At 37.9% G+C, this 144179-nt stretch overlaps 1 protein-coding gene and 1 pseudogene across 3 annotated transcripts; one reads left to right on the forward strand and one right to left on the reverse strand.

Annotated features, from left to right (window-relative positions):
- Positions 1-1340: 1340 nt before the first annotated feature.
- FAR1 (fatty acyl-CoA reductase 1) lies at positions 1341-81208 on the reverse strand. Of its 3 annotated transcripts, XM_060399875.1 has the most exons (13): positions 81085-81208; positions 54101-54202; positions 44209-44404; positions 35054-35229; positions 22100-22279; positions 19368-19545; positions 18273-18317; positions 18030-18148; positions 16925-16992; positions 15267-15438; positions 8271-8400; positions 5973-6100; positions 1341-4242 (listed from the first exon to the last, which is right to left on the reverse strand). In XM_060399875.1, the coding sequence occupies exons 3-13, from the start codon at positions 44395-44397 to the stop codon at positions 4080-4082; spliced, it is 1548 nt and encodes a 515-aa protein (XP_060255858.1). In that variant the 5' UTR covers positions 44398-44404; positions 54101-54202; positions 81085-81208; the 3' UTR covers positions 1341-4079. The 3 variants fall into 3 exon arrangements, with proteins under 3 accessions (XP_060255858.1, XP_004016186.1, XP_060255859.1); XM_004016137.6 differs by lacking the exon at positions 54101-54202; XM_060399876.1 differs by lacking the exon at positions 54101-54202 and having other exon boundaries at positions 42330-44404.
- Positions 65567-66062, forward strand: LOC121816686 (small ribosomal subunit protein eS24-like; annotated as a pseudogene).
- Positions 81209-144179: the final 62971 nt, after the last annotated feature.

Consider the following 144179-nt stretch of genomic DNA (forward strand, 5'->3'; position numbering starts at 1 on the left):
TTTTTTGCTCTCAAAAACTGAAGATAAGCTCTTCACAGATATATGTGGAAAAAGTGAGAAAGAAAGAAAGAGAATTAGATATTCTGTATAACAGCAGAAAATAAAGGAATTCTGCTTCCAAAGCACCTCTGGAGGATCCCTAATTCAACCCCATAAAGCTGTAACATACAACTAAGTCAAATGTCTAGGAGAGAAACTTAAGGTAAATATTTTGAAGAGAATATTAGGAATGCTTTTTTTTTTAATGAATTCAGAAAAATCTCCACTGTCTCTTCAGCTTGTATAAAAATACAGGTATTGTATGTGATCTGTGATGAAGGAAGAAAGGGAAAGGAGAGAGGGAGTGGGGAGGGAAGAAGGAAAAGGAAGGAAGAAAAAGAAAAAGACAATTACAGCCTTATTAGCCAACCATAATGATACTAAACTCATACTTATCACAACATTTATCTATATAAATAGAGTTTATAGCCATCAACTTGAAAAAGAGCACGTCAAACTTAATGTTAATCAAATTTCTTTTAATAAAGAAAAATCAAAGGAATTATTTAACAAATATGCTCAAATGACAAAGATGATTTGTTTAGGAATCTTAATGATAGAGCTGTATGCTAAGAGTATCACCATTAAAAAAAAAAAAAGACATTCATTCTATGACTAGAAAATACCTCAAGATAAAAATATTAATTCAATAAGAAAATATTTCATATTTCTTTATCACAGAGACTGTAGATTTAATTAACTCATTTCTATATTAAGTTATGCAGTATACATTCCTTTCTCTAGTTGCTCATGCAAAAGAATAGGGAGTTTTTCTCAAAATAGAACAAGTCAGTGCCAACAGTTTCAAGTCATGACTTAGAGTCAAGCCTAGAAGAGCTTGGCTTGGAAGGCCATTTATATTCACCTGTACCCTGCCTGGCCTGATATCAGCTCTCTCCTTTTTTATGGTTACACTCTATTACTAATGAATGCTTTTTTATACTTACTCAACAGACAAGTTACAACAAATATATTTATAAATTAATATGGTATCATTCAATGGGGAGGAGAGTACATGGAACCTAACTGACACCCTGGCACTGTTTTCAGAAAAACCACCTCATTCCAGCTAATAAATAAAAATAATATTTTAACAAAATGTATTCATCTTGCCTATGTGCTTCCTCTAAAATGCTATGTAACAGACTTAGAATTCAATAAAATTAGGATACAAAGAAATAATGAATACACCTTAACAAAGGTAAGAATTATCAGCGAGAACTGTTTCCTGTAATTCTAACCACATAACCTCATGAGTAACTTTAAGGACAATTATTGTAAAAAAACAATAAATACTATAATGGAAATATAGGGATTCGTTTATTACTTTTTGGTTTACAAACAAAGGCACCCAATAATGCTTCTATTTCTTATAAAAGACTATCGATTTACATTTAAAACAAAAAAGCAAAAAACCCTGAACCAGTTCCTATAGACAAGCATAGAAAAGGAAGAGAAATAAGATCTTCCCTTCCTGCTTCCAAACTTTATTACACAGATTCAGAAAATGTTTATTTTATGCCATCCCCAAGTCAAAGAATGTATTGCCATGCTTCTCGGCGATGAGTTATTAAACATATTAATGTTGCCAAGTCAAGTTTACTTATAGTTACAATGACTTCACAAGTGACAAATGCATATGCCAGAATTATAAGAATCAAGAGTGAATGGGGGGAAAAAATGTTTAAAATGTAGCTTTATTATCAAATGAGTTAAATGATTTATTAGATTTATTCAACAGGCTATCCTGTTAAAATTTGAGTCTGTGTGTAAAAATATAATCAGAAAGAACTAAAAAACCAGGTCTAGCAAATGACATCAATACAAATGATTCCTAAAATCTTTATGTTTGAGTTAAGCTCAAAGTCAAGTTGGCGAGGATTAACAACCTATGTATGTTTTATACTAATTTTAAAACTTTTAAGTTCCAGAATGACATATTAATTTATTCATTAGCTTTCTTTTGACAAAAGAATTCTAAACCCACAAAATTAATGCAGTGGCCTTAGCACCCTCCCAATTATCATTTCCTCAAGTTAGATTACAATAATAATGACAGAGTTCAAACCTCCCATGTACTTCACATGCCTGCTAAAGTTATACCTGATTCTTTTGCAAGATACAAAGATAAGTCATCTAAGTATTGTCAGCAGATGTATAAAAATCATACAAATGTTAGCTTATTTTCAACACATTATGGAAATGTACTGGAGAGATGGAGCATTCAAAGGTTAGAGCATCTATAGTTAATTATGTGGGCCACTTTAAATCAAAGGCATCATCATTTATTCCATTCTTAGACACTGCCATGGTCTCTCACACCTTATAAAAGGTATGGTCCTAGACCAGAGACTTTAGTATCACTGCAAAGAATATATATATATATATTTATATACATATTTCTTTTAAAATAATGTTTTAAAAGTTTTACTACAGAAAATCTGGCTTCAACATGGAAGCATTTTCCTTTTCAAGATTATACACCTGCATGGAAGAAGGTGATTTCCTTTACATTTAATTTTTTCACAATAATAAAATAAACTTCTTATACATTGCATCTGAATTGATGAGAAAATTAAGATTAAAGTTCTATGTAACTTTTTGTATTGTAAACTGACTTCATTAAACATATTCAAGATACACTGTTAATGATTTAAATATAGTACAACTTGATCAGCTAAATTAGAACATGTTATGCTGATCTGTTAAACCAAATGTGTGTTACAACAGTAAGGAGAATTAACTACTATTAAGATTTAAAGGGAATTATAATGTATCATTTAAAATATACATCAATTATCTTACTACTACTTGTTTCTATAACTCATTTCTTTCTAAAAGCTAAAACCACATGCACAAAAAATAAAAGGCATTTTTAAACTCATTCAACAGTTTGCTACTTTATGTGGTATGTAAATAAAGTTCTTTATTTAATCTTATACACATTATTTTATGCATTATTTTTCTTGAAGGAATTCAGCTCTCAAGGTCAAAAGTTAGTATGTGTTTACACACATATGAGAACATTTTCTTAATGTTATGATTACCTGCAAATACATTATTCCACAGTAATGTACTTTCAGTTTTAATTGGATAGTATAAGCCTTTTAAAGTCCTATTAATAAAATTCATTAAGGGAGGAGAGCACAAGTATGATGAATTCCTCCCTGTACCCACACCTGCTTGCCAAAGTCTCAAGTAATCATCCAGCTTCAAATCATGAACAAAATGTCACAGAATTGGTTTTTATTTGGTCATAAGGTGGTCAAGAAAAATGTACTCTTATTCTTTCTTAATACTAATAGGTTTAGTGAATTTTCATTTTCCTTCTAAAAACACATGGCATATGCTGATATGGATTCTCAAACTCATTTAGATCCAGTAGGGTCTCTATAATAATATATAGCCTTCTGATTATGAAAGTAACTGATTGCTTATAGAAAATGATATGTATCAGACCTCAAATCAGAGAAAGGAGGAAAATGAAAATGTGTTTTTCACATTTGAGACCATTCAGTAACTTACAGGATGATGTGAAAATAGTTTGGCTGTAATTTTAACAAAACTAAAAATCACTTCAACTGATGATAAAAATCAAACACTGTAGAATCAAATATCTACCAACTTAGCTAGTATTCCCATCCAAATAAATGCTTTCCACTGCACTAAATATTATAATTAGAAAATCACTCTATGTTAAGGCATATTTTAATTAGTATATTCCAGAATTGCACAGTTATACTGGTCAGTGTTCCTATCTCCCCCTCCTGCCCTTACCCAACCCTTTTCCCCCAGGGAGCAAAATGTTAAATCATGGTTTTGATGGCTATTACAGATTTGAGCTGGCATACCACAGTGTATTCACTACGCTTTTATGAGCATACATTAAAATGTTACATAAAATGTACCATAATTTACTCCACATTCTGAGCTAAGATGGTTTAATGTCTTGACAAAAGGTGAAATGACTTAAGTACATTTTACATTTTATGCATTTAGACCACCATATGCATAGATGTTCTAATGCTAAATTCTTGTCTTCAGTATCTCATAGTGCTGGATGCTCGGAAGTAGGACAGAAACTTGTAACACAGACTAACCACAAAGTACCAGATGTTTCTCGCCATTTGTGATCTTGCAATAAAAATACGCCAAATCAGGATCACAAGGATAGTATTGAAACCGTAACGTATGTTTCTCAACCTGGAAAGCAGATCAAGAGATATAAATGTTTCTCAACCTGGAAAGCAGATCAAGAGATATATTGGATACTATCTTCTAGAAAAGAATATTGTTGGCTAGCAGATAATTCATATTCAATTCTTAATTTAATCAAAGTTCAAATCCATATGAATTTGAAACTTACTTAAAAATTAACTAGCAATTAGACAGTTAGCAAACATCAAAAACAACTGACTGCACATTCTGGACAGCAGTCCATCAAACAACGCATTATTTCTATTAACAATAATACAAAGTTTTTTGTAACATTTGGGATGTAAATTTACTTGTTAACAAGAACTATTAAGCAGCCTTCTGTATGCCCTAAACTGTGCTAGGCAACAAGTATGTTAAGTAAAATAGAAATATCTCTTGTAATTCCAGAGCTTATCTCATCTAAAAGGGGACATTCATTATATACATCATCCTACAGACAAAATAAATATTTTTGGATATCTTTAGCTGCTTACAAGTTGTCAGACAGAAGAACTTACTCCTTCAGTTAGAGCTGTCCGTCAAGATCAAAAGTCAACTAGACAAGTCCTCATAACATGAATGAAACATGGTACTTGCTCTACACAGGAAGACCCTCCCATTCTCAAAGAGCAAGATACGTATTATCTTGCTTATGTTTCAAAACATTTTTGATGTTTTTTTAATGGTGTTAGAAAGGAATCTAAATTCTTTAGGTATGCCGTAACATTACATAAATTCCACTAACTTAAACAGGCAATGAAAGATATAGAACTACAGTTGATTCTTAAACAATGTGGGGGTTGGGGCATTAATCCTTCATACAATTGAAAATCCAAATATAACTTTAGAGTCAGCCCTTCTTACCTGTATTTCTGCATCAGTGAACTGAACCAACTTCACACTGTGTGGTACTACAGTATGTATTTATTGAAAAAACATCACGTATAAATGGACCCACACAGTTCAAATACATGTTATTCAATGCTTAACTGTACAATATATGAACAATGAGTGTAGACAAAATAACTTTGCTCTGCCACTTAATACAATATGACCTTTCAACTACAACTTCCCTAAGTCTCTATTTCTTCATCTACACAACTATCTGCCCTATAAAGTCTCAAAGAGTTGAAAGAGCAAGAATAATGCAAAAGTTTTGAAAACTGTTATAAAAATTGTATTAAAAATTACTATGAATAAAAGAGATTACTACTAATTGCATCTCTGGATAATGGATTAATAGTAATTTTTTCTCTTATTTTCTAAGTGTTTTTTAACTATTAGTACATATTAGTTTTATAAGAGACTAAGGGAAAAAGAATAACTATTTTATAAACAAAGAAAAAGCTCTATACTGAATAATGTATTATTAGATCTCTTTTCTTCTTCTAAAGATGTATTTCAATAAGGTAGAAGAAACTTTACATTATCTGCAGTTTAAAATACATTTTTATTATCTCCTGATATCTTTACTTCTTCAGTAGCAATAAGGGAAGATGAAAGTGATATTTAAAACTAAATTCCACCTGACTTTCTTACTAATGAATAGTATAAACTGATGAAAACAGTAAGCTTCAATAGTCATAAGTTAAATCAACACTACCAGAGTTGCAGTCCAAAGGCAACCACTTTCCTAAATACAATATATTATTAGCAATATCTCAAGTTAACAGCTTAGGAAAAAACTAGTATTTCATAAGGAAGACAAGATGAAATCAAACCCATATAAAACTTACTTGTTCAGATGTTTTCTAGCTGCAGGAAGACCAGACATTTCTTCATTCAGTACATATTTCTTAGTTCCCATACAGTAGTTCTCTATATATTCTGCCCAATGTAACTGCCGTACATCAATATTAAAGGTCTACATAAACAAAACAATTACTGGTTATTCTCTTGAATAATTTTTTTTCATAACCAGTCAAAAATTCACTTTTTCCAAAGGCTAATTCCACAGGACATGCTTACAAAATGTTTACCATATTAATTTTTAAAATCTTACTGCCACTCACAAAAAAAGTTTTTACTATTTCATTATCTTCCATTAAACACAGAAACAATACACTTATTTCCAGTTTCCTTCTATCTACAGTATCTCTTCTTTTTGAACATCTTGCATACTACACAGATTAATTTTCCTAGAGAATAGTATTGACATTAAGAGAAAGAATGTGGCTTTCTTTTTTTAAGAATGAAAGCTGGCTTAGGAGTTTAGGTAACAGTAAGTAGGCCATTTGATGAAAATAGTAGATAAATATAGAAAATCAACCCTTATAAAAATGCTACTTCATGACAAAATAAGAGGGATATATTCTGCTCAGAGCTCTTCCACACACAATCAGGTAATTTTTTTGGTGTGATAAACAGATTATTCACAATTTAATTTACCATCACACTTCTCTGAAAATAGCAAGCTGTAACACTTCTCTGGAAATAGCAAGCTCTAGACTAAAAATAAAAAAGCTACCATAAATAAATCATTAAAGTACCACAGCACTGAAATGGAGACTTAAGATATGAGATAATGAGAAGGTCATACATTTGTGTGATTGGATTCCCATAGGAAAAGTGAAAAAGAATAGAAAAAAAGCAGTATCTGAAAAGACAATGGCTGGAAATTTTCCAAAAATTGTGAGACATCAAGCCACAGATTTAAAACACACACATACTGTATATACACACATGTATCTTTACATACTAGAGTAAAACTGCTGAAAGTCAAAGAAAGAAATTTTTCTTAAACCAGAAAAGGCACTGTAGATTACCTCCAAAGAAACAACTATTAGTCTGACCACTGACATCTCAAAAGAAGCAATGGAAGCTGTAAGATTATGAGACGATGTCTTCCAAGTGCTCAAAGAAAGCTTGCTAACATAGAATTCTATAGCAGTATGAATATCACTGAAGAATAAAAATATTCCAAGAATAAAAACTGAGATAATCTAACATCAACAGAAGACAAACACTAGAGAAAGTACACTAATGGGTACTCTTTGGGCAGAATGAAAATGATTCCAGACTGAAGTCTGAAATCATTAGAGGAGGATGGAGGAAGAAATAAGAGCAGTAAAAAGACAACTATGCTGGTAAATCTATATGAATACTAATTGACTAGATTACATGTTTTAGCCTTTGCATGATCCAAGAAAAGGTGGAAGTATCAATATTTTATTAGGCCTTGCTAAATTAAGAAATGATACTGTAAAGCAGGAGCAAATTAGCCCCCAGGCTTCCCTGATGGCTCAGTGGTAAAGAATCCACCTGCCACTGCAGGAGATGCAGGTTCAATCCCTGGGTCAGGAAGATCCCCTGGAGAAGGAAATGGCAACCACTCCAATATTTTGCCTGGGAAATCCCATGGACAGAGGAGCCTGGTGAGCTACAGTCTGTGCAGTAGCTAAAGAGTTGGACACTACTTAGCAACAACAACAACAAAGCTGAACAAAATAATCATTTCTAATTATGAGATTTAAGTAGAACACTAAAGTAACATACAACCACATAAGTTAGTGGGGGTGATAATCAGAGCTGAAGCATTTTATGGTCCTTAGTATCATTAAGGAAGAGGCTATACAAATTGCTCAATTTTTTGTTAAGTATGCATGTTCAAATATCTAAGGTAAACTTAAAAAGAAAATTCATAAGAGTTTAAGTTTCAAACTAACAGAAAGCAAAATGTAGAATGGCAAAAAGTAGATTATTTGAAAAGCAATTTCTGAGACGTTTTCCTCAAAACTTAAAACAGTATTTAGGGGGGAAATGCATAAAAATTCTCTCTGAACCTGACATTAAAAGAGAATCAACATTTCAATCATGCTTTGAAAATATTTCTGCTACTCTCATACTTAATTATAAAATTCTAAAATAAAGCAACTTTATTTTATTACCAATTATGATTGAAAATGGGACCCTATAAATAGATCAACTTTCTTATTGCATAATGGTTGTAGAAAATACCCAATTATTTCTCAGGTTGCTAATTAGCATACTCTAATTAGTATGCTCCTTATTTTCTAATATAAAAAAGTACTTGCCTTTTTATCTTCAGGGTTTAGTTGATTCATTAACATATTGACATTGTCAGTATTCCAAACCCAAGAATTACTTGTGAAATATTCAAGAAACACCATAGCTTTGTGAAGACGAGTTATTGTTTTCATCATCCTGTATTTTAAGGAAAACTGAGATTCATAATTTGCATAGATAAGGAAAAATCTCACCACCACCCACGGAATTGACAGTAAAATTGCAACACGTAGTTCAATAAGTGTACCAAATCACTAGGAAATAAGAATATTTCTGCATCTTGGAACATTATATAAATGCAAAAAAAAAAAAAAATTAAGCAGCAGTAAATGAATTTCATATTGCCCAAGGAGAGTTCTGCTGATATATGAAATGGAGTATTTCAAGGCCAAATTTTCTACATATAATACTAAGCAAATAAATGAATTCAAATAGCATTCGTTTCCTTTTTTGTTCCTTAAATCACATTTTAGCTCAGCTTCATTTTAGTAAGATTTTCTGTGAACTCATAACATATTGTTATGTTTTAATCTCAACTCTTTAGCATCATGGAAGCAAAGTATACAGAAATATTCATTTGCCATTTAGTTAATTCTCTCTATATATTTTAAACAACTTGCCCTTGAACACCAACAGGCGCCTGGATGTGCCATGAAATCAATGACTCATGTTGACAACTTTCTCAAATAGATATTCAATATATTCCCTAATCTTCCCAAATCCCCAATATCCATCTTAATAAAAATAAGAAAGTTTGATACTTTTTCGTTTCTTTTTAAAAGGGTGAGGGACTTTAATCTTTAAATTTGGCATTTTATATATCATGATTCACTGTAAGTCACTGATATCATAACACTAACCAGAACAGTAACATCTACATGATAATAATTATCAATGATAGGGAGAGAAATAGAAGGCAGAACTTTTCAAAACACACACACCAAAAATTCCTAATCTCTGATAAAAAGAAAAATTATATGTGAAGAAATACTTTAAAAGAATTCTATTTATAGTCCCACAATTAGGATTAGCATTATGCAGTTTAGAGATCCCCAAATCAGGGCTTCAGAAATGAGAGAAACAGAAGAAAATGAGAACATTAGAAATGAGGAGGAAATCAAAACAGTAACATTAGCTAAGCAATTCTGACACATTCAACACATTTATAAAGAAACCCTGAATACAGAATACTGAAAGAAAATGAGACAACATGGACTATGTATGTAAAGATGAACTGTACTTCATTAAAGAAAGTAATTACAAAATAAAACCTCCATTAAACACAGAATTAGTGAGCATCAAAGGCTAAATCTAGACAGGAATAGTTCAAACAGAAAGAATTTGAAGGGAGGAGAAGATTTACAAGATTGGTCATTAATACCAACTATCACAGCCAGTATAGTATACATGAATCACACATACACACATATTTGGTTAATGTGGCTTTCTGACATACACCTTATTTAAAAAGTTTTTCTTCCTAACTCCATTTTCACTGACAATTCTCACTTAGTCTTATTTTCAGATTCACCCAAGTGACAGAATTACCCTAAAAGTCAATCAGTGATTCCGCCATAATTACAATAAAATACTGGAGAGGGAGAAGGAAATCTGAAAGGTCATATATATATATTAAGTTCACAGAACATTTATCAAGTAATAAAAGTCTGGACTGAATACTATGGGAAATATAAATAGAAACTTAAAACTGCCTCACTAGTCTTTGGTTAAACATGCTCTAAGAGCAGATGCCTGGGACCACATTGCCATGTATGTTCTGAGTATTCATTCTTTATTACAGCAACCTGAAAAAAATTCTTAAAAACTTTTAGAGGAGGGCAAGATCCTAACGATCATCTAGTCCAGGGTTTCTCCATCTCAGCATTATAGACATTTTAGCCCAGATAATTCTTTGTGGGAGGGGGCTGCTGTGTGCACTGTAAGAAACTTGGCAGTTATCTCTGGTCTCTACCCACTAGATGCCAGTAGCATCTACCCAGTTGTGATAACTAAAAACATCTCCGAAAACTGTCCAATGTCCCTTGAGGGAAGCAAAACTGCCCTCCACTGAGAACCACAAAAATAAAAATTTAAGATTCAGAGAAGTTAAACTAGAGAAAGTTAAGCTAAATAACAAAACAACAACAAAAAGAAGGCCACAGAACCATTTTTTTAAAATACCATTAAGAGAAAATAACTACTACATTTCAAAAGCTAAAGCAGATAACTTATACTGCTTCTATATGTGATAATATCATGCATTCTAGTTCCCAGAGACTAGTCACCAGAATCCATATGATGCATATCTGAGTTGTACTTTTTAAATTATACCCAGATATACAGTAAGTCATTTTTATCAAGTTGACTGATACTCAGAACAATGCAAATGAGTAAAATGGACACCATGAGTGACATGACTGCCATTAGTTTAATGCAGAAGCAGGCATTATATTAAGGTCCTAATGTAAGGTGTAGAGGCCACTACTTTGCTCAGCAAATAATCTGAACAAATTTAATAATATAAATTATAAGACTTTAACATTTGAGGCCTCCCTGGTGGCTCAAATGGTAAAGAAGCTGCCCTCAAAGCAAGACACCTGGGTTAGATCCCTGGGTGGGGAAGATCCCCTGGAAAAGGGAATGGCAAACCACTCTAGTTTTCTTTGCCTGGAAAATTCCATGGACAGAGGCGTCTGGGAGGCTACAGTCCATCGGGTCTCAAAGAGTCAGACATGACTGAGCAACTACCGCCATGTATTTAACATTTATAAAATTGCCTAAATAAAAAATCTTTATGTCTCTTGTTGCGCTTAGACTGTAAGCTCCCAAAGCATTCCTAGTTTGATATTTAGAAAGCCTTGTACAGGACAAACCTCAGTTAAGAAGACTCTTTATTTGATGCTTCCTATTCGTAGCAAATTTTAATTCCCAAAGGTGGCTGCAAATATTATCTCCCATCTTATATGTTCACCTACAGTATCACCTTAACTATTCAAAGGTCCCATTAAGAGGTGAAGGTAACTTATACCAACAGAATGAGGTGGAAGTGATACTGTGACTTCTGTGGGGAGTTAAGAAAAAGTAAGGTAGCTTTCTGCCTTGCTCAGTGGAATACTCACCCTTGAAGCCTTCAGAGGTCATGTATGCTGTTCAACTCCCCCTGAGGCTGCCACACTGTGAGGAAGCCCAAATTAGTCCATGTGCAGAGACCACATTGAAAGGTTCTGAGACTATATGAAGAGAGAAAGATGTCTGGCCACCCAGCTGCTCGGCACCCTTCCTCTCCTTTACCATTCCCTACAGTGTACCTGGCTCTAGTCCCTATGACTGCAATCACTTCTAAGAGAGAACCATCCCATCAAAGCCTTCTAGAACTTCTGACCCACAGAATGAAATGATTACTGTTTTAAGATACTGTCTGATGTCAATTTTATCTAAATTAAAACAAAAAGATTCTAAATTTGAAAGATTTGTCATGCAGCACAAATAATGGGAACAGATCTATCAGTACTGGGAGTGAGGGACTGCTGTAATAAAAATCTAAAACACGCAGTACTGCCTTTAGGTGGACAGAAACTGTGAGGCCCTTGAGACCACTGATAAAGAATGGAAGGACCAAGGATGTTAGTGGAAAAAATAAAAGGGCTATACGGAAGCTGCTGGTGAGAGTTTCAAGGTAAGTGAGGAAAATAATGTTGGAAGTTAGAAGAACAAAACCATTACCTATGGTCACGTGGAAAATAGAAAATGTATCTAATAAACTTGATGATCTAAGCCAAGATTTCCTCAAACAGGACAAAGATGATCTGGTTTTAGTGGAATTTGGAAGAAATGTAAAATTCTAGCCAGGAATTCATTTAGAAACAACTTCTGATCAAAGATCAAATCGAGAATGCAGATGTAAGATTCTGTTAGGACCTCAAAAAGATTACAGTAGTATACTTCATAGAAACTTTCAGACAAGTTTCATTCTAGATGCTAACGATATGTCTTACAGAGGCTCTAAGAGACAGGATTTAAGAGCGAAGGATGTAAGAGGCAAAGATTTAAGACTCAAGGGTGCTGTTCCATAGCAACTTCATAAGGAACCCAAGACAGAGAAGGGTATGTCTCAAAAAGATCTGTGAGTATGGCTTTGGTCTAATGGACTGGATTGTTTTAAAACAAATACATGGGAAACACACATAATTTTAAAGGAATTCTGAGTTTACACTTATAAGGACAGAGACAGTACCAAATGCAAAGAGGCCTCTGCATTAAGGTCCAGCAAACCACAGCTTAGGGCCAAATACATCTATTTTTAAAATAAAGTCTGACTGGGACACAGTCATGCTTGTTCATTTACATATTGTCTGAGGCTGCAGAATCGAGTAGTTATAAGGTGGAAGCTACATTTAACAGCAGAGGTAAAAAGCTGCAACAGAATCCATATGGCTCACAGACTGAAATATTTACTATATGGTGCTTTACAGAAAGCTTGCCATCTCTGCTCTAAAGACTCCCAACTTTTTGTGGGCAGGAAGTAGGGTAAGAAGGCTATTCAGTTGCAAACACAGGCCCTTTTTTTTTTTCCCAACAGGAAAAGAAGGATGACTCAGGAGAGAGGGGGAATGAAACCCTAACTAAGAAACCATCAAACATACCCTGCTGGAATGAAGAATTGTTATGGACCAGTGATTGCTGTGTGCCTCTTATTTTTTCTCTTTTGAACAAGTCTAAATTATTTCCTATGCTTGTCTCACTATTATACGTCGGACGGACAGGAGGTAACCTGACACTTTGGTTCACAGGTTTTCAGATCAATATTTGAGGAAATGTATCTGAAAAGCTTCATCCACAATTATATCAGATTTCACTAACCACACTGGCTTCAAGTTTTTGTCAGAGAGGTTTTGTGGGGAAAAAGCAAGAGTGTTTTCCATGTAGGAGGAATATAAACTGTTGGGACTAGAAGACTGACTATAGCAAATTGCACTTTCCAAAAATGGTTGCAACAATACCTTTCATCTCACCAGCTCATTTACAAGATGATCTTAACTATTCTCTATATCCCTGCTCCTGGAATCTTGGAAGATCTGTGACTCGCCTGGGACTAAATGAATAAGGTGGAAGTAGTGCTGCATGATTTTCTTAGGTAGGTCAGGAAATGCACGTTGCTTCCACCTTGCCTGCTGAAACACTTTTCCTTGAAGCCTCCAGTTGTCATGTAAGCAGTCCAACTCCCCTAAGGCGACCACTGGTCCTTGCAAAGGACCACTGGTCTGTGAAAAGATCCGGATACCACATGAGGAGACAATGACACCAGCTGTTCCACTACACGTCCCTGAAAGGGTTCCATCTGACCTCAGTCACATGAAAGACCTCTAAGCCAAAGCTACCCAGTGGATTCCTTCCTAAATTCCAGATGCTGAGAGAAGCAATAAACCAAAAGAAATAATAAAATGACAGCTGCTGTTTTAAGCCACTAAGTTTGAGATAATTTGTTATGCATCAATATCTATTATAAATTATTTAATCAACTCTGGTTCTTCATGTAAGTTTACTAAGCCCCCTTTTCTGTGTAAAGCATTGTGATATATTTAACTTATTTTACTTTTTGAACCTAGTTTTGATTTTTCTGCCCTAATCTACATATAATCTACTAATATCAAGATAGCATGCACTATTGTTCAACACCACTCATATATTTCAATATTGAACATACATGATGAGAAACATAATGGACAACTGAATCCACAGAAAATTCCCTACATGTAACTCAAATCCTGATACACTATAACTAGCAGATACCTCGCTTTTATTTGAGCAGCTGATGAAAGTTCTGGAATCAGCATCTTCTTTACACTTAAATACTCAAATCCTGAACTCTCCAATCAAAGGCTCCACTACAAATGCCAATGTAGTTAAAAAAATAATATTTTTATAGTATATTTCACTATAATTGTGGTAAAGACAGTAGGATTACTTAAGTTTGTAAGCTTTCAATTAAAAAAAAGGCCTTGTTATAACAACTATAAGAAATGAAGTTTTCAATTTGTTAATCTTCGTTTTAAACTATGACATTATCAACCTGAAAAATTAGTCAAAAACTGTAATTACAATATTATAAGCTGAATGGGAAGCTGAGATAGCTCAAGCAATTAATTTCCTAGAAGCATCCTAGGTTTTTTTCATATAAAACTGTACAATCCACTTAAAACAAAACATTTAACCCTTAATCCCCTATGAAACTCACCTCCAAGTTATTAATGGGGAGAGAAGGGCTCAATTTCAGCTTATAATAACAATGACAACCTTGACGCTGGACATTTCCTGTGATATAGGATTTTGGAGGATCAATGGCCCAATAAGATGAGATCCACAGTCTCCCCAAATATCCTCAATTTCTAAGAAATGTTCTAGCATCCGGATTGTGATTGTGATTAATCAGGTTAGTAACTAAAGGTAAAGCTCATGCTAGCGACTTTTTGTCTCTCCAGCAAGCCTCCACCACCTTACCAATACAGTGTATTTACTGCTATTCTTCTTACCACGGTTTCTGACCTGTCAACCTGAGTGCAAGATCGAGCAATAATGCAGGTACTGTATGTCTGACACCCTTCCAATAATGAAGCAATAAGTTGTTGGAATAAAACTTAATATTGGGGCGCCTGAATACTTGGTTTAAAGGATTCATCTTGAAGAAATGATTTAGATAATATCCTGTAGGAAAAATAAGCATCAAAGCATTTTGAATGTTTTGTTATTCAGAAAAAAATACCTAAAGTTAGACCTAGAATTCAGCATTTGACAGTAATTTATCATCCAAAATTTAGAACAGAATGAATTATAACACTACCTTTGCTTTTCTGATAAATTCTTAAATTCAAGAGTCTTCTCAGTCACAAAAGGCCATTAAGCCTTATCATAAGCATAAACAAATACAGAGTTAATATGCAGTTTAGTGTAAGCATGGGTTGTTTAACAGTCAGAGGAACAGATAAGACAGAGCTAGTCACCATTACCTTGGGCTTCTTCCAGTCATCCTGAGGTAGATATCATACAGGAATGCTGGGGCCTTATGGCTTACAGCAATCCAGTAATGATATAAAAGGTGATTGGAGGTTAGATTTACATTGGGCCGTCTGAAGGCCTGTTCGAGAGGATTCCTCTTGAAAGTAGAAATTACATGGTATTCTGAGGAAGAAAAGTTGTGTAACAGCTTTGATAATAACCGTGAAGTTTTGTAAAAAAAAAAAAAAAAAAAATCATGTTTTTACAAAGCAAAATATTTTACCAAAGATGTCAGAGTTTGCTCATTTAAAAAACAAACTTTTCTACTTTCTATAGTAACTAAGGGAATATGGGTATTAAACTGCTGAACTCAAGTGGTTTTAGAACTCCCACTATTTATGATTTTTAATTAGATGAATGAATTTTTGCTCAAATTCACTCTTAAAAATCCGTTTAATGTTTTACCTATATCAGTTTACAAGGTCACTTTCTATATTTCACCTCTCATGATAGCTTCTTTCTTTCTGTTCCTCTTTCCAGATTCTTATTACTGTACTTACTTTAAAAAGAAAAGGGAAATCATCATCCTTTGCTTATGAATAATTAAGTTGCTCAAATTAACATATATCAACAAGCTTAAAACAACCCCAAATTAACTTCTGCTGTAATTTATCTAGGTTATACAATATCAAAACAATCAACTCTATTATCACCTACGTTAATACTTCAATGGAAATGTTTACTGAGATATTCACTAAAAGATAAAGCTCAACTTGATTTTTGCTAAACTTCCTAACACAATGAAAGACTATAAAAAACCTAACTCATCTGAAGTGTTTTAAAATTCTTAAAAGAACACAACTAATTATCATAAAATTAAAAGCACCCTAGATTTTTTCCCCTTATATTCTCTAACAGTCAATCATTAAATAGAAATAAAAATGTCATAGAATAACCTCTAGAATAAAAGACAAAGATTTACTTTAAAATCAAAATTATTCCACAAGGATAACAAAAACTGTTTAATTAGAGATAAAATAAGACCTAGTATACTAAATCAACACTGTAAATATATTTTACTTTATATTTGACTTAAAAATGATTAAGTTTCAGTATGTTCTAAGTTATACTATTCCTGTTTTGAAACAAGTAACAGCATACACACTGCTGCTGTTAATTTGTGTATTTAACAGATTAATAAATGCAACAGAAAATATTCTGACAAAATGTATCCTACTTGCTTACTCCTTCAGCTATTCCTCTTAGGACAACTGGCTATTTCCTGTGATATATCAACTCTTGTAGCTGTGAGTGATACTGCTTGTGAATAGGGAACATCAGGATTAAGAATGCCCATGAGGGAAGGAAAAAGGTTTATTTCCATACCACGGCTATCTATGGGCATCCTGCAGATGGCAGCAGAGAAACAATAAGGGTCAGACAAGGGTGGGATGAGGAGGGAATACACAGCTGGGTATTTTTAAATTTATGAAACATTATTAAGGACCAAAAGGCAGTATTAGTAGATGTTCTAACATGGCAACTAAAATAAGAATAAACTTGTAACTGGGTGGCTTTAATGCCTCATGGATTATTCTAACGTAATCAGTGAACATTTTAAGTTTATAAAAATTTATTCTAACATTCAAAAATACAGGTAAAATCATACCAACTTCACCCCAGTGGAAGGGATTAGTGCTTCCTGTTGTACAGTTATACACCATGATGTTTCTTGGTCTGCAAAGACAAAGATCAAAGCAATGAAAAATTTTAAAAAGTTAAAACTTAACCAATCTAAATCTTATATGATACTTAAGTAGGAATAAATGAGGACTTTTTTACCATAAATATTTAAAATATTATTTTTAAAGGATTAATTTTTATGTCTGAACAACTATTTACACTACCCTTTTTTCCAATCCTACCAAAAAAATATTTATAAAAACACAGACTTCATATTTTTCTTCTTGTACTAGTACAACTGTCTTTTTTTCATACAGGAAAAAGAACCACCTCAGCTCTTCCTATCTCCTTCCCACTTTCAGAGGCTCTAGTTAAAAAGAAATTGTGAATGGAATTCGCTTTTACCAGAAACGTATTCATATAATCATATCCCTCCTTTTTGTAAAATATAAAAGTGACTTCAAAAATAAGGGAAGATTATTATTTAGAAAAATGTCACTGAGAGCTTAGGTGTTTAGGTTTAAGTGTTAGACCTATAAATATTATATAGTATAGCGAATGATGTTGGTCAGTTGTGTCCGACTCTTTGCGATCCCATGGACTGTAGCGTACCAGGCTCCTCCCTCCATGGGATTCTCCAGGCAAGAGTGCTGGAGTGGATTGCCATTTCCTTCTCCAGGGGATCTTCCCCACCCAGGGATCGAACCTGGGTCTTCCACATTGTAGGCAGACACTTTAACCTCTGAGCCACCAGGGAAGCCCCATGAGTTGATTAAAGTGTACTAGTGTGCATGTTTGATACATGTAAGCTGTTCTCTATGAATTTCAACTCTTTATTAAAAAGAAAATCTCTAATGACCTTGTCTATCCTGCGCCAGTACACAAGAATTTATATTAATTCTTATTACTGCTGATGGAACCACTTCATTGGCTGTGGTAAGTCAACTCTTGCAGTTGAAAGTGATAATATATCTATATAATACTGGTATGGGTTAATAAACTGATAAATATTCATTATAGAGGATTTTTTTAACATTAGTTCTCATCTCAGTTACTATACATCTAATAAACGACATTGCCATCTCATATACCTATTTACTCCGGAATACCAGGCTGCCGCAAGACTCATGTTGACAACTACATCTACAGGAACAAGATCTGCAAGGGCATTGTTGGAGGCACGCATTGTTCGAAGAATTCCTTTCCCTGCCTTTGTTGAAATTAAAAACAAAACTTTAAGGCACAGAACCCATAGTGTAAATACACGATACAAAGATACACAGGAAAAAAAAAAAAAACAGAATATTCAATACAATAAAAGGCTTATTACTTACCGCAATAAAAAGACCACTTGGTCCATTAAAGTTATCAATCCATCCCTAACACCAAAAATTAAAAAAAAAGGAAGGGAGTTTAGAAATACTATAAAATTACAGATTTACAATTTGAACTCTATATAACTCCACAAACACACTTGGTAGTCTTCTAAGAACTAAAAATCTGACTATATTCAGGCCAGAGTATTTCTCCCCATCTTAAATAGTCTTTTCTGAGATTGCAAATGACTAAGTAAAATAATTTTCAAAGGGTTACCTACTCTTTCATTAACTCTCTGCAAAGAGAATTTTGCAAAAAGAAGTTTATATCTGTCAAATATTTAAGCTAAATTAAGATTGCTCAAGTTTGATTTTGTGCTATTTACTACGGCACTATCCTTAGATTGAAGGAAACGGTAAATTCTCAAGATTACTAAATAAAACAGAGTAATGTCAAAGTAACAAAAGAGATAGTATCATTTACTACTACTACAGAGACTTAAGTCTTTCCTAAATCAATTTATTTCATTTTATATCTACGTTTTCTCTTATTTCAGCGATTCACAAATACTGTAATGCCTTGCTTTTCTACAGCAAATCAGAGAAATTTTTTATCTTCCTTAGCATGTGAACTATACAAGAAGTGAACTTCTTAGAAGACCTGCCTCTTTCAGGTACTAAAAAGCAAATGAAATAAAATAAGATCCTGAATATTCTCACCTTTATTCCCTTCACCTCCACAAGGGAAAACTAATCCACAAATAATTTTAAAGGCCAACAAATGCTGATGTGTCAGTGTCCAATCTCTTATCAATGACAAAGAAACTTGAAAGGCATGGTCTCCTCTGACTCCAGACAATACCATAGCCTTTAATTTTCAGTTAACACTTTAAAAGCTTATCTGCATTTCTATACATGCAACATTACAATACATGCACCTTACATAAAAGTACCAATAAGAGTGTCTCTCTCTACAAATGCAAACAACTTTGCCACAGTAAGCCATGTACAGTAAACAAAACCTGCTCTTAAAAAATTGCCAACTCTTTTTGTACAAAATTATGACTTAAAATTCTCAATTCCAATTATTTACAAAGATCTCTAGCAACTTACTGGAAAAGGTTCTTTCCAACTGGCACCAACAATTGATGGCCTTACAATCGCCACATTTAGCTTTGCTCCTTCTTGTTGTACAACATATTCTGCCAATGCTTTTGTGTATATGTATGTATTAGGTCTGTCTCCTATCAATTTGGGTGTGATATCATTTACTAAGCCATCATCCATCCACCTGGTAAACAAAGAAATTACATGCAAAAATATTTTCAGATATTGTTTCACTTCAAAAAAATATTTTCAGATATATTTTCATTTAAAAAATGAAAAACCACTTTGCATATTTCAAGTATGTCTGTGGCTCCAACTCAAGTGTTTGACAACTTCTACTAAAAAAAATAAATGGAAATCAGCTTTACTTTCATTAAATATCAACCACAAATCCAGATGTATATCCAGTTTCTATAGCTAAAAACCAAGAGTTTTTTCATATACCATATGGTAGGTAGCAAAAGCGAATTAGAACTGATTTATGGTATTTTTTTTAAAAAAACATCTTCTAGTTGTAAGTATTCATACACTTCCTATGTGTTTGACAAGGAGCACTACCCCGAATCTAAATAGCTGAAGTTGTTTTATATTACACAATAGATTATATTTTTTCTAAAGTCTAAATAAACTCCAAAATATATCTGGCCCCAAGGAATTAAAGATTTGTATATAATCACCGTAACAGCATAACATGTTAATTATACACATTTTAAATGAACATACATTTACAATTAATATAAAAGGTCTAGTAAACTACTATGAAGTCATAAAATTGCTTCAGTTCTCTCAGTATCTCTGAAGAAAATGTCTACTATGATAACCTATAAGAGGAGGGTGATATACTAGGTGATCTCTATAGTCTTTTTCAGTCTAAATTTCTAATTTCAATGTTATGTACTTGTTTTCAGATAGTTTTCCTATCTGTCTATAATACTATGCATATTTGTATACTAAAAATACTGTTAGTATACAGTGATACCCACACTAACTGATGAGGATGTATAAAATGGGACTATCAAGATAAACTTTCTTCTGCAATGTTAAAGTACTTTTTTGTGTGGAAGGAAAGGAATATTTATAAAATTGAATATTTATAAAATTCCTATTCAACATAGGAAAAATTCCATAATGGAGATGAACTTCAAAAAGTGGATAAAAGAGTTACATTAAAAAATAAAATAAAACAGGCTTAACTAGGAGAGACTGTAGAGCCAGTAAGCCTTATCACTGGAGGGAGATTACATAGTCAATCTACGAGTTATCCTAAAATTATCTGCTGGCCAGATTTCTTTGTAAACAAAGAAAGGAAATAACAGAATAGGTTTATAGGCTCTTTATCAGCAACTCAGATGTTTGGATAGAGAAAAAGTAAAAAGATAAATTAACTTGCACGTTCAACTTTTCCCAGAGATATTAAACACTTCTGCCTAATGATCTGAGGAAAATGAGGTAGATATTTGGAACTATCTAAGAAATGGAGTTAGAAAACAGAAACCAGGGAATTACCATAAGAATGTCCCAGAAAGCTCCCAATACTAACTTTCTTACAAATCTATTTTCTCATATTTCCAGGAAAACCTTAAAGAAATGGACTTCTATGCTTATTTTAGAAGAAAACTTGGAGAAGGAGCTATGAACATTCTGTAGCGCCCCTGGGAAGTAAAAAATTCAACTGAGACAACAGGGGGTGGTAACTAAGGAGCTGAACCTGAACAGGATCTCTTAGAAGAAGAGAGACCTAAGAGCAAACAAAGAATAAAGGAAGAAAAAGCTTGCAGGAATATTATATGAGAATAAAAAAACACATGAAGATATAATGGATACTGGAATTTTCTATAATTATAGTCTATAAAAGAAGAAAAGACCCTGCTATTTATTCTTGCTTTGATCCTATTTGTTTCACTCAATGAGAATGTACAGGCTGAAGCAAATGAAATCTTGTCCATGCCTAGTTGTATCCACCAAATCACAACCACTTCTCAAGCAATAACTGACAGTAGGATTCTAGTCCTTAGAAAGATAATAAACAATAACACTAGGAATATCAATTAAAGGATCATGACTCCTTTGATTTCTTAAAAATTCAAGGCTCCTCTGAGGATATACAGTTGACACCTGGAAAAACACAGGGTTGGGGCACTGACTCTACGTATAGTAAAAAATCCCCATGTGACTTTACAGTCAGTACTCTGTACCATGGTTGTGCATCAACACATTCAACCAACCACAGACTGTGCAGCATGGAGGACTTATTTACTGAAAAATCTGTATAGAAGTAGACTCACATAGTTCAAACCTGTGTTGTTCAAGGGTCAACCGTACTCCACTGGGCAAAATAAAAGCACAATCTTTTAATAAATTAGACCTTGCTATTGAACAGGTAGTCATTAGTCTCCATGGATATCAGGAACTTCTTAGTGGCTAAGATTGATTCCTTGAAAAAACTGAGACTCTAATACCATGAATAAGCTGTTCAAAGGCTTTCCTCCAACCATCACACCACCTGTTCAAAAGGGAAAGCTTCACAATGACTTCACCTAGAGTCATTAGGTACAAATTGATACGATAAACAGAACACAGTAGATATATAATAATTTGCTGAATAAGGAAGAGAGCAATGCGTACTGTGGACGGAGAGACAGAGAAACTAAACAGACAAAGAGATACATATAAATAGATAAATCTGGATCCAAAGTTTGGGTTCAAAGCAAATTTAAATAAATTTCAAACAAACATACTCTAAAGAATCAATCAGCTTCTTGGGATCCACAGGGGGTGGATAGACTACTTCATCAATATGCTTTCGATTGCAGTAGGCATATGCCGTTGATACATGCATGAACACTTCCAGATTCTTCATCTGTTGTGCAAGCAGAATAAGCTGTCGTGTAGCAATTACATTTAACTGAACAGCATCTCTGTAAAACAAGAAGTCACAATAAAAAATTGGGAAGCTATGTCTTTCTTTCACCTCCTAAAAAAAAACTTATTTCCATTTTAGAGTATCAAAGACAGAAAGGGACAAAGAGGTATTTGTTTCTTTACAACTAATCCCTTAGCTCAGATTTTGTTTGTTATTTTAACATGAAGTACAGCCATTCTATCAATTGTGTTTAAAATTTTTCTGATTATTTTAAATTACCCAGAAATAGACACAGATAATTTCAGTCTTTGGCTTTTATGCATACATTTGGAAATCATTTTGCACTTTTTTTGCATCTTGATTTTTGAAAGCATACTGTTTTATGAAATCATTATACCACATACAAAGACAAGAATAAGTAATTTTAAAATGCTATGGTAGAGTCATCAATCAGGACAAAACAGTCAAAGAAAACTCAAAAACCTTAAATTTTATTAACATAAAATCAAGTAAAAATGTTTATTTCTCTTTTTTGTAGCAATTAAGCTAACCACCTTTTTAAAGCAACAAATGCAAAGGGGTGTTAAGAATAAAACTGGTACATTTGTTACAAGAGTGACATGCAAGATCTCAAGGTCTATATATATCCCTTTCTTGAAATGTTTTTGAGGAAAAATTTCACAAATGCAAAAGTATATATGCAGAATAATAACTTATAAGGCACTACCTAGAAATAGAAAAAGGCTAGAGCTCAAATATTCACTATGATATGATTTAATAAAGTAGGTATTTTTAACACAATGAAAGGATACAGCCATTAAAAAAATTATGACAACTATAAAAGCACCAACTATAAAAGACGGTGATTGCAGCCATGAAATTAAAAGACACTTACTCCTTGGAAGAAAAGTTATGACCAACCTAGATAGCATACTTTGCCAACAGGTCCGTCTAGTCAAGACTATGGCTTTTCCTGTGGTCATGTATGGATGTGAGAGTTGGACTATGAAGAAGGCTGAGCACTGAAGAATTGATGCTTTGAAACTGTGGTTTTGGAGAAGACTCTTGAGAGTCCCTCAGACTGCAAGGAGATCCAACGAACCCATTCTGAAGGAGATCAGCCCTGGGATTTCTTTGGAAGGAATGATGCTAAAGCTGAAACTCCAGTACTTTGGCCACCTCATGCGAAGAGTTGACTCACTGGAAAAGACTGATGCTGGGAGGGATTGGGGGCAGGAGGAGAAGGGGACGACAGAGGATGAGATGGCTGGATGGCATCACTGACTCGATGGACATGAGTCTGAGTGAACTCTGGGAGTTGGTGATGGACAGGGAGGCCTGGCGTGCTGTGATTCATGGGGTCACAGAGTCAGACACGACTGAGCGACTGAACTCAACTGAAAAGCATGGAAAAATATGTGTGAATAATACTTTTAAAATTTATACATCCTGAAGTGAAGTGGGATTAAAAACAAGACTCTGGAATAAGACCTGGGTTCAAACCTGGCTTAGCATATCTATCAGTATCACCAGATGGTCAACACCAAAATCAGACTGATTACATTATATGCAGCAAAAGATGGAGAAGCTCTATACAGTCAACAAAAACAAGACCGGGAGCTGACTGTGGCTCAGATCATGAACTCCCTATTGCCAAATTCAGACTTAAACTGAAGAAAGTGGGGAAAACCACTAGATCATTCAGGTATGACCTAAATCAAATCCCTTATGATTATACAGTGGAAGTGAGAAATAGATTTAAGGGACTAGATCTGATAGATAGAGTGCCTGATGAACTATGGACGGAAGTTCGTGACATTGTACAGGAGACAGGGATCAAGACCATCCCCATGGAAAAGAAATGCAAAAATGCAAAATGACTGTCTGAGGCGGCCTTGAAAATACCTGTGAAAAGAAGACAAGTGAAAAGCAAAGGAGGAAAGGAAAGATATAAGCATCTGAATGCAGAGTTCCAAATAGCAAGGAGAGATATGAAAGCCATCCTCACTGATCAATGCAAAAAAAGACGAAAACAACAGAATGGGAAAGACTAGAGATCTCTTCAAGAAAATTAGAGATACCAAGGGAACATTTCATGCAAAGATGGGCTTCGTAGAGGACAGAAATGGTATGGACCTAACAGAAGCAGAAGATATTAAGAAAAGGTGGCAAGAATACACAGAACTGTACCAAAAAGATCTTCAGATCAAGATAATCATGATGGTGTGATCACTCACCTAAGCCAGACATCCTGGAATGTGAAGTCAAGTGGACCTTAGAAAGCATCACTACAAACAAAGCTAGTAGAGGTGATGGAATTCCACTTGAGCTATTTCAAATCCTGAAAGATGATACTCTGAAGGTGAAAGTGCTGCACTCAATATGCCAGCAAATTTGGAAAACTCAGCAGTGGCCACAGGACTGGAAAAGGTCAGTTTTCATTCCAATTCCAAAGAAAGGCAATGCCAAAGAATGCTCAAACTACCGTACAATTGCACTCATCTCACAGGCTAGTAAAGTAATGCTCAAAATTCTCCAAGCCAGCCTTCAGTAATACGTGAACCATGAACTTCCAGATGTCCCAGAAAAGACAGAGGAACCAGAGATCAAATTCCCAACATCCGCTGGATCATCGAAAAAGCAAGAGAGTTCCAGAAAAACATCTATTTCTGCTTTCTTCACTATGCCAAAACCTTTGACTGTGTGGACCACAATAAACTGTGGAAAATTCTGAAAGAGATGGGAATACAGACCACCTGACCTGCCTCTTGAGAAACCTATATGCAGGTCAGGAAGCAACAGTTAGAACTGGACATGGAACAACAGACTGGTTCCAAATAGGAAAAGGAGTGCATCAAAGCTGTATATTGTCACCCTACTTATTTAACTTATATGCAGAGTACATCATGAGAAACGCAGAGCTGGAAGAAGCACAAGCTGGAATCAAGATTGCCGGGAGAAATACCAATAATCTCAGATATGCATATGACACCACCCTTATGGCAGAAAGTGAAGAGGAACTAAAAAGCCTCTTGATGAACGTGGAAGAGGAGAGTGGAAAAGTTGTCTTAAGGTTCTATATTCAGAAAACTAAGGTCAGAGCATCTGGTCCCATCACTTCATGGCAGATAGGAGATCCAACCAGTCTATCCTAAAGGAGATCAGTCCTGGGTGTTCACTGGAGGGAATGATGCTGAAGCTGAAACTCCAATACTTTGGCCACCTCATGCGAAGAGTTGACTCATTGGAAAAGACCCTGATGCTGGGAGGGACTGTGGGCAGGAGAAGGGGACGACAGAGGATGAGATGGCTGGATGGCATCACCGACTTGATGGGCATGAGTTTGAGTAAACTCCAGGAGTTGTGATGGACAGGGAGGCCTGGCGTGCTGTGACTCATGGGGTCGCAAAGAGTTGGACACGACTGAGCAACTGAACTGAACTGAAAGTCACTCAAGCACTCCGGCCTGTGTCTGGAGAACAGGTAAGAGACTATCTACTAAGATTTTATCGAAAATTAAATGAAAAAAAAAAAAAAAAGCTTGCAAGTACTTAGCATTATTCCTAACACAGTCCCAAAATAGGCATTTAAAAAATATTACTTAAAGGGTGAGTAGTTTTTGTGATCTATTATTTGCATGCTAAGTCACTTTAGTTGTGTCTCTTTGCAACCCTATGGACTGTAGCCTGACAAGGTCTTCTGTCCATGGGATTCTCCAGGCAAGAATACTGGCATGGGTTGCCATTTTCTCCTTCGGGGGGGGGTCTTCCAGACCCAGGGATTGAACTCATATCTTTTATGTCTCCTGCATTACCGGGTGGGTTCTTTACCACTAGCATCACCTGGGAAGCCCACTTTATATTATACTTTCATTTATAACATATTTGAGGGGGGAAAAAAGTTAAAACACTCAAAACCAGTAATACTGTGAAAAAAACTGGCAAAGTTAATACAGTGTTGGTGACACTATCAGCTGATACAACTGATCTAAAAGAGATTATGATAAAGTACCAGGAATTACAGAAATAACAGTTACTAATTTAGTTAAACTACTGAAATTTTAACTGATAGGAAAAACTTATTCTAACCCTAATTTTTCAAAAAGAAAGTAAAATTTCCTACATTTGTTGTTTTGGGGGATTTTTGGTTGCGTTTCTCCTTTTGTTTTTTAATTGACGTATACCTGATTTACAATGTTGTGTTAGTTTCTGGTGTACAGCTAAGTGATTCAGTTATATATTTACTAATATAAATATTCCTCATATTCTTTTATATTATGGTTTATTACAGGATATTGAATATAGCTCCCTGTGCTATACATTAGGCCGTTGTTGCTTATCCATTCTGCATATGAGAGTTTGCATCTGCTAGTCCCAAACTTTCATTCCAACCCTCCCCTACCCCTTGGAAAACACCAGTCTGTTCTCTATGTCTGTGAGTTTGTTTCATAGGTAAGTTCATTTCTGTCATACTTTAGATTCCACATATAAGTGATATCATATGGTATTCGTCTTTCTCTTTCTGACTTACTTCACTTAATATGATAATCTCTAGGTCCATCCATGTAGCTGCAAAAGGATTATTTCACCCTTTTTTAAGGTTGAATAACATTCCATTGTATGTATACATACCCACCTTCTTTATTCATTCATCTGTCAACGAACATTTAGGTTGTCCATGTCTTGGCTATTATAAATAGTACTGCTATGGACACAGGGTTACATACATCTTTTTGGATTATAGTTTTGTGCAGATATATGCACCCAGGAGTGGAACTGCTACACCATATGGCAAATCTATTTTTAGTTTTTTGAGGAACCTGCATACTGTTCTCCGAAGAAACTGGCTGCACCAATTTACATTCCCACCAGCAGAGTAGAAGGGTTCCCTTTATTCCCACAGCCTCAGGAAAATTCCCTAAATTTGCCATGCTAAGTCAGTGTGAAATTACAGGATAATAACATGAAATATCACATTATGAAAATTATATATGAAAAAGTCAGAAACATAGAAATTGTTTCAATAGGAAAATTATAAATTTTATGCTTACATTTCATGGAAAACTGTATTTTCAAAGAGAAACCACAAGAAAATTTAAAAAAAAAAAATAGTTTTGGTTACATTTTCAATATTTAAGAAGAAAAAAAATCAACCATTCTTTTAAAAGGCCAGAATATGTCACAGATAGAATCTGGTCCACTTAACTGTAAAGTAGTGCTTTGATGCATATCACATTTGCAAAACAGTCGGAATGGGGAGAGTGCTGTTTTGGAAAAGGTATACAGAAAATATCCTATTACAGGTTTCTGAGGACAGGACAACAAGTTCTGGGTCACTAGGAACAAGAAATAATTCATGAGAAAAAACTCTTGGGTCTTATTTTTTCTTTTAATTTAACAGTATCTGAGAACCTATGAAAACAGAAAAAAAAACTTTTTCAATGAAATAATCTGGTTGGGGTCTTACAATCATGAGTTTATCTTTTTCTTTCCTTATCTCAACTGAAGGAGGAAAATCTGTTTGAACAGATATCCAGAAAAAAGACATTTCACAGACAGGATACTGTCCACTAGACTGTAAGGCAATGTGCTATCTTCTTTCCCATTTGCAAAACAATAGTGGTAGGGAGAGTAATGTTTTGGGAGCAAGCCACAAAGGATACTTTGTCACAGGCTCCTGAGGATGGTGACAGAATTTCTGGGTCACTGAAAAGTAGGAATAACTTTACAAAGGAAGCACACCTGTGCTCTGTCTGCTCACCTCTTACCATTCGTCTGCAACTGAGAGCCCAAACCTGAAGGCATTTTGTGTCCACATAAATAACTCTTAATATCCCTGCCAGGCTAGTATTCTCACTCTTGTTTTACCACCATCCAATTTCTACATCTTGAACTTTAGGCTGAGGTCCTGACATGTTAGATCTGAAAGCATTCAGTAGTGCTAAACAAAAATAAAAGTTCTCACTATTATTTGGTTATATGAATTCTTAAATGCATTTTATGAAACACTGGCTTTTGGTGGGGAGAGCAAAATGAACAAATCTTTGTAATAATGGTCCATCATTAATGCAGACACAGAAATCACTTCAATAAAGGAGAAACCTCAACTTGAACAGCTAATAAATTTTCTTATTCACCTGTCTTCTATACTGGATTGTTCAAACTCCATGTTGATAACACCTCTAAGACATAGACCAGGGACTCATCCTTGGCATGACTGACACCGGTTGAGTTATTAAAAATGCAGACTGTTGGACCTCATCCTTAGACACTCTCCAATGTCAAAACTGAGTCCTGGGAAACTACATATTAAATAAATTCCCCGGGCCATCATGATCTCTTCCTCACCACTCTCTTTCCTATCTCTGATAAAATACTACCTACATCACTGATTACAAACATACTACCTACATTACTGATTTCATCACTAATGCTGCTGATTTTACTTTTTAATTTGATGAAGATATAGAAACAGATGTCTAGGGGCCAATTAATCAACCAAGGCAGGGGACCCAGACATCTGTCATTTAAATCACATCCTATTTCTGCCCTAATTTTTAAGATTTCTTTCCTTCTACTAACCCTGGGGTTCTTCATTTCCTCCTTTTCTAGTTGCTTTAGGTGTAGAGTTAGTTTATTTATTTGACTTTTTTATTGTTTCCTGAGGTATGCTTGTATTGCTATGAACCTTCCCCTTAGCACTGCTTTTACAGTGTCACACAGGTTTTGGGTTGTTGTGTTTTCGTTTTCATTCGTTTCTATGCATAATTTGATTTCTTTTGTAATTTGTTGGTAACAAAAGAGACCATAGCAAAAATTAACAAAGCCAAAACCTGGTTCTTTGAGAAGATAAATAAAATTGACAAATCATTAACCAGACTCATCAAGAAACAAAGGGAGAAAAATCAAATCAATAAAATTAGAAATGAAAATGGAGAGATCACAAGAGACAACACAGACATACAAAGGATCATAAGAGACTACTATCAGTAACTATATGCCAATAAAGTGGACAACTTGGAAGAAATGGACAAATTCTTAGAAAAGTACAACTTTCCAAAACTGAACCAGGAAGAAATAGAAAATCTTAAAAGAACCATCACAAGCACGGAAATTGAAACTGTAATCAGAAATCTTCCAGCAAACAAAAGTCCAGGACCAGACAGCTTCACAGCTGAATTCTACCAAAAATTTAGAAAAGAGCTAACACCTATCCTACTCAAACTCTTCCAGAAATTGCAGAGGAAGGTAAACTTCCAAACTCATTCTATGAGGCCATCATCACCCTAATACCAAAACCTGACAAAGATGCCACAAAACAAGAAAACTATAGGCCAATATCACTGATGAACATAGATGCAAAAATCCTTAACAAATTCTAGCAATCAGAATCCAACAACACATTAAAAAGATCATACATCATGACCAAGTGGGCTTTATCCCAAGGATTTTTCAATATCCACAAAGCAATCAATGTAATACACCACATTAACAAATTGAAAAATAAATGCCATATGATTATCTCAATAGATGCAGAGAAAGCCTTTAACAAAATTCAACATCCATTTATGATGAAAACCCTCCAGAAAGCAGGAATAGAAGGAACATACCCTCAACATAATAAAAGCTATCTATGACAAACCCACAGCAAACATTATCCTCAATGGTGAAAAACTGAAAGCATTTCCCCTAAAGTCAGGAACAAGACAAGGGTGCCCACTCTCACCACTACTATTCAACATAGTTTTGGAAGTTTGGCCACAGCAATCAGAGCAGAAAAAGAAATAAAAGGAATCCAAATGGGAAAAGAAGTAAAACTCTCACTGTTTGCAGATGACATGATCCTCTACATGGAAAACCCTAAAGACTCCACCAGAAAATTACTAGAGCTAATCAATGAATATAGTAAAGTTACAGGATATAAAATCAACACACAGAAATCCCTTGCATTCCTATACACTAACAATGAGAAAACAGAAAGAGAAATTAAGGAAACAATTCCATTCACCATTGCAAAGAAAAGAATAAAATACTTAGGAATATATCCACCTAAAGAAACTAAAGACCTATATATAGAAAACTATAAAACACTGGTGAAAGAAATCAAAGAGGACACTAATAGATGGAGAAATATACCATGTTCATGAATCAGAAGAATCAACACAGTGAAAGTAAGTATACTACCCAAAGCAATCTATAGATTCAATGCAACCCCTATCAAGCTACCAACAATATATTTCACAGAACTAGAACAAATAAATTCACAATTTGTATGGAAATACAAAAAACCTCGAATAGCCAAAGCAATCTTGAGAAAGAAGAATGGAACTGGAGGAATCAACCTGCCTGACTTCAGGCTATACTACAAAGCCACAGTCATCAAGACAGTATGATACTGCCACAAAGACAGAAATATAGATCAATGGAACAAAACAGAAAGCCCAGAGATTCCATGCACCTATGGACACCTTATCTTTGACAAAGGAGGCAAGAATATACAATGGAGAAAAGACACTCTCTTTAACAAGTGGTGCTGGGAAAACTGGTCAACCACTTGTAAAAGAATGAAACTAGAACACTTTCTAACAGCATACACAAAAATAAACTCAAAATGGATTAAAGATCTAAACGTAAGACCAGAAACTATAAAACTCCTAGAGGAAAACATAGGCAAAACACTCTCTGACATAAATCACAGCAGGATCCTCTATGACCCACCACCAAGAATACTGGAAATAAAAGCAAAAATAAACAAATGGGACCTAATTAAAATTAAAAGCTTCTGCACAACAAAGGAAACTATAAGCAACATGAAAAGATAGCCTTCAAAATGGGAGAAAATAATAGCAAATGAAGCAACTGATAAAGAATTAATCTCAAAAATATACAAGCAACTCCTGCAGCTCAATTCCAGAAAAATAAACGACCCAATCAAAAAATGGGCCAAAGAACTAAACAGACATTTCTCCAAAGAAGATACACAGATGGCTAAAAAACACATGAAAAGATGCTCAACATCACTCATTATCAGAGAAATGCAAATCAAAACCATAATGAAGTGCCATTTCATGCCAGTCAGAATGGCTGTTATCCAAAAGTCTACAAGCAATAAATGCTAGAGAGGGTGTGGAGAAAAGGGAACCCTCTAACACTGTTGGTGGGAATGCAAACCAGTACAGCCACTATGCAGAACAGTGTGGAGATTCCTTAAGAAACTGGAAACAGAACTGCCATACAACCCAGCAGTCCCATTGCTGGGCATACACACCGAGGAAACCAAAATTGAAAGAGACACATGTACCCCAATGTTCATCACAGCACTGTTTATAACAGCCAGGACATGGAAGCAACCTAGATGTCCATCAGCAGATGAATGGATAAGAAAGCTGTGGTACATATACACAATGGAGTATTACTCAGCCATTAAAAAGAATACATTTGAATCAGTTCTAATGAGATGGATGGAACTGGAGCCTATTATACAGAGTGTAGTAAGCCAGAAAGAAAAACACCAATACAGTATACTAACGCATATATATGGAATCTAGAAAGATGGTAACGATAACCCTGTATGCGAGACAGCAAAAGAGACACAGATGTATAGAACAGTCTTTCGGATTCTGTGGGAGAGGGCGAGGGTGGGATGATTTGGGAGAATGGCATTGAAACATAATATTATCATATGTGAAACACCAGTCCAGGTTCGATACATGAGACAGGGTGCTCGGGGCTAGTGCACTGGGATGAATGACCCAGAGGGATGGGATGGGGAGGGAGGTGGGAGGGAGGTTCAGGATGGGGAACACATGTACACCTGGGGCAGATTCAAGTCAATGTATGGCAAAACCAATACAATACTATAATTAGTCTCCAATTAAAGTAAATAAATTTATATTAAAAAAATAAAATAAGTCACATCCTAGGTTCTTCCTAAAAATGAGGATTCCCGCTTATTATCTCAAAACTACAGGATTTGAATTTGGCAAACACAGTCCAAGATTCTGCATTTTAAACACATTCTCCAGTAATTCTTAAGCTTCATAACACACTCTAAAGTTTGAGAATCAGTGGCCTTAAACTGAACAGTTTCTTAATCTTTTCTAATTATGGATCTTTACTTTTACTCCTTTCGGAACACCTACTCTCATATTCCTACCCTGGGCTTTCTCACCCCAAACTGTTCCATCTCTAAAACCTCATACTGTGAATTTTCCCCACACCACATTATCTGTCCTTCCATTTCTGCACTTAAGCCTGTTTTACATCCTCATCATGGTCTCTAGTCTCTTGATACTTCTTTACTCTCAACTCCATTGGCCCTGCCTACCCTCACTTTCCTTAATACTTAAGGGATACCAGATTATGATGTAACTCCCTTTTTTATCCTCAATATCACTCTCTCCTTTTGTCAGTATTTCTTTATAATTTTTAATCTTGATATCCATTTCTCCCCACTTCAAGATTTATAGACCACCATATGTGAAAAATAAATGAGCTCTGCTACCTCTCAACTCGCATAGCACTTTAACATATGCTCTTCAGTAACTCCACATTTTCTATTTTATGGTTATTTAAGCATATTCTATTAGACTATATGGACTTTGCAAATTGTGTGCAGTTTATTCTGATTTATCCAAAAATATAGTTTGGGGAGTGAAACCTAGATTTTTTTGCCCTGGAAGTAAAGGCTTTGAACCATTTTTTATTTGTGGGCTAAAATAAAAGGTAGCTATAAAGAATAATTGCTCTGAAGCAACAAAGGTTTACCGTATAGCACAGGGAACCACATACAGTCATATCTTATAACAACCTATAATGGAAAATAATCTTAAAAATAATATATGTGTATATGAATTCACCTTGCTGTGCACTTGAAACATTGTAAGGCAACTAGATTTCAATAAAATATATATTAAGAAAAAAAGACATAAAAATGCTAACCATTAAAAAAAAGAATAACTGCTCTGTAAAAAGTAGTTATGTCAACCTACAGTATTTTAGAATGTTATAATATCACCACTTAGACATCAATATCCATTAAAATTGCTTCATAGAAAACAGTAATTTCAATGTAACAACTGGGATTAGGTGAATAAACATACATGCCTTGGCAAGGAAGAGAAGAACAATAAATGTTCATCAATCTCTAGTGAAAGAACAAATAACAATAATAATAATAATAATAAATTTTCCCTTTTGTTAATGGTAATGTTGCTTACCCTAAGGGAAAGACAAAGAGGAAAGAAAATGTTTGCCCCAAAAGTATTACACTTGGGTCCTTTTCATAAGGCTATTTAGATGAGTTTCACCTGAATGAATGTTGCCTGTTTGCAAAACAATCTCCCTTCTGCAAGAATCTAATTTTCCCTTTGAGGATTATACCACAATTATCAAGTATGAATATACCTTTTCCTCAAAACACTTTCATAAGGTTATGTGAACTCTTTTTTGGTTATGAAAGCTAGAATAAGAAAAAATAGATTGACTACTTCATAATAAAAACCCACCTATAATCACACTATCCAAATATAATAACCAGCCAATATTAAAAGATATTTGTATAAAACACATATGTGTACACACATATTTTATGAAAATGAGATTATACCAAGTTCTAATAAGATTCTTTTGTCACTTATGAATCTTGAACACATAATTGCTGCATAAAAAGAACTAAAAAGTAAATAAATAATTATCACCAGATCATAAAGGATAAAGCCAAGATTAGAACCAAGGTATGTAATTCCAAAGCTCATGTCTTTTCCACTACATAGTGCTATCTCAGCTTCCTCAAATATAAAATGGATTTGCCCATTATATAAAGGCCGGTAATATAAGCACAGAATGAAATAATGAGTGAGAAAACACCTTGAAACTATAAAACATTGTTAAAGAAACATATGTTAAAGAAACATATTAATCTATTAATCATTTCGCTCACCTGAACTATAAGCAGAACTCACTGTAATGTTTTGGTGCTGAACTGTCATGTCACACAGTGTCAATTAAGGTTTGCACTTCTACAGACAATATGGGGGATAATCTCAAAGTCCTTTATAATCAGAAATGAACTTAAAAACATTTTAAGAAGCCCTTCAAGCAATCATGAAACCTAAAAAATATACACCATTCTAACCTAAGACCATATAATTAGATTTAATTATAAAACTGTATGTAACATCAAAAGTGTTCTGAATTAAGCATCATTATTTGAATTGCATATACGTGAGACTTCTTAAAACATAGTGACCATTTGGAAAGCTATGTTTTTTCTTGAAATAGGTATCTTGAAGGAAGTCCAAACTGTTTTTAAAGTAAACCTATATCCAATGTACCCTATTAACAGTGATACCAAAATTTTAAAACAAAAACAAGGTATGACTTCAATGTATAAGCCATTTTTTCTTTCTCTGCAAAACCTGAGCCTAACTATTTAATATTTAATATCAGATCAATATGCGTGAAGTAGAAAAATAATGCTGCTGGAGTATACACTTCTGAAAGAATGGAGGGAAAAGGAAATAAACGCTATTAGTTGTTAAGACTAATACTCCTACCCAAAGTAAAGTTCTTTCTTCTAATCCACACTTTCCATTTGCTTTCTCCCTGCCCCATATTTAAATTCACAGCAACTACTTCTAAGAAACATACATTAGCAATCCCATGTTTTTAACTGTTAAGAGAAGGAAAATTCTTTTAACACGCTGTAGGATACTGAAAGCTACAACAGAGAGCAAACATTTTCAAAATGACTTGACTAACAAGTAGAATTCAAATTAGATCTTTTAACTATATTGCAGTTCAAATATCACATAAATACCTTTACTTACCTCAAATTTTCATTAAATCTTACTGTAGCTGCACAGTGGAATATAATATTAGTAGAATCTATGATGATCTCTTTATCTTCTTCACTAAGAGCCAGTTTAGGTCGGGTGAGTTCACTGTTGATTGCTATAATTTTCTCCCTAAAATCTGGATTTTCATCTCTCAATCTGTCAAAAAGCTATCAAAAGAGAAAAACATTTTAGGGCAGTATTTTTCAACTTTCTAAAATCCATCATCACCATCTTCTCCCCCAAGGATCAGTATTTTTTAGATTTCAACTAAGCAAATCCTAAGGTTGCTTAAATTGCTATCATTCTGTATGGAAAATACTATCCCCATTTTACAGATGAGGAATCTGAGAAACAGAGAGGTTAAGTAACTCACCAAGGACACAGAGGTAGCAGTTTGCAAAGTTAAATTTTAACTGTTTATGCCTTTGTTCATTAGACTGTATGATCCCTCAGCACAGACATAAGCAGTATATATATCAGATCAATGTTCACAATGATCAGATTTCTAAAATCCAAACCTTATCACTTTTTTTTTTTTGGCTGCAGTCCTCTTTAGCAGATTAGAATAAAATGCCATTAACTACACTCTAAATCCTAGAAAAATTTTAAAGAGGAAAAAAATGTAAGTATATTAAAGGAAAAAAAAAGTTTTTAAGGAAATATTAAGATCAGAAGCTGGAAAAACCTGTAAAGTATCATATATATAGGATTCTAATTTGAAAATAGAAAATTCAATATTCCTTAAGTATATTCAAAGGAATAAATTTAACTAGAGAATCAGTCAGATCCCAAGATGGTTACAGTACGAACATACATTTAACTGTGAGTCAAATTTAATTTTTTACCCCAGATTTTATAGATGGGACCTCCAAATCACTGTTCTATTACACCCTGACTCTCCAATCCATTTAAAATCCATGCTTGTAGTTTAAGCAGAGTCTTAAATCTGGGGCAAAAAAAAAAAAGTCTAGAAAACACACATGGCACTCACTTTCACCTTCCTATATGACTTTTAGTAAGTAATAGTCTTCTCCACCTTTAGGTAATGACTTCAATATTACTGTTTTTATAGTAATTAATAAAATACTTACTAAGCATTTCAAATAAAATAAGTACTGTCCATACACTGAGAAAACAAGAAAATGACCTTTGCCTCAAGTTATTTAAAATATTATAGGAAAAATTAAACAAGGAAACAGTTAAAATATAGTGTTATAAGTAAGAAAACAGGGCTAACACAACAGTGTTATGAGACTGTACAGGAGCAACAACTTGCCCTGCTGGGGAAGGACTTGAGATTATAAAGTAGAAGAACAGTGTTTCAGACAAAGAAAGTGTCACATATAACCACCTAAGAGTAATAGAGCATTTATGTTTGGGAAATTAAAAATAACTCTAAGACTTGGCCAATGACAGGAGAAGGAATAAAGAATACAAACTCCATGTGGACAGGGACCACATCTATTGTGCTCAGCACACAGGCCCCAGATAACAGAGTGCTGACAAACACTTGTATGTGAATAAACGCATTCGGTGGAAACCACTGGAAGAATACCTATGGAGAAGAGTTCAGTTTTGTTCATATTGACTGTAAAGTGTCAATGAGACTCCACAGAAGATCAGTGCCACAGAGGTAACTGGCTCTGTGGGTCCTGAGTTCAGGGAAGAGAGAATCAGATTATCGATTCTATAAACCACACATGTAGCCCTGGGAGAGTATCACTCAGTAGCAACAGTAATGAGCACCCAAGGTCCAGATTACATGAAGGTTTTTCCAAATCTATTTTAAAATACAACCGTTCATCTCACATACAAGAGAAGGTGCTGAGTAATCTCCTAACTGGACCTAGTAAGAAGAGATCTAGGCCTAGGACAAATTCTGAAGAATATTTAAGGGGATAGCAGAGAAAAAGGAGCCCGAGATATAACCAGAAAAGTACTTTTAACACACTGAATTCACTTTTTCATTTTCCCAGACTGCCAATGACCTTTAATTCCTCTTCATATTAGATTACCTCCACCACTACCACCAGAATTGGTCATGCTGCTTCACAAGTTACATCTCAAGCTTGATGCTCCTCCCTTCTCTAGCCACCATGTTATTATTTAAAGCCATCTTTTCCAATGCTTCTAACCCACTGGTACCCCAATTAGTTCCTACTGTACTAAGTCTACTAATGCCCTCTTTAATGTACTTTCTTCTCTTTCCAGAATTTATTTCATAGTCAGCTATTTTAATTCAATCCTTGCCAGCAATGAGGTTTATTTTCCCCGGGATATTGCTGCATATCACTTCTCAAGTTGGGGCAACTTTAGGCCCCAGGGAAGATTTGGTGATGTCTAAAAGGTCAGTTTTCATTCCAATCCCAAAGAAAGGCAATGCCAAAGAATGCTCAAACTGCTGCACAATTGCACTCATCTCACATGCTAGTAAAGCAATGCTCAAAATTCTACAAGCCAGCCTTCAGCAGTACACGAACCATGAACTTCCAGATGTTTAACCTGGTTTTAGAAAAGGCAGAGGAACCAGAGATCAAATTGCCAACATCTGCTGGATCATCGAAAAAGCAAGAGAGTTCCAGAAAAATATCTATTTCTGCTGTACTGACTATGCCAAAGCCTTTGACTGTGCGGATCACAATAAACAGTGGAAAATTCTGAAAGAGATGGGAATACCAGACCGCCTGACCTGCCTCTTGAGAAACCTATATGCAGGTCAGGAAGCAACATTAGAACTGGACATGGAACAACAGACTGGTTCCAAATAGGAAAAGGAATACATCAAGGCTGTGCATTGTCACCCTGCTTAAACTCATATACAGAGTACATAATGAGAAACACTGGGCTGGAAGAAGCACAAGCTGGAATCAAGATTGCTGGGAGAAATATCAATAATCTCAGATATGCAGATGACACCACCCTTATGGCAAAAGTGAAGAAGCACTAAAAAGCCTCTTGATGAAAGTGAAAGAGGAGAGTGAAAAGTTGGCTTAAAACTCAACATTCGGAAAACGAAGATCATGGCATCTGGTCCCATCACTTCATGGGAAATAGATGGGAAAACAGTGGAAACAGTGGCAGAATTTATTTTCTTGGGCTCCAAAATCACTGCAGATGGTGACTGCAGCCATGAAATTAAAAGACACTTACTCCTTGGAAGAAAAGTTATGACCAACCTAGATAGCATATTGAAAAGCAGAGATATTACTTTGCCAACAAAGGTCCATCTAGTCAAGGCTATGGTTTTTCCAGTGGTCATGTATGGATGTGAGAGTTGGACTGTGAAGAAAGCTAAGCACCAAAGAATTGATGCTTTTGAACTGTGGTGTTGGAGAAGACTCTTGAGAGTCCCTTGGACTGCAAGGAGATCCAACTAGTCCATTCTAAAGGAGATCAGCCCTGGGATTTCTTCAGAAGGAATGATGTTAAAGCTGAAAATCCAGTACTTTGGCCACCTCATGTGAAGGGTTGACTCATTGGAAAAGACTCTGATGCTAGGAGGGATTGGGGGCAGGAGGAGAAGGGGACGACAGAGGATGAGATGGCTGGATGGCATCATCAACTTGATGGACGTGAGTCTGAGTGAACTCCGGGAGATGGTGATGGACAGGGAGGCCTGGTGTGCTGCAATTCATGGCGTTGCAGAGTTGGACACGACTGAGCGACTCAACTGAACTGAACTGAAAGACAATTCTGCTTTGTCACAACTGGGATGTTGAGGAAAGGGAGCTGCTGGCATTTAGTGGGCACAGACCAAGAATGCTGACCACCCTACAATGCATAGGACAGCTCCTCACAATAAAGAATTAACTCTCCTAAAATGTGAAGAGTGCTGAAGTTGAGAAATTCTGCTAGAAGACAATATCACACTACAGTATATGCCCTATGCTTATGCTCTTTTATTCCTGTTTCAAAATCATAGTAGACTCTATTTAAATGTTTAACAACTTTAAGTGTACATATTAATTGCTGCTTGATATAAAAAGAACTCATTTTATTGATTTAGCAGCTACGCTATATATATGTGAGAGTGAATGACCCTAGGAATAATCAGTAGGATGTGCTGGGGGGAATTAAAAAACATGATATAATATTTTAAGGCATAAAATAAAATGACATAATTTTATAGAGTATTGTAGTCAGATATTTAGACAAATACTTGGGGACTGTACGATCCTTCAGCACAGACATAAGCAGTATATATATATCAGATCAATGTTTAAAATGATCAGATTTCTAAAATCCAAACCTTATCACTTTTTTTTTTTTGGTTGTAGTCCTCTTTAGCAGATTAGAGTAAAATAATGGCCATATGTTTAAACTACAAAATTTAAATAAAATTTCAGGCTTTATGTAGAAGATAATCATTTCCTTTACAAATAAGGCTTACTGGTGAGGAAAAATTCTAGAAGCATTACCCTGGAGACTCCAGAGAAGATGCCGAACTCTTTCACATTTTACTTAGGCCCTCAATTCCAACTAAGACAGCAGCTTCAACAATTGCTCCTATCCAATCTCTCCTAACACCTCTATACTTTCTCTTCCTCAACCCCCTTCTTAAAAACTCTGTAGACTGTAGGTTCCATTAAAGCAACAACTCTTACTTAATCCTGAATTCAACCCTTTATAGCAAGTCAAATGCCCAGCACTGAGCAGGCACAAAATATGTTTTCTGAAAAATAAAAAATGAGTAAGAATAAATAACCTCTCAATAGAGGAAAAAAGTGTGTTGGGAAACGATCATTAGTGGTTATACCAATTATAGGGGTTCCCTGGTGGCTCAATCAGTAAAATGTCTACCTGCAGCGCAGGAGACCTAGGTTCAATCCCCGGGTTGGGAGAATCCCCTGGAGACGGAAACAGCAACCCACTCCAGTATTCTTGCCTGGAGAATCCCATGGACAGAGGAGCCTGGCAGGCTACAGTCCATGGGGTTGCAAGAGTCAGATATGACTTGGTGACTAAACCATCATACCAATTATAATTACACCAATTATAAGTGGTTCATAATAAAACATGAGTAAACAAATGGCAGAGATGGCAACAAAACACACAAGCAGGCATTATTACATAAAATAGGCCTTGTGGTCTTAAAGCCCCCTTGATGCCTCCTCCCTTTACGAAAGTTTTAAGGGAATTTTTACTGCCAAGCTTGGGTTCAAATTAATTTTGGATATCTGGAAAAGTCAGCTTCCTCCTTAAAGCATAAAGATTTTTGCCCCTATTGGTATATCCCTAAGAATGTGCCAGAAGGATGTCCCTAAATGGTCTAAGCAACACTGAACCCTCTTAATCCGCAGCAGTTCTCAAAGTGTGGTAAGTTCCTAGGAGTCTTTCAGACTATTTTAGGTACCTCACAAAGTCAAAACTTTTTATTTTCATGATAAAACTAAAACATTAGTTATTTTTCACTTTCATTCTTTCACAAGTATAGAGAGGAATTTTCCAAAGCTACATTTGTGATGATATCATCACTCTTGATGACTAATGGAATGTGTGCTTGTACATATATTCTCTTCCTTTAAAAATGTCTCTGGTTTAGAATCTACTATGATAAATGTCAATAAGATATTTGAAACAAAACCTCACAAGAACAAAACCTTTTTGAAGTTCTCAATAATTTTTAAAAGTGTAAAGGGGTCTAGAGACCAAAAGTTTGAGAATCATTGCTTTAAATGGCTGAAGAATCTTTCAACCTATTTGGAGGATATGAAAAAATACAGTGATAAGGTAATAATACTATCTGCTACACACTGCAGTCAATATACATTATCAAATAATTTGCTCAAGAGTTACAATTAAAAGTCACTTGAAAAAAAAGCTATAAATTATATCATGTTTTTTAAAAACATCCTTATACTAGGCTACCAAACAGTTTTAATTTTAAAATGACACTGAATACGGCTGAGTCAATCTCAGCTCTCACAAAAAAACTGAAAATGAACTTTGTACCTACCACACTTTAAGAGGCAGATTCTTCAATCATAGTTATTATATAGCTAGGTTTTATGGTGGTAAATACTGAAGTATTAACTTACATCTTTTTTTATTATCTATACAGAATCTAGCCATGAAATTAAGAGCCTTGCTCCCTGGAAGAAAAGCTATGACAAACCTAGACAGTGTATTAAAAAAGAGAGACATTACTTCGCCCCAAAAAGGTCCATATAGTTAAAGCTATGGCTTTTTCAGTAGTCATGTATGGATGTGAGAGTTGGACCATAAAGAAGGCCGAGTGCCAAAGAACCGATGCTTTCAAATTGTGGTAATGGAGAAGACTCCTGAGAGTCCCTTGGACTGTAAGGAGATCAAACCAGTCAATACTAAAGGAAATCTATCCTGAATATTCATTGGAAGGACTGATGCTGAAGCCTGAAGCTGAAGCTCCAATATCTGTCCACTTGATGTGAAAAGCCGACCTCTGGAAAACACTATGCTGAGAAAGACTAAAGGCAAAAGGAAAAGGGGGCAGCAAAGGATGAGATGGTTAGATATCATCACCAACTCTACGGACATGGATTTGAGCAAACTCCAAGAGATAATGGAGAACAGAGCAGCCTGGTGTGCTACAGTCCATGGGGTCACAAAGAATTGGACACAACTGAGAGACTGAACACCTCTAATGCAGAGTAAGACTCATATATCTTAATGGAAGGAAGGACAAAGGGGAAGAACACAAGTGCATGGGAGTCTGTGGCAACGGGGAGAATATTGGTAGAGTATAACTACCCTTGTGAGCTATATAGTCAACTGAGTAGCCCTCAAAGAGCTAGATTTGTTTTTTAAAACTAATTCAGGGAAAAGAAGTTTTTCTAGCTGAAGTAAGGACTATTTACAGTTTTCATGTGGAGACAAATGGGATAAAAGTAAGTATTATTTTTATTCTTTAATGTCTTACTAATAGTTTCAAATAATTTATTTTTAAAAGGAAAAACTAGTATTAATTTACACCTCACTATTAAAACCCTATGGGTCTAGAATTACCCCTTAATGAATAAGAGGAAAATACAAACAAGAAAAACATGAATGCTTCACAAAAGAAAGAAGTTTATCCTTCTGAATCAAAATTATATTTGAATGGAAATCATTTCCAAACAATATAACACCTTGGTAAAGAAAACAGTCTAAATATATCAATAATTTAACCTTTTAATTTATCCTAAGTCATTGTAGTGAATATTGGTGACTGTATTTTATTATAATGCTGTAATTTTAAGAAAATTAAAAGTTGTATTTAAACACTCCCACACCTCTGTACAGGTCTTACCCTGTATGGTGTTATCTTTTCTTTCAATTGATCTTCTGTTATCATACTTTGGGCTTCCCTGATAGCTCAATTGGTAAAGAATCCGCCTGCAATGCAAGGACCCCGCTTCAATTCCTGGATCAGGAAGATCCCCTGGAGAAGGGCTAGGCTACCCACTCTAGTATTCTTGGACTTCCTTGTGGCTCAGATGGTAAAGAATCCGCCTGCAATGCGGGAAACCTGGGTTTGATCCCTGGGTTGGGAAGATCCCCTGAAGAAGGAAAAGACCACCCACTCCAGTATTCTGGCCTGGAGAATTCCACAGACTATATAGTTCATGGGATTGCCAAGAGTCAGACATGACTGAGCCACTTTCACTTTATCATACTTTATCTCTCCTAGGAGATAAGCTTCCTATTACTGCCCTAATCCATAAACTGACTCATTCCTGCTGTTGTTAACTCTGTTTTTCTCTGATCTTCACCGACTTCTTTCTTGCTTTTGCCATCTTCTAATTTTTGTGAAAAAGGTACCAAGCTTTTAGCCATTGCCTTTGGGAAATTAAGCTATTTTCACTCAGCATGTACCAGCTACAACATTTACCAGTAAAGTATCCAACTCTCAAGATTACTTTTCCCACTGAATCACAAAGCCTTCCATCATCTTTGCCTTACTTTCTTATCTACTGAGGAAATAATGCTATAAAGTAGAAAGGAATTTGTTATCAAGTCATCTATGTTATATCCAGCATCTATTAGCTACACAACTTCAGATAAAATGACAACTTCTGAGACTCACTGTCCATATTTGCAAAATGGATGTATCAACATTTGTGCCTACCAGAGCATGAGCTCTAAGGTCCAATCATTAAGAGTTCATAAACACTGGCTCTAACACTAAGTATATGATCTGGTAGAATGGGAGTAACACCAACACTTACCTTCAAGAGTTGCTGTAATAATTAAATACATACACAAAGTGTTTTGCACATAGTGCCTGGCACAAGGTAAGCACTCAATAAAGGTCAGCCACTATTAACTACGGATTTCTACTGAAAGATCAAACCAGAATGGAATATAAATTATTTCTAATAAATTATTTATTTATTAATTCTAAGAGAGCTGTTAATCTAGAATTAATCATATCTTTTGATACTTCTTAGCAATTCTTTGACTGCTCAGAGTAACTCAAGATGTTTCTGGTTTTGGTCTCTTTTTTTTTTTAATATAAGTCACAGCTGCCCTAGAAGGTTAAAAGGTATCAAATACCTATCTAGTAACTAAAAAATTACATAGCTACTATACCAAAGTTATTAACAACAAATGTCAGATAAATCCATTCATTTTGAGAAAATTCAAAAGCTTATGACCATGAAATAATTTTACTCCAGCTCATCTCCATTTTTCCCTCAGCAATGTTTTTCTAAAGGTTTAAATGTATGATATACTCTGTATTCTATATGACCCTTCTGTCATGTTATTAGTCAAACAGGAGTATGTGATTTTGCCACTTCCTAATATTTTCATGGGGAGCAATTAGTGATTACAAAATTTTAACTGTTGTCAAAGTATTGTATATCATAGCACAGTTTATTAGAAAGTAACTTTCAATTATTATTATTCTGAAAACTATTTAAAGCGTCTAGTAATTACAGATAACTTGCCTCATATATTCTAAAAACACATTAAACATATAACATAAAGGTACTTTAGAACTTGTTATACAACTTTATCATGGAGGATTTTATCTCCTACTGATCAGGACTCATATTCAGTTTACTGCCATTCTTATAGGACTTTCTACTAATTTTTTTCCAGGATACTAGGCTGTTGATGATTATAATAATATACACACAAACACACTCTTCTCTCTCTTCTTAATGATTACTTCCCATACTTACCTTGCAACTAATGACTTCTTCTACTCGCTCCTGGGGTGTCTGTCCAGCTTTCTGCCTCACCAAAACATACACTGAATTGACCTTAGGACAAGACCTCAGCAACTTTTCCAGAAGTACCTTCCCTAGGAAACCAGTAGCTCCAGTGAGGAGGACATTCTTGCCTTCATAGTATTCTGGGATGGAAACCATTCTGATCCTAAAGAAAACATGACAAATAAGTATCAGTTCCAAGATTTATGCTAATTCTTATCTACTAAAAATCTCTTGGTATTCAAGTATTTTAAAGGACAGGCAAAAATCCAAGATGAACGTTAACAAAACAGAACATTATTAAATTTTGGTTCTTTGGAGTAAGGTAGAAAGTACAACGAACTGCTAGCTTCTAAACCCTGTGTTTTTTTTTTCCCTGGATCACCTCAATCAAGTCACTCACCTTCTCTGGCCCTGGGTTTCTTTAACACAGCTTGTACCAAGTGACCTCTAAAAATTCCTTCAGCAATAGGAACAGAAATCTTCACTTAAACCTCAGTTAAACTCCAAACACAAACGAATGGTATTTCTCTGTCTCCAAAAGTATTTATAACACCAAATAGAGGTCAGCAGCAAGACTCAATTGCTTAGCTTGTATAACATGGTGAGGTGTCATATTTACCTATCATCACCAGTTGAAACAAGAGGTAACACCAAGTCCTTTCTTTTATATGTCTGTAGTGATAACATATCCAAAAGGTACTTAAGTCTCCCTTTTAAAAAAAGTCCTAGTAAGAAATATATAGGCTGAGTGATCTTCCTTACCCAAATTCCACTGAAACAGGAGAAAACAGAGTGAGTATGCTAAGAGAAAACAAATAAAAGAACTAGGGTTAAGCGGAAAAACCAAGATGCAGAAAGATTCATGCAGTATGTCACTATTTAAGGTTCAAACATATTCAAAAGAATGCCATTTATTGTTTAGAAATGCACACACATGATAATTTTTATGGGTGCATTAGAGAGAGTGTAACACAGAGAAGAGAATGAGGAGCTTCAACTGTATTTGTGTTTTATTTAAGCTAAGGAATAGATACATGTATTCTACCCCTAAAATTTTCACAATTATAAAAAATTCATTACATTCTGAAAACCGATTAACAAGCAGTAAGAAAAGGAAGATGGGAAAAAATAAATAAATGAGGCTAAAATGATAGAGAAGTCACAGCAGAAGAAATAAAACCTAAGCAAAACAAACATAGGAAAGGACCAAAATGAGGTAAGAGCTATCTCAATCGTCTAAAGAGAAAACCCAAATTCAGGATCAAGAGCTAAATTAAAGCATAGAGTAATCCAGGTAACTAAAGGTTGCTCAGAGAAAAGCAGAGCCACTCCCGACAGTCTTACTTCCTCTATAAATTTTGGCTCCCTGGCTTAGTATCCAGAACTGCTGAGAACACCCAGCAGGGGCACCAGGGATGAAAGAGAAAAAGAGAAGGAGGGCTGAGCTTGAAGCTGCTCTAAACATCCACAAATGCAGGTAGGGAAGACGGGGCATTGAGAGAAACAAAAACAACCAAAACAAAAGAAGTCTTCAGAGCACTCGATCCCCAGAAATGAATTTTAGGTCCCCAGGCTATCTGAATGCTGCTGGCCCTTAAAACAAATTCATACAGAGCTCTCAGTAATTCCACTTGGAGAGAAAGCTCTCTTGGAAAAACAGACTTCAGAAAACTGAAAGGAAGCCAGTATCAGCTACCAAAATCAACCATTCTAGTCCTTCATAAATATGGATAACCAGACCATGGCGTCGCTAAGAGTCAGAAACGACTGAGCGACTTCACTCTCATTTTTCACTTTCATGCATTGGAGAAGGAAATGGCAACCCACTCCACTGTTCTTGCCTGGAGAATCCCAGGGACGGGGGAGCCTGGTGGGCTGCCGTCTATGGGATCACACAGAGTTGGACATGACTGAAGCGACTTAGCAGCAGCAGCAGCAGCAAGGATCATCAGATATTTAAGAAAATTAAGAAGGACCAAAATGAAAAGCAACAGAATCAATCACAAAGAATACTAAAGAAGTAAAAAATTTTAAGAAAATTTAAATTCTAATAAATACCCTCTAAGTCATTCAACAAGAATACCGCCCATCCATCAAATAATAAACTACTATGAAAAAGGAATAGAGAATAAGAAAGCACTGGAAATCATAAATGCAAATGTGTGTAGAAAATTCAATCAATAAATATCAGAATTACCAACTGAATTTAAGAAGGTCACCAGTTATAAAGTTTATATATATATATATATATATATATATATATAAATGTATCTCTGCTAACTGCTAAGTCACTTCAGTCATGTCCGACTCTATGTGACCCCATAGATGGCAGCCCACCAGGCTCCCTCGTCCCTGGGATTCTCCAGGCAAGAACACTGGAGTGGGTTGCCATTTCCTTCTCCAATGTATGAAAGTGAAAAGTGAAAGTGAAGTTGCTCAGTCGTGTCCAACCCTTAGCGACCCCGTGGACTGCAGCCCACCAGGCTCCTCCATCCATAGGATTTTCCAGGCAAGAGTACTAGAGTGGGGTGCCATTGACTTTTCCAAAATGTATCTCTATACACCAGCAAAACACAGGAAACAAAGTTTAAAAAAAAAAAAAACTATACCACTTATAATACCATACAAAAGCCCCCAAAATTATGGACAATAACAACTAGCAATTGATAAGGATATAGAGTAACTAGAATTCATGTACACTGCTGAAGAGAATGAAAAATGATTCAGCTGATGATAGGAAAGTCTGGCAGTCTCTCAAAAAGTTAAACACATAATTCTCATGACTCTGCAATTCCACTCCTAGGTTGTTTAGTCCCTCAGTCATGTTCAACTCTTTGCAACCCAATGGACTGCAGTGCGCCAGGCATCCCTGTCCATCACCAACTCCTGGAGCCTGCTCAAACTCATGTCCATGGCATCGGTGATGCCATCCAACCATCTCATCTTCTGTAATCCCCTTCTCCTCCTGCCTTCAATCTTTCCCAGCAACAAGGTCTTTTCCAATGAAATGTTCTTCGCATCAGGCGGCCCAACTATTGGAGTTTCAGCTTCAACATCAGTCCTTCCAATGAATATTTAGGACTGATTTTCTTTAGGATTGACAGGTTAGATCTCCTCGCTGTCCAAGGGACTCGCAAGAGTCTTCTCCAGCACCACAATTTGAAGGCATCAATTCTTCTGTTTTCAGCCTTTAAAGTCCAGCTCTCACATCTGTACATGACGAGTGGAAAAACCAGAGCTTTCACTATACGGACAGTTGCAGGCAAAATAATATCTCTGCTTTTTAATATGCTGTCTAGGTTTGCTGTTTTCTTCCAAGGAGCAAGTGTCTTTTAATTTCATAGCTGCAGTCACTGTTCACAGTGGTTTTGGAACCCAAGAAAATAGTCTGTCACTGTTTCCATTGTTCCTCATCTATTTGCCATGAAGTGATGGCACTCCTAGATATATACCTCAAAAGAACTGCAAATAGGTACTCAAAAAAGTACATGTATACACCTGTTTACAGTAGCAGTGTTCACAACAGCCCAAAAATATAAACAGCCCCCAAATCACTAAATGAATGGATCAACAAATCATGGTATATACATAGAGAGTCTACTCATTCATAAAAAGGAATGAAGTATACTGAAATGTACTACACAATGAGGATGAATCTCAAAAACATACTAACTTTAAAAGGCCAGATATAGAAGATCACATACTACAGGATTTCATTTACATGAAATAACCAGAATAGATAATCCATAGAGACAGAATGCACACTAGCAGTTGGCAGGGGCTGAAGGGTGAGAAACCTATATGCAAGTCAGGAAGCAACAGTTAGAACTGGACATGGAATAACAGAATGGTTTCAAATAGGAAAAGGAGTACGTCAAGGCTGTACATTGTCACCCTACTTATTTAACTTATATGCAGAGTACATCATGAGAAATGCTGGGCTGGAAGCAGCACAAGCTGGAATCAAGATTGCCAGGAGAAATGTCAATAACCTCAGATATGCAGATGACACCACCCTTATGGCAGAAAGTGAAGAGGAACTAAAAGCCTCTTGATGAAAGTGAAAGAGGAGAGTGAAAGAGTTGGCTTAAAGCTCAACATTCAGAAAACAAAGATCATGGCATCTGGTCCCATCACGTCATGGCAGATAGATGGGAAAACAGAGGAAATAGTGGCAGACTTTATTTTGGGGAGCTCCAAAAATCACTGCAGATGGTGACTGCAGCCATGAAATTAAAAGACACTTACTCCTTGAAAGGAAAGTTATGATCAACCTAGATAGCATATTCAAAAGCAGAGATATTACTTTGCCAACAAAAGTCCTAGACGGTCAAGGCTATGGTTTTTCCAGTGGTCATGTATGGATGAGAGAGTTGGACTGTGAAGAAAGCTGAGCGCCGAAGTATTGATGCTTTTGAACTGTGGTGTTGGAGAACACTCTTTAGAGTCCCTTGGACTGCGAGGAGGTCCAACCAGTCCATCCTAGAGGAGATCAGTCCTGGGTATTCAATGGAAGGACTGATGCTGAAGCTGAAACTCCAATACTTTGGCCACCTCATGCAAAGAGTTGACTCATTGGAAAAGACCCTGATGCTGGGAGGGATTGGGTACAGGAGGAGAAGGGGACAACAGAGGATGAGCTGGTTGGATGGCGTCACTGACTTGATGGGCGTGAGTTTGGGTAAACTCCGGGAGTTGGTGATGGACAGGGAGGCCTAGCATGCTGCGATTCATGGGGTTGCAAAGAGTTGGACACGACTGAGTAACTGAACTGAACTGAACTGAACTGAAGGGTGAAGAGAGTGGGCAATGGAGGAAAACTACTTAAGGAGTTTTACTTTGGAGAGACAGAAATGTTTAGGAACTAGACAAAGGCAATAGCTGCACAACATTGAATGGAATAAATGTTAGTGAATTTTTCATTTTAAAATGATCAATTTTATATTATTTGAATTCTACCTTAATGAATTATTTTTGAAAATACCAAAAATTAGAAGTAAATGTAAAAGATACTAACTGAAAACTAAAAAATATTGACAGAAGTTAAATAATACTTAAATAAGTAGAAAGATGTGTATACTATATTCCTCAGATTCAACACATTAACCAAAGTTTAAGCTGTTTTTGTTTAGGTATAGAAACTAAGCCTCTAAAATGATACAGAAATGTAAAGGGCCAAGAGTAGCCAAGACAAACAGTAAGAACAAAGCTGGAGAACTTACATTATCATGTATTAAGATGTATTATAAAGCTACAGAAATATGGTATTGGGACAAGAAGAAAAGACTACAGTATATCATACCATGCACAAAAATGAATTCCAGGTAGACTATACATCCAAATGTGAAAGGCAGACTAGAATATGACACAGAACATCTCCACAGTTGGGTTAGGGAATCATTTATTAAATAGGACATAAGTAGTACTAATCAAAATGGAAAAATGTTGACAAACTGGAAACCACTAAAATTGAGTTCATCTCACACCACTATTAATAGACAGAAAAGGCAAACCAGGTAAAAGATATTTGTAGTAGCATGCGTAATGCAATTACTACCCAGAATATATGAAGAGCTACAAATTCAGTAAAAAGAAAAGAAAACTGGGAAAGGCCTGAAGAGATAATGACTAACATCTGACTTGCTTCAGATGTTAGTCAACCAAGTCCAGGAAGCACAGAGAGCCTCAGGCAGAATAAACCCAAGGAGGAACACACTGAGACACACAGTAGTAAAACTGACAAAAATTAAAGATAAACAATTAAAATCAACAAGGAGAAAATGACAAATAACATACAAGGAAAGGCCTACAAGGTTATCAGCTGATTTCTCAACAGAAACTCTACAAGCCAGAAGGGAACTGCACAATATATTTTAAGTGATTAAAGGTAAGAACCTACAAACAAGAACACTCAGCCAGAGTCTAGTTCAGATTTGATGGGGAAATCAAAAGCTTTACAGACAAGTAAAAGTTACCACCAAACCACTTATAAAACAAATACTAAAAGAACTTCTTAAGGCAGGAAACACAAGAAAAGGAAAAGACCTATAAAAAATAAACCCCAAACAAATGAAAATGGTAATAGGATCATAAACGGTGACAATTACCTTAAATGTAAATGGATTAAATGCATCAACCAAAAGACACAGACTGACTGGGTGGATAAAAACGGTGTATGCATTCACTTCCACTTACCACATCACTCTATTTAACCCCCCAAACTGTATGTAATTATTTTACATTGTTAGGTTAATCATGTTTCCATTATGGCTTGTAATTGTAATGATCTTTTATTTTTTGTCTGGCTATTGATTGTGAAAACTGATAAACATCTTTTACTTCTGAGATTATGTTACTATTGTTCATTTTAATAATACTGTATCCTGACTGGTCAACAGAAAATAATAGGATTCTATATCACTAAAACTACCATTTAATAGAAAAACCTGTAATTACTTTTTAAAACCCAGATGCACATTAGAATTACCTTGGAATTTTTTTTTTTTAATCCAAATGCCACAGGTATTTTTTTTCTACAAAGCTCCAGATGTGATTCTAATGAGCTGCCATGTTTAAAAACAACTGGACTTTTATAATGATCTTTTGCTTTTATCTAGTTTGTTTCACTTTTCCTATTTGTATTAAGTACTCTCATTTCATTTAGTTTATGTTTTCCAACTTCCCTATCTCTTTTTTGTTCTTTCTCAAGTTTTTATGAAGTGTAGAAAAGCTTTTGATACATATAAAAAGAGAGAGTATATATAAATGTATATATTATAGGAAACTTTAAATTTTTGCTTAGCTAAAAAATTAATGACATTTTGGTTCCATTTGTCTAAGTAGGAATAGAATGCCAGATTTCTAATTTATATTCACTCAAAACTTTTGATATAGTGGATTCATTCTGGCATCTAGCATTACTCCTAGAAGTCTCTAGTTCAGTTATTATTTTAGTGATTTTTTTTTTAAATTTGAATGAGGCTTGAAATCTCTAATCCAATTCTGAAAACATAAAGAAATATTGTGTTGTAAAAAACAAAACAGGAAACATGATACAGGATTAACTAAGGTACAGATTTTGTTCAAACTTCACAAAATTTTATGCCAGTGTCCACTATGTTTTCATACTTTCAAGATTCTACATTGTATTTAGTTGTAACGAACAGCTTCAGCTATATGCAACAAATACTGATAAATTCTCTTTTCATTTTTACTCTGTTACAAATATTTTCTACTTTTCCTTATAATGGCTTCTTAGATACATCCATCATTTAAAAGAAGACTTTAAATTTCCAAATACGATGGGGTTTTTTAAATGTCCTTGATATTAATTTCTCATTTAAATGCTTTCTTCTCTGCAATCACCCTCTGTTTTTTCCAGTCTTTTAATTTTATGGAAGTTTTCAATGGTTAAATCAAAGATTTCTCTGGGTAAATGTCAACCTGCACTTGAAAACATGTAGGTTATTTCCAACTATCTTTTGATATTGAATTCTAACATAATTCTACAGTGATAAGAGAACAAACTCTATGATTTCAATACCTGTAGACCATGAAATTTTTGCACCTTGTTTTAGATCCCTTGTTTTAGTTTCAGTGTTTCCTGGTTTATAGTCTATGGGAACTTGAACAGAATTTGTATCCTGTTGTGTGAAAATTGTATAAATCTTAATCATGTTGAATTAGTTCACAGTGCTTTTCAAGTCTACTACATCCTTCTACTTTCCTGTCTATTTGTTCTATTAATTTTTAAGAGTCTGATATTGAAACTCCAACTAAAACTCTTTTAATATCTACTTAAAAAGATAACTGTAATATATAGTGAAGCTATATGCAACTGTTTTCTGTATTTTCCAAGTCTCCTGCAAATGTATTATAACACTTTCATAATTTAAAAAATAAAAAAAAGATCAAAAATAAATAAATAAAAAGACTATTTCAAGACTTTGCCAACCCCAATTTAATTAAAACTAGAGCCTTAAAGTTGTCATAGGGGAGAAATGAAGAATAATTCTGCATCAATACAGCTAACAAATCTGGTAAATACTAATAACAACTACATACAAATATATGTCAAACACAGTATCCTGAGCAAACGACCTAGAACAAGTTATCTAATTCTCTGAGCTTCATCTCCTTCCTATGTAAAAATCTGTTCAACAAATATTTATTAAGCACCTACCAGATACCAGGCACCAGAAAGTTTTCCAGAGGTGTACACATGCATTTAAGACAGAAAAAGATACTAAGCAAATTTTCCCTTTAATCACTGAGGATTTATAGCCTGAATACATGCTTGGCTCAATCCTAAAAATAACACATCTAAGTACTTTCTTCCTTATCTATCAGGGAGAACACTCTCCCTACAAAGCCTAAATAGCCAGTTTGTTAACATCAAATAACAAAAATTTTTACCAAACTTAATACTCTCTCCTTAAGAGTATAAAGACTAAGAAAGCTATAAAATGAAACTGCTTATTAGTTTCAGGTATTTAGCTTAAAACTATCTGCAGGTGATTTTATCTTTAGGGTTTTCTTCATGGAAGAAAGAACAGATTTCCACAATTCCCCAACTTTATCACAATGCAACCACAAACTTTACAAGCACCAAGTATTTTTACATTGTCTCCAGGTATTCTTGATCCCCCCACCCACCAATACACTTTACCCTATTAACTTACTGGCAAAGCAAGTACAAATGAGAATTTTTTTAAGCAAAGTCTAGACTGATCGCATTTTCCACAGAGTCGTGTCGGTATGGCCGAAAACTACCAGAAAAGCAGAAGCCAGGAGAGAAATGCTGCCAATCCTTCCAGAACATGCAGTTTAGATTCTTACTGTGTGATTTTACTGAAATGAAAAGATATCTAACGCTCCTATGATCAGTTGAAAAGTATCTGAAGCACTGCAAGAATTAGAAAAGCAGCAGTATTATTTCCATGTGCCAGGGCAGAGAAGCAGTGAAACATGACTCATATTTATTTTCACTGTTCTTGAGCTGTCTTAGGAAAACCACCGAGCAGTGGCAGCTGGGTACCTTCTTCAAAAAGTACCTTATCCTTTATGGTTCAAAAGTTAAAGAGGCAGAAATCTTTTGGAAGACCAGCAAAATGATGGGTACCAAATATCACAATTACTTTCAAGGCTTTCTTGCTAAAGTGGGTTTTGCTAGTGGGTTTTTATTATGCATGTAAACTTACATTAAGAGAACATATTACAAAGCTACTGAAACTAAGATACATTCACTTGCTAGAAGCTCAAGTCCAGGCTCTGCCACTTTGAAGCCATGAGATCCTAAGATAAAACTACTCTGAACCTGTTCCCTTATTCATAAAAGGAGAACATGCAGGTCTCATGGGCAAAAAGAGCCTGAAAGGGAAACAAACAGAGAAACCACAGATAATTCTAAGACAACACCCACCCAATCAACATAAACTGCACCTGTGTAAAATAACTGTATTCTCTTAAAGTCCTAATATTAATGAGAAGCCAACTATGTTGTCCCATTACTTTTAGATAAGTAAAATTACTTTTAGTTAAGATAAAATTACTTTTAGTTAAGATAAAATAATTAGGTAAGTTTTCTCTCATTTTCAACCTGTAAAAAAAGTGTTATTTAAATAGACAAAGCAATCAAAGTGAGAGATTGAGGTACTACAAAACCAAGAAAACCATAAAAATCTGCCCCCAAAAAGTAGCTCTTTAGTGCCAAGAAATGGGAGTTCCTTTGCCTATATTGGGCTTCCCTAGTGGCTTAGAGGGTAAACCATCCACCTGCAATGCAGGAGACCCGGGTTCAATCCCTGAGTCGGGAAGATCCCCTGGAGAAGAAAATGGCAACCCACTCCAGTACTCTTGCCTGGAAAATTCCTTGGACAGAGGAGAGTCGGAGGCTGCAGTCCATGGGGTTGCGAAGAGTCGGACACGACTGAGTGACTTCACTTTCTTGCCTATATTAAAGCTAAGAACAACTCAAATTAAAATTTTAACACATTTCAAGTAGTTGTTTCAGACACTTGCTAAGCAGAAAGACACATGTGAACAGTAGGAGATTAGGATATGGTGGGAGGAAGGAACAAGGCAGATCCATGGGCTTGAAGTAAAGTTTTACAGAAGACTCACCAGTGATAAGAAAAATAAATAATAAAGGCAAGACAGGAAAAGGAGAGATTAAGCACAAAAAACTGTATCTCTCATGCTTTCAGATACAATTTCCTACAAGTCTTCTTAGTAATTTTTCTTGCTTAATGCAGGTAGACTCTTTAATAGTTAAAACTCAAAGGCTGTAGACTTTACCAGTATTTCCCTGAAGGCCATTTCCAGAGGCACCCAACAAAGAGAATGAGAAAGGAAAAGGTCTCCTGTCAAACTCAGAATTTGACTCACAAGGCCACCAAGGTGGACTTAATTATTACCATTATCAGTTTAAATAAAAAGACAACATTCTTGGGTTAAGAAGTAAACATTCATCAAAGGTTAGTGGATTTATTTCCAAGTCTACTCTACCCAATCCACTGAAAGACTTTTCCTAAACATAATTATTTATTGGGATAAATTTTAAAAAACCACCCCAGGGTAGTAGAGGTAATAAGATAAGGCAGACAAGAAGCTCTGAGAGCATAAGGTCTTGCTTAAGATTGATTACAAAATTCAAACATGTTTCTACAAACACCTGTAACAATATATACAAATATCTATACCTATAGATAAATAAATACTACATACTACACTTAACTACCTTTGAAAAACAGTGAGTTTTGTGTAATGGAGCATGGGCTCAGAAGTTTGTACTCCCAAATTGTCACTAATGGCACATGGATTACTTTGAGCTGAAGGAAGTGAGATCTAACATATGCAGAAAGAATTCTTCTCAGACCTTCTCTCATTTGATTAAAAGCAGAAACTTCCAAGAAATGAGGGCTGTCATAATGAGGACTCTCTGGGTGAGTTCTATGGTGATAAAGAAGATGGAAAGTTAGCACCAAGATGCAAAAACTTTACTAAAATAACCTATATCTTCTATTAGTTTTCCCACATATTTACCTTCCCAAAATATATTGCCCCTAAAGTCCAAACTCCTTTGTGTCTAGTCACACCTCCATAATTTATAACCCTTTTTAATACGGTATATAAGCTCTCAAGTCTCAAGGTGAAAACCACCTCTTTTTGGGTCTTCACTTTTCTGTGATGCCCTTATGCAAGCTTAAAAAATGTATGTATGCCTTTTCTATTAATCTATCTTTTGTCTTTTTGATTTGCAAGCCTCAGTCATAGAGCATAAAGGGATAGAAGAAAAGTTTTTCCTCCCCTACATAAACTATTAAAAAACTAAATCTCTAGTGAGGCCATTTTCAGTATTCTATTGAATCTGGTCCTGTTACAAACTGTTTCCTGATAAGTAAGTTAGGCTCTCTTTGTGGAACAAACCTTTCAGACAACCCAATGCCATAATGCAGTAGGGACCTGAGTCTGGCAGGGCTGGGCTGAAATCCAGGTGCACTCATTTCTCTTGGGGGTGATCTTACTTATCTGTTTGTTTCTGCAGTTTCCTCATCTCTAGAAACATATAGACAGCATATATACCTCCCATCCTTCACTTCATGGCGTTTGTGTAAGATTAAGGCTGGGCACATAATTACATTTCTGTATTCACCTTTCCTCTATTTCTTTGTCAATGATTTCTCAGTATAGTCCCTCAACAATTAGTCTGATCTATAATATTTCAGTCTAAAAATAATTAATCTTTTTTTTCCTGCAAATCATCATTTACTTATGGGCATAATTTTTAGACTAGGAAAAAAAAATTTTATTACCAAAGTAAAAATGCAAGTGAAGTTGCTCAGTCATGTCCGACTCTTTGCAACCCGGTGGACTGTAGCCTACCAGGCTCCTCCATCCATGGGATTCTCCAAGCAAGAATACTGGAGCGGGTTGCCATTTCCTTCTCCAGGGGATCTTCCCAGACCTGGGATCGAACCCAGGTCTCCTGCATTGCAGGCAGACGCTTTACCCTCTGAGCCATTAGGGAAGCCCAATTCATAGCTAATTATCTCTGGATTATATACTATTATAGTCACATGCACATAAACTCATTTTTTAATTATGAGAAGGAAATTAATGATTTTAGGAGGTTTAAACTAAACCTCTGAGGACTGAAAAAGAGAAGAGGTGGTTCAGCTTATACTGACGTGAGACACAGATTCATGATTAATCTCAAAGGCCAAGATATAATATACTGTATGATATACCACCTTTTATGGAAAAAGAATGAAAAAATGAATGCATATGTTTATAAATAAATATATTTTTCTAGAAAAAAAGCCAAAAACTTGATAATAACAATTGCCTCTGGGAGGGAGAACTGGATAACTCAGGAAGAGAAATTATGGACATTTGTTTTTCACTATATATCCAGTGCATGTGTTATGTATTTTTAAAAACCACTATTTTTGTAAAATAGAAAAATCAGAAGGCATCAAAAATATTTGAAAGAGTATATTTTCCCATCAATTAGCCAGACTCCATTATCTTTTGTCCTCTAACAATTTACAAACTCCCTTTCATCTAAGAGGAAAAAAAACTTTGAAAAATCTTTTTAAAGTGAAAATAGAAGAGTATCATTGTGTAAAGATACACAGTATTTAGCTTTCTTCTGGTAATCTTTATGACCTGAGCTTTTCCTTTTTCTTTCATTTATCTTTGGCTGTGCACATTTTCATTTATTTTGGCCTTTGCTGCTATGTGAGTCTTCCTCCAGCTGCAGCAAGCAGGGGCTACTCTCTAGTTGTGGTGTGTGGGCTTCTCACTGCAGTGTCTTCTCTTGTTGTGGAGCACAGGCTCTAGGGCTCCTGGACTCTAGAGCACAGCCTCAATAGTTGTGGCACACGGGGCTTAGCTGCTCCGCATGTGGGATCTTCCCAGACTAGGGATCGAACCTATGTCTCCTGCATCGGTAGGCAGACTCTTTACCACTGAACTAACGGGGAAGCCCTCCATTTCTTTATTAGATGGAAAACCTACTAAATTAAAAACAAGAAGGTGCTTTAACTGCGAAACTGCTGTTTAACAAGATTTTAACAGGCTGGATTTCCTAAATGGAATGTGAGAAATTCTTCCCCCATCAGGATAACGTTGATCTTTGGATCAGATACCCCTCTCTCCCATCTCCTGAGAGGACCTCTACATTCATTATGCTCACCAAGGAATCAAGTACACAAAAGTACCAAATATTGCAGTGAAGGTCTGCAGTGAGATTGGCTCTACCTGTATGTTTTCTTTCTGTACCAGTATTTACTGAACACAGACAGTAAAAGCTGACAAGATAGTTATAGTTCTAAGTTTTAGCTGCTATAAATTTGTTTAGAAAAACTAAGCACCGAATACGAAAGTCTCTAGACAATGTCCAAACATTCATTCCAGCTTCCTATAAATTTCCACCTACAGTTATACCTTAAAGTAGAATCTGTTTAGCTGTCTTCCTCTTAAAAACTGACTCCTCTGTGCCTCTAACATGTAACTAACCCAAAGTAAATAACCTACCAATGGAGACAGTGGGGAAAACAAAGAATAACCCACTTCTCTATCGTTTCATGGGGAGTCACTGACGACTCCCAGTTAGGGACAATTCTGTGCTTAACACAGTCATATCCAATGCTGTTCTGTCACACCATCCTACACCTCTAAGCTGGGGGACAACTCGGCAGGAGTACTGAAGGAAACTCAAGAAGCAGTAGGACAGAATGCTGAGCTGAATGGCCTTTTAATATCCCTTAGATCCTATGACTGAAAAACAAAACCACAACAAAAAAAAACTTCAAATATTCTTAAAAGGGGGGAATTAACTTCAAAATATTTTGAACCAAGTGTTGGCAGAGGTTTTCTGTAAAGGGTCAAGTAATAAATATTTTCGGCGTGTGGGCCATACAATCTTAGCAGCAACTACTCAATTCTGCCATTTGGGGCACAAAATCAGCCATGACCAATAAGCAAATAGACATGGTTGTGTTCCAGTAAACTTTATTCACAAAAACAGGAAGACAGTTCGTAGGCCATAGTCTGCCAACCCTTGTTATTTCTAAATAAAGATTCTGAATATTTCACATTCAGAAAAATGAACTAAGAAAGGTATCAATGGGAAACCAGCACAGTCTAAATATTCATTGCCTATGATTCCACTATTACTAGAGCTAATGTGCATATCACTAAAATGGACAGTAAATACTTGACTGTTATATCTTTAAAAAAAAAAATCAATAAATGAATGCCAGGTTTCATTTATACAGATATGCCACAAACAAAGACATGACCGATAGCCTTTTTTAGACAGACTAAAAATATCTTTATTTTTAAAAGGGAAGTCCATTAAGTTGTTCAGGGCTGAAGCCTGGGCAAGACAGTTTTGGAGAAAAGGCTACAAATGAAGAAGAACATGGAGTATACAATTCAGTCATAAGACTCCGAAACCCTAGACCACTACCATGTTCAAAAAATCTTGATACAATAATCAAAAAATAACACAGAAGGTAAAGAGGTCAAGAGCTAACCCCAACACTGTGGAAGATACAAAGTTTGTTTATATTCTTTGTAGAGCACAGGCTCAATAGTTGTGGCACACCGCCTTTCGGGCTTTAAGTAATAGGTCTAAAAGTACCTATTCTTTTCTACATAAAAGTATTACATGGCTAAAGGAATGGGATTGGAAGCAGAAAAGAGACTAAAGTGAAGAAAGTGAAGTCGCTCAGTCATGTCCAACTCTTTGCGACCCCATGGACTGTAGCCCACCAGGCTCCTCCCTCCATGGGATTCTCCAGGCAAGAGTACTGGATTGGGTTGCCACTTCCGACGCAGGGATCAAACCCCGGTCTCCTGCCTTCCAGGCAGACGCTTTAACCTCTGAGCTACCAAGGAAGGCCAAGCACATAGTAAATATTACCTAAGTATGAAAAATTCCCCCAAAAGCTACACTGAGTTACAATGATGACCATGAGGATATCCCATATACATAACTTCTGCTTCTTCCTTATTGTTTTTCCATTTGTTTTCCACTAAAAGGGAAATTGAGATTAGGTATCTGTAACTGCTAGGAATTAATATCTTTCTAATCTAGAAGTTCATGAACAGGATTGCGTGGAGGTGGGTATCCAAGGACACTTAGTTTCGTGAAAAATACTTTTCTGAGTGTGTTTATATATGTGTGTGTACAAGTGTGCAATCCCATGCTTATATCTCTACATTATTCTAGAGGAAAAAATCCACTGCTTTTATCAGATTCTCAAAAGGGTCAATAAGTCTAACAGTAAAAAAATACTATCAAATTTTAGAAATACTATGTGTGTATGCTAGAGGGAAGAGGACCTAAAATGCAGAGAACAGAGCTTCTTCAAGGTCACGGATTAAAAACCCCATTCACATATAATCTGGAGTGAAAAGTGAAAGTGTTAGTCATTCAGTCGTGGCCAACTCTTTGTGACCCCATGGTCTGTCCATGGAATTCTCCAGGCAAGGATACTGGAGTGGGTTGCCATTCCCTTCGCCAGGGGATCTTCCTGACCAAGGGATCAAACCTGGGTCTCATCTGAGCTATCGCGGAGGCTGGAGTAAAAATGTGTGAACGGTTTAAAACATAATTATACCGATCTCTCTCGAAGCCTGTTATGGATTGGATTGTGTTCCTCCTAAAAAGACATGTTGAAATCCTAATCCCTAGGATTTCAGAATGTGACTTATTTGGAAACAGGGTCACTGACGTATAATTAGTTAAGGTAAATGATATAACACTGGAGCAAAATGGGTCTCTAATTCAACATCACTGGTGTCCTTAAGAGGAGATGCAGTCGAAGACAGAGATACACAGGGAGAACTCCACCTGATAACAAAAACAAAACTAGAGTTACACATCGGAGCTACAAGCAAAGGAATACCAAAACTGCTAAGAAAAAAATCAGTAAGAGGCAAGGAAGGACTCCCTTACAGGTTTCAGACACACCATGGATTTTGGACTTCTAACCTCCAGAACTGTTAGACAATAAATTTCTGTCATTTTAAGCCATCCAATTTGTAGTACTTTGTTACAGCAACCCCAGGAAACTAATAGAAGGTCAAATATCACAGTAACTAAAATTAAAGTACAAAACAAAAGGCTTTCTAAAGATGATCATGTGTCCTTATGACCTAATAAACACATCATGGGCACTTTCCAACAAACATGACAGTTTCAATTACCAAAACACACTCTACTAAATAGTTAATTAAGAGATGGAATGGCTTTTCTAAAGGGATACAGGCAAGAACAGAAGAAAAAAGTTTTATGTATCAGAGATAAAAGACCAAAATAAAAACATCAGATCCCAGAACAAATCAACGGGATATATCACTGACTGTTCATCTAAATACTGTATACAGATAAATAGTGTACACTGATAAATTTCAGTATACAGTAGCAGATTCAGGGAAAGCAGTGTTCTGATTATCTACTGCTATGTAACAAAATCACACTAAAACTTAATGTCTGAAAACCACACAATACACAATAATCATTTTTATCTTGTCTCACTGTATCTCAAAGTTAGGGATTTGGAAGAGCTCTAATAAGCAGTTTTAGCTGAACAGTTCCAGCTCCTGCTGTTAACAGTCATGTACTCTGTCCACATGAGGCAGTCTGGGATAGCATGGCAATCTCAGGCTATAACCTTAAAGGCTGCTGAAGACTTCAAAACCAGTATTTTGTTGAGTTGGATAGGGAGCTCACCTTTTCTGACCACCCCTTATTGCTCACAAGTGAATCACATGATCACCCAAATTTAAGGGAAAGGGGCATAAAATGCCACCTCAGGATAAGAGAATAATCAAGGTCACACCAAAAGAACATATGAGAAGGAAGATATTGTTACAACTACCTTCAGAAAATGCAATCTGCCACAGAGAATATGGTAAAGTGACTGATATTACTCTTGAAATGGTCAACCCTTTGAAACTGTCCCACAGGTTATCAAACTGATGACTAAAAGAAATTCTTGAGCTTGTCTTCAGTTCAGTCGCTCAGTCGTGTCCGACTCTTTGTGACCCCATGAATTGCAGCATGCCAAGCCTCCCTGTCCATCACCAACTCCCAGAGTTCACCCAGACTCACCTCCATCGAGTCTGTGATGCCATCCAGCCATCTCATCCTCGGTCGTCCCCTTCTCCTCCTGCCCCCAATCCCTCCCAGCAGCAGAGTCTTTTCCAATGAGTCAACTCTTCGCATGAGGTGGCCAAAGTACTGGAGCTTCAGCTTTAGCATCATTCCTTCCAAAGAAATCCCAGGGTTGATCTCCTTCAGAATGGACTGGGTGGATCTCCTTGCAGTCCAAGGGACTCTCAAGAGTCTTCTCCAACACCACAGTTCAAAAGCATCAATTCTTCAGCGCTCAGCCTTCTTCACAGTCCAACTCTCACATCCATACATGACTACTGGAAAAACCATAGCCTTGACTAGACAGACCTTAGTCAGCAAAGTAATGTCTCTGCTTTTGAATAGGCTATCTAGGTTGGTCATAACTTTTCTTCCAAGGAGTAAGCGTCTTTTAATTTCATGGCTGCAGTCACCATCTGCAGTGATTTTGGAGCCCAAGAAAATAAAGTCTGACACTGTTTCTACTGTTTCCCCATCTATTTCCCATGAAGTGATGGGACCGGATGCCATGATCTTCGTTTTCTGAATGTTGAGGTTTAAGCCAACTTTTTCACTCTCCTCTTTCACTTTCATCAAGAGGCGTTTTAGTTCCTCTTCACTTTCTGCCATAAGGGTGGTATCATCTGCATATCTGAGGTTATTGATATTTCTCCCAGCAATCTTGATTCCAGCTTGTGCTTCTTCCAGTCCAGCGTTTCTCATGATGTACTCTGCATGGAAGTTAAATAAGCAGGGTGACAATACACAGCCTCGACGTACTCCTTTTCCTATTTGGAACCAGTCTGTTGTTCCATGTCCAGTTCTAACTGTTGCTTCCTGACCTGCATATAGATTTCTCAAGAGGCAGGTCAGGTGGTCTGTATTCCCATCTCTTTCAGAATTTTCCCCAGTTTATTGTGATCCACACAGTCAAAGGCTCTGGCATAGTCAATAAAGCAGAAATAGATGTTTTTCTGGAACTCTCTTGCTTTTTCCATGATCCAGCAGATGTTGGCAATTTGATCTCTGGTTCCTCTGCCTTTTCTAAAACCAGCTTGAACATCAGGGAGTTCACGGTTCACGTATTGCTGAAGGCTGGCTTGGAGAATTTTGAGCATTACTTTACTAGCATGTGAGATGAGTGCAACTGTGCAGTAGTTTGAGCATTCTTTGGCATTGCCACTAGCTTTGTTGGTAGTGATGCTTTCTAAGGCCCACTTGACTTCACATTCCAAGATATCTGGCTCTAGATTAGTGATCACATCATCATGATTATCCGGGTCATGAAGATCTTTTTTGTACTGTTCTTCCGTGTATTCTTGCCACCTCTTCTTAATATCTTCTGCTTCTGTTAGGTCCATATCATTTCTGTCCTTTATCGAGCCCATCTTTGCATGAAATGTTCCCTTGGTATCTCTAATTTTCTTGAAGAGCTTGTCTTACAAAACAGCAACTAAGGGAACACCTTTTTAAAAACCCTTCTGCTTGGAATCTGCTTCCATCGATCAAACTCATCTTCATTATTTCTTCTGACTCTTTAAACACCCGCTACAGATATACCTCTGTAGAATGGGTCCCTACAGTATCAGAGGCTTATGCTGCTTTTCAGAAACTTGGAGTCAGCTCTTATCCAGTTTAAGCTGGCTAAGATTTTTGGCTGGGACCACTGACACTAAAAGGGCTTCCCTGGTGGTGCAGAGGTTAAAGCGTCTGCCTGCAATGTGGGAGACCTGGGTTCGATCCCTGGGTCGGGAAGATCCCCTGGAGAAGGAAATGGCAACCCACTCCAGTATTCTTGCCTGGAGAATCCCATGGATGGAGGAGCTTGGTGGGCTACAGTCCACGGGTCGCAAAGAGTCGGACACAATTGACTGACTTCACTGACGCTAAAACTGGGCCTATGCAAGTGTCCAACAAATGATGTCAGAGGGCTCAAAAATCCACCCTTAGATCATGCTAATTTGAACATGCATCTCAAGAAGCAGCATGTAGCTTAGATACACCTGCAATGAATATTGATTACCTCAGCTTTTCCCTACCAGCATTCACCTTTCCCCATGCCTAATACCACCCTGCTTCTTTATTCCATAAAGACTACAAACCCCTTGCCTTCAGGGAAGTGAATCTGAGATCTGTTCTCCTACACCTCCTCACTTGGCTGCCTCCTGAATAAACTCCTCTACTGCAAACCTTTGGGTCTGTTGCAAGCATTTTGGCCTACTGCATATAAGGCAAATGAACCTGGTTTAACAATACATTTAATCCATGTCTGACCTATTTCATAGGAAATATTTAAGCCGCCTAAAATGCCTTTTAAAAACACAGCCCATGGGTCTCATATTTTAAAGTACAGATGATTCTTGAATAACACAAGTTTAAACTACATGGGTACAATTATGCACAGATTTTTTTTCAATAAATGCATACTACAGTACTGTATAACATAGTCGGTTGAACCTGAGGATCCAGAATCATAGAGTGCTATTTCTTAGTCTGACTCTTGGCAATCCCGTGAAGACTGTAGCCCACCAGGCTCCTCTGTCCATAGGGATTCTCCAGGCAAGAATACTGGAGTGGATTGCCATGACCTCCTCCAGGGAATCTTTCCAACCCAGGGATCAAACCCAGGTCTCCCACACTACAGGCAGATTCTTTACCATCTGAGCCACCAGGAAAGCAAGCCCACAGATACAGAGGGCCAACTGTAAAATTACACATAGATTTTTTTTTACATCCATGAGGACTGGCACCCCCACTGCTGCTCCAGGGTCAACTGATTTTGCCTAACAAATAATCTCATTCACTTAATAAAATTTTCATTTCCCCATATTCACTTAACTGTGAATTTCTAACCAGTAGATTTCTACTTGGAGTTGACATACCTGCAGCCAAAAACAACCCAATTCATTCTAGTTAGACTATTATTGTAAGTGAGCATATATTTTCTTTTAAAATTTTTGATAGACTCTCATCTAGAGGTATATTGAGAACCACTAACATCTTTTTACTATATTTTAATAACTCTAGAATCTTTATTTATATAAAGATTAAAGATTAACTTTAAAAAAATAACTCAAGAGTCTTAAGTCTTTTGCTTAAGACTCAACATAAATGAAAACCTCCTCTGTAAGTGAGCTGTAAACAACAAAAAAAGGGCGAAAATCCAAACTCAAAATGTACAAGTTGGTAAGAATAGTGGGTTCCTTTTTGCTTTCAAAAATTAAGGCTTACAAAGCATTTTTCCCACAAACAAAAGAATAGCTCTAGCATCTTGGTTTTCAATAAAAGATGCTAGTGTCTAACCCTGTTGTAAGCACCCATTGAAGTAAATATAATGGCCACTCTGTTTGCCTACACAGATACTGATGCCAATATTTAACTCTCTATATCCAATTTTCCCCAATGTCTAGGATACTTCTCAGTAAGGAATCTCAGTAGGTTCATCAGTCCTTAGGGCACTACACAACTATTTTGAATACTGACATTGCTGTGTTAAGCAGGGCACTTTAACAAGTTAAAATGGCTCATTATCCTGGAAAATTACACATTAAGAAAAATCAAGACTCATAATTCCTTTGAATTATAAAAATTAAACACAAAAACATCTTTAAATATCAAGTTTTACTTCATCAGAGAGGAAATGTTAATTTTACAGCATTAAAATTACCAGCTGACAAGAAAACAAATTTTTCAGCAACACCCATTTTCTGTCCTTTCTGTCCCTTTCTTTCTGTACCAGTAGGGTAACATCTCTACCATAAAGCCTACAGAAGAAGGACTGTGCTCTTGTTAACACGTCTGGTCAAAAGCAATTCCACTGCTTGCAAAAACATGCATTCAATTCCATTCTGGGAGAAAACAATTCTTAAAAAATAATCTCCAAAGTCACACATGATTTTTCTTTAGATCAGTAATTGTGCTACAGGCTCTCCTTACCTTAATAAAAATATTTACATGTTAAGACATGTAACTTCTATCCTAATACTTTCAAACTCAGAAAAGTGAAATACCGTATACAAAGATATCCTAATATTTCAAGTGTATTACCAAAGATAAGATTTCTTAAACATCTACGAAACAGAGAAATCAAAATATCCTATTTTGCTTAAAAATTCATGAAAGTTGTCCACCTGAAAGTTGTCACAATATACCTAAAATTAATATAAAAATATTTCACTCTTTTCCTCTCTGGCTGCTTTAAGATCAGTAACCATCATGAATGAAACAGTAATTCTCCAGACCAGGGAGTTCATGACCAACCAAAAACAAATTGTCATCAACATCCTTCACCCTGGGAAGGCAAAAGTAGCTAAGATAGAAATTTAGGTAAAACTAGCCAAAATGTACAAGACCATTCCAGATGTCATCTTTGAATTTGGATTCAAATCCATTTTGGTAGTGGCAAGACAACTGGCTTTGGCAGGTTTTACAGAAAGAAAAATGAACCCAAACATTGACATGCAAGATATGGCCTATATAAGAAAAGACCTCAAAAAAACAACAAAAGGAACGAAGAACAGGATGAAGGAAGTCAAGAGGACTGCAAAGGCCAACCTTGGTGCTGGCAAAAAGTGAGCTGGAGACTGGACAACAGAAGGAGTAAAGATTCTGCAGTGACTGAGCAAATTTTTCATGAGGTGATTAATAAACTAAGAATGTTTATGTGAAATAAATATATATATACACTTCAAATTATTCAGCAAAATTAACTTTAACAGGAAAATGTTCCAGGTATACCCTGATCATTACATGTAGACTACACACAAGTTTATCCAAAGAACTGACTCAGGCAGGTTACTAATCATGTACCCTATGTGGTCTAATTTAAAGCTATTGAAGCCTATTCATGAAGATTAGTAATTTTAAGAACAAGATGACAGAATCAGATATTTCACTGGTTATAGAAGTAGTCAGACTTTGTTTAAAAGAGTTTTATTTAGTCTGATTATGATAGCAAATGTCTTTAACAATATAAAAGTGCTTTGAAGATCCTGCTATATGCTGTATTTCCTGTTTCTCTTGTGTCACTTTCTTATGAAGCCGCCTCAATCTGTTCCCAAGGCTGAACTTAAAAACAGGCTCTACTCAGCCAAGGCAGCATTTTCCAAATCGTGGTAAATGGGACTGGGAAACTGTACATTTTAGCCCTAACCAGGAGAGTTACAAAATACATTAGCACATCAAAGACCTACAAAATGTCCTGAGGTAAAGAAACTCAGTAGACCTCTTTGAAAACCTGCTGCTAAGTCACTTCAGTCCTGTCTGGCTCTGTGCAACCCCATAGACGGCAGCCCACCAGGCTCCCCCGTCCCTGGGATTCTTTAAGAATACAGTCTCTCAGAAAACCTCCTATTGAGACACAGAACTTCAGATCCAAGTAAAGGAAAATATCTCAGATCTTCAAAGATTTTCAAAGGGAGGAAAGGAAGCCAGGTTGAAAGAAGGTGGGGGAGGCGGAGGAGGGGGCAAAAAGGTGGCCTTACAGACGTCTCCTGCCACCTGTAGATACCCAGGCGTTATGGGACTTTACCCTGGGCCTCCACCCTGGGCCTCCAGAGAAGCGAGGACTGGAACTCGGCCCTACCGGAAATCAGAACCAGAATTCGAGTTCTCTGCCGAGAGGAGGTGATCAGTCTCCAACCCTCAGCTCAGGCTGAGGCCCTTCAATTCCTGTGTCCAGGACCAGGGGACTAGAAAAACGGGGAAGAGTAGAAAGGGTTAAGGAGAGAAAAGAGAGAGGGAAGGGGAGAGAGGTCAATATAGTCTCTTGTTCCTTACCAGACGGGGCACTCTGGCCAGTTGTCTGTGTCAGGAGGAGACCAGGGACAAAAGGGTCCCAGTTGTCTAGGTCTGGTCCATTGGCAGGCAAGCTGGCCCCTGAGTACCCCAAGTGGTCAGGATGTCAGTGAAGAAGAGTCCCCACCAGAATTGCCATTTGTTGCAGGAAAGGGAACCCCTTCCAGGGCCTGAAATTGGGCTCTTGTCTAACACTAGGAAATGAATTGCCCAAGGAGACACATGTGCTGACAAAGCAAGACATTTTATTGGGGAAGGGCGCTCGGGTGGAGAGCAGTAGGGTAAGGAAAAGCCTGGCCTTTCACAAATTTCCAAACACAGCTAAGTAAGCAAAGTGCCTGAGAGGCTCATTGATTACCACATCAGCCTTCTGAGGTAATGACTGTACAAACATGAGCCAAACCTCCCACAAACTACACATGATTTAGAAAGCATGACCTTCCATTGATCCTCAAGACTACTTCTGAATAAACTATAAAGACAGTTATTAAGAGTTGCAAAAATGAGTATGCTATTAGAATGTACCAAAGACTTCAGTTTGTACCCAATTACTAATTCTGGATGCTGCAACTCAATGCAGCAAAGCTTCTACCAAATACACACACTCAAAACATGGAATTCTGTAATTTTCAAGAGGAACAATCAATCATCGTTAGTGAAATTGTGTTGTCTTTAGCTGGTTATGGTTTTTAATTATAATTATTCTTATTCCTAATTAAAAATTACCATTAGTTGAACTTCATGCTTCCCTGGTGGCTCAGAGGATAAAGCATCTGCCTGCAACACAGGAGACTCGGGTTCGATCCCTGGGTTGGGTAGATCCCCTGGAGAAGGAAATGGCAACCCACTCTAGTATTCTTGCCTGAAGAATCCCATGGACAGAGGAGCCTGGAGGGCTACAGTCCACAGGGTCGCAAAGAGTCGGACACGACTGAGCGACTCCACTCACTCAATAAACCTGTAGAATGTGTTACACAGTTCCATCACCAGTTTATTTGAGACCTACCATTTTCTAGCTAGTCTAAACTTTAAGATAAGTATATTTTTCTCTCATTCAATTAGGAACCATCCATATTCCTAACTGCTGAAGAAAGTTCCTCTCCTCCAAAATGCTTATACCTTGACAATTTAGTTGCTATTACTCCACTAAAAAGAAAGAATTACTGAGCTACAGAATGACCCAGCTACAGGGCTGGGATTAAAAGAGCTGGAGGGTCACTGTTCTAAAAGTCCTCACCTTAGCTATGGGGCCACTAATGTACGGGCAGGTCTTCTCCCTGGTCACCATGTCCACACCAACCAAATATGGCACAAGGACTTGGAATCAGGGCCCTTCGTGGAAGTAATAATAACTTCTCTCATCTTGAATGTCAATGATCCCTCTAGTCTCAAGTTTTGGGTAGGAAGCTTCCAGGAAGGTCTTAAAACAACTTAATCCCATAACGAAGTCTCTTCTCAAAAATCTTTTCCTGGTCTATCTTTAAAACTTTCCAGGTTCTGCTCTCTGATGACTGGGGGAGTGGGGTGAGAGAAGTTGGGGCAGGGGAGGGGATGGGGTTCAAGAGGGAGGGGATATATGTATCATTATGGCTGATTAACGTTGCTGTATGGCAGAAACCAACACAACACTGGAAAGCAACTATCCTCCAATTTTGGAAAAAAAAAAAAAAATTGCCAGGTTCATATGTACAGCTTGCAACAAAATGCTGTCAAGCACAGAAAGATACAGAAAAAAGGAGGGAAGTGTTTGATGATTTGGGGGATTCTTACCTTTTTCTAGCTCTGAAAATGACTTAATGTTTCTAAGAAGCCTACCCTATTAAGCTTGTAACCAAAGGTTAGGGATTAGAACACATACAGCAAAGTAAAAATATCAGAGTTTAAAAATTCAGAGAATTCTTGGTCAATTTATCAATTGAGCATCAAAGTCCAAAGCTAAAAACTCTAGTTGTTAAGGTATCTCCTTCTCCAGAAACTGAGGTCCACAATGAAAAGAGTCAAGATAGTAAGAGCAACACTGCACCTGACCTTGGGCAAGTCAATTAAGTGCTCTGATAATCCACAGAATTTACTGAAGAGGAGGCTAAACCACTGATGGAATCCTCCTCTAGTTCTCAAAGTCTAGCTATTACCATGTATTGGAAGATGCTATTTCCCAATAACACATGAGATACTCAGAAAATTATTAACTCAAATGGGTCACAAGGGTTATCACTTTAAAGCCATACACCCAATATTCATTGATCTTCAAACAATCTATGCCCTGCTCTGCAGAGTCAAATGTCCCATTTAGCAGCTAACTGATTTGTTCCTATCTCCTAAGGATTCTGCTCATGTTGCTGCTGCTGCTGCTGCTGCTAAGTCACTTCAGTCGTGTCCGACTCTGTGCGACCCCATAAGGGCAGCTCACCAGGCTCCACCGTCCCCAGGATTCTCCAGGCAAGAACACTGGAGTGGGTTGCCATTTCCTGCTCATGCTAATACCCATAATTATGATTATATTGGGTTAGCCAAAAAGTTCACTCAGATTTTCCCATAAGGTGGTACAGAAAAACTGGAATGAACTTTTTGGCCAACCCAATACTGTTAGCTATAATTCACAAGTTTTTAAAACCCTATACTTCTCAGAAATGTATTTAGGACTATCCTTCAAACTAGATGCACAATAAACACTTATGATCTCAGGGCTCTACTGAAAATTAATCCTTTGTCAGATTAATATATGTTTCTAAGCCCCTGTGTATCATATCTAGGAGTTTTTTTTTAACACAAATGTGAACATCAAAATACTTTTAACAGATCATTTCCACCACAGACCTGAACTATTTAAGAGAAACAAATTCAAAGTTTTTTCCTTTACCTCCAAAAAAGCAGTATTTATGTATTTATTCATTCTTTTCTTTTCTTTTTTTTATTTATTTTTTGTCTTTCATAGTTTTTTTTTTAATTTTTTTTTTAATTTTAAAATCTTTAATTCTTACATGCATTCCCAAACATGAACCCCCCTTCCACCTCCCTCCCCATAACATCTCTCTGGGTCATCCCCATGCACCAGCCCCAAGCATGCTGTATCCTGCTTCAGACATAGACTGGTGATTCGATTCTTACATGATAGTATACATGTTAGAATGCCATTCTCCCAAATCATCCCACCCTCTCCCTCTCCCTCTGAGTCCAAAAAGTCCGTTATACACATCTGTGTCTTTTTTCCTGTCTTGCATACAGGGTCGTCATTGCCATCTTTCTAAATTCCATATATATGTGTTAGTATACTGTATTGGTGTTTTTCTTTCTGGCTTACTTCACTCTGTATAATCGGCTCCAGTTTCATCCATCTCATCAGAACTGATTCAAATGAATTCTTTTTAACAGCTGAGTAATACTCCATTGTGTATATGTACCACAGCTTTCTTATCCATTCATCTGCTGATGGACATCTAGGTTGTTTCCATTATTTATTCATTCTTAAGTCATATTCTATCTCATGTTAATTCAGGATGGACAACAGCCATTATATAAAGTTCCATACACTTATTCCAAAATCTTTCATAAAATCATTGCTACATACTCATTAAATTGGCTTGTTCTTCCCCAAGAATCCAATTAAGAATGGGTCTTTTAAAAACTTAAGCATTTGCATAATGAAATTTATAATTTCACTCAATAATGAAAAACACTTGTTTGTAACAGGTCAGGAGCACACAGAAATAAATTTAAGTTGAATTTTACGAGTATGCTGTCTGCCTAAACATTAAAGAATGAATTATTAAACCAGAATCTCTATTATACAAACACTCAAAGATATCTGAATGTTTAAAAAGGCTTATCAGCCCCCTGAAATTATATGAAAAACTGTGCATATGTGTATTTTTTCTGAGGAAAAGAGATAGCACAAAGATATGAGGAGATGCTCAAAGGGGCTTATGACCTTTGACTAAAACTACATTATGGGAGATATTTTAAAATGTTAATTTTCAACTAATAGTTCCAAGTTTTTAAATCAATACTCCAAAATAATGATACAGTGGTATGAATTCCTTACATTCAAGAAGGAGTTCTCAAGTGACTGCCATGCCAACAGTTTTTGGCAAAAATTCCATAAAGACAAGAATGACCTAGAGGAGATATTTCAAAGTAATCTTAAAACTGTCAAATGGTTAACATTTACACATACACATATCACACACCTCACCAATGTCATTTCCCATTTAGAATCTCTAATCCAGGCACATGACCTGATGTTACTATATTCTGTTTTATATACAAACAGTCAAGTCTCTCCAACTACTTATCCCTGTCATACAGCAAATTACATCTAATTTCTCTTGCTCAAAACACTGTAACATACAAATCTCAAATATATTTACATGAAGGAATTTCCACTTCAGTTAGATTAGCATGTCCACTGTTATACTTATCAAGCCATACAGTAACAACTGGTAAAAATGTCTAGGACTTGCTTCAAAATTTAAAAGGCAGGGGGGTGGGGGGCAATGAGTGAGGATACACATAAAAAAGATTCACCACAAGCTGAAAATTGTTAAAGCTGGTGATATGCATGTATAAAAATATATACAAAGAAGAAAGCTCTTGAATCTGTCTTTAAGAAGCTCTCTATTCTACTAGAACAAATAATTTCACAATTTGTATGGAAACACAAAAACCTTGAATAGCCAAAGCAATCTTGAGAAAGAAGAATGGAATTGGAGGAATCAACCTGCCTGACTTCAGACTATACTACAAAGCTACAGTCACCAAGACAGTATGGTACTGGCACAAAGAGATCAATGGGAAAAAGCAGAAAGCCCAGAGATAAATCCACGTACCTATGGACACCTTATCTTTGACAAAGGAGGCAACAAAATACAATGGAGAAAAGAAAATCTCTTTAACAAGTGGTGCTGGGAAAACTGGGCAACCACCTGTAAAAGAACAAAACTAGAACACTTTCTAACACCATGGTGGTGGTGGTGGTTTAGACGCTAAGTCATGTCCAACTCTTGCAATCCCATGGACTGTGCCTGCCAGGCTCCTCTGTCCATGGGATTCTCCAGACAAGAATACTGGAGTGGGCTGCCATTTCCTTCTCCAGGGGATCTTCCCGACTCAGGAATCGAACCCAGATCTCCTGCATTGCAGGCATATGATTTACCAACTCAAAATGGATTAAAGATCTAAATGTGAGACCAGAAACTATAAAACTCTTTGAGGAAAACATAGGCAAAATACTCTCTGACATAAATCACAGCAAGATCCTCTATGCCCCACCTCCCAGAGTAATGGAAATAAAAACAAAAATAAACAAATGGGACCTAATTAAACTTCAAAGCTTTTGCACAACGAAGGAAACTATAAGCAAGGTGAAAAGGCAGCTTTCAGACTAGGAGAAAATAATAGCAAACGAAACAAGTGACAAAGAATTAATCTCCAAAATATACAAGCAACTCCTGCAGCTCAATACCAGAAAAATAAATGACCCAATCAAAACATGGGCCAAATAAATAAACAGACATTTCTCCAAAGAAGACATATAAATGGCTAACAAACACATGAAAAGATGCTCAACATCACTCATTATTAGAGAAATGCAAATCAAAACCGCAGTAAGGTACCATCTCACGCTGGTCAGAATGGCTGCCATCAAAAAGTCTACAAACAATAAATGCTGGAGAGGGTGTGGAGAAAAGGGAACCCTCTTACACTGTTGGTGGGAATGCAAACTAGTACAGCCACTATGGAGAACAGTGTGGCGATTCCTTAAGAAACTGGAACTAGAACTGCCATATGACCCAGCAGTCCCACTGCTGGGCATACACATGGAAGAAACCAGAATTGAAAGAGACACATGTACCCTAATGTTCACTGCAGCACTGATTACAACAGCTAGGATGCAACCTAGAGTCCATCGGCAGACAAATGAATAAGGAAGTTGTGGTATGTATATACAATGGAATATTACTCAGCTATAAAAAAAAAAAGCATTTGAGTCAGTTCTAATGAGATGAATGAAACTGGAGCCTATTACACAAGTGAAATAAGTCAGAAAGGGAAACACCAGTGCAGTGTTTTAACACACATATATGGAATTTAGAAAGACAATAATGATGACATTATATGCAAGACAGCAAAAGAGACACAGATATAAAGAACAGACTTTGGGACTACGTGGCAGAAGGCAAGGATGGGACCATATGAGAGAAAAGCACTAAAACATGTATATTATCATATGTAAAACAGATGACCAATGCAAGTTTGATGCATGAAACAGGGCACTCAAAGCTGGTGCTCTGGGACAACCCAGAGGGATGGGGTGGGGAGCGAGGTAGGAGGGGGTTCAGGATGGGGGGAAACCTGTATCCCTGTGGCTGATTCATGTCAATGTGTGGCAAAAACCACCACAATATTGTAATTAGCCTCAATTAAATAATTTTAAAAAAAAAGAAGCTCTCTGTTCTATCATGCAAGGCAGCCTTCTTCAAACTTTGTATTTTTATGTCTGCAATTTTCCATAATATAAAGTTTAAAGAAGTCTGCCTTGCCTATTAGAACAGAGAGCTTTTTAAAAACAGATTCAGGAACTTTCTTCTTTGTACATCTGCCCAGTAAAGAGCAAATACTTACTTTAATAAACTAATTTCATTCTTTATGTGAAAGAGAGCAGTATTACTTCTCAATGAAACCTCAACAACTCTGATGATATTTTATTTAAATGATTCTTTTATTAACCCAAATAAAACATATTCATAACTACTTACTGTCTACCTACTTTCTCAGATAGTCTGTCTTGAAGAAGATATAAAAAGTAATTGATACTCTCTAATGAACCAAGAATCTGAAAATACCCTCAAGGATCCAGGGAAAAATGGGCAGGGAAGGAAGACAGTGGATGAAGAGAAAAAAAAGTAAAAAGCAACAAGTACAGTTGTTTAAGAAAAGGCTTTAAGGCTTTCATATTTTTTAATAAGAAAAAAGGCATACAGTTTTCTTCAAGCTAGACAGGTCTTTTAAGTTCCCCTCCTCATCCTGTTCTACAGATGAGGAAGCTACAGCGCAGAGAGAGGAAGTGACTTGCCTCAAGTTACACATCAAGTTGCTAACAAAACCAACATTAAAATTCAGATCTGCTGATTCACAGTACAATGTAAACTTTCTGTATCAAAATTTTTTCTTCTACACTATAATATTCACTACCTGAAGAGAATAACTATTTTATTATTAATATGCACTTCAATTCTGTATTATACCATACTGAAAAAAAAAGGAATAGACTAAGTAAAGGTGGAAGACTGGGAAGAAAATGCAAAGAAACTGCTAAAACGGTTAGACACAAAGACTACATCCACATACCACACTTCCTTCATTCTGAGACACATTTGGCTTTAAGACATAGTATCCATTTCACATTTTTTAAGAAATATAGACACTGTAAAATTTTCATTTCAAAAAATACTAAAATGTGAAACCATACACCTCTAAAGCAATAAAATATAATGTACCCTCTAAGACACAAAAATCACTGTTATTTAAAACCCTATGTCACAAGGCACAAACAACAGAGCAAGAGTCCCATCTTCAAAGGTAAGGAAAAGTTACTAAATACCTAAAGCTATGCGGCATTCTTTTCAGTCATATGTATTAATAAACAAGTCCTTCTAGCCATACATCTCATATGTATGAGCTATGGGACCAGGAAAGCAAAATTTGAATCTCAGCCCTGCCACTTAGCTCTCTGGAATATGGAAAGTTACTAAATTCTCTGAATCTCACTCTCTTCATAAAATGAGATATCCACCTTAGAGAACTGCACGAGAATTAAATGCGGTATTAATAATTTCTTTAAGGAGCATAGTACAGCGGATAGATGAAATAGTTTCCTCCTACAATTCCTATGCGCCAAATGAAATTAAACTAAAAACTACATCCCATTCTTGACTTACAAGGTTGGAATAAATCTATACTAGGACAAATATTTCTAATTTGCTTTGGAATGATTATTTGATAAGAAAAGATAATTTTCTTGAAATGTATCTCATTTCTTCTTCAAATTGGGAACAGAAAACATGACAAATTGTAAGTGTTTAGGTTAAATTTGTAAAATATGTAAACTCAGCACTTTCATGTAGCTATATTGCACTCAATATGCCAGCAAGTTTGGAAAACTCAGCAGTGGCCACAGGACTGGAAAAGGTCAGTTTTCATTCAAATCCCAAAGAAAGGCAATGCCAAAGAATGATCAAACTATCGCACAACTGCACTCATCTCACATGCTAGTAAAGTAATGCTCAAAATTCTCCAAGCCAGCCTTCAGCAATACGTGAACCGTGAACTCCCTGGTGTTCAAGCTGGTTTTAGAAAAGGCAGAGGAACCAGAGATCAAATTGCCAACATCTGCTGGATCATGGAAAAAGCAAGAGAGTTCCAGAAAAACATCTATTTCTGCTTTACTGACTATGCCAGAGCCTTTGACTGTGTGGATCACAATAAACTGGGGAAAATTCTGAAAGAGATGGGAATACAGACCACCTGACCTGCCTCTTGAGAAATCTATATGCAGGTCAGGAAGCAACAGTTAGAACTGGACATGGAACAACAGACTGGTTCCAAATAGGAAAAGGAGTACGTCAAGGCTGTGTATTGTCACCCTGCTTATTTAACTTCCATGCAGAGTACATCATGAGAAACGCTGGACTGGAAGAAACACAAGCTGGAATCAAGATTGCTGGGAGAAATATCAATAATCTCAGATATGCAGATGACACCACCCTTATGGCAGAAAGTGAAGAGGAACTAAAAAGCCTCTTGATGAAAGTGAAAGAGGAGAGTGAAAAAGTTGGCCTAAAGCTCAACATTCAGAAAACAAAGATCATGGCATCCGGTCCCATCACTTCATGGGAAATAGATGGGGAAACAGTGGAAACAGTGTCAGACTTTATTTTCTTGGGCTCCAAAATCACTGCAGATGGTGACTGCAGCCATGAAATTAAAAGACGCTTACTCCTTGGAAGAAAAGTTATGACCAACCTAGAGAGCATATTCAAAAGCAGAGACATTACTTTGCCGACTAAGGTCCACCTAGACAAGGCTTTGGTTTTTCCTGTGGTCATGTATGGATGTGAGAGTTGGACTGTGAAGAAGGCTGAGCGCCGAAGAACTGATGTGTTTGAACTGTGGTGTTGGAGAAGACTCTTGAGAGTCCCTTGGACTGCAAGGAGATCCACCCAGTCCATTCTGAAGGAGATCAACCCTGGGATTTCTTTGGAAGGAATGATGCTAAAGCTGAAGCTCCAGTACTTTGGCCACCTCATGCGAAGAGCTGACTTATTGGAAAAGACTCTGATGCTGGGAAAGATTGGGGGCAGGAAGAGAAGGGGACAACCGAGGATGAGATGGGTGGATGGCATCACGGACTCGATGGACGTGAGTCTGGGTGAACTCCGGGAGATGGTGATGGACAGGGAGGCCTGGCGTGCTGCAATTCATGGGGTCGCAAAGAGTCGGACACGAATGAGCAACTGAACTGAACTGATACTGAACTTATACTCTAAGCCTATTACAAACCCACTGAAGAGAGGAACCATAAATCCACAAGTGGGAGCAAGGAAGGGCTACATGTAGGTTTAGGGAAGGCCAAAAAGATAGATAAAATGACTCAGTGTGTGATCTGTAAGGGCTGGTTTCCTCAACTTTAAGTTCATTCATTAGACAATGTTCAGAAAAGCCAAGACCATATATCTATGATTCAGAGTGCTTTAGTAACTGGATCCTTCAGACTAGGCAAATGTACAGTTTCCGGTTGTTTCCAATAATAATTCATTTTCAAGATGGAACTGTGCCCACCAAAGTGGCTCATATGCAGCAGACACTGAAACAAACCTATCTTCCTTCCTATCCCAAACATAGACTGCTAAGTCGGTTCAGTCGTGTGCGACTCTGTGCGACCCCACAGACGGCAGCCCACCAGGCTCCCCTATCCCTGGGATTCTCCAGGCAAGAATACTGGAGTGGGGTGCCATTGCCTTCTCTAAACATAAACTAGGCCACCCACATATTCCCTCACTATTAGTTCATTTTAGTTGAACAGTTTCCCCCTACTAATTATAAAAATAACAATGCTTGTTTTTATAAGCTGGAAAAATACAAAGAGCATCAGCATTTTTAAATTATCCATCACCTTACCAGCCAATAATTAAAATATTACAAAGGGACATACCAACATTTTTCCTATGAATTTGACCATAATTGTGATCATACCAAACTTTAAATTTGTATAGAGCACTTCCACTAAACACAATTAACTACCAGCCTTTATCTAAATGTCTTTATTTTGGCTTTCTTGAGATTAAATTCACACTAGTTTTTTCCTTACTTAACTCAATGGTTTCCTCTCAATCTTTGTTCTTCCGAGTCTCTTAGCTACATATTTTGCTACTGATAACTTCCTCTTTAGTATAACTCTATCTTAAGTTTCCCTAAACAGTATATTCCTCAATGTCTACAAAAGTCTCTCCAACTAATCTTTTTCTATTTCTTCACTGGCTGTCTTCTGTTAACTTCTGACAATCTCTAAAAATGGTCCAGGCCTGACCTTGAATTTGCTTGCCAACTTTGAATCTCCAGCACTTAACACAATGCCTGGCACAAAGTAGGTGTTCAATTCACATTCGCTTATTGCCTTTGCCAACCCTGACCTGCCACTTACTAGCTGTATGACTTTGGTTAAATTAAATCTCTCTGAACCTCAGTTCTCTCATCTATAAAGTAGGGATAATCAAAGGAAGATAAGGCTTGGAAAGTTCAAAATAGCTTCTGGCACATAGTAGTACCCAATAAATTTTGCTATTAATATCAACATAATCTAGCACAGGAATCAAAAATATTTATTATTATATAAGCTTGAACACTAAATCTAACTGTGAACAATCCAACTTACTTTCACTATATTCTTCTTACCACAGCTATCAAAAAATATTCTTGTACTCATTTCTTTATTACCATCTCCAAGCCATCATTAAGTATTCTAAGTTCTCTCTCTGTAGCCACCATACAAAACCATCATTTATCAATTAGTCTATAACAAGACTTAGTTGATTTCCACACCCTGAAATCAAATCTAATTCCTTAAAACCATTTTTAATTTGTCACTCTTGCCCACAGTTGCTTATAACATGTCCATACTACTGGAATATCATCCTGCAATAACCCACACCCCAACTCCTAGTTCAAAAGATGGCTCAACATTCACCTCTTTCAGGAAACTTTCCCTGATTAATTCCACACCACTCAGATTACTCCTCTGCTCCCAGTCACCTCAGCACCTCAGCACTTAGGTATTCTGTTATACTAAGAGTAAAATGTGATCAGTAAATAGCATTACCAACTTCCACAAAAGTATTTCTACATCCTAAAGAATGGTCCATTACCTACAATGCTTTGTTGATGTGGTTAATAAAGAAACATACAACAAATGCCCTCTTTGGTTTTCATCCTTAACACTATATCATTTTATGTTGGTAAGTGAATGAGTGAAAGTCGCTGAGTTCTGTCTGACTCTTTGCAATCCTGTGAATTATACATAGACAGTCCATGGAATTCTCCAGGTCAGAATACTGGAGTGGGTAGCCTTTCCCTTCTCCAGGGGATCTTCCCAACCCAGGGATCGAACCCAGGTCTCCCACATTTCAGACGGATTCTTAACCAGCTGAGGACAGGGAAACTCTATGTTGGTAAAGTACTTAATTCTTCATAATCCTTTTGCCCTACTCTCAAGCAGTAATCACCTTCTCCTGCTTAAATCCAATGGAAATGCATTAATGGACTATTTCATTTTCTACTACCTTTTCTCTTCTCACATCCCCAAATAAAAATTCGAAAGCTTTAAACAGTAAGGCAGTAGCAATGATATCAAGTTAATCTTCCCTCTAAGTGAAAAGAACTTTGAACCTATCTAACTACAAAACTCTTCCCAAGGCTGAACAATTTCCCAACAACCATGATACACAATCAAATTCTACATCAAAATGCTTGACTCTTATACAGCAACAGGATTATTTGTGTTCATTCTTATTGGGTTACTGTAAGAGATATTGCTTATATATTATATTGCTTTTATATTCTTATATTGCTTTTATATTACACAGACAGTTGAGAAACTCCCTTGCATGGCAGAATTTCTTAAGTATCCTCTCGTGTTCTCTTTAAAGCAACACATTGGATTAAATGATTCCTCACTATCATCCAATCAAAAGCAAACAATAATTGTGCCATTGCTTCTGGGAGGATGAGTTCCTGCTGAGGCAAAACAATGAGAGTTCATCAACAACAATGAGTGTCACAGGGGTTGGAGGAGGGTTGGGGAGGAGGACAATTACCCTCAGAGGTGAGAGTTAACAAGTCTGAGCGTTTGGCCACAGATGGCAAATAGATGGGGAAACAATGGATGGAAAGAGTGAGAGACTATTTCCTTGGGCTCCAAAATCACTGCAGATGGTGACTGCAGCCATGAAATTAAAAGACACTTGCTCCTTGGAATAAAAGCTACGGCCAACCTAGACAGCATACTAAAAAGCAGAGACATTACTTTGCCAACAAAGGTCCGTCTCGTCAAAGCTATGGTTTTTCCAGTAGTCATGTATGGATGTGAGAGATGGACTATAAAGAAGGCTGAGGGCCAAAGAATTGATGCTTTTGAACTGTGGTGTTGGAGAAGACTCTTGAGAGCCTCTTGAACTGCAAGGAAATCCAACCAGTCAATCCTAAAAGGGCTGATGCTGAAGCTGAAACTCCAATACTTTGGCCACCTGATGCGAAGAACTGACTCATTGGTAAAGACCCTGATGCTGGGAAAGACTGAAGGCTGGAGGAGAAGGGGACATCAGAAGTTGAGATGGTTGGATGGCATCACCGACTCGATGGACACGTGTTTGAGTAAGCTCCGGGAGTTGGGGATGGCCAGGAAAGCCTGGCATGCTGTAGTCCATGGGGTCGCAAAGAGTCGGACACGTCAATAACTGAATGATGAAAGACTGAATTGAACTGAAGTGAGCTGTGAATGAACCTACTGCCCGGGCTTTCTGACTCCTACCTGATCAAATGGACAGTTATTCTTGCTGACTTACTCATAAAAGATCCACATCCTTCAGCTACCACACATAAACCTACATACTTCAGCTACCACACATAAACCTATCTCCTTCGCTGCCTGTATACTTTCTCTTAACTGGCCTCCTCATCTTCTAGTCAAACAGCGTGCACCCACACCTCACCTAAAACCTTCGCCTCTCAGTCATCTTCCGGCTTTAGGAAGTGCCTCGTACTCCAGACCCACGTGTCCCACGCCTCTCCTCCCTTCACTCCCAGTTGATTTCCTCCCAGTTTCTGTCAATGCCGACTTCCGAGAGGCCAAACGCGCGCCTTGGCTCCGCACCTTCTCCGAGGACTCCCTTTTCTGAGCATCACCCTATTCCCATCACTTTCTTCGTCCCCAGATCCAGAAGCCTTCCATCACAGGCCTCCTTTCACTGCCACCCTCGAGCGCACAAATCTGCTCTTCCGTTAACTATCCTGCCCCACCTTCACCACCTCTACGCAGCTTCCCCGCCCCAGGCGGCGCCCCCAGGCTCCGCGTCTGCAAACCAGGCCCCTCCCTATGGCTCCGCTCTGGGTCCTGGCCCTCCAGAGGGCGGTGGCCCCGGCAAGCCGCGCGGAGACCATCCAGCAGAGGCTTGGACCCCCGGCTCCGGGCAGCAGAGGGTGGGGGTTGGGGTTGGGGCGGGGGCGGGGCGGCGGGTACTGCTCCCGCCTCAACCGGGCCTGACTCCACAGCTCCCAGAGCCGCGGCCCGGGCCAGGCGAGGAGGGGCCCAAAGCCCGCCTCTCCCGCCTGGGGTTCCCGCCTCTCACCTAGTCGCAGAGGCTCTGGCCTCGCTTTCCTCCTGACCGTCCAGCGAGGGCTCAGCCGCCGTCGCCGTCGCGCTCTCTTCACTCGCTCTTCCACCGCCCCCGACCGGCTGCTGAAGAGCGGACTGGTAGTGGCGAGCCCATTGGCTGTGGCCCGTACTCGCGTCAGCCGGCCCCGACCCGGACCTCGGAATGTGACTGGCTGGCGCGGCGCCTTTTCTCCAAGTCTTGTCCTGATTGGCTCTCCCGCGCCCCTTACCAGAGGACCGCTCACCCTCCTCCGGGTTCTGGCCTCCCACCCCCTCAACCCCGTTTCCATCCGGGCGGGAGGGGGACGCGAAGGGCCAATGGGAGGGCGGAGAGAAGGCCGGGAGGTGGGCTCTGCAGCCGGCCAGCCCGCGGGGCAAGTTCAGCCAATGGGCGCTCCGCCCACGTCCCGGGCTCAGGGGCGCCCCCGCTGGCAGCTAGTGTTCCGGCGGGTCTCGCCCACGGCCACGCCCGGGCTGCCCGTCGCCTGGAAGCGGCACCGGGTGGAAAGGCTAGGAAGATGAGGCGAAGCGGGTCCGAGGGACCGCGGGTAGCCATTGTGGCGTGCTCCAGCACTGTCTACGTGAGGCCCAGCGCTCGCCTTGGCGAGGCTGGTTCGGGTCGGTTGAGAGCCGAGCTGCGGCTCTGTGGTTCCCTAGAGCCTCCGCGAGGTGCTCTAGAGAGAGGGAGCCGAGCGTACGTCTCGTCCAGCCCCGCGGGACTGTGGGCCAAATATTTCCACTTAACACTTCTTCCAGAATAATTTCATATGAAACTTATCCATGGTGAGAAAAATTAGAGTAATGTTTACCTCACGGAGGGAAGAGGGGGAAATGGAAGGGGCCCAGGGCACCTTCAGGGTAGCTGGGAGCGTTTGCCTCTTGATCCGGGTGGTAGTTAACTGAGGTGGTGTATGCCTCGGTAAAAATTCTCCGAGTCGTACAATTAAGATGTTGTGCACCCAACGCACTTTGTGTATAAATATCTCAATTTTTTTAATGATAAAAGAATTGTGAGAAAAACTTGTCATAATATTACTGTAACCTTAGGCTCCATGGGACACCCACTGTATAAACAATCCACTGGGATTTAACTATAATTGAAAAAGTAGAAACTAGAGGAGGGAAAAAAAAAGGATTGTGAGAATTTAAAACGAGTGAAGTTCCTGGCACGCTGAATAAAACACAGATTGGTGCTTTCAGTTCAGTTCAGTTGCTCAGTTGTGTCCGACTATTTGCAACTCCATGAACCACAGCACGCCAGGCCTCCCTGTCCATTACCAACTCCCAGAGTTCACTTAAACTCATGTACATCGAGTTGGTGATACCATCCAGCCATCTCATCCTCTGTCGTCCCCTTCTCTTGCCCCCAATCCGTTCCAGCATAAGGGGCTTTTCCAGTGAGTCAACTCTTCGCATGAGGTGGCCATTGGTGCTTTAAGGGTGGGCTAAAATGGTTCAGAAGATTTACAGCCTGTTTCAGTGACTGACACTCAGTAGAACAAAAGCCCCTAGGGTGTTTCACCTAATTGAAAACTACATAAGCTTACTGAGCTGCCTACTTTGTGGCCTACCTAAGTTATAAACCCAGGAAACTTTATAGTTCTGTAAATAAAAGTAAATTGCACCAAGTCAAAAATGTTATTATCATAGTTTACAGCCTAGGGTTATATATTGCTGAGAATATACGTAGGAATAGACACCAAAAACACATATGCTACTGATAAAGTTGTTATAGCTGTTTATGCATTCCCTCAGACTTTAACTCAAGACAAGATCAAGCTTTAATTTTTTTATTCAAATAGTACCTCTTCGGGCTGTGAGGAAATACTTTTCTTATGGTATATATTAATAACATTTTCTAACTCATATATTGTTCTGTCGGGGTTTCATTAAACAGTTCTTTTGAGGTTCTTCACTCCATCTTTACAACAACTCTATGCAACTATTCATTTATTCATCTGAATTTTGTGGAAGAGAAAATTGGGGCTCAATGAGACAAGTAATTTGCCCAAAATCACATATCTGTTAGGTGGCAGAAGTGGGGTTGAAATCTAGGTCTATTTGATGCAAAATTCCATAATCTTTCTACAGTGCCACATTTGCCTCCTCCCAAACAAAACCAGGTCATTTTGCTTTGTCCTTATTCATCTTTGCCCCACAATGAGTAACACAGAATCTTGCCTATGTCTCTGATGGAACTCATGGGGTTAATAGTGATTATCACCATGCTTTATTTTTATAGATTTCATAACAAAGTGTGAACTACTTAAAAGTAACTTCTTTTGATCAAATGAAAGGGAACACAATTTTGTAGCTACAGTAAACAACCCATTACAACTATCTAGAATGCATCAAAAATGCGCTTTCATAGTATAGACTGAGCACAGCATAGAAAGAGTTTTAGGCAGCTTTCGTGAAGACAGTCAAATTTCTAGTGAGCACAGTTATTCTCTGCAATTCTTTTGGTGTCTCTACCTTGACTGCAAAGAAAGGCAAAGCCAGAGAATGCTCAAACTACCAAACAATTGCACTCATCTCACACGCTAGTAAAGTAATGCTCAAAATTCTCCAAGCCAGGCTTCAGCAATACGTGAACCGTGAATTTCCAGATGTTCAAGCTGGTTTTAGAAAAGGCAGAGGAACCAGAGGTCAAATTGCCAACATCCACTGGATCATCGAAAAAGCAAGAGAGTTCCAGAAAAACATCTATTCTGCTGTATTGACTATGCCAAAGCCTTTGACTGTGTGGATCACAATAAACTGTGGAAAATTCTGAAAGAGATGGGAATACAGACCACCTGACCTGCCTCTTGAGAAATCTGTATGCAGGTCAGGAAGCAACAGTTAGAACTGGACATGGAACAACAGACTGGTTCCAAATAGGAAAAGGAGCACATCAAGGCTGTATATTGTCACCCTGCTTATTTAACTTCTATGCAGAAGAGAGACATCATGAGAAACGCTCGGCTGGAAGAAGCACAAGCTGGAATCAAAATTGCTGGGAGAAATATCAATAACCTCAGATACGCAGATGACTCCACCCTTATGGCAGAAAGTGAGGAGGAACTAAAAAGCCTCTTGATGAAAGTGAAAGAGGAGGGTGAAAAAGTTGGCCTAAAGCTCAACATTCAGAAAACTAAGATCATGGCATCTGTTCCCATCACTTCATGGCAAATAGATGGAAAACAGTGGAAACAGTGTCAGGCTTTATTTTCTTGGGCTCCAAAATCCCTGCACATGGTGATTGCAGCCATGAAGTTAAAAGATGTTTATTCCTTAGAAGGAAAGTTATAACCAACCTAGACAGCATATTCAAAAGCAGAGACATTACTTTGCCAACAAAGGTCTGTCTAGTCAAGGCTATGTTTTTTCCAGCGGTCGTGTATGGATGTGAGAGTTGGACTGTGAAGAAAGCTGAGTGTCGAAGAATTGATGCTTTTGAACTGTGGTGTTGGAGAAGACTCGAGAGTGCCTTGGACTGCAAGGAGATCCAACCAGTCTATTCTAAAGAAGATCAGTCCTGGGTGTTCATTGGAGGGACCGATGCTAAAGCTGAAACTCCAATACTTTGGCCACCTCAAGCGAAGAATTGACTCATTGGAAAAGACCCTGATGCTGGGAGAGATTGGGGACAGAAGGAGAAGGGGACGACCAAGGATGAGATGGCTGGATGGCATCACCGACTCGATGGACATGAGTTTAAGTGAACTTTGGGAGTTGGTGATGGACAGGGAGGCCTGGCATGCTGTGATTCATGGGGTCACAAACAGTCGGACACGACTCAGTGACTGAACTGAACTGAACTGAACTGAAGCTTGGCTGCATACAGTTATGACATCCAGAATTGTTCCACTTTAAACATAAAGTCTGTCTATTAAAAAAACAGACAAATCATGTGATGACAGCATTTAGAGGAACCTATCCCAGAAGCTGTCCTGAAGAGACAGCTCAGAGAACCAGGCAGCCCAGAAACCCAGGCATGAAGATTAATCCTGCTGGAGAAAGGGGTTCGTTATTGTGGATGACGTGAAACGCTTCCTATATAATTATCAAGTGTTGAAGGGCTCCATGCTACTGTTGTGTCAGAGATGGAGAGCTTATCATTAAAGTGACCAGTGATAACGCTCCAGAGCATGCTCTGAGACCTGGTTTCTTGTCTACTTTTGCCCTTACAAGGTCTTCCCTAGTGGCTCAGACGGTAAAGCGTCTGCCTGCAATGCAGGAGACCCGGGTTCGGTCCCTAGGTCGGGAAGATCCCTGGAGAAGGAAATGGCAACCCTCTCCAGTATCCTTGCCTGGAGAATCCCATGGCAGAGGAGCCTGGTAGGCTACAGTCCACAGTCCACAAGGTCGCGAAGAGTCAGGCCTGACTAAGCAACTTCACTCTTCACTTTCCTTGCTCTTAAAAAGACCAAGGGGGAAAACTCGGACTTTCAAAAAAGAAACGTGTATCATCTGTTACTATAACACATACCAGGTGGTTGAATTCAATCCTTTACCTTACGTGGTGAGTTTCATAGCCAGCAGCAATGCTAATACAGTACTAACTGTCAGCCTAGAAAAGGAAATTGCGCCATCATTTGAAGAATTGAGACAAATTGTGGATTTCTTAATCTGGCAGTTTCTTACCTTCATCGTATCAGACACACTATCAATCCATCAGTCTTTAGGCCACAACAAGGAAGGGCCCCTTTTCCACCTTACACTGGTGAAAGAGCCTATAGATAGAATTTATGAACAGGTTGATTGTTATCTTTTCTTGTGTAGGGCTTTTTCTTATTTAGTGAGATCACAGAAGGTTCAATCTATCACAGCTCCTATGCAGTTAGTCCAGTCACCAAATATGTATGAGATCCTATTCAGTGGCTCAGAATCAAAATGATACTTTGATCCACTTGAGCAATGAACTGCGCAATATGTACAATATTGTACAATATGCCATGCCTACAGAATGAAGCAGACTCTTTTTATTGTGAATAATGAGGGCATATTTTTCTTCATATTACTTTCTTTGCATTGAGTATTAGGAAGAAAAAATGGCTTGCTGTTTTTCAGTCGCTAAGTTGTGTCCAACTCTTTCTGACCCAATGGACTGTAGCATGCCAGGCTTTCCTTTAACCCTCTATTTCCCATGGTTTGCTCAAGTTCATGAGTATTGAGTCAGTGATGCTGCCTAACCATCTCATCCTCTGTCATCCCCTTCTCCTCCTGCCCTCAGTCTTTCCCAGCATCAAGGTCTTTTCCAGTGTGTTGGCTTTTCATATCAGGTGGCCAAAGTACTGGAGGGATATTCAGGGATGATTTCCTTTAGGATTTATTAGTTTTATCTCCTTGAAGTCCAAAGGACTCTCAAGAGTCTTCTCCAGCACCACAATTCAAAAGAATCAATTCTTTGATGCTCAACCTATTTTTGTGGTCTTTTTTTTAATGGCTCAGCAAAAACAATAAAACCAGTATAATCACTGGTTTTTCTTTGTACATACTTTTTTTGGGGTGTAAGGAGTCTTACTAACTCATTTGATTCTTCCCAGAGAGTGCTGCTCTTTAATGGAAATGAAAACACCGAATGTTTTTTTTTATTCCACTCTGCTTTCTATAACCAATCAGTATTTTTTAATGTTTGTGTGTTTTTTATAAAATTTAGTTGTGATTCATTATTGAATTTTGTTTCCACTGTTAGTTTGTAAACATAGTAGTATAGCCCTTTTTTTCATATATGAGTATAAATGAAATAGTATTTTTTAAAAGTACAGTTTGAGCACTGCATAAGTTTTCTCTCCCCCATACTGTTTTCAAACACCTAAAAATTATAATTCATTTAATTCACTCTTTCTACCACATGAATAAATGATTGTTTTTTGTCTGTTCTGGAGACAACTTTACCTAACATCAGTTAGTCAGTCAGTTCAGTTATTCAGTCATGTCCGACTCTGCAACCCCATGGACTGCAGCACGCCAGGTTCCCCTGTCCATCACCAGCTCCTGGAACCTGCTCAAACTCATGTCCATTGAGTCGGTGATGCCATCCAATATCTCATCTTCTGTCGTCCCCTTCTCCTGCCTTTAATCTTTCCCAGCATTAGAGTCTTTTCCAGTGAGTCAGTTCTTCGAGTCAGGTGGACAAAGTATTGGAGCTTCAGCTTTAGCATCAGTCCTTCCAATGAATATTCAGGACTGATTTCCTTTAGGATTGACTGGTTGGATCTCCTTGTTGTCCAAGGGACTCTCAACAGTCTTCTCCAACACCACAGTTCAAAAGCATCAATTCTTTGGTGCTCAGCTTTCTTTATAGTCCAACTCTCACATCCATACATGACTACTGGAAAAGCCATAGCTTTGACTAGACGGACCTTGTTGGCAAAGTAATGTCTCTGCTTTTTAATGTGCTGTCTAGGCTGGTCATAACTTTTCTTGCAAGGAGTAGGTGTCTTTTAATTTCATGGCTGCAGTCACCATCTGCAGTGATTTTGGAGCCCCCCAAAATAAAGTCTGTCACTGTTTCCATTGTTTTCCCATCTATTTGCCATGAAGTGATGGGACCAGATGCCCTGATCTTAGTTTTTTGAATGTTGAGTTTTAAGCCAGCTACTTCACTCTCATTTTTCACTTTCATCAAGAGGCTCTTCAGTTCCTCTTTGCTTTCTGCCATAAGGGTGGTGTCATCTGCATATCTGAGGTTATTGATATTTCTCCTGGTCATCTTGATTCCAGCTTGTGTTTCAACCTGCCTGGCATTTCACATGTACTCTGCATATAAGTTAAATAAGCAAGGTGACATTATACAGCCAAGAAACAAGATGGCAGAGTAGAAGGATGTGTGCTCATCTTCTGTGAGAACTCCAAAAGTGCAACTCACTGCTGAACAACCATTGACAGCAGAATGTTGGATCCAACCAAAAAGAGATACCCACGTCCGGGGGCAAAGGAGAAGCCCCAACAAAACAGTAGGAGGGGTGAAATCGCATTTAGAATCAAACGTCATACCCACTAGCGATGCTCAGATGGCTCAAACAAAACTTTGTGTGCACCAGGACCTAGAGGCCACACAGAGACTGAGCCAGACTTGCCTTTGAGTGTTTGAGTGTCTCCTGTGGAGGCATGGGTCAGCAGTGACCTGCCCCTGGGACAGAGGATCTGGCTGCAGCAGACCTGGGACGCCCAGCGTGTGGCATAAGCCCTCTTGGAGGAAGTCACCCTTAGCCCCACCATAGAGCTACCAAGCTACCCACAAACTCCATAAAAATTATACCAAAGAAATTCTCACACTGTTAAGGAAGTTCTAGGACCTACAACTGATTTCCCAATCTTGGGATTTGGCAAAGGGACTGAGAACCCCCAGGGAGTTTGACTTTGGAGGCCAGTGAGAGACCTGAGTCAGACTTGCCTGTGCGTGTCCAGAAGTGGGTCAACAGTGTGGCCTCAGGCCAAACAACAGGGAGGGAACACAGCCCTGCCCTTCCAACAGTTGAATTCTCAGGCCTAGCCAAAAAGCCTTAAGAAGAGGCAAAATTTTGCCTCCCCTACAATTTCTTGGTGATAAGGTTGGGATTTTAACAGTTGGGACACTCAGATATCCTGACAAAAAACTGGCAGAAGGTAACAGTTCTTACACATTGGTCCTTTAAATCTCTGCCTGCATGCCCCAACCAAAACAAGAAAAATAAGTCTCTCCTTATCTTTTCCGTTTCTAAATGTAGACTGTCAGGAGAAAAATACATGTGAAAATTAGTTCTTTGAATTGTGACTTTTGTAAATTTGGTTCCCAGTACCTATTGACAATAATCCACAGGCTCCTTATCTTTTTTTTTTTTTTTTCTGTTTCTTTAGTAGTATCTGTCATAAGGAGAAAAATCATAAAATGAGATGCCCCATTCATCTTGTTTCTTGTCATCAGAGCTTGGCTTTGTGACCAGTGAAAATATTCTATCTGGTCTCCACCAGCTGGACTGGACAGTACAAGTGTTGGCTTGAGTTAACCAAACAGGCTAGAAATCAAGACACAAAATGACAAGCAGCATTCTCATTGTCCAACCTTGCCAGCTTTGTCTTAATTAGAGATTGCAACCCTAGGGAGCCTTTGTTTTACCTTCATTGTCTTCCTAGAGCTGCTGCTGCTGCTGCTGCGTCACTTCAGTCATGTCCGACTCTGTGCGACCCCACAGATGGCAGCCCACCAGGCTCCCCCGTCCCTGGGATTCCCCAGGCAAGAACACTAGAGTGGGTTGCCATGTCCTTCTCCAATGCATGAAAGCTAGGAAGCCCTTATCCTAGTATTGCCCGCTGGATGCCACTGATTAGCTAGTTAATGCCGGAAGCATTTCGAATCCCTGTAGGAAGCAAGAGACAACAGTTTCACAAACCCTGTTCTTACTACTTGTAACAGTGAAGCTCTTTGCATTCTTAGGCTAAATCTGTGAGTGAACTTTGTGGGTCTTTGGAGGGCTGCATTTTTTCTACTCTCCGGGGATGCCTGTCATATCTGTGGTTAAGCCATAAAAGGTTTATTGAATTTTAAGCCATAAAAAGGCTTGTTGGTTTTGAGTCATAATTAAAATAGGTATGTCGTGTCTGACTCTTGCAGCCCCATGGACTGTAGCTCACCCGGCTCCTCTGTCCATACTGGAGCAGATGCCATTTCCTCCTCCAGGGGATCTTCCTGACCCAGGGATCAAACCCACGTCTCTTGCATTGGCAGGGAGATTTTTTAACTCTGAGCCACCTGGGAAGCCCCTAAAATAGGTATATTCTTGAATATTTAAACTTTTATATGTCAGTTTTTTTAGCACCCACCCTAAATACATATCCCATTGCTACCTATGGGAAGGTCAAATTGAAAGGAAAAAATAAGACAAAGGTAACTCTTGTTTAAGTCTGTAAATTTTGCTTTTCTGTATTTACACCTAACACATGGCTAAGATTTAAAATGAAAACTGTAACATCTCTTTTCATATCTGTCTCTATATGTCTATGTGTATATGTAATATTTTTCTATCTCTGGATGATATTGCCAAAATTACTTTGTAAAAGAGTTGTATTTAATTGGCTTAAAACATAAATGCTTACATAAATTAAGTATTCATAAAACTCTCAGAAATATAGAAACTAACCCAAATGTTTCTCAGGTACACAACATCTGGGGTGAAAGCTAGCTTAAGTTTGTTGGTTTTAGTAAAAGTGGTTATGTCTCCAAAGTTGTCAGCATTAGATGTAATGAAAACACAGAATGTATTCTATTAATATTTGGGTTTACTAGTCAGAAGAATTTATGTTATCTCAACTAGATGTTTGAGATTGTAAAATTTTAAAATCAGCATGTATAATGAAAATAAATTACTTGATGTATGTCAAACACAACAATATGTTTAAAAAGTTGGAGAAAGTCATGTTTTAACTTTTAGGCTCTTTGCTTCTATGGTTTTTAAAAAATATTTGCCTGATTTATCTACAGGAAAAATAATTTATACTTGTTTTTTTATTAACAAACAGTAACACAATGAAATATTATATCTACTTAAAAATAGTTTCCAAAATCTGTTCTGAAGCTCGAGGCTGTAAAGTTATATTATGTTAAATTATGGATATTCAAATCTGTATGCTTGTCCAGAAGCATTACAACTGGACATGGAACCACGGACTGGTTCCAAGTTGGGAAAGGAATACGTCAAGGCTGTGTATTGTCACCCTGCTTATTTAACTTATATGCAGAGTACCTCATGCAGAATGCCAGGCTGGATGAAGCACAAGCTGGAATCAAGATTGCCATATCAATAACCTCAGATATGCAGATGACACCACCATTATGGCAGAAAGAAAAGAGGAACTGAAGAGCCTCTTGATGAAAGTGAAAGAGGAGAGTGAAGAACCTGGCTTAAAACTCAACATTCAAAAAACTAAGATCATGGCATCCACTCCCATCACCACATGGCAAATAGATGGGGAAGCAATGGGACATGACTGAGCGACTGAACTGAACCAAACTGATGGATATTCATTGAATATCTAGATCATTTCTAAATGAGATAAAACACTAAAACATTAATTGCTAACCCTAAGTTTATTTACTTTTGGCTTCTTAATTTTTGGGTAAAGGATTTGAAGGTAAAGAATCTGCCTACAATGCAGGAAACCTGGATTTGATTCCTGAGTCAGGAAGAGCTCCAGGAGAAGGGAATGGCAACCCACTCTAGTATTCTTGCCTGGAGAATCCCATGGACAGAGGAGTCTGGCAGCCTACAGTCCATGGGGTCGCAAAGAGTCAAACATGACTGAGCAACTAACATTTCTTAATTTTTGCAAAGAGAAAAAAGATATTTGAGGGTCTGTTACTATACATATTTTTTGCCACATTAAAAAAAATTGTGTATATGAAAAAGCATATATCTCTAAAACTTATAGATTTTTATAATTTTGTGCCAGGTATACCTCATTTTATTACACTTCACATTATTGTTCAGGAGACTGCCTGCAATGCAGGAGACCTGAGCTCAATCCCTGGGTCAGGAAGATACCCTGGAGTATGAAATGGCAACCCACTCCAGTATTCTTGCTTGGAAAATTCCATGGACAGGGGAGCCTGGTGGGCTCTAGTCCATGGGATCACAAGGGGTTGGACACAACTGAGTACATACACACCCATAAGATGTTTTTAAATGATTGAAATAATACGTGGATAGAAACGAGTTAAATTTTTTCTCTGTTGACGTGACAAAGTTTATTAGATTATTGGTCTGCTTTTGTAAAATTTTTACATTTTTTAATACAGTTTTTAAAGGCTGTGCTACGTTTGGTCTGCTTTTAATACAAGATTATAAAAGGATGTTTTCTTTAGTTTTGTTTAATCTGTCAAGGAAATAAATATTTTGTGTTTGATCAAAATAATTTCCTATTTCTCACACTGTATTTATTAGGTCTTTGCTTACTTACAAAAACAGTCTTCAGTATTAAAATAGCTGATGGGTTATTTTTTTTTAAACACCTATGTATTGTTTTGCATTTCCCTTTAAAATCTTTCAATAGTCACCTTAATTAGATATCTTGTTTTTCAGTTGCCTGTGATACTACTTAAGTGTTTTAAACCTTTTGACAATTTTGATAAATTTCCCCCAATCAAATTCAGATGAAGACTTTTTGACCTTGAACTAACTTGGATTTTCCATATGGCCCCCAGAAGATCTCAAAAGACTTGTTTGAGATCTCTCCTTAAAAAGAGAGAGAGAGATTAATTAGCTTATTTAATGTGTTAAATTACATAGAAAGCATTGTTAAAAATGCTAAACAACTTTGATTTGTTTATATTTGTATGGCCATATGTTGCTAAATTTCAAGAATTTTCCAGAATTTCTAGAAATTTGTCAGTGTCCTTATTATCTGTACAAGTAGTCATAAACCCAATTATTATTTTAAAGCATTCCATGTCACAGAAATAACCAAATGTCCCTGATAATTTTATCATTTTTTAAATAGTGAACTCTTACCAGATCTTTAACCATGGCTATTTTTAAATCTTTCTTCATTCACAGTTATTGATGAGTCTGACTCTTTGTGACCCCATGGACTGCAGCACACCAGGCCTCCCTGTCCATCACCAAGTCCCAGAGTCTACTCAAACCCATGTCCATTGAGTTGGTTATGCCATCCAACCATCTCATCCCCAGTCGTCCCCTTCTCCTCCTGCCTTCAATCTTCCCCAGCATCAGAGTCTTTTCCAGTGAGTCAGTTCTTTGCATAAGGTGGTCAAGGTATTGGAATTTCAGCTTCAGCATCAGTCTTTCAGTGAATATTCAGGACTAATTTCCTTTAGGATTGACTGGTTGGATCTCCTTGCTGTCCAAGGGACTCTCAAGAGTCTTCTCCAACACCACAGTTCAAAAGCATCAACTCTTCGGCACTCAACTTTCTTTATAGTCCAACTCTCACATCCATGACTACTGGAAAAACCACAGCTTTGACTAGATGAAACTTTGTTGGCAAAGGAATGTCTCTGCTTTTTAATATACTGTTTAGGTTGGTCATAACTTTTCTTCCAAAGAGTAAGCATCTTTTAATTTCATGGCTGCAGTCACTATCTGCAGTGATTTTCTAGCCCCCCCCCCCCAAAATAAAGCCTGTCACTGTTTCCACTGTTTCCCCATCTATTTCTCATGAAGTGATGGGACCAGATGCCATGATCTTCATTTTCTGAATGCAGAGTTTTAACCCAACTTTTTCACTTTCCTCTTTCATTTTCATCAAGAGGCTCTTCAGTTCCTCTTCACTTTCTGCCATAAGGGTGGTGTCATCTGCATATCTGAGGTTATTGATATTTCTCCTGGCAATCTTGATTCCAACTTGTGCTTCATCCAATGCAGCGTTTATCATAATGTACTCTGCATAGGAGAAGACGATGGCACCCCGCTCCAGTACTCTTGCCTGGAAAATCCTATGGACGGCGGAGCCTGGTGGGCTGCAGTCCATGGGGTCGCTAAGAGTCAGACACGACTGAGCGACTTCACTTTCACTTTTCACTTTCACGCATTGGAGAAGGAAATGGCGACCCACTCCAGTGTTCATGCCTAGAGAATCCCGGGGATGGGGGAGCCTGGTTGGCTGCCGTCCATGGGGTCGCACAGAGTCGGACACGACTGAAATGACTTAGCAGCAGCAACTCTGCACATAAGTTAAATAAACAGAGTGACAATATACAGCCTTGACGTACTCCTTTCCATATTTGGAACCAGTATGTTGTTCCATGTCCATGTTGCTTCTTGACCTGCATACAGATTTCCCAAGAGGCAGGTCAAGTGGTCTGGTATTCCCATCTCTTTAAGAATTTTTCACAGTTTGTGGTGATCCACACAGTTAAAGGCTTTGGAATAGTCAATAAAGCAGAAATAGATGTTTTAATTCTCTTGCTTTCTCGATGATCCAACAGATGTTGGCAATTTGATCTCTGGCTCCTCTGCCTTTTCTAAATCCAGCTTGAAAGTATATTGGGTACCTCAAGAAGAGCAGAATTCACCTAAATCTATGGATACTATGGCGCATGGGTACATAGGCAAAGTCTGATGGTGAATTCTTGATTGGCTTCTTATCCTTGAAAGACTTTCAAAGTTTCAGCCTAAGATTCCTTATTAAAAGTTCTATCAAAGCAGACTTAAAATAAACCTATATGATAAGTCATTCTTGCTGAACTTATGTAAATAATCAGGCTAAGTTTAACAAGACTAAACTTATTTTACAAAAAGAAAATAGTCTTACTGTAATTATGTTTAATAAAAATGGGGTTGACTCTAGAGAGAAAACATATTTCAGTGAAAAATTATAACACATTCTTATAACTATTAGATTCTAATTGTGTTCACTGTCTTTGAGGTTTTGTTACCTACTCATAAACTGCTCTGGATTTTGAATTCTAGTTTCCTCCAGTATATGGCTACCGCTCTCCAAAATGATCACTTCTAATTTTTCTCCCACTCTTCTGACTTGAAATCACTAAGAATTAAAAATGCCCTTTTCCCCAAGTCCTAAAATCTAAAACTAGATGACAATATAAGCTTCAGAAAAATCACCACAACAAATCATACATCAAAAGAAAACCTTCATGCCTGCTGTCTTTTGTGGGCCACTCAGAAAATTCACCAGAACACCCAGCGCCATAACCAGAGACTTTCAAACTTCAAACCAGGACATTCATCAAAGTATAAAAAACTGCCCTCCTCATTCTACCATCTAAAGATGCTTCGAAGCTTAAGTCTAGAAATCTTCTCACCTGGCTGTCCTCTGTACTCAGAAACTAGGTTTCCAACTGTTAATATTTATTTTTCTTTTGTTTCCATTAAAAAAAAAACTCATTGAATGCCTGATTGTTCACATCAAATAGAGAGCTAATTTAGATGAATTACTACTCTCACCTGTACCACTGCCTGCTGAACTGAGACACTATTGTTCAAATGAACTGACCTATCCTCAAGACTAAGAGACTTACTCAATGAGAAACGGAATAATCTGCCAACTCAGATTCTGGATTATGAATCTTTAGGGGGAAGTTTCAAAGTAGAGGAATAAAAAGTGGCAGACTATGCCACTCCAAAATATGCTACTTTGACATAAGGATTATTTTGAACTAAAGGCACTTGGACGAATGCTGCTACCGCTACTGGGTCACTTCAGTCATGTCTGACTCTTTGCCACCCCATGGACTGTAGCCTGCCAGGTTCCTCTGTCCATGGGATTCTGCAGGCAAGAATACTGGAGTGGGTTGCCAAGCTCTCCTCCAGAGGATCTTCGCAACCCAGGGATCAAATCCACATCTCTTACGTCTCCAGCATTGGAAGGCAGGTTCTTTACCACTAGTGCACCTGCTATTTGAAACAATAACAGATGCCAAAAAGACTTCTAATCTCCCCATTTCTTCCTAAAAACAGGAGGTGAAATCTCCTGTGTGAAGGATACTCTCCCTATGCCAGGAGAAAGAAACGTTCTTCAATAGGGAATTAAAAGTGATAGAATCCTGTATAAGCAGACCTGTTAAAATAATTCTTGTCTTTCTTTAACCTTCCCACGTAATTTAGTTACTTTTCCACAACTTCTTCTTTGTTTCATGTAATGTAAAAGCCTGTAGGTTTTGCCAGTTTTGGGGGGTGGGGAGAGGTCTTCGTTTTCTTATCAAGCCCCTGTGTCATGTAAAACACAAATGTGTATACATTTGTCTTATCTTATGTCAGTTTAATTCTCAGGCCCTGTTGAAAACCTCTAAGAAGACAGAGGTAAAATTTTGCCTACCTTTTCGAGCATCTCCTCTAGATCCTGTTTATTGATAACAGTGTTCTTTTGTTAGCTGGCTCACAGGTATTGGAAGAAGAACAGTAAATGTAACATTTCTTTAAATACCACCTGTTGTCTTTTTTCCAAGTGTCATTGTGAACAGAAGTAACTGTCTTGCTGGCCAGTTTCTTCCCACAACTGATTTGATAGTCATTTGCCCATTTTTTGTGTATAAGCATTGGCATTTATTTGGAATTTACTTTGGGGGTGGTAGTAAATCAATAGAACCCTGAGACCTGGAGGTTATTTTCTTTTTCTTGTCTTTTTTTCTTTTTTTAGCAATTTACTCCCTTTGTGCACCAATCAGAATAGAGCTGCCGCCAATGTCCAGAAGTGAGAATCACTAGTTCATTATCTGTATTCTAGCACCACAACATGTCCAAGGTGTAAGTCACAGACTGACTCCCCTCCGTCTTGCTCTTTGGGTGGTTCTTTTAGAGAACTATGCCTAAAGTCTCTGAAATCAGTATCAGCTCACCCTTGAGCTTCTAGGGAGAGGCCTCTTAACAGAAACAAAGGACCTGAACTAGGAGAGCCTTAGGCAGCAAACCACACCTATGTGTAGAAAAATTGCCAGTGATTACAAATGTATGACTCTTAAGGAATTAAAACTTACATTTGACTTAGTCCCCAGTCATTTATTTTCCAGAATGGAGAACAGTGCATAGATTAGTTTCTCCATGAAAAAAAGCCATTTTACCACACTGTTAGATATTTATTAGTGCAGCCAATTGTATGGTTTTTTCCCAATGAATTAATCAGTGGTTAGCTTGAGAAGAATAAAGCAGTGATGAAGAGTCCTGACTCTAGGGACTTCCCTAGTGGTCCAATGGTTAAGAATCCAACTTCCACAGCAAGGGACACAGATTTGATCCCTGGTCTGGGAACTATGAGGGCTTCCTGGTAGCTCAGTTGGTAAAGAATCTGCCTGCAATGCAGGAGACCCGGGTTCAATTCTTGGGACGATCCCCAGAAGAAGGAAATGGCAACCCACTCTAGTATTCTTGCCTGGAGAATCCCATGGACAGAGGAACCTGGCAGACTATAGTCCATGGGGTCACAAGAGTCAGCCATGACTTAGTAAGCAAACCACCACTGGGAACTAAGATCCCACACACCTTGTAGCAGATAGGGCCTCAAGCTGCAACTACTGAGCCTATGTGCCACAACTAGAGAGAAGCTTGCATGCTGCAATAAAAGATTCTGCATGCTGCAACAAAGACCCGATGCAGCCATAAATAAATTAATAAAATTAGTGTTTTTAAAAAAAAGACTTCCCTGTTGATCCAGTGGTTAAGAATCTTCTTGCCAATGCAGAGGACACAGGTTCCATTCCTAGTCCAGAAAGATTCCACATGCCACAGGACAACTAAGCCCATGCGCTACAAGTACTGAGTCTATGCGCACAGCTACTGTAGCCTGCACACCTAAGAGTCTGTGCTCTGCAGCAAGAGAAGCCACCACAATAAGAAGCCCAAGCACCACAGCTAGAGAGTAGCTTCTGCTCACTGCAACTAAAGAAAACCCACAAATGCTGCAACAAAATAAAGAGAGGAGAGACATATGTCCTGACTCTGGCACTGAACACCTGGCATTACACCACCTAGTAAGTGGTACAATCCAAGCACTACCACTTACTATCTGTATGACCATGGGCAAGTTATTTATCCTCTTTGTCTCAGTTTCCTGGGGCTAAAATGGAAATAGCAGTAACAGCATTTATGTCATGGAAATGCTATCCCGCTGAATGAGTTAATATTATATCTTAAAGCATTTTAGCACGTAGTAAGGCCTATGTAAAGGCTTATTTTTATGATCGTTAAATTCCAAGGGGGCAAGTTGAGTGAAAGATTTCTCATAACCAATAATGTCTCTGTCTTTTGAAGATATACAAATATGCCAAACATTTTAGAAATACTATTTCCAAACTTCACAGCAAGGTAGGTATTATTGTCTCCATTTTACAAAGAAGTGGAATGTTAGTAAATTTAATTTCATTGCCTAAGAGCACATAACTATCTGAATAACGAAGCTGGGAATTCTAACAAGGTGTGCCTAGTTCCAAAATGTGTGCCCTTCCACTGCTCGATAGTCTTCTAAAAGTTACCTGACCATTCATTACTTTCATGACTCAACTCAAAATATGCTGCATTTATTTATATCCACACTATTTTAGGACTGGTCTGAGAGTCATTTTGCCCATCTCCTTTCGCAAGTGGGAAAATTGTGTTCTTAAGAAAGTAAGTGGCTTTCCCAACACTAATTATTACTTGGAAAAGGTCAGTTTTCATTCCAGTCCCAAAGAAAGGCAATGCCAAAGAATGCTCAAACTACCGCACAATTGCACTCATCTCACATGCTAGTAAAGTAATGCTCAAAATTCTCCAAGACAGCCTTCAGCAATACGTGAACCGTGAACTTCCTGATGTTCAAGCTGGTTTTAGAAAAGGCAGAGGAACCAGAGGTCAAATTGCCAACATCCGCTGGATCATCGAAAAAGCAAGAGAGTTCCAGAAAAACATCTATTTCTGCTTTATTGACTATGCCAAAGCCTTTGACCGTGTGGATCACAATAAACTGTGGAAAATTCTGAGAGAGATGGGAATACAGACCACCTGACCTGCCTCTTGAGAAATCTGTATGCAGGTCAGGAAGTAATAGTTAGAACTGGACATGGAACAACAGACTGGTTCCAAATAGGAAAAGGAGTGCATCAAGGCTGTATATTGTCATCCTGCTTATTTAACTTATATGCAGAGTACATCATGAGAAACACTGGACTGGAAGAAACTCAAGCTGGAATCAAGATTGCTGGGAGAAATATCAATAACCTCAGATATGCAGATGATACCACCCTTATGGCAGAAAGTGAAGAGGAACTAAAAAGCCTCTTGATGAAAGTGAAAGAGGAGAGTGAAAAAGTTGGCTTAAAGCTCAACATTCAGAAAACGAAGATCATGGCATCCGGTCCCATCACTTCATGGGAAATAGATGGGGAAACAGTGGAAACAGTGGCAGACTTTAGTTTTTTGGGCTCCAAAATCACTGCAGATGGTGACTGCAGCCATGAAATTAAAAGACGCTTACTCCTTGGAAGAAAAGTTATGACCAACCTAGATAGCCTATTCAAAAGCAGAGACATTACTTTGCTGACTAAGGTCTGTCTAGTCAAGGCTATGGTTTTTCCAGTAGTCATGTATGGATGTGAGAGTTGGACTGTGAAGAGGGCTGAGCGCTGAAGAATTGATGCGTTTGAACTGTGGTGTTGGAGAAGACTCTTGAGAGTCCCTTGGACTGCAAGGAGATCCACCCAGTCCATTCTGAAGGAGATCAACCCTGGGATCTCTTTGGAAGGAATGATGCTAAAGCTGAAGCTCCAGTACTTTGGCCACCTCATGTGAAGTGTTGACTCATTGGAAAAGACTTTGATGCTGGGAGGGATTGCGGACAGGAGGAGAAGGGGACGGCAGAGGATGAGATGGCTGGATGACATCACTGACTCGATGGCCATGAGTCTGAGTGAACTCTGGGAGTTGGTGCTGGACAGGGAGGCTGGCGTGCTGCGATTCATGGGGTCTCAAAGAGTTGGACACGACTGAGCGACTGAACTGAACTGAATCACTGTTAAGTAGCCATTGAATATCAACTGAACATTGCTGGTAGGGAAAGGAATGAATTTATGTGTATCGCTTATCACATTGCCTTTTACTTAGTAAGCAATCAGCACCAGCTATTTTTGTCATTGTTCATTTACTCATTAATTCATTTAGTAAACATTTGTTAGGTATTTCTGACAAACATCTGGGAGTACAAAAATTAATAGGATATGATTCCTTTTGAATGTCCAGTAGTTGTTCAGTATGGAAGCCATTAACCACATATGGCTATTGAGCACTTGAAATGTGGCCAGTCTAGATTGGAATATGCTATAAGTATAAAAAATGCAGAATTTTGAAGACTTAGTACCAAGAAATAAGGTAAAAGACCTCATTGATAAATATGTTACATATTGAAATGATAATATTGTAATGTATTAGCCTAAATTAAAATAGTTAAATTCTTTTAATCTATTTCTCTTTACATTTTTAATGTGACTACTAAAAAATTACATGTGGTTAGTATTATATTTCTATTGGACAACAATGATCAAGATGGCAAAAAAATAAGGACAATTAAAGGTAGTCCAATGAGAAGTCACTTAGTAATGTCCAACTCTTTGCAACCTTGTGGACTGTAGCCCACCAGGCTTCTCTGTCCCTGGAATTCTCTAGGCAAGAATTACTAGAGTGGGTAGCTATTCCCTTCTCCAGGGGATCTTCCACCCTAGGAATCAAACTCAAAGCTAGCATACAACTACACATGCTAGCAAAATAATTCTCAAAATCTTTCAAGCTAGGCTTCAGTGGCACATGAACTGGGAACTTCCAGATGTATTAGCTGGATTTAGAAAAGGCAGAGGAACCAGAGATCAAATTGCCAACATCTATTGGATCATAGAGAAAGCAAGGGAATTCCAGAAAAACATCTACTTTTACTTCATCAACTATGCTAAAGCCTTTGACTGTGTGGATCATAACAAACTGTGGAAAATTCTCAAAGAGATGGGAACACCAGACTACTTTACCTACCTCCTAAGAAATGCATATGCAGGTCAAGAAGCAATGGTTAGAGCCAGACATGGAACAACAGACTGGTTCAAAATTGGGAAAGGAGTACAACAAGGCCGTATATTTTCATCCTGCTTATTTAACTTACATGCAGAGTACATCATGCTGGGCTGGATGAATCATAAGGTGGGATAAGATTGCTGAGAGAAATATCAATAACCTCAAATATGCAGATGATACCACCCTAATGGCAGAAAGTGAAGAGGAACTAAAGAACTAAAGGAACTTCACCTTGATGAAGGTGAAAGAAGAGAGTAAAAAAGCTGGCTTGAAACTCAACTCTCAAAAAAACTAAGATCATAGTATCTGATCCCATCACTTCAGGGCAAACAGTTGGGGGAAAAGTGGAAACAGCAGCAGATTTTATTTTCTTGGGCTCCAAAATCACTGCAGATGGTGATTGCAGCCATGAAATTAAAAGACACATGCTCCTTGGAAGAAAAGCTATGACCAACCCAGACAGCATATTAAAAAAGCAGAGACATCACTTTGCCGACAAAGATCTGTATAGTCAAAGCTATGATTTTTCCAGTAGTCATGTACCGGTGTGAGAGTTGGACCATAAAGAAGGCTGCATGCCAAAGAATTGATGCTTTTGAACTGTGGTACTGGAGAAGTACCACAAGGGACTCTTGAGAGTCCCTTGGGCAGCAAGGAGATCTTTACCAATCAATCCCTAAGGAACTCAACCCTGAATACTCATTGGAGGGACTGATGATGAAGCTGAAGCTCCAATACTTTGGCCACATAATACAAACAGCCAACTCACTGGAAAAGACTCTGACGCTGGGAAAGATTGAGGGCAGGAGGAGAAGGGGGAGACAGAGGATGAGATGGTTGGATGGCATCACCAACTCAATGGGACATGAGTTTGAGCAAACTCTGGGAGATAGTGAAGGTCAGGGAAGCCTGGCATGCTGCAGTGCATGGAGTTGCAAAGATATGACATGACTTAGCAAATGAACAAGCAGAACAAACTGATTAGAAGAGTCATTAAAACATCTGTGGGAGCACAGAGGACAAACTGCCCAGAAGTCAAGAAAATCTTCACAGAGGAGGTAAAATTTGACTTGAATCCTAAAAGATAAGTAAGAATATCATCAGATGAATATTTTCCAGACAGAAGATAAACATGTATAATGTCATATAAATATGAAAGAATAACTGACACATTTTTAGTTTGGGGATGAGAAAATGGGAAAGGGAGAGAGATTCAGATGGCTATAACTTGGGCCACGTTAGTGGGAATCCTTAAGAAGAAAGGGCCTCTGGTTCCTCTGCCTTTTCTCTACTTCTGAGAAAAGATATCTCAGAAGTAGAACTAATGGGACTTGGTAACTCTTGTCAGGGAAGCAACAAAAAGAGAGGGAGAGATACCTAGTTGTTTTTGTACATGGCTATGTATTGACATTTCCTTCTGTTCATTCACCAAATAATTTACTGAAGATTTATTTAGGTACCAGGTAATAGGCAGTAGTGCATAATGGGCTCCTGGTGACAATGTTTTAACATTATGTGATTATGTCTTAAAGATTCATGAAAGATCAGAAAAGAGTATATTATTAAACTCACATTTAATTACTGTCCTGGGCTTCTTTGGTGACTCAGTGGTAAAGAATGCTCCTGTCAATACAGGAGACACAGGTTTGATCCCTGGTCTGCGAAGATACCCTGCAGAAGGAAATGGCAACCCACTCTTGTATTCTTGCCTGGAAAGCCCCAAGGACTGAGGAGCCTGGCAGGCTACACCCCATGGTGTTGCAAAGAGTTGGACACAACCTAGCGACTCAACAACAACAACTGGCCCACTATTGAAATTTTATTTTACTTCTGTGGAATAATCTAATTTTCAGGGACATTAAATGATCAAAGATCTTGTGTTAAGGTGACAGTAGGGGGTTCCTTATCTAATGAGAGAGTCAGAGCAGGAATCTGATTCCTGAGGGGAGAGATCAATCCACAGACTGGCAGGTGTAAAGTCTGACAATATGAAGTTTAGAAAGAAGGTGAAGAAATAGGAGCTCCTTCATAAACTCCTTGCAGATTAGCACATTGCATTTTGAAAAGCAATTTCAAGGTTTGCAGTAAATCAAAAATGTACATTTCATAGAAGTCAGCCATTGGATTTCTGTATCCCTGAGCACTGTTATGGAAAGCAAGGCTCGGGCAACCCAGGCATGTGTGGGAAGAAAATGTGAGAGCTTCTATTGATGTGTTTTAAAAATATGTATATATTCAGAAAGTGTGGAAGTGTTTGTCACTCAGTCATGTTCAACTCTGTGATCCATGGACTGTATCCTGCCATTTCTTGAAATTGTCCATATCTTGATGTTAAGTTTATTTACTGTAGTAATCACACACACAAAATTATATGTAAGAAAGTTTGAATAATGAAGAGGAAACAAATGTTTAGCAACTTTATTTTTCATTTTAGCTTACATAAGATGCTCTGCTTACCTCTGCCTGACTGACTAACATATTTCCATTTTTAGTATAGAGTTTGGTGAACTTTGAGTGGTAAAGAAAAGTTCTTGGTTACAATAGGTACTAGAAATTTACAACCAGGTTAGAGTCATGTTGGCCAGAACTTGAGGTACATGGCAAAGCTTTAGGATGGGTAAAAAATTGAGAAGGGGAAAGGACCTCATACTTGAAATACAAATGATATGTGTACTTCTCTCTTCATCTCTGAGAAGTGGCAAGTCAGGTTGCACAGACCTTCAAACATAGAATGATAAGGAAAAGCACAGGTAATGTATACAGAGATGAAAGAAAAATTATGTAGGAGAGAGAAAATAAAGTTATTTTCTTTCAACACAGTAAGAACCTGATAGAGGCTGGAGTCTAGAGTCATTGTTTATTGGTGTTATACCCTAACTTTTCCAGTATATAGCCACAACATTTACTTAATAAAAACATCAAGGGGGCTGAGGGAATATCACTTTTTAAAGTGGTATTCACATTATTCAAGAAAGTATAAGGGATGCCAAGATATCAGGAATATCTTATATGTAGCAAGTATGGTTGTTATTGGACTTATTGCTGGGAGAGCTGGCTATTGGGAAGCCTAATGGGCTGGAACAACAATGTGGATAAAGGGGTGCTGGGAGGTGGGAGAGGACTTGGGGAGGTAACCCATCTGATTGTAAGGTCTGAATGTGAGGCTTGCTAGTCGAGAAAGCAGACTTTGGACCCTAGAATGAACATGATCAGTGAGAGATTCATGACAGAATTTTCTGCATTGGTGCAATTAGCTTGAAAGCTGGATGATTGGTTTATACAGGGGATGTATTTTTCTAGTGACAGTATGTTCATGTGCCCTTTTCACTGCATTCCTTTCCCACAACAACAGTTCCTGTAGGCTGAATAAATAATCTTAAAGTTTTTGGATAGGAGGTCTTTCTGCAATGAGACAGAAATTCAAATAAGAATGCTTCCAAGGACAGAGAGGTTGTGCAACTTTTCCAAAGTCACACAAGATCACTGAGCTGCAGGAATATAAATTACCTCCCTGTGGTCACAAAGCCAGCAAATGACAGATGTGTGTGTTCAGTTGCCAAGTTGTGTCTGACTCTTTTCGACCCCATGGACTGTGGCATGCCAGGCCTCCCTGTCCCTCACCATCCCCTGGAGTTTGCCCAAGTTCATGTCCATTGAATGGGTAATACCACTCAACTATCTCATCTTCTATCCCCCTCTTTTCCTTCTGCCTTCCAGCTTCCTGATCCAGGGGTCAAACCTGGGTTTCCCACACTGCAGGTGGACTCTCTTTACTGTCTGAGCCACTGTGGATGTCCTGACTCGCTGGAAAAAAACCCTGATATTGGGGAAGTGACAGACACAGGATTAAGAAAAGTCTGCATGAGATAACTGGATTAAAGTTTTACTGAGCAAGGCCCTGCCCACCGGAGCAAGACCCAGTTTTCCCCACCGCCAGTCCCTCACATCAGGAAGCTTACACAAGCCTCTTAACCTCCTCCATCGGATAACAGAAGAAGCAAGAAGAACCACAATCCCACAGCAGCTAGAACAAAAAGCACATTCAGTTCACTTCAGTTCATTCGCTCAGTCGTGTCTGACTATTTGCGACCCCATGGACTGCACCATGCCAGGCCTCCCTGTCCATTACAGAAAGTAAATCAGGATGAAAAAGCAGAAAGTTATGTCCCAGATGAAGGGACAAGATAAAACCCCAGAAAAACAACTAAATGAAGTGGAGATAGGCAACCTTCCAGAAAAATAATTCAGAATAATGATAGTGAAGATGATCCAGGGTCTTGAGAAAACAATGGAGAAGATGCAAGAAATGTTTACCAAAGACCTAGAAGAACTAAAAAACAAACAAACAGAATACACCAGAAGGAATCAGTAATAAATGAGACAGAACAGATAAATGACCTGCAGGACAGAATGCTCGAAATCACTGCCACAGAACAGAATATAGAAAAAAGAATGAAAAAAAAAAAAAATGAAGACAACATAAGAGACTTCTGGGACAATAGTAAATGCACAAACACTCACATTGTATATGCTTCACCCAGTTTCCCCTACTGTGCGTCATGTCTTTTACAAAAACAGTACAATTATCAAAGCTTTCCACTGATGTCCTTTTTCTATTCCTAATCCAACCTGGTATCTCATATTGCATTTAGTCATCACATTTCCTTTACATTTCCATTACCATTTCCCTTCCAATCTTTGACAGTTTCCAAGTCTTTGAGTTTGGGTAAACTCCAGGAGCTGGTGATGGACAGGGAGGCCTGGTGTGCTGCGGTCCCCCATGGGGTTGCAAAGAGTCGGACACGACTGAGTGATTGAACTGAACTGAACTGAAGTCTCTTTGTTCTTTATGACTTTGAGAGTTTTGAAGAGTACTGGTCAGATACTTTGTCAAATATCCTTCAGTTTGGGTTTTTCTCATGATTACACAAGAGTTATGAATTTGGGGGGAAATTATCACAGAAGTAAGGTGACTTTTCCTCACATCATTTGGCAGGGGATATATGATATCAAAATGATTTGTCACTGATGACGTTGACCTTATCCACTTGGTCAAGGTAGTACCTGCCAGCTTTCTCCACTGTAAAGTTACCATTTTTCTTTCCCATACTCTGTTCATTGGAAGCAAGCCACTAAATACAGCCCACACTCAAGAAGAGGGGAATTATCTCTCTCTCCTGGAGGAAGATGTATCTACAAATATTGTTTTGAATTCTTTTTTTTCTTAATTAATTTATTTTAATTGTAGTCTTCTTTACAATATTGTGGTGGGTTTTGCCAACATTGGCATGAATCAACCATGGGTGTACATGTGTCCCCCATCCTGATTCCCTCCTCCCACCTCCCTCCCATCCCATCCCTCTTGGTTGTCCCAGTGCACTGGCTTTGAGTGCCCTGCTTCATGCTTTGAACTTGGACTGGTCATCTATTTCACATATGGTAATATAAATGTTTCAATGCTATTCTCTCAAATCATCCCACCCTTGCCTTTTCCCACAGAGTCCAAAAGTCTGTTCTTTACATCTGTGTCTCTTTTGCTCTCTTGCATATAGTGTCATCATTATCACCTTTCTAAATTCCATATATATGCATTAATATACTGCATTAGTGTTTTTCTTTCTGACTTACTTCACTCTGTATAATAGGCTCCAGTTTCATCCACCTCATTAGAACTGACTCAAATGTGTTCTTTTTTTATAGGTGAGTAACATTCCATTGTGTATATATACCACTGAGTAACATTCCATTGTGTATATATACCACAACTTCCTTATCTATTCGTCTGCTGATGGACTTCTAGGTTGCTTCCATGTCCTAGTTGTTGTAAACAGTGCTGTGATGAAAATTGGGGTACACGTGTCTCTTTCAATTCTGGTTTCTTCAGTGTGTATGCCTAGCAGTGGGATTGCTGAGTCACATGGCAGTTCTATTTCCAGTTTCTTAAGGAATCTCCACACTGTTCTCCATAGTGGCTGTATTAGTTTGCATTTCCACCAACAGTGTAAGAGGGTTCCCCTTTCTCCACACCCTCTCCAGCATTTATTGTTTGTAGACTTTTTGATGGCAGCCATTTTGACCAGCATGAGATGGTACCTTACTGTGGTTTTGATCTGCATTTCTCTGATAACGAGTGATGTTGAGCATCTTTTCTTGTGTTTGTTAGCCATCTGTATGTCTTCTTTGGAGAAATGCCCATTTGTTTCTTTGGCCCATGTTTTGATTGGGTCGTTTATTTTTCTGGTATTGAGCTGCATGAGTTGCTTGTATATTTTGTAGATTCTTTATCAGCTGTTTCATTTGCTATTATTTTCTCCCATTCTGAAAGCTGTCTTTTCACCTTGCTTATAGTTTTCTTCGTTGTGCAAAAGCTTTGAAGTTTAATTAGGTCCCATTTGTTTATTTTTGTTTTTGTTTTTATTTCCATTACTCTGGGAGGTGGGTCATAGAGGATATTGCTGTGATTTATGTCAGAGTGTTTTGCCTATGTTTTCCTCAAAGAGTTTTATTGTTTCTGGTCTCACATTTAGATCTTTAATCCATTTTGAGTTTATTTTTGTGTATGGTGTTAGAAAGTGTTCTAGTTTCATTCCTTTACAGGTGGTTGACCAGTTTTCTCAGTACCACTTGTTAGAGATTTTCTTTTCTCCATTGTATATTTTTACCTCCTTTTTCAAAGATAGGGTGTCCATAGGTGCATGGATTTATCTCTGGGCTTTCTGTTTTGTTCCAGTTATCTATATTTCTGTCTTTGTGCTAGTACCATACTGTCTTGATGACTGGTAGCTTTGTGGTATAGTCTGAAGTCAGGCTGGTTGATTCCTCCAGTTCCACTCTTCTTCCTCAAGATTGCTTTGGCCATTCAAGGTTTTTTGTATTGCCATACAAATTGTGAAATTATTTGTTCTAGTTTTGTGAAAAATACCGTTGGTAGCTTGATGGGGATTGCATTGAATCTATAGATTGCTTTGGGTAGTATACTCATTTTCACTATGTTGATTCTTCTGATCCATGAACATGGTATATTTCTCCATCTATTTGTGTCATCTTTGATTTCTTTCATCAGTGTTTTATAGTTTTCTATATATGGGTCTTTTGTTTCTTTAGGTAAGTTTATTCCTATGTATTTTATTCTTTTTGTTGCAATGGTTAATGGAATTGTTTCTGTGATTTCTCTTCCTGTTTCCTCATTGTTAGTGTATAGGAATGCAAGGGATTTCTGTATATTAATTTTATATCCTGCAACTTTACTATGTTCACTGATTATCTCTAGTAAATTTCTTTTTGTGTGTTTATGGTTTTCTATGTAGAGAATCATGTCATCTGCAAACTGAGAGTTTTGCTTCTTTTCCAATCTGGATTCCTTTTATTTCTTTTTCTTCTTTGATTGTGATGGCTAGGGCTTTCAAAACTATGTTGAATAGTAGTGGTGAGAGTGGGCACCCTTTTCTTGTTCCTGATTTTAGAGGAAATGCTTTCAATTTTTTGCCATTGAGGATAATGTTTCCTGTGGGTTTATTGTAGATGGTTTTTGTTATGTTGAGGTATGTTCCTTCCATGCCCACTTTCTGGAGAGTTTTTATCATACATGGGTGCTGAATTTTGTCAGAGGCTTTCTCTGCATCTATTGAGATAATCATATGGCTTTTATCTTTCAATTTGTTACTATGGTGTATCACCATTGATTGCAAATATTAAAGAATCCTTGCATCCCTGGAATGAAGCCCACTTGGTCATGATGTATAATCTTTTCTTTTGTAAGAAAAATTTTTTCTTTCTTTCACATTTACATATCTACTTATTTATTCAGTGGTTTATTTACATCAGTATAAGTTCATGGATATTTATTTTATTCTATGTATTATAAGAGAATACCGTCATTATTTTGTTGCTGAAATAGTTGCAGCTTTGGTCAGATTTTTCTAGTTCTGAAAGTTATTTCAGGTTATTTCAGGTTGCCTGAGAGTTATTTCAGGTTATCTCTTGTGTCCTTTTATTGGAGAATTATATTTAGGGATCAAGATCTGAGTCCCGAGTGTGCTTATTGCTGCTGAGTTGCCACTATTTCTCAGTCCACTCAGTGAACAGAACTAGCAAGTGTGTGTGTGTGTGTGTGTGTGTGTGTGTGTGTGTGTGTACACATAGACATTAATCCATGTAAACACACACATGCATGTTTCTGTATCTGTGTGCATATATCTTAAAATAAACATGAGTTCATACATCCCTAACTCTAATACAACACTACAGGATTAATTCTAGCCTTTTCTCCTTAATTAATTTTTAACTTTATTCTCTGAGGTTTAGAAATCTGGCTCCTATTGTCTATACCATTCAATTATTCTACCCTGTGTATGTGACAGTCACTCAGTGGTCTCCATCTGTTTGTGACTCCATGGACTGTAGCCCACCAGGCTTCTCTGTCCGTGGAATTCTCCAGACAAGAATACTGGAGTAGGTAGCCATTCCCTTCTCTAGAGTCTGACCCAGGGACCGAACCCAGGTTTCCTTCATTGCAGGCGGATTTTTTACTGTCTGAGCCACCAAAGAAGACCTTATTCTACCCTTGTATGTATATAAAGTAATTTCAGAAATGCTAACTCATATTAACTAGTTCTTTCTGTCTTTAGCCTTGAAGTATCCTGTCAAAATATATTTTTCCAAAATCACTTAAGTCAGCTCCTGTTTTTTCCACTTCCTTCTGTCAAGTTATAGTGTACATTTGTAATATTAGGTTCATTCATCATTGCCTGCATTTATCTTGAGATTTCTGCACATCCTGGTTGATATTTTTTAATTTGCATGCAAATTCACTACTTGTGGTGCATAATTCTGTGGGTTGTGACAAAGGCATAAGTCATCTGTCTATAACTACAGTATCATACAGAATATTTCCATTACCCTATAAATTCCCCTGTGCAGCTGACTTGTAGTCCGAATTGTTTTAAAATACTAGTTTCCCCTATTAATTGATTTATTCACTTTAACTACATAGTTGTTTGTAGGGCCTAAGAGACATTTTGCTGACTTCTTATATATGCTGAGTTGATAAGTTTAGGATTCAAAGAGCAATATGCCTTTTCATTTCTAAAACTGTGGAAGGCTCCTCATTGCTTCTTACTCCATTGCCATGTGTTGATATTAACTCATTTATAGTTCATCTATAAAATTATGATGACTTCAGAATTGCTTCTAAAAGATTCATTTTGGGCTGAACTATGGGGCTGTTCCTTCTCTATGTAATATCATATCAGAGTAAGATATGGAAAACTTTATTGGAAAGCAAAGATTTATATTTAATCTGTTATTTGCAATTGCTGAGGACGTCGTATAATGAGTAACTGCCAAGGCAGTTGGTAAGGGTGCTGCTTGTTCAAACATTAGAACCTAGTCTTCAAATGTCAAAAGTGGTCCACTCAGCTTAGATGTCTGTTTATGATGATTCCTTGACCTTTCTTGGCCATGTCATACTCTTTCAGTCTTCTGAGAATGTGGTGAAAATTCTGAGAATGTAGGCCCATCACCCAGAAAGATGAAAAAACATACATCAACTCAAATGCTGTATATAATTAGAATGTTTCATGAACCTCCTCCCCACACCTGAAGATGGGAGATCCTCTAGAGATGCATGGATTCCAGATTAAGAAGCTTTAGGTCCATGGATTCCAGATTAAAAATCTTTGTCTAGGACTTCCCTGATGGTCTAGTGGTTAGGAATTCCTCTGCCAATGCAGGGCATACATGTTTGATCTGTAGTCCAGGAAGGTTCCACATGCTGAAGGACAATTAAGCCCATACACACAATGACTAAGCCCAGGCACCACAACTGCTGAATCTCACATGCTCTAGGGCCTGTGCTCTGAAACAAGGGAAGTCCCCACAGTAAGAAGGTCACACAGTGCAGTGAAGAGAAGCCCTCGATCACCACAGCTAGAGAAAGCCTGTGTGCAACAACAAAAACCCAGTGCAGCCATAAATAAATAAATAATCTTTATCTAAACACTAGTAAGTCAAGTTGATGAACACAACAAAGGAACTGTTGTTAATTAATCAGTGTATCCTACTATAGAGTTAAATGTACCTGTGTACATTGTGATGGTTAATTTTTTGTGTCTACTTGATTAGATTATGTGCCCAGTTGCTTGGTCAAAGAACAGACTAGGTGTTCTGTAAGGATTTTGTTTTGTTTTTTAACATGTGATTAACATTTAATTCAGTGCAGTTTGAATAAAGCAGAGTACCTGCATAATGTGACTGGGCCTCATTCAATCAGTTCAAGGTCTTTGGAGCAACAGCTGAGGTTTCTGAAGAAATTCTCACAACCGATACACTGAAGCCTGAGTTTGTAGCCTGCTGACCTACAGAATTATCACTCCTGCAACATCATCCTGAATTCCCAGACTGCCAGGTTGCCTTACAGATTTCATACTTGCTGGACCTCCCAGTTGTGTGGGATGATTTCTTAAAACACACATAGAGAGACATCACACATATATAAAATCTCTAATTGGTTCTGTTTCTCTAAAGAATCTTGACTAGTACATATATCAAACTGTAACAAATACACAATGAATTCCCACAGAAATGTTCAGTTTCCTTCTTACTGTGAAAAATGATGAAACCAATTAGTGTTTAGCTAGGTGTTGCCTCTGTTTTGATCCAATTTTGATTTCTCTTGTCTTTGCATTGTCCAAGTCCTGTGGATGATTTTTGTTTTGTCTCGGGCAGTTCTTTTTCTATGTAAGCCTGTACTTGGATACTCTAAAGCTACTGTAGCAAATTATTCCAAACTTGTTGTGGCTGTGCAGGCTGGCTCAGTCAAGTCCAACTCTTTGCAACCCTATAGACAATAGCCTACCAGGTTCCTCTCTCCATGAAATTTACCAAGCAAGAATAATGGAGTGGATTGCCATTTCCTACTCAAGGGATCATCTGGGCCCAGGGTCAAACTTGTGTCTCTTGTGTCTCCTGCATTGGCAGGCAGATTCTTTACCGTTATACCACCTGGGAAGCCCAAGTTTAAAAACCTTAAACTTATTATCTTACAGTTCTGGAAATCAAGTCTAAAATGCCTGTCAGCAGGGCTATTTCCTTCTGGAGATTCCAGAGGAGAATCTATTTTCTTGCCTTTTCTAGTTTGGGGAGGCCATCTGTATTCCTTGGTGATGGTATCACTTCAACTCTGCTTCCATTGTCATATTTCTTATTCTGACCCTAACTCTCCTACCTTCCTTTTGTAAGAACTTTTGTGATTACATTGGGTCTAACAAGAAGGCAATGGCACCCCACTCCAGTACTCTTGCCTGGAAAATCCCATGGACGGAGGAGCCTGGTGGGCTGCAGTCCATGGGGTCGCTGAGGTCGGACACAACTGAGCGACTTCACTTTCACTTTTCACTTTCATGCATTGGAGAAGGAAATGGCAACCCACTCCAGTGTTCTTGCCTGGAGAATCCCAGGGACGGGGGAGCCTGGTGGGCTGCCATCTATGGGGTCGCACAGAGTCAGACACGACTGAAGCAACTTAGCAGTAACATGATAATAAAAAAAATAATTTCCCTATTTCATGAGAATTTATTCATATTTTAAAAACAAATTTTGCATGTATGATAACATTTACAGATTCCAGGAATCAAGACATGACTATATTTGAGGATTTATTATTTGGTCTACTACAGAAGTCCTTTTTTTCTAATTTATTCTCTATTTTACTTTTATTCATAAAATAATTTACAAAGTTCACATTAAGGACTGTTTTGATTAATTTAATTTTCATAGGTGTATACTTATACTCTGCAGTATTTTTTTCACTTCTTAAACCTCAATTGCTTTTTTCTTTTTCTGACTTTGATGTTGAAGCATTTCTCTCTGTATATCTAGGACCTCTACATTCTCTTGGAGTTCTGTTTTGTCCTTTGTATGGCAATGGAAGGATAATTTAACAATCCTGTTGTTGGGAAAAATAAATTATTCTTTAGTGTTCTAGCTGAAAATGGGTTTCCTCCCACTAGTCAGTGATGTATAGGTTGGTAGTGTATATGCTCAACTGCTGTTCTTCCCTTTGTTCTTGCAAGTATTGGTTTTGGTTTGATTTTGGTTTGAATTTGTATCAACCAAAAATGTTCACAAATATTGTCAAATGTCCCCTGAAGGGCAAAATCAGCCTCAGTTGAGAATCATTGTCTTAGATGAGTCATGACAATCCAGTTCTCCTTTTTCAGTGACTTATTTAGAGAAGAGCATATGTTCTGGCAATATGAAAGGAGAACTCTATTAAGGGTTTGGGGTGGAAGGAAGAGAGGTTCTGAGGAAAACTTTCCTTTCTGGGAAAAAAAAAAAAAGAGCAATAAAAAATAACTCCCTCTTAGTTCCTTCCCTATCCTTGCTTGCTGGGATGCTGGTGTGTATAAACTTGAATCTTGGAGCTGTGGCAACCATCTTGTGATTTTGAGGTATGGCAGAACAGAAAGATGGGACTAGCTTAGGTCCTCAATGACATAGTTAAGGTACAGAAATAGCCTTGAAAGATCTAGATACTAGTAATGTAATAGATGTGTGTTCAGTTCAGTCACTCAGTCGTGTCTGACTCTGCGACCCCATAGACTGCAACATGCCAGGCTTCCCTATCAATCACCAAATCCCCTTGTCTACTCAAACTCATGTCCATTGAGTCGGTGATGCCATCCAACCATCTCATCCTCTGTTGTCCCCTTCTCCTCCTACCTTCAATCTTTCCCAGCATCAGAGTCTTTCCAATGAGTCAGTTCTTAGCATCAGGTGGCCAAATTATAGGAGTTTCAGCTTCAGTGTCAGTCCTTCCAATGAATATTCAAGTAGACATGTGTGGGAGGTGTTTAAAAAGAAACATCTGTAACTGTTTCAATACTTTGCAGAATAAACATGTTCATAAGTATACCTAAGGAACTTTTAATAACCTCAATTCAACAAAGCAAGAAGTCAAAAATCAGATAAGATGCAACAAGAGATGGAAAGGGAAATTGCAGAGTTATGAAAACAATTCAAGGGTCAAAACAGCACTAACTGTCTCTAATAAATTAACATAAAATAGGAAGAAATAAAATGCACACAACTGAAAAAATATTTCTAACACAAAAAAGCCTAATTAATCACTTATAAGAGAAAAAACAAAAATGAAAACAATTAGAATTTAGTCATTGAAGAAAACAAACTTTATCCAACATGAGACTAATTATTATCTCCATAAGGATGAGCTTAAAAAATTGCAGCAAAGGGAATTTCCCTGGTCATACAGTGGTTAAGACTGCTCTTCCAATGGAAGGGGCACAGGTTCAATTCCTAATCAGGGAACTAAGATCCCATATGATGTTCAGTGAGACCAAAACAAAAAAAGGCAGATAGTGAATATATGTATATGTATAACTGATTCACTTTGTTGCACAGCAGAGAGTAACACAACTTTGTAAATCAACTACGCTTCAACAAAAATTTTTAAAATGAAAAGACCTAAATAGAGGTAACAAAAAATGCAGCAGAAAAAAAAATTAAAAGAAACTGAATCTGTAAAATAAAGAGCTGATTTTGGTCATTCCAGAATGATTTACTTGAGATGAAACATATCAAATTAAATTGAGTTTCAAGATTAAAGAATGTTCTTCAAGCATCCACACAGGAAAAATGGGGGCAGAGAATTTGGATTATCCTTTGATTCTTCCACAGCAACATTCATGCCTGAAATATAATAAAATGATCTCTAGAAAATTAAAATGTGAGACAAGAGTACAACACATATAAGGAAGCATATTACTATCCTTGAGCAGAAGGAAACTCAGGAATCACATTACCCAAGAGTACTAACACAAAACTACTTTAAGAAATCCATATATCCATGAGATTTAAGTACAGAGAAGATAAAATAAGAGGAGTGGTGATAAACAATGAATACATTTAAATATTTAAATATGGAATTAAATAACTGATATAAAGCATGATCTGAAATAGTGTTCACTAAATATATCTGATGATTATTTCTGGATGATACTATTTTTATGTTTTTTTGTTTTCATATGTTGCTGTGCTTCTTGAATGTTTTTCAAGGAGTGTGATATATTTGCATTTTCACAAACAAAATAATCCTTGGTTTGAAAATAAGTTTGTGATATAGCTTAAGTAAATTATCTTTAGGAACTTAAGGAGGGAGTAAACTTAATCTGGGACAAAACTTATTGGCTTGATTTTTGTCTTTTAAATATTTAGTACCTTGTTCACAATAGTCTTTGTATATCATATTTCATATTTTTATAAACTAAAGGATAGAATTATTCAGCAGGAAACAATCTTTAATTTTCATGGTCTTAAGTTGCATTACTAGTATGATCTTTCCAAACTTCAAAAAAAGTGGAAGAGGAGGGAAAACTTACTACCTAATTCTGTGAGGCCACTGTTATCCCAATACCAAAAGCTGTTAAAGAGAGGATTTCCTGGTGGTCCACTGTTCAACACCTTGCACTCTCACTGCTAAGGGAGCAGGTTAAATTCCTGGTCAGGGACCTAATCTCCTGCAAGCCACACAGCTCAGCCAAAAAAAAAAAGCCAAACAAAGGCATCACAAGGAAAAAGACAGAACAAAACTACAGACCAATATCCTTTGTGAATATAGTCACAAAAATCCTCAGCAAAATAATAGCTGTCTATTTGTGCATTTATAAACCATATCTAGCAACGTATGAAAAAGGATATACACCATGGCCAAATGGTACTTATCTCAAGAATGAAAAGTTGGTTTAACCTACAAAAATTAAGCAAATAATCTACCACATTAATAAAGTATTAAGAAAATCATATGATCATCTCAATATTGCTGATAAAAACATTTAACAAACTAAGAATAGAAAGTAACTTCCTCAATCTGATAAAGGGCATGTGTGAAACACTACCGCTAGCATCATACTTAATGGCAAAAGTTTCAGAGCTTTCCCCTAAGATCAGGAACAAGACAAGTTTGTTTGCTCTTGCCGTTCTATTCAACATTGTGCTGGAGAGTCTAGTCAGTGCAATTAGAAAAAAAGAAAAGTCATCCAGATTGGAAAGGAAGAATTAAAACTACTTTTATTTGTAGATGACATAACCTTGTACATAGGAAATCCCAAGACTCCATTAAAACCATTATAAAACTGATAAATAAATTTAGTCACTGAAGTTACAAAATAGCAGATCAATACACAAATATCAGTTTTATCTAGGTACACCAGCAAACAACCATCAGCAAATAAGATTGAGAAAGCAATACCATTTTAATAGCATCAAACAAATAAAATATTAAGAAATAATTTTTTAATTATTAAAAATTTTGGAAAAAATTAAAGAAGACCTTAAATCAATGTAAAGACATGGTCGCAGGTTAGAAAACTTCACATTGTTAAGATGGCAGTATACCCCAAACTGATCTGCAGATCCAGTGCCATCCCTTTCAAAATATCAGCAGCTTTTCTTTTGATCCTAAAATTCATATGGAATACCAAGGGATTCAGAGTAGCAAAAACAATCTGAAAAATATCAAAGTTGGAGGACACACAATTCTTGATTTCAAAAATTACTACAAAGCTGCAATAGTCAAGAGAGTGTGGTACTGGCATGAAGATGACAACATAGATTAATAGAATCAAGTTGACAGTACAGAAATAAACCTTTATATTAATAGTCATTTGATTTCAAAAAGAATACTGAAGCAACTCAATAGGGAAAATAATAATCTTTTCAACAAATGCCACTGGGACAACAAGATATCTATATGCAAAAGAGTGAATTTGTTCCCCTCACTTCACACCATGTACAAAAATTAACTGAAAATGAAAAACTAAATGTAAAAGCTTAAACTATAGAACTCCTAGAAGAAAACATGAGTATAAGATTTTGTTACCTTGCATTAGCAAATGATTTCTTAGGCATGTACCAGATAAAAGATAGATAGATCAGATTTCATCAAAATTAAAAAACCTTTGTTCTTCAATGTCAAGAAAGTGAAATAATTAACCACAGAATGGGAGAAGATATTTGCAAATTATATATCGGATAGGGCTTACCTGGTGGCTCAGGTGGTAAAGCATGTGCCTGCAATGCACGAGACTCGGGTTCAATCCCTGGATTGGGAAGATTCCCTGAAGAAGGGAATGGCAAGTCACTCCAGTGTTCTTGCCTGGAGAATTCCAGGGACAGAGGAGCCTGGCAGGCTTCAGTGCATGGGGTTGCAAAGAGTCGGACATGACTGAGTAACTAACCCACACACATATATCAGATAAGAGACTAACATCCAGGATACATAAAGGAAGGTCTCTTTCAACTAAACAGTAAAAAGACAATCCAGTTACATGTGGGAAAAGGATTTGAATAGACATTTCTCCAGAGAAATTATACAAATAGCCAATAAGCCCTTGGAAAGATGTTCAACATCATCAACCATTAGGGGAATGGAAATGGAAACCACAATGAGATACCATTTCAAACCCACTAGAACAGTTAAAATAAAAATGAGGAACTGGGACTTCTCTAGCAGTCCAGAGGTTAAGACTCCATGCCTCCACTGTAGGAGGCACAAGTTTGATCTCTTGTTTGGAAACTAAGATCCTCATATGCCAAGTGATGTGGCCAAAAGAAAAAAAAATGAGGGACAAATGTTGTTGAGGATCTGGAATAAAATCTTATACTTTGAAAATGGTGTTTGTCAGCTTCTCAAAAGGTAATACATAGAATTACCATATGACCCACTAACTACACTCCTAGGTATATACTCAATAGAATTGAAAACCCATGTGAACACAAAAAATTGTACATAATGTTCATAACTGCTTTATTTACAATAGCTGTTAAGTGGAAACAACCCAAATATCTATCAATTGTGAATAGATAAATGAATTATGATGTACCCATACAATGGAATATTGTTTACCCATAGAAAGAAATAAAATACTAATTCGTGTTACAACATGGATGAGTCTTGAGACTTTATGCTAAATGAAAGAAGCCAGACATACAATGTCACATATTACATGATCTTGTTTATATGAAATATCTAGAATAGGCAAATTCATAGAGACAGAAAATAGACTAGTAGTTGTTAGGGGTTGAGGGGAAGGAAAAGCATGGAGTAACTGATGAAAACATTCTGGTATTTTATAGTAGTGATAGTTGCAGAAGTTTGTGAATATACAGCAACCAATGTGTTTCATTCCTGAAAAGGGTGAATTTTATGGCATGTGAATTATATAGCTCATTTTAAAAAAGAAAAGAATGAGGGAGTGTAAGGGCCCATGTATTGCCGCTCTTTGGGCTGATCTCTGAGCCAAACCATGTGAACATTAACTGAGAAAGGAAGTACTATAATATTATAACCCCTTCACACATGGAACATGTCCAGAGAGAAAACTGACAAAGTCAAGAGACTCCAGCAGAGCCAAACACTCTCTGAAGAAGCCAGCTGAGATCTCTTTCTTTATTTTTTGAGAGGTTTCAATAATTTCTATAGGAGATAGACCAAAAACAAAAACAGCAGAAGAGCCAAAAGAGCACACTTTTCTTTGCAATCTGCTTCAACTTTTTCAACTTTTTCTGTTACCAAGTACTGAGAATCATTCAAGTGACAGTTATGGGACAGCCGATGGTAATGGTATTTACAGGAATCAAAAGATGGGAATCCAGTCATGTGGGAAAGCCTCTGGCAACACAGGAAAGGACAGGAAGCCATGTGGTTGGAGAGTTCTTGGTTTGATTCCCAATATTCACCTTTTCCCCTTTAGCACCCCAATTTCCTTTTCCCCTATTATCTCTTCCACTTTGATTAAAATTTTGGAGCTATCGTTTGAGACTTGGCTTCTAACTCAAGCTAGAAGGGCAGGCCCCTGACTCAAGCTAGGGCATTGTATATTCCCTCCCTGGAATTTCAATAGCGAGCACAGGGACAAAGAGACTGAAACTATCAATGATAATATTTCCCTTCTATCTGTATAGCAACATCTTGACCAGACCATTCCTGCCACCAAGATAGCTACTGTCTCTAGGGCTCTCTTGCTTCCTACCAGTTTTCAAGCCTGACTCTCCTACCTCCAGTCAATTTGATTATATCCCTAATGCCTTCTGAATAAATTCCCTTCTGCTTAAGTTAGAGCTGTTTTCTGCAGCTTGCCACAGAAAAACTCACTCATGAATAACTGGAACCATGATAGGGCTAGGTCCCATGGGACTGGGTGGTCGTGCATAATCCAAACCGGTTCCTGGGAAACTTCCCTGGTGGCACAGTGGATAAGAATCTGCCTGCCAAGGCAGGGGACACAGGTTCAATCCTTGGTCCAAGAAGATTCCACATACCAAGGAGCAGATAACCCCGTGTACCACAACTACTGAGCCCAAGCTCTAGAGCCCTCGAGACACAACTACTGAGCCCATGTGCTACAACTACTGAAGCCCAAGCACCTAGAGCCTGTGCTCTGCCAACATGAGAAGCTACCACAATGAAAAGCCTGCATATTCCAATGAAGAGTAGCCCCCACTTGCCACAACTAGAAAAAGCCCACACAAAGCAACAAAGACACAACACAGCCATAAATAAATAACAACAATTAAAAAAAAAAAAAAACAGCTCTTGGGTCCTCAGCAGTAGAAAGTCAAATACTATCTCTCTAGTGCCAGAGGATCAACTACTGTTTGTCTGCTTCTCTCTACATCTGTTTCTCTCTTTCACCTTTTATCTTTTCTCCAGCTCACAGTTCATGTACATTCAAGCTCTCAGTTATTCTTTTCAACACACTCATGGTTCTTGCAAGGGAAGAACCTTTCCTCTACCCTTTTAGGTTCTGTGGCCAGGCCTGAGCATTAAACAGACATAGATAGATTAACAGGAAAAATGTATACAGATTTTGTTCAATATTGTTATGTGCACTTGGAACCTTTAAATGAGAACTGAAGACCCGAAGAAGAAGTTAGGACGAAGAGCCTACATATCTTAAAAAAAAAAAAAATTGTGGAGAAATGACAAGACAAAGGAAGAGTTTAACCTTGTAGGAGTGGTAAATTGTGGAAGTGACTAGGAAATATCAAGGGAAAGTAATGGAAGATAAGGGCTTCCCTGGTGACTCAGTGGTAAAGAATCCACCTGCAATGCAGGAGACCAGAGTTCAATCCCTGTGTCAGGAAGAGCCCCTGAAGAAGGGAATGGCAAACCACTCCAGTATCTGCCAGGAGAATCCCATGCACAGAGGATACTGAAGGGCTACAGTTCATGGGTTTGCAAAGAGTTGGACATGACTGAGCAACTAACGCTTTCACTTTAACGGTGATTGAAGGGGGAAGCACACAATCTCTTCACCTCTCATTCTTGGGGATAAATCTCCCTTACCTGAGACTCTCACCACAAGGGTCCTCTGAAAATAATGAGCAGTCCACTTTCCAACATATGAGCAGCTCAGTCTTTTATATTATCACATGTAGGCTTACAACCAATCAAGCTCATTTTAGATAATTGTGACTTATTTTCAGCTCTGATTTCCTACTTTTATTTACTTGGACAAAGTCACATATCTTCAGTGATTTTTAGGTGTAGGCTATTCTATTTCCAGACTAAAGAAAAATGTTTTTAATATTTTCAGGAGGTAGTTCTGCTTTAAAAAATACCAATTTACCTTTGTAAATAGGACACTCAGGTTTTCAACATAAGCCCTCTATATTTGTGTATTTTTACTGAATTCCCCAAGGAACGTTTATAGATACTTGACTCATATTCTTGCATGCATGCCAAGTCGCTTCAGTCGTATCTGACTCTTTGCGACCCTATGGACTCTAGCCCACCAGTCTCCTCTGTCTTTGGGGATTCTCCATGCAAGAATACTGGAATGGGTAGCTGTGCCCTTCTCCAGGGGATCTTCATGACCCTGGGGTCAAACTCACATCTCTTATGTCTCCCGCATTGGCAGGTGTGTTCTTTACCACTAGTGCCATCTGGGAAGCCCCTGACTCATATTAATATGACTAAAAAGTCATTAAAAAATAATACTTCCCAGAGTATGGAGAGGGTCTCCTCTTAAAAGTAATCTGTTTTTCCAGATTACTCTGTGGCAGAAGGTGCTTGTAGCGTATAAAATGAAAATACTATTGCATATACATTTTTTGCAGTCATTAGTAATCAAAGGTTTACTCTTTGGTAAGCAAACTTCTTCCTCAGTTAAGGCAAAACATTTCATGTCATTCCACTGTATGGAATGTGAGCCAGCCTATGTATAGGTGGTCCTTCTGTCAGGTACTTCAGTTCAGTTCAGTTCAGTTGCTAGGTTGTGTCTGACTCTTCGTGACCCCATAAATCGCAGCAACGCCAGGCCTCCCTGTCCATACCAACTCCCGGAGTTCACTCAAATTCACGTACATTGAGTCGGTGATGCCATCCAGCCATCTCATCCTCTGTCGTTCCCTTCTCCTCCTGCCCCCAATCCCTCCCAGCATCCGAGTCTTTTCCAATGAGTCAACTCTTCACATGAGGGGGCCAGAGTATTGGAGTTTCAGCTTTAGCATCAGTCCCTCCAATGAACACCCAAAACTGATCTCCTTTAGGATGGACTGGGTGGACTTCCTTGCAGTCCAAGGTACTCTCAAGAGTCTTCTCCAACACCACCTTTCAAAAGGATCAATTCTTCGACACTCAGCTTTCTTCACAGTCCAACTCTCACATCCACACATGACTACTGCAAAAACCGTAGCCTTGACTAGACAGACTTTTGTTGGCAAAGTAATGTCTCTGCTTTTTACTATGCTGTCTAGGTTGGTCATAACTTTCCTTCCAAGGAGTAAGTATCTTTTAATTTCATGGCTGCAATCACCATCTGCAGTGAGTTTGGAGCCCAGAAAAATAAAGTCAGCCACTGTTTCCACTGTTTTCCAACTATTTGCCATGAAGTGATGGGACCGGATGCCATGATCTTAGCTTCCTGAATGTTGAGCTTAAAGCCAACTTTTCCCTCTCCTCTTTCACTTTCTTCAAGAGACTTTTAGTTCCTCTTCACTTTCTGCCATAAGAGTGGTATCATCTGCATATCTGAGGTGATTGATATTTCTCCCGGCAATCTTGATTCCAGCTTGTGCTTCTTCCAGCCCAGTGTTTCTCATGATGTACTCTGCATATAAGTTAAATAAGCAGGGTGATAATATACAGCCTTGACGTACTCCTTTTCCTACTTGGAACCAGTCTGTTGTTCCATGTCCAGTTCTAACAGTTGCTTCCTGACCTGCATAAAGATTTCTCAAGAGGCAGGTCAGGTGGTCTCGTAGTTACCTGTTCTCAATCAGCTGTGGTCATGTGGTACGGGGTGCGGTGGTCACATAATATACAACAGTTACTTGGTCAACATGGGCTGTAAATGGGACTGAGAACATAGCAAATATCTTGATGGCTCTCTCAGGTGTTCAGTATAATTCCAGGTAAGTCACAACCACAATGAGCTTGGTGCTGACACAGAGAACAACACAGTGTTCTAAGAGTTGTCATACAGCCTCTCCTTGTCCTCCATAAACAATGGTGAAGGAAATAACCCAAGTTCCTTGTTGAAGTTTCTGCTTCTGCACAATGGGTAGCATTGTGCATTTATCACAGGAAGAGCAAGTGTCCAAAGTTCAGTTCATTTCAGTTCAGTCGCTCAGTCGTGTCTAACTCTTTGAGACTCTGTGAACCACAGCCTGCCAGGCCTCCCTGTCCATCACCAACTCCCGGAGTTTACCCAAACTCATGTCCATTGAGTCAGTGATACCATCTAACCATCTCATCCTCTGTTGCCCCTTCTCCTGCCTTCAGTCTTTCCCAACATCAGGGTCTTTTCAAATGAGTCAGCTCTTCACATCAGGTGGCCAAGATTTTGGAGTTTTAGCTTTAACATGAGTCCTTCCAATGAACACCCAGGACAGATTTCCTTTAAAACGGACTGGTTGGACCTCCTTGCAGTCCAAGGGACTCTCAAGAGTCTTCTCCAGAACCACGGTTCAAAAGCATCAAACCTTCTGAGCTCAGCTTTCTTTATAGTCCAACTTTCACATCCATACATGACTACTGGAAAACGATAGCCTTGACTAGACAGACCTTTGCTGACAAAGTAATGTCTCTGTCTAGGATGGTCATAACTTTCCTTCCAAGGAGTAAGCGTCTTTTACTTTCATAGCTGCAATCACCATCTGCAGTGATTTAGGAGCCCCTCAAAATAAAGTCAGCCACTGTTTCCACTGTTTTCTCATTTATTTGCCATGAAGTGATGGGACCAGATGCCCTGACCTTAGTTTTCTGAATGTTGAGCTTTAAGCCAACTTTTTCACTCTCCTCTTTCACTTTCATCAAGAGGCTCTTTAGTTCCTCTTCACTTTCTGCCACAAGAGTGGTGTCATCTGCATATCTGAGGTTATTGATATTTCTCCCGGCAATTTGGATTCCAGCTTGTGCTTTGTCCAGCCTAGTGTTTCTCATGATGTACTCTGCATATAAGTTAAATAAGCAGGGTGACAATATAAAGCCTTGACGTACTCCTTTTCCTATTTGGAACCAATCTGTTGTTCCATGTCCAGTTCTAACTGTTGCTTCCTGACCTGCATACAGATTTCTCAAGAGGCAGGTCAGGTGGTCTGGTCCACCTGACCAGATTGGTCAGGTGATTGGTCTGGTCCAATCTCTTCCAGAATTTTCCACAGTTTATTGTGAACCACACAATCAAAGGCTTTGGCATAGTCAATAAAGCAGAAATAAATGTTTTTCTGGAACTCTCTTGCTTTTTCAATGATCCGGTGAATGTTTGCAATTTGATCTCTGGTTCCTCTCCCTTTTCATGAACTCCTTATTCCCAAATTCAGACTTAAACTGAAGAAAGTAGGGAAAACCACTAGACCATTCGGGTATGACCTAAATTAAATCCCTTATGATTATACTGTGGAAGTGAGAAATAGATTTAAGGGACTAGATCTGATAGACAGAGTGCCTGATGAACTATGGACGGAGGTTTGTGACATTGTACAGGAGACGGGGATCAAGACCATCCCCAAGAAAAAGAAATGCAAAAAAGGAAAATGGCTGTCTGGGGAGGCTTTACAAATAGCTGTGAAAAGAAGAGAAGCCAAAAGCAAAGGAAAAAAGGAAAGATATACCCATTTGAATGCAGAGTTCCAAAGAATAGCAAGAAAAGATAAGAAAACTTTCCTCAGCGATCAGTGCAAAGAAATAAAGGAAAACAACAGAATGAGAAAGACTAGAGATCTCTTCAAGAAAATTAGAGATACCAAGGGAATATTTCATGCAAAGATGGGCTCGATAAAGGACAGAAATGGTATGGACCTAACAGAAGCAGAGGATATTAAGCAGAGGTGGCAAGCATACACACAAAGAACTATATAAAAAAGATCTTCATGACTCAGATAATTACTATGGTGTGATAAATCACCTAGAGCCAGACATCCTGGAACGTGAAGTCAAGTGGGCCTTACAAAGTATCATTACGAACAAAGCTAGTGGAGGTGATGGAATTCCAGTTGAGCTATTTCAAATCCTAAAAGATGATGCTGTGAAAGTGCTGCATTCAATATGTCAGCAAATTTGGAAAACTCAGCAGGGGCCACAGGACTGGAAAAGGTCAGTTTTCATTCCAAAGCTAAAGAAAGGCAATGCCCAAAAATGCTCAAACTACTGCACAATTGCACTGCTCTCACACACTAGTAAAGTAATGCTCAAAATTCTCCAAGCTAGGCTTCAGAAATTTGTGAACTGTGAAGTTTCAGATGTTCAAGCTGGTTTCAGAAAAGTGTCCAAAGACTGGAACAGAAAAAAGTTCACAGAGTGAAGGAGCTTTGGAGGTATTTGATTATTTGTAGAGGTCATGTGACTAGTTTTTGAGCACTAAAATACATCCCTTTATTTGGTCTTTGGGTTTCCTTTGTGCAGTCCAAGAAGAAACAAGCAAGTGGGAGAAATTGTTAGGAAGACAACCCCTGGTTTAGACCAATTTCAACAGGACATTATTTTGCATTTTATTTTATTTTGTTATGTTTTATTTTTAAGCTTAAACAGAGGACAGATAAATAGCCAAGAGCAAGGGATTGGAAAACGTTTTGTAGTTCCTTTTCTATTATTTCCATCTTCAGGAAGATTTTTGGTTTTGTGAGGTTTTTGTTTATTTTGTTTTTTAAAAAAATCTTTGTCTAATTATTATGTCTGAAGTACCATTCTTTGAAATAGCACCTTCCTTGTCTAACTCCAACTCCACTTTTGAAAAAAAAAAACTCACTTTTTAAAAGAGCTTTAGAAATTTGCTAATTTTACCTTGGGGGCAAGGAGGTAGGGGGCCTATGCCTTATTGCTATAGATGAGATTTTTAAAACTATTGTTTTACTAAATCTTGGGTTCTCCTCTCTGAGTCACTAAATTGGTTTACTTCTTAGTTTAGAGCCTGCTAAGCTTGCTTTGTTATTGTTGTTCAGTTGCCAAGTCATGTCCAGTTCTTTGCGACCCCATGGACTGCAGCAGCCTGGGCCTCCCTGCCCCTCATCATCTCCTGGAGTTTGCCCAATTCATGCCCATTGAATGCGATGCCATTCTACCATCTTGTCCTCCACTGCCCTCTTCTCATTCTGCCTTCAATTTTTTCCAGCATCAGGGTCTTTTCCTAGGATTTGCCTCTTCACATCAGGTGGCCAAAGTATTGGAGCTTCAACTTCAGCTTCAGTCCTTTCACTGAACATTCAGGGTTGATTTTCTATAAGATTGACTGGTTTGATCTCCTCATTGTATAAGGGACTCTCAAGAGTCTTCCCCAGTACCACAGTTCAAAAGCATCAATTCTTCAGTGCTCCACTCTGCTCAAAACATAAATTTAAAACAAAGTTCCTCGAGTCAAATTTTATCAAGTTGCCCATATTCAATTAAGCTTTGGATTCCCATGGAAGCATGGAGTGGGAGAGAGGGGAAAAACCATTTATTGAACATATAGTGTGCTCTATGCACTATACATCATATTTTTATTCAGTCCACAAACTGCTCATTGTATTAAGTGCCATTGTCTCTACTTTACAGATGAGGGATAAAAATGAAATTCAGAGAAACTGAATAAGCCTAAGATTACTCAATGGATACGCGGCAGAAATAAAATTGAAATTCTGAACTGTTAGGTTCTTAACACTGTTTTTCTCTTGCATCTCTTCTGTTGATGACTAGGTAACAAATAAACATTGCTTACGAAAATTTCTTTGCTGTTATGTTCATACTATTGTTAAATGCTTAATTCCAGTTCTATCTTAAAATGTCTTTGTAATTCTGCCATTTCACAAATAATCTTTCTTTCCTTCAGATGTGACTCTTTCTTGGATGACTCCATTATGCCACTTCATATTCAAAGTGTAAGGGGACTATTTCACTCAGTTTCTCTAACACTATCACATTTTGGCTGACCATCCAGCTGTAAAGCTTTCTATCTGGCTGCCTCCCAAGTTAACTCAAATAGGTTTAAGGCTGCTGTCTGATTCCTTGAACTGTAAGGCTGTGAGGCGAAGGATGGAATATCTCTTAAATGCTGTCAAAGACCCTAAGAACAAATGATGAATGATTGAGTCATATCTGAGGTCAAGATAGAGTAGTAAGTATCAAAGGGTCTTAGATAGAAATGCCAGAGGTAGGTATCAAGAGCCTAGGTGCAGAGGTAAACAGATGAAGGAGACAGTAAGAAGTATTAATAGCAGTAGTTCCCAAATTTGTATGTCTTTAAGGAGATTCTGATCTGCAGGTCTGGGGTAGAAACAAGGTATCTACATCATTAACACAGGCCAGAAATGATCTTAATTTGAGAATCCCTACGAAACCCATCTCTGAAAATAGATGGTATCTATTGATGAGTTCACCATAAAGGAGAAGGAGCGGGGAATATCTATGATTTGGATATGATCTCCTCCACGCCCAGCCCAACTTGGTGTACAAGGGGCTGATCCATATAGGCAAAGCTTCAGAGAACAGGTTGAGGGAATGGAAAGTTTTGTTTATGACCAAGACTAAGTTTTGTTTACTACAAAAGGCAGAATAGATTGAAGAGGTTGCAGAGAAATGATACTGCATCAGATCAATAACTAGAGGATGCTTAGAGCCATATAATTTAGGACATTTCATCTTTCACAAAATGTTTCTTGACCACACTTCCCCTTTAAAAAGCTGCTTTATTTCTCAATTTCACTTTACTGCCAAACCCTTCAAAGAGTTGTCATTTAGCTCTCTCTTATTTCCTAACCTCATATTCCCTCTTAAATTCCCTCCAGTCTGGCTTTATCTCTGTAACTTCAGCAAAGTTATCAATCTTCTTGTTTCCAGTTATTATTTTTCAATTTCATTTACCACTCCAGTATTCTTACCTGGAGAATTCCATGGACAGAGGGGCCCGGCAGCCTACGGTTCATGGGGTTGCAAAGAGCTGGACACAACTGAAGGAACCAAATGCGCATGCATGCATGATCTTACTGTGTTTCTATCTCCACCTTCCCACATAGTCTATTGTTAAAACAGCACCAAAATTATCTTTCTAAAACATAATGCAGATCATGTTACTCTTGCACAACCCCTCTCAAGTGTACTCTTGCACACTCCACCCCAACCCTTGAATCTCAGTGAGAAGATACATTTTGAGTACTTGGCATTGGGTATAATTGGATAATTCTTTGGCTAAATTTTTTAATTGAAGCATAATTATTTAAAATAATATAACTATTCAACCTACCACAATCTCTTTCCCACATTGTTCACAAAAATAAGTTTTGATGAATTTCAGATGCATGTCATGTGTTTTATAAAAAATATGTATCTTTCAAAGAATAAAAGAAAATTTAAAGGAATATATTTATAGTCTTGGATGTAGAATATCCTTAAATGAGTTTCAGGAATCTAAATCAGAGTGACATCAATGAAAATTTTTTTATTTTTAACTTTTTAAAATTTTGGCCATGCTGTGAAGCATGAATATTATTCAGTCTGAAAAAAGAAGGAAGTTCTGTCATATACTATTGCAAGGATGAACCTTGACGACTGTATGCTAAGTAAAATAATCCAGTCACAAAAAGACAAATACTCATGATTTCATTTATATGAGATATTTAAAGTAATAAAACTCATAGAAATGAAAGAGTGGTTTCCAGGGGCTGAAATGAGGAGGAAACAAGAGCTGTTGTTCCATGAATATAGAGTTTCATTATGCAAGATGAAAAAATTATAGAGAGCTGTTGTACAACTATATGCACATAGTTATTAATAACAAGACTGTGACATATACCTAAAAGTTGTGAAGATAGTAAATTTATATCTTGTGGGGTTTTACACACACACACACACATAAATAAAACTAACAAAAAAGGAAGAAACCAAGACTTCCCCAGATGAATAATAACTGAGAAATTGTTTCTAGTATACCTTACCCCACAAGAAATGATAAAAGGAGCCCTTTAACCATAAATAAAAAGACAAAAAACAGTAAATTCAAATCCAAATGAAGAAATATCCACTAATAAAGGTAACCATATAGCTAAATATGAAAGTTAGTTTATGTATTTTTGGTTATAACTTCTCTTTTTAGTCTATTTGATTTAAAAGACACATGCATAAAACAATAATTATAAATCTATGTCAGGTATGAAGTGTGTAAAAATGTAATTTGACACAATAACAACCTAAAGGAGTGGAGGAGCTATACAGGAACAATGTTTTTATATATATTATTGAAACTAAGTTGGTGTTAACTTGAAGTATCTTGTTATAAATTAAGATGTTAATTGTAATCTCATGGGAAACCATTAATAACTAGAAAGTGTATAGTAAGAGAATTAAAAAGGAAAAATGGTATACTAGAAAGCTATTATTTAACTAATCACTATTCACTTAACACAAAGGCTGTAATAGGATAACTAAGGAACAAAAAAGATATGAGACATATGTAAAACAAATAGATAAATCACAAATGTAAATCCTTTTCTATCAGTAAATATAAATGAATTAAACTCTTAAATTTAAAGCAGAGATTGGCAGAATGGATTAAAAACTTGATCAAACTACATGCTGTCTACTAGAGACTCACATTAGAGCCAGGTCACAAAAAGACTGAGAATAAAGGAATGGAAAAGATATTCCACTAACCGAAAGAGAGCAAACAGTAAGCAAAAGAGAAATGGAGTGGCTATTCTAATATGAGACAAAATAGGCTTTAAGACAAAAATTGTTATGCAAGATAAAGGGACATTCAGTTCAGTTCAGTTCATTTGCTCAGTCGTGTCCGACTCTTTGCTACCCCATGAATCACAGCATGCCAGGCCTCCCTGTCCATCACCATCTCCCGGTGTTCACTCAAACTCACATCCATCAAGTCGGTGATGCCATCCAGCCAACTCATCCTCTGCTGTCCCCTTTTCCTCCTGCCCCCAACCCCTCCCAGCATCAGGGTCTTTTCCAACGAGTCAACTCTTCGCATGAGGTGGCCAAAGTACTGGAGCTTCAGCTTTAGCATCATTCCTTCCAAAGAAATCCCAGGGTTGATCTCCTTTAGAATGGACTGGTTGGATCTCCTTGCCGTCCAAGGGACTCTCAAGAGTCTTCTCCAACACCACAGTTCAAAACCATCAATTCTTCAGCACTCAGCTTTGTTCACCACCCAACTTTCACATCCATACATGACTACTGGAAAAACCATAGCCTTGATTAGACGGACATTTGTTGGCAATGTCTCTGCTTTTCAACATGCTATCTAAGTTGGTCATAACTTTTCTTCCTAGGAGTAAGCGTCTTTTAATTTCATGGCTGCAATCACCATCTGCAGTGATCTTGGAGCCCCAAAAGATAAAGTCTGACACTGTTTCCACTGTTTCCCCATCTATTTCCCATTGATAAAAGAGTCAGTTCACCAAGAAGATACAACCATTGCAAACCTATATGCAGATACTGACAGAGACTTGAGATATGCTAAGCAAAAACTAACAGAGTTGAAGGGAGAAATTTCAACAATAACTGGAGACTTCAATATCTCACTTTCAATAATGAATAAGACAACTAGACAAAAGATAAACAAGGAAATATAAGACTTGAGTGACATTATAAATCAACTAAACCAAAGACACACATATAGAACACTTCAGCTACAAACAGCAGGATTCACATTGTTCCCAAATGGATATAGAACATTCTTCAGCATAAAATGTGTTGGGCCATAAAGCAAATTTCACTAAGGTTTAAAATATTGAAATGATATAAAGTATCTCCTCTGACAACAATAGAATGAAATTACAAATGAATAAGAGACAAAATCAATAAAAGAAGAAAATCTAGAGATTCACAAATATGTGGAAATTAAACCACACAGTCTTAAACAACCAATGAGTCAAAGAGGAAATCAAAAGGAAATAATTAGAGATGAATGGAAACAAATCACAAGATACCAAAACTTTGAGATGCAGCAAAAGCAGTCCTTAGGGGTAAATTTATAGATGTGAACATCTACAGTTAAAAAAAAGAAGATTTGGAATCCACAACCTGACACTCCACTGTAGGGATCTAGAGAAAAATAGAGCAAACTAACTCCAAAGCAACTAGAAGAGAAAAAACATTAAAAATTGGAGCAGAGATAAGCAAAATAGTGTGTAGATACACAACAGAAAGAACCAGTGAAACAAAAAGTTGGTCCCTTGCAGAGGGTAGCAAATTGACAAACGCTTATCTAGACTTACCAAGCAAAAAAGAGAGAAGACTCAAATTAATAAAATCAAGAATGAAAATAGGCATTACTTTAAATATTACATAAATAGAAAATGTATAACAGAATGTTATGAAAAATATATACTAACAAATTGGATAACCTGGATAAAATAGACATATTCCTAGAAACACACAGAAAACTAAAACTGACTAAGAATAAATAGAAAATTTGAATAAACCTGTGACAAGTAAAAAGATTGATTCATTTATCTAAAAACTTGCAACTAATAAAATCCCAGAACCAGATAGCGTCACTAGCAAATTTTATTTATCAAACATTAAAGAAAAACTAGCCCTCAACACAACATGATCAAGTAGGATTTATTTCAGGAACATAAGGGTGGGCCAACATGAAAATCAATGTAATACATCACTTTATGAAAATGAAGAAGGGTAAGTCAGATGATCACCTCAATAGATGCAGAAAAAACATTTGACAAATTCCAGCACCCTTTCATGAAAAAAAAAAAAAAAAAAAAGATCTTCAAGCCAGGAGGAGACAGAATCTTCCCCAACCTATTAAAGGGCATCAATGGAAAGAAAAACTCACATCTAACATCATACTTGAAACTTTCTCCCTAAAATCAGGAACAAGACAAGGATATCTACTTTATACTTCTATTCTATCTAGTACTGGAAGTTCTAGTAAAGGCAACTAGGCAAGAAAAAGAATAAAAGTCATCCAAATTGAAAAGGAAAAGTAAAGCTATTTCTATTCACTGATGGCATAATTTCAAATACCAAAAACTGTAAAGAATCTATTAAAAAACTATTAAAGCTAGCAAATGAATTCAGCAAAGTTGCAAGATACAAGATCACTTATAAAAATCAACTATAATTCTATACTCTGTCAATGAACAATAGACCCTGTTGGTCCATTGGCTAAGACTCCATGTTCCCAATGCAGGGGTCCTGTTTTCTCTCCCTGGTTAGGAAACTAGATTCCACATACCACAACTGAGAGTTCACACACCAAAATCAGAGGTCCCAGGTGTTGCAAGTAAGACCCAGTGCAGCAAAATAAATAAATAAAAATAAATATTAAAAAAATACCTGAAAATGAATTTAGAAAATAATTCCATTCTCAATATCATCAGAAATAATAAAATACTTAAGAATAAATTTAACTGAAGAGGTGCAAGATTCACATAGTAGAAACTATAAAACACTGCCAAAAGAAATTAAAGAAGGGTCCTTCCTGGCAGTAGAGTGGATAAGACTCCACACTCCCAACACAAGGGTCATGAGTTCAGACCCTGGCTGGGAAACTAAGATCCCACATGCTGCATCAAAAACAAACAAACAAACAAACCACAAACAAACAAAGAAAAAAGAAAGAAAAAAAACTTGAATAAATAAAAAGACATCATGTGTTCACTGATTGGAAGACAAAATTGTTAAGATGGCAATATTCCCTACATTTACAGATTAATTGCAATCTCTATCAAATTACAATTGCCTGCTTTTAAGAAATGGATAAGTCAATCCTAAAATCCATATAGAATAGCAAGGAACCCATAGTAGCCAAAACAATCTTGAAAAAGAATAAAGTTAGAGGACTCAGAATTCTAAACTTCAAAACTTAACTACAAAGCCACAGTAATCAAAACTGTGAAGTATTGGTATCTGTGTAGACATATAGATCAATTAAACAGAATTTTGAGTCCAGAAAGAAATCCTCACATTTATGGTCAACTGATTTTCAAAAGGGTGCCAACACTATTCACTGGAACAAAAATAGTCTTTTCAACAAATGGTGCTGGGACAACTGGATATGTGTAAGAATGAAGGTGGACCCTTATCTCACACCATACATAAAAATTAACTCAAAATGGATCAAGATTTAATGTAAGAGATAATATAAAACTCTTAGAGGAAAACATAGCATATTTCAATTTCTTGCATTTGGCAGTGAACTCTTAGGATATTGAAAACAGAAGCAAAAATATATATGAAGGTATAGAAAAGAAAAAATAGATGTTAGCCTTCATTACAATAAAAAAAGCTCTGTGCATTGAAGGACACTATAGAGAAAGTTAAAAGGCAACTCAGAATGGGAGAGAATATTTGTAATTCAAACATCTGATAAAGATCTAGTATTCAGAATGTATTTTTTTTAAAACCTAATGCAACTTGTCAACAAAAAGGCAAACAACCCAATTCAAAAATGGGCAAAGGTTTTAAATGGATGTTTCTCCAAAGAAGGTATACAAATGGCCAATAAACATATGAAAATATGTTAAACAATGTTAATCATTAGAAAACTGCAATTTGAAACCATAATGAGATACCACTACACATCCACTAGAGTGGGTATAATTTAAAAACAGGCAGAACTTTCCTGGCAGTCCAGTGGTTAAGAGTCTGTGCTTCAAATGCAGTGGGCATGCGTTCAATCCTCGGTTGGAGGACTAGGATCCCATATGTTGAGTGACCAAAAAAAAAAAAAAAAAAAAAAACCACCTAAACAGGAAAATAACATTATTGGCAGAAGACTGTAGACTGTTCTTCAGAATATAAAATGGTACATCTATTTTGGAAAAGAGTTTAGTATTTCCTTAAAATGTTAAACAGAGGGTTATCATAAGACTCAGAAATCCTATAACACTTCTAGGTATATTGACCAGAGAGTTGAAAACAGTTAGACAGAAACTTGTACAGGAATATTCATAGCAGCATTATTCATAATAGCCAAGGAATGAAAACAAAATCCCAAATTTCCATGATTAATGAATGAATAAGTAAAATGTGGTATATCCATATAATGGAATATTGTTTTGCAATAAAAAGGAATGAACTACTGATACATACTACAACATGTGGTGGTGGTGGTGGTTTAGTGGCCAAGTTGTGTCCGACTCTTGTGACCCCATGGACTGTAGCCTGCCAGGCTCCTCTGTCCATGGGATTTTCCAGGCAAGAATACTGGAATGGATTGCCATTTCCTTCTCCAAGGGATCATCCTGACCCAGGGATTGAAGACAGGTCTCCTGCATTGCAGGCAGATTCTTTACTGACTGAGCTATATGTGACACTTGAAAATTTCTAAGTGAAAGAAGCCAGACACAAAAACCATATATTACATGATTCCATTTGTGAGAAATATTGAAGATAGGCAAATCCATAGAGACATAAAGCTGATTAGTGATTGCCACAGGTCTGGTTGTGAGAGGAGAATGTGAAGCAAATGCCTAATGCTACAGGGTTTCTTTTCCAGATAATGATGTTCTGAAATTAATGTTGCCGAGAGGTGCTACTCCATGTTCAAGGTCAGGAGGAGCGACCTCATCCAAGACAAGGAGCAGTGGCTGTGCTTTGCTGGAGCAGCCATGAAGAGATACCCCATGTCCAAGGTAAGAGAAACCCAAGTAAGATGGTAGGTGTTGTGAAAGGGCATCAGAGGGCACACACTCTGAAACCATAATCACAGAAAACTAGCCAATCTGATCACACGGACCACAGCCTTGTCTATCTAACTCAATGAAACTAAGCCATGCCATGTGGGGCCACCCAAAACTGGTGGGTCATGGTGGAGAGGTCTGACAGAATGTGATCCACTGGAGAAGGGAATGGCAAACCACTTCAGTATTCTTGCCTTGAGAACCCCATGAACCGTATGAAAAGGCAAAATGATAGGATACTGAAAGAGGAACTCCCCAGGTCGGTAAATGCCCAATATGCTACTGGAGATCAGTGGAGAAATAACTACAGAAAGAATGAAGGGATGGAAACAAAGCAAAAACAATACCCAATTGTGGATGTGACTGGTGATAGGAGCAAGGTCCGATGTTGTAAAGAGCAATATTGCATAGGAACCTGGAATGTCAAGTCCATGAATCAAGGCAAATTGGAAGTGGTCAAACAGGAGAAGGAAAGAATGAACGTCAACATTCTAGGAATCAGCAAACTAAAACGGACTGGAATGGGTGAATTTAAATCAGATGACCATTATACCTACTACTGTGGGCAGGAATCCCTTAGAAGAAATGGAGTAGCCATCATGGTCAATAAAAGAGTCTGAAATGCAGTACTTGGATGCAATCTCAAAAATGACAGAATGGTCTCTGTTCATTTCCAAGGCAAACCATTCAATATCACTGTAAACCAAGTCTATGCCCCAACCAGTAACGCTGAAGAAGCTGTACAGTTCTATGAAGACCTACCAGACCTTTTAGAACTAACACCCAAAAAAGATGTCCTTTTCATTATAGGGGATTGGAATGCAAAAGTAGGAAGTCAAGAAACACCAGAGTAACAGGCAAATTTGGCCTTGGAGTACGGAGTGAAGCAGGGCAAAGGCTAATAGAGTTTTGCCAAGAGAACGCACTGGTCATAGCAAACACTGTCTTCCAACAACACAAGAGAAGACTACACATGGACATCACCAGATGGTCAACACTGAAATCAGATTGATTATATTCTTTGCAAACCAAACATGGAGAAGCTCTATGCAGTCAACAAAAACAAGACCAGGAGCTGACTGTGGCTCAGGTCACGAACTCCTTTTTGCCAAATACTGACTTACATTGGAGAAAGTAGGGAAAACCACTAGACCATTCAGGTATGACCTAAATCAAATCCCTTATGATTATACTGTGGAAGTGAGAAATAGATTTAAGGGACTAGCTCTGATAGACAGAGTGCCTGATGAACTATGGATGGAGGATTGTGACATTGTACAGGAGACAGGGATCAAGACCATCCCTACGGAAAAGAAATGCAAAAAAAGCAAAATGGCTGTCTGGGGAGGCCTTACAAATAGCTTTGAAAAGAAGAGAGGTGAAAAGCAAAGGAAAAAGGAAAGATATAAGCATCTGAATGCAGAGTTCCAAAGGATAGCAAGAAGAGATAAGAAAGCCTTCCTCAGATATCAATGCAAAGAAATAGAGGAAAACAACAGAATGGGGAAAGACTAGAGATTTCTTCAAGAAAATTAGAGATACCAACTTCTTGGGAACATTTCTTGCAAAGATGGGCTCAATAAAGGACAGAAATGGTGTGGACCTAACAGAAGCAGAAGATATTAAGAAGAGGTGGTAAGAATACACAGAAGAACTGTACAAAAAAGATCTTCAGAACTCAGATAATCACGATGGTGTGATCACTCATCTAGAGCCAGACACCCTGGAATGTGAAGTCAAGTGGGCCTTAGAAAGCATCACTATGAACAAAGCTAGTGGAGGTGATGGAATTCCAGCGGAGCTATTTCAAATCCTGAAAGATGATGCTGTGAAAGTGCTGCACTCAGTGTGCCAGCAAATTTGGAAAACTCAGCAGTGGCCACAGGACTGGAAAAGGTCAGTTTTCATTCCAATTCCAAAGAAAGGCAATGCCAAAAAATGCTCAGACTACTGCACAATTGCACTCATCTTACAGGCTAGTAAAGTAATACTCAAAATTCTTCAAGCCAGGCTTCAGCAGTACATGAACTGTGAACTTCCAGATGTTCAAGCTGGTTTTAGAAAAGGCAGAGGAACCAGAGATCAACTTGCCAACATCTGCTGGATTATTGAAACAGCAAGAGAGTTCCAGAAAAAACATCTATTTCTGCTTTATTGTTATGCCAAAGCCATTGACTGTGTGGATCACAATAAACTGTGGAAAATTCTGGAACAGATTGGAATACCAGACCACCTGACCTGCCTCTTGAGAAACCTGTATGCAGGTCAGGAAGCAACAGTTAGAACTGGACATTGGAACAACAGATTGGTTCCAAATAGGAAAAGGAGTATGTCAAGGCTGTATGTTGTCATCCTGCTTATTTAACTTTTACACAGAGTACATCATGAGAAACGCTGGGCTGAAAGAAGCACAAGCTGGAATCAAGATTGCTGGGAGAAATATCAATAACCTCAGATATGCAGATGACACCACCCTTATGGCAGAAAGTGAAGAGGAACTGAAGAGCCTCTTGATGAAAGTGAAAGAGGAGAGTGAAAAAGTTGGCTTAAAGCTCAACATTCAGAAAACAAAGATCATGGCATCTGGTCCCAACACTTCATGGCAAATAGATGGGAAACAGTGAAAACAGAAATAAACTCAGACTTAATTTTGGGGGGCTTCAAAATCACTGCAGATGATGACTGCAGCCATGAAATTAAAAGACGCTTACTCCTTGGAAGGAAAGTTATGACCAACCTAGACAGCATATTAAAAAGCAGAGACATTACTTTGCCAGCAAAGGTCTGTCTAGTCAAGGCTATGGTTTTTCCAGTAGTCATGTATGGATGTGAGAGTTGGATTGTCAAGAAAGCTGAGTGCCAAAGAATTGATGCTTTTGAACTGTGGTGTTGGAGAAGACTCTTGAGAGTCCCTTGGACTGCAAGGAGGTCCAACCAGTCATTCCTAAACGAGATCAGTCCTGGGTGTTCATTGGAAGGACTGATGCTGAAGCTGAAACTCCAATACTTTGGCCACCTCATGTGAAGAGTTGACTCATTGGAGAAGACCCTGATGCTGGGAGGGATTGGGGGCAAGAAGAGAAGGGGACGACAGAGGATGAGATGGCTGGATGGCATCACGGACTCGATGGACATGAATTTGGGTAAACTCTGAAAGTTGGTGATGGACAGGGAGGCCTGGCATGCTGCTATTTATGGGGTTGCAAAGAGTCAGACATGGCTGAGCGACTGAACTGAACTGATGGTTGCACAACTTTGTGACTGTACTAAAAGTATTGAATTGCTTTTTACTTTAAAATGGTAAATTTTGTTATGTGACTTTTTTTAACCTCATTTAGAAAATCAGAAGTCATAAATTGACTTCATCAACATGTAAAATTTCTATTCACCAAAACGACATTAGTGGTGAGAAGACCACCTGTATAGAAAAAGTATAAGTAATATAAGTAGACAGCTCACAATAGAAAGATAAATAGCCTTAAGAGAGGAGAAGATACTGAACTTTACTAGAAAACAGAAAAATGAAAATGATATGATGAGTTTGCATTTTCACTCGGTAGATTTGCAAAATTGAAAGAGCTTGAAAATATCAAGGGTGACTATGCACTAGAAGAAAAGATCATCTCATATGTTGCTAATAGTAGATTAGATTGCAATCATTTTGGATGGCAATTTGGCAATAAAGTATTAAAATACTAAACATACACAAATTTTATCTCAGCAATTCTTCATGTCTCTCAAGACTTCTCCTTGTCTTCCCCAAAGAAATACTAATGGTTGTATAGGTACACATGGAAGTGTGTACAAGGATATTCATTGCAGCATTGTTTGTAAACCCCAAAATAAGAAACAAACCAAGAGTAGCATAATAAATTTTTGTAAAGTCAGACCACAAAATACTATATGAAAAAATGTTAATATGGAAAGAACTAAGATACCTTGTTGAATTGGGAAAAGAAAGTTTCAGAACAGTCTTCCTTTATGTAAAACCTAAACCAAACTACAAAATATAACTTTGTTTCCTCTGGGAATGTGTGTATGTATAGATATAGGTGCAAGGCAGAAAGTTTAGAAGTCAAAATTAAAGTCAGTATCAGTGATTCCCTATCATGAAAAAGAATGGACCAGATTGTTGAAGGCATTTAGAGTAGGTACAAACATATTCCAGAAAAAAATCTGTCTCTGCTTCATTGACTATGCTAAAGCCTTTGACTGTGTTGCTGTTTTTCAGTAGCTCAGTCATGTCCAACTTTTTGTGACCCCATGGACTGCAGCACACCAACCTTTCTTGTCCTTCACCACCTCCTAGAGCTTGCTCAAACTCATGTTCATTGAGTTGGTGATGCCATCCAGTCATCTTGTCCTCTGTCATCCCCTTTTCCTCCTGCGTTCAATCTTTCCAAGCAACAGGATCTTTTCTAATGAGTTGGCTCTTCATGTCCAGATGGCCAAAAGTATTGGAGCTTCAGCTTCAGCATCAGTCCTTTCAATGAATGTTCAGGATTGATTTCCTTCAGGATTGACTGGTTTGATCTCCTTGCAGTCCAAGGGACTCTCAAGAGTCTTCTCCAACACCACAGTCCAAAAGCTTCAAATCTTTGTGGCTCAGATTTGTTTATGGTCCAACTCTCATACCCATACATGACTACTGGAAAAACCATAGCTTTGATTATATGGACCTTTGTCGGCAAAATAATGTCTCTGCTTTTTAATTTGCTATCTAGGTTGGTCATAGCTTTTCTTTCAAGGAGCAAGCATCTTTTAATTTCATGGATGCAGTCTCCATCTGCATGATCTTTGATCCCAAGAAAATAAAGTCTCTCACTCTTTCCATTGTTTCACCATTATTTGCCATGAAGCAATGGGACGGGTTGACATGATCTTAGTTTTTTGAATGTTGAGTTTTAAGCCAGCTTCTTCACTCTCTTCTTTCACCTTCATCAAGGGGCTTTTTAGTTACTCTTTGTTTTCTGCCATAAGGGTGATATCACCTGCATATCTGAGGTTACTGATATTTCTGCAGCGATCTTGATTCCAGGTGGTGCTTCATCCCGTCTGGCATTTTGCATATAAGTTAAATAAACAGGGTGATAATATACAGTTTTGACATACTCCTTTCCCAATTTGGAACCAGTCCATTGTTCCATGTCTGGTTCTAACTGTTGCTTCTTGACCTGCATACAGGTTTCTCAGGAGACATGTGAGGTGGTCTGGTATTCCCATCTCTTCAAGAATTTTTCACAGCTTTTTGTGATCCACACAGTCAAAGTCTTTGGCATAGTCAATGAAACAGAAGTAGATGTTTTTCTGGAATTCTCTTGCTTTTTCTACAATCCAATTGTAGTTGGCAATTTGATCTCTGGTTCCTCTGCCTTTTCTTAATCCAGCTTGAACATTTGGAAGTTCTCGGTTTACATACTGTTGAACTTGTCTCTTGAGAAATCTGTATGCAGGTCAGGAAGCAACAGTTAGAACTGGACATAGAACAACAGACTGGTTCCAAATAGGAAAAGGAGTGCATCCAGGCTGTATATTGTCATCCTGCTTATTTAATTTATATGCAGAGTACATCATGAGAGATGCTGGACTGGAAGAAACACAAGCTGGAATCAAGATTGCCGGGAGAAATATCAATAACCTCAGATATTCAGATGACATCACCCTTATGGCAGAAAGTGAAGAGGAACTCAAAAGCCTCTTGATGAAAGTGAAAGAGGAGAGTGAAAAAGTTGGCTTAAAGCTCAACATTCACAAAACAAAGATCATGGCATCTGGTCCCATCACTTCATGGGAAATAGATGGGGAAACAGTGGAAACAGTGTCAGACTATATTTTTTGGGGCTCCAAAATCACTGCAGGTGGTGACTGCAGCCATGAAATTAAAAGACGCTTACTCCTTGGAAGAAAAGTTATGACCAACCTAGATAGCCTATTCAAAAGCAGAGACATTACTTTGCCGACTAAGGTCTGTCTAGTCAAGACTATGGTTTTCCAGTAGTCATGTATGGATGTGAGAGTTGGACTGTGAAGAAGGCTGAGCACCGAAGAATTGATGCTTTTGAACTGTGGTGTTGGAGAAGACTCTTGAGAGTCCCTTGGACTGCAAGGAGATCCAACCAGTCCATTCTGAAGGAGATCAACCCTGGGATTTCTTTGGAAGGAATGATGCTAAGGCTGAAACTCCAGTACTTTGGCCACCTCGTGCGAAGAGTTGACTCATTGGAAAAGACTCTGATGCTGGGAGGAATTGGGGGCAGGAGGAGAAGGGGACGACAGAGGATGAGATGGCTGGATGGCATCACTGACTCGATGGACATGAATCTGAGTGAACTCTGGGAGTTTGTGATGGACAGGGAGGCCTGGCGTGCTGCAATTCATGGGGTCGCAAAGAGTCGGACATGACTGAGCGACTGAACTGAACTGAACTGAACTGAAGCCTCGCTTGGAAAATTTGGGCATTTCTTTGCTAGCATGTGAAATAAGTGTAATGTGAATTAGTTTGAACATTCTTTGGCATTGCCTTTCTTTAGGACTGGAATGAAAACTGACCTTTACCAGTGCTGTGGCCACTGCTGAGTTTTCCAGATTTGCTGGCATGTTGAGTGCAGCACTTTAAAAACATCATCTTTGGGTGGTCCTAAGATGGCAGACGAATAGGACAGGGAGACCACTTTCTCCCTCACAAATACATCAAAAGAACATTTAAGCACTGAGTAAATGCCACTAAACAACTTCTGAATGCCGGCTGAGGACATCAGGCACCCAGAAAAGCAGCCCATTATCTTCAAAAAGAGGTAGGAAAAAATATAAAAGACAAAAAAAGAGACAAAAGGGGTAGGGATGGAGCTCCGTCCTGGGAAGGGAGTCTTAAAAAGAGAAGTTTCCAAACACCAGGAAACACTTTCACTGCTGAATCTGTGGTGAGCCTTGGAAGCGCAGAGGGCAACATAACAGGAGGAAAAATAAATAAATAATTAAAACCCACACATTATGAGCCCAGCGGTAACTCCCCCAGTGAAGAGACAGCGCAGATGCCTGCATCTGCCACTAGCAAGCAGGGGCTGGGCAGGGAGACGCGGGCTGCATTGCTTAGAGTAAGAATCAGGCCGGAAAGCCCCGAGTGTAATCAGAGCGAACTAACTTGGGCTAGCAAACCAGACTGTGGGGGAAGCTACTACGCAAAAAGCTCTAACATAAGACACTGCCAAGACCATGCACAGAACAAAGGATGGAACAGAATTAGCTGGCTGCAGACCATCCCCCTCCGGTGACAGGCAGCCAGAGCCGGAAGGGCTGGAAGAGGGCAATCGCAGCCCCACAGAGACATTATCTACCAAACGGCAAACAGGCTCCTTTGCTAACTAAGACTTCTAGGGGTTCTGGACAGTCGTCATCTGCCTGAGAAGATGCACCAGTTGTACACCCAGAAAACCGAGCAGCACGGACGGGAGAGGCAATAAATTGCAGCGACCGCGCTTGTCAAACACCTGAGCTACCCAGACCTGGGTAGGGCACAAAACGCAGGCCCAACCGAGTCTGCGCCTCTGAGGACTACCTGAGTGCCTGAACCTGAGCGGCTTAGACCTGAGAGGTGCATGCAGCCCAGGGCCGGCCTAGGACGGTTCCTGGCGGAGCAACCTGGAGCCTGAGCTTTGTGCGCTGCGAGCGGGGGAAGGCCCAGTGTGGCTGAGACACTGCGAGCACATGCCAGTATTATTTGTTTGCAGCATCCCTACCTCCCCACAGCGCAATGAACAAGTGAGCCTAAAAAAAGTGTCCACTACCACCCCGCCTTGTGTCAGGGTGGAAATCAGACACTGAAGAGATGAGCAAACAGAAGAAGCTAAAACAGAGGGAACTGCCTTGGAAGTGACAGGTGCAATAGATTAAAACCCTGTCGTTAGTACCGGCTACATAGGAAGGGGCCTATAGATCTTGAGAAACATAAGCCGGACCAAGGAACTATCCGAAAAAGAACTGACCCCACACTGCCCACAACACTGGAGAAAGTCCTAGATATATCATTACTATTTTTACAATCATTCTTTTTTTTTTCTTTTTTCTTCTTTTTTAAAACTTTTTAAAATTTTTACATCCTCTATTACTACTTTAATTTTCATTTTTATAACCTACTATTACTTTTCCAAAAAAGACCCTATTTTTAAAGCAAACTTCATATATATATATTTTGAATAATTTTTATGACTTTTTTTTTCTTTTTTTCTTCTTTTCCTTAACATTGTATTTTTGAAAATCCAAACTCTACTCTAGATTTTTAATCTTTGCTTTTTGGTAGTTGTTATCAATTTTGTACCTTTAAAAATCCAATCTTCAGTACCCATTTTTACTTGGGAGCGAGACTACTGGCTTGACTGCTCTCTCCTCCTTTAGACTCTCCTTTTTCTCCACCAGGTCGCCTCTGTCTCCTCCCTCCCCCTTCTCTTCTCTACCCAACTCTGTGAATCTCTGTGTGTTCCAGATGGTGGAGAACACTTAGGGAACTGATTACTGGCTGGATCTGTCTCTCTCCTTTTCATTTCCCTCTTTTATCTTCCTGGCCACCTCTGTCTCCTTCCTCCCTCTTCTCTTCTCTGTATAATTCCGTGAACATCTCTGAGTAGTCCAGACATAAGGAAGTGATTACTGGCTAGCTTGCTCTCTCCTCTTTTGATTCCACCACATCTCATTCAGGTCATCTCTAACTCCCTCCTCCCTCTTCTCTTCTCCATGTAACTCTGTGAACCTCTCTGGGTGTCCCTCACTGTGGAGAAACTTTTACCGAGATGTTTTATCAACAGTGCTATATAGGAGAAGTCTTGAGACTACTGTAAAAATAAGACTGAAAACCAGAAGCAGGAGGCTTAAGTCCAAAGCCTGAGAACATCAGAGAACTCCTGACTTCAGGGAACATTAATCGATAGGAGCTCATCAAACACCTCCATACCTACACTGAAACCAAGCACCACCCAGGGGCCAACAAGTTCCAGAGCAAGACATACCACGCAAATTCTCCAGCAACACAGGAACACAGCCTTGAGCTTCAATATACAGGCTGCCCAAAGTTACCCCAAAACCATTGACATCTCATAACTCATTACTGCACACTTCATTGCACTCCAGAGAGAAGAAATCCAGCTCCAGCCACCAGAACACTGACACAAGCTTCCTTAACCAAGAAACCTTGACAAGCCACTCGTACAACCCCACCCACAGCGAGGAAACTCCACAATAAAGAGAACTCCACAAACTGCCAGAATACAGAAAGGCCACCCCAAACTCAGCAATATAAACAAGATGAAGAGACAGAGGAATACCCAGCAGGTAAAGGAACAGGATAAATGCCCACCAAACCAAAAAAAAGAGGAAGAGATAAGGAATCTGCCTGATAAAGAATCCCGAATAATGATAGTGAAAATGATCCGAAATCTTGAAATAAAAATGGAGTCACAGATAATTAGCCTGGAGACAAGGATTGAGAAGATGCAAGAAATGTTTAACAAGGACCTAGAAGAAATAAAAAAGAGTCAATATATAATGAATAATGCAATAAATGAGATCAGAAACATTCTGGAGGCAACAAATAGTAGAATAACGGAGGCAGAAGATAGGATTAGTGAAGTAGAATGGTAGAAATAAATGGATCAGAGAGGAAAAAAGAAAAATGAATTAAAAGAAATAAGGACAATCTCAGAGACCTCCAGGACAATATTAAATGCTCCAATATTTGAATCACAGGAGTCCAGAAGAAGAAGACAAAAAGAAAAACCATGAGAAAATACTTGAGGAGATAATTGTTGAAAACTTCCCTAAAATGGGGAAGGAAATAATCACCCAAGTCCAAGAAACCCAGAGAGTCCCAAACAGGATAAACCCAAGGTGAAACACCCCAAGACACATATTAATCAAATTAACAAAGATCAAACACAAAGAACAAATTAAAAGCAGCAAGGGAAAAACAACAAATAACACACAAGGGGATTCCCATAAGGATAACAGCTGATCTTTCAATAGAAATTCTTCAGGCCAGGAGGGAATGGCAAGACATACTTAAAGTGATGAAAGAAAATAACCTACAGCCCAGATTACTGTACCAAGCAAGGATCTCATTCAAATATGAAGGAGAAATCAAAAGCTTTACAGACAAGCAAAAGCTGAGAGAATTCAGCACCACCAAACCAGCTCTCCAACAAATGCTAAAGGATACTCTCTAGACAGGAAACACAAAAGGGTGTATAAACCCGAACCCAAAACAATAAAGTAAATGGCAACGGGATCATACTTATCAATAATTACCTTAAATGTAAATGGGTTGAATGCCCCAACCAAAAGACAAAGCCTGGCTGAATGGATACAAAAACAAGACCCCTATATATGTTGTCTACAAGAGACTCACCTCAAAATAAGGGACACGTACAGACTGAAACTGAAGGGCTGGAAAAGATATTCCATG

The sequence above is a fragment of the Ovis aries genome, chromosome 15 (genome assembly GCF_016772045.2).
Source record: "Ovis aries strain OAR_USU_Benz2616 breed Rambouillet chromosome 15, ARS-UI_Ramb_v3.0, whole genome shotgun sequence".
In the NCBI taxonomy this organism is placed as follows: domain Eukaryota; kingdom Metazoa; phylum Chordata; class Mammalia; order Artiodactyla; family Bovidae; genus Ovis; species Ovis aries.

Bases quoted from the DNA above. Each gene is read 5' to 3' on its own strand.
- FAR1 (XM_004016137.6), bottom strand. From the start codon at position 44,397: ATGGTTTCCATCCCAGAATACTATGAAGGCAAGAATGTCCTCCTCACT. The intron at 19,546-22,099 runs GTATGTTTGTTT...TTTGTTTACCAG, and splicing joins AAGCTGATTGATTCTTTAGA to GTGGATGGATGATGGCTTAG. The intron at 18,149-18,272 runs GTAAGTAATAAG...ATTTCAACAAAG, and splicing joins CAAGTGGTCTTTTTATTGCG to GCAGGGAAAGGAATTCTTCG.